This window comes from Trachypithecus francoisi, unplaced genomic scaffold (assembly GCF_009764315.1).
Source record: "Trachypithecus francoisi isolate TF-2019V2 unplaced genomic scaffold, Tfra_2.0 Lachesis_group20, whole genome shotgun sequence".
Lineage (NCBI taxonomy): Eukaryota > Metazoa > Chordata > Mammalia > Primates > Cercopithecidae > Trachypithecus > Trachypithecus francoisi.
This window is the reverse complement of record NW_022681466.1, coordinates 23,150,815-23,288,500: the sequence shown is the minus strand read 5'-3', so window position 1 is coordinate 23,288,500 and position 137,686 is coordinate 23,150,815. Positions and strand designations below refer to the sequence as shown.

The 137,686-nt window shown below is 50.5% G+C and overlaps 9 protein-coding genes and 3 long non-coding RNA genes across 24 annotated transcripts; 9 read left to right on the top strand and 3 right to left on the bottom strand.

Moving 5' to 3' along the window:
* Positions 1–6,041: 6,041 nt before the first annotated feature.
* On the bottom strand, positions 6,042–25,692 carry LOC117067170. Its single transcript, XR_004430643.1, has 3 exons — positions 25,591–25,692; positions 25,048–25,151; positions 6,042–7,397 (listed from the first exon to the last, which is right to left on the bottom strand). It is a non-coding gene; the product is annotated as an uncharacterized LOC117067170 (long non-coding RNA).
* A 4,187-nt stretch (positions 25,693–29,879) lies between these two features.
* Positions 29,880–42,437, top strand: LOC117067984. Its single transcript, XM_033185261.1, has 3 exons — positions 29,880–29,966; positions 30,064–30,690; positions 40,466–42,437. The coding sequence occupies exons 1-3, from the start codon at positions 29,880–29,882 to the stop codon at positions 40,682–40,684; spliced, it is 933 nt and encodes a 310-aa protein (XP_033041152.1). The 3' UTR covers positions 40,685–42,437.
* Positions 42,438–50,287: 7,850 nt separating this feature from the next.
* Positions 50,288–56,058, top strand: HOXB9 (homeobox B9). Its single transcript, XM_033183358.1, has 2 exons — positions 50,288–51,475; positions 54,092–56,058. Exons 1-2 carry the CDS (start codon positions 50,959–50,961, stop codon positions 54,325–54,327), a joined length of 753 nt encoding a protein of 250 aa, XP_033039249.1. The 5' UTR covers positions 50,288–50,958; the 3' UTR covers positions 54,328–56,058.
* A 5,841-nt stretch (positions 56,059–61,899) lies between these two features.
* Positions 61,900–64,861, top strand: HOXB8 (homeobox B8). The gene is given in 3 exon segments (XM_033183353.1): positions 61,900–62,548; positions 62,551–62,910; positions 63,690–64,861. Coding segments are annotated over 3 exon segments (729 nt in total). The 5' UTR covers positions 61,900–62,487; the 3' UTR covers positions 63,998–64,861.
* Positions 64,862–66,177: 1,316 nt separating this feature from the next.
* On the top strand, positions 66,178–69,640 carry HOXB7 (homeobox B7). The gene is made up of 2 exons (XM_033183356.1): positions 66,178–66,688; positions 68,799–69,640. The coding sequence occupies exons 1-2, from the start codon at positions 66,289–66,291 to the stop codon at positions 69,050–69,052; spliced, it is 654 nt and encodes a 217-aa protein (XP_033039247.1). The 5' UTR covers positions 66,178–66,288; the 3' UTR covers positions 69,053–69,640.
* An 836-nt stretch (positions 69,641–70,476) lies between these two features.
* LOC117067168 lies at positions 70,477–86,466 on the bottom strand. Its single transcript, XR_004430642.1, has 2 exons — positions 86,236–86,466; positions 70,477–76,423 (listed from the first exon to the last, which is right to left on the bottom strand). It is a non-coding gene; the product is annotated as an uncharacterized LOC117067168 (long non-coding RNA).
* HOXB6 (homeobox B6) lies at positions 71,865–81,101 on the top strand. 2 transcript variants are annotated; one of them, XM_033183355.1, is made up of 3 exons: positions 71,865–72,374; positions 78,617–79,141; positions 80,195–81,101. In XM_033183355.1, exons 2-3 carry the CDS (start codon positions 78,727–78,729, stop codon positions 80,452–80,454), a joined length of 675 nt encoding a protein of 224 aa, XP_033039246.1. In that variant the 5' UTR covers positions 71,865–72,374; positions 78,617–78,726; the 3' UTR covers positions 80,455–81,101. The 2 variants fall into 2 exon arrangements, with proteins under 2 accessions (XP_033039246.1, XP_033039245.1); XM_033183354.1 differs by lacking the exon at positions 71,865–72,374 and having other exon boundaries at positions 76,920–79,141.
* Positions 82,840–85,569, top strand: HOXB5 (homeobox B5). The gene is made up of 2 exons (XM_033183352.1): positions 82,840–83,697; positions 84,359–85,569. Exons 1-2 carry the CDS (start codon positions 83,136–83,138, stop codon positions 84,604–84,606), a joined length of 810 nt encoding a protein of 269 aa, XP_033039243.1. The 5' UTR covers positions 82,840–83,135; the 3' UTR covers positions 84,607–85,569.
* An 86-nt stretch (positions 86,467–86,552) lies between the features above and the next one.
* On the top strand, positions 86,553–128,285 carry HOXB3 (homeobox B3). Of its 10 annotated transcripts, none has more exons than XM_033183342.1 (5): positions 86,553–86,700; positions 103,103–103,280; positions 121,535–121,622; positions 124,522–125,127; positions 125,973–128,285. In XM_033183342.1, the coding sequence occupies exons 4-5, from the start codon at positions 124,680–124,682 to the stop codon at positions 126,809–126,811; spliced, it is 1,287 nt and encodes a 428-aa protein (XP_033039233.1). In that variant the 5' UTR covers positions 86,553–86,700; positions 103,103–103,280; positions 121,535–121,622; positions 124,522–124,679; the 3' UTR covers positions 126,812–128,285. The 10 variants fall into 10 exon arrangements, with proteins under 10 accessions (XP_033039233.1, XP_033039232.1, XP_033039230.1 ...); XM_033183346.1 differs by lacking the exon at positions 86,553–86,700 and adding an exon at positions 101,971–102,066 and having other exon boundaries at positions 125,064–125,127; XM_033183341.1 differs by lacking the exon at positions 86,553–86,700 and adding an exon at positions 94,486–94,813 and having other exon boundaries at positions 121,535–125,127.
* HOXB4 (homeobox B4) lies at positions 98,570–101,593 on the top strand. Its single transcript, XM_033183350.1, has 2 exons — positions 98,570–99,240; positions 100,078–101,593. Exons 1-2 carry the CDS (start codon positions 98,784–98,786, stop codon positions 100,374–100,376), a joined length of 756 nt encoding a protein of 251 aa, XP_033039241.1. The 5' UTR covers positions 98,570–98,783; the 3' UTR covers positions 100,377–101,593.
* Positions 125,990–133,855, bottom strand: LOC117067163. 3 transcript variants are annotated; one of them, XR_004430640.1, is made up of 7 exons: positions 133,759–133,855; positions 133,519–133,687; positions 130,400–130,498; positions 128,679–128,767; positions 127,194–127,244; positions 126,743–126,805; positions 125,990–126,121 (listed from the first exon to the last, which is right to left on the bottom strand). It is a non-coding gene; the product is annotated as an uncharacterized LOC117067163 (long non-coding RNA). The 3 variants fall into 3 exon arrangements; XR_004430641.1 differs by lacking the exons at positions 133,519–133,687; positions 133,759–133,855 and adding exons at positions 131,195–131,646; positions 131,794–131,868; XR_004430639.1 differs by lacking the exons at positions 133,519–133,687; positions 133,759–133,855 and adding an exon at positions 131,578–131,658.
* HOXB2 (homeobox B2) lies at positions 132,122–134,497 on the top strand. The gene is made up of 2 exons (XM_033183349.1): positions 132,122–132,635; positions 133,409–134,497. The coding sequence occupies exons 1-2, from the start codon at positions 132,242–132,244 to the stop codon at positions 134,089–134,091; spliced, it is 1,077 nt and encodes a 358-aa protein (XP_033039240.1). The 5' UTR covers positions 132,122–132,241; the 3' UTR covers positions 134,092–134,497.
* The last annotated feature ends 3,189 nt before the right edge of the window (positions 134,498–137,686 follow it).

Below are 137,686 nucleotides of genomic sequence, written 5' to 3'. Positions count from 1 at the left end.
GTCATTAAGCTGGTTTACTCAGTTTGTCTTGTGAACATACTGATAAAAAGACTGTCATTGAATCCCCATGATTTAGAGGGTTGTAGGAGTTTCAGGGGATCCAATAAAACCCTTGAATTAAGCTCAACAATGGTCATGAGAACTAGTAATTAGCGTCACTTGCCTGGTACTTGCATGGTTGGTATGAAAAGTGACTCTGTTAGAATCTATCTTATAATGAAGGTAAGAGGTGTACACATGTATACATTTCTTCATATTTCTTGTGCATCTACTATATATCAGGAATTATGTGAGCAACAGACTCAAGACAAGTGAGACCTCTGCCCTTCTGGAGCTTGTATTCTAGTGGGCTATTTTCATTTCATACCCCACTAACTGAGGATGTTTCTAACCATTGAAAAATGCCTTTCCCTGCTTCCCCCATTAGTAGAAGTGAAAGCTCACCCACCAGGATCCAGGCCAAACTGCCAGAAGAGAATAATATACATTCTACATTTAAATTCTCACTACAGCCCTGCAAGGCAGGTTAACATGATAGAAATAGATAGACCTGGGTTCAGAGGCTGGTTCTGCTACTTTCTGCTGCTTGTTCATCTCTCCGGGCCATAGTCTCCTCCTATTAAACCCTCGAGACGATGACACACACAGTGTATGGCATATAAATGCTTGGCACATGGCATCATAGCCATTCCTATTGAGATTAGCTCATTTTTGAAGATGAGAAACTTGACACAGAGAGGTAAAGCGACTTACCCAAGATCATACAGCTGGTAATTGGCAGAGCGGGAACTTGAACTCAAATCTTCTGACTTTATGTCATGTCCTCTTTCCAATCTCGCATCACTGTCTGGTATAAGGCCAGGAAGTAATTATCCATGTGTTCAGGGATCTATGCTTCTGGAAGGGTGCAGGCCTGGTGACTTAGGAAGGACAGTATGGAGGTAGTGGTCGGGGATGGGGAGAATATGAGGAGTCTCCATAGGCTAGAACAAATTAATGGCCGGGGGACAAGTCCAGGCAGATTGGCACGGGCAAGACCAAGCTGGAAGAACCAGATTCAGCCCCGGCCGCTGCCTGCTCACCTGCGGCCGAACACTGACCCCTGCCGACCGCCCAAGGGAAGGCGGCGCAAGGCCCAGCTCTGGGAGTGCTGGGGTGCCCTCGCGGCTGGAACCGGCGGGTGGACGCTCATCGCGCAGGCAGGAGCCTAGGGAGCTGGGGGTCACAGCGCGTCCCCCTCCTGGAACCTCGAGACCTGAGTGACTGCCTTGGCCACCCAGGGTGACGTTGTATCACCTCCTTCGCTCACCTGGCTTTTGACCAGAGAAAGGGGACAGAGTTGAGGGTTTTCCCTGCCCTGGGCCCCGACGCCGAGCATCTCCTGGGTTTTTCCTTGCCGCGCAGCCCCCCACCGTGTTTGAGACTTGAGGCTCGGGGCCTGCCCTTCCTGTCCTGTCTAGGGTGCTGGCCACCTGGAGCAGGTGGGGGGGCGTTTCTAGGGCTGGATTCGAGTCTTGTATGGGGTAGATGGACCAACTCTAGACCAAAGGCCACTTGCTGGGGCTGAGGGGACGCTGTGGCAGTGCCACCAAATACAGCTGCTTCTTGCCCCTCCTGGCTGCTCCCATCCAGATGGGTCCAGAGAGGTTGTCCCTGCAGAAGGAGCTCACTAAGGACTCTTTACCCCTTCCCTCCTTGTTCAGAACTGAGAGAGAGAGAGAGAGATGGGGGAGGGGGGGGTAATTCTCTAGCATCCTATGCAGGGCTCAGCATTTCATTCTTTAAGATAAAAACAAGGCAGACAGGCTTGTTAGCAATTCAAATATATTGATTTAGGTGGGAAGAGTTTTTTTTTTTTTTAATTTCAATAATATTTAGAAAGTAACAACATGCTTTCAAGAGTAAGGATTGATGTCAGGTCCTTTATCTTATTCTCTCCAAATCAAAAATCCCCATTTGCAATGGAAAGGATCTAACTCTTAAGTTTCCTGTGAAAAGGGAGGGAGGGAGGGAAGGAGGGAGAGAAGGAGGAGGGTGGAGAGGGTGAGTTGACTGAGCTGACCACTGTTCAGGGTGAGAAGCCTGTAGCCAGTTGCCTGTAGAGTGAAGGCAGTTGAGTCTGACAGGAGTAGGCAACTCTCATTTACAATGGATAAATAACTTTCTAGTGCATCCTTGGGTCATCTGAACTTCAGTTTGACCCTTTGAGGTGGACCTGGATGCTAGTGCTATTCTCATTTTCAGATTAGAAAGAGGGAACTTGAGGTCAGGCTTAGTGGCTCACGCCTGTAATCCCAACACTTTGGGAGGCCGAGGTGGGTGGATCACCTGAGGCCAGGAGTTCAAGATCAGCCTGGTCAACATTGCAAAACCCCATCTTTAGAAAAAATACAAAAATTAGCCAGGCATCTGACACACACTTGTGATCCCAGCTACACGGGAGGCTGAGGCATGAGAATGGCTTGAACCCAGGAGATGGAGGTTGCAGTAAACTGAGATAATACCACTGCACTCTAGTTTGGGTGGCAGAGGAAGACCCTGAAGAAGGAAGGAAGGAAGGAAAGAGGGAAAGAAGGAAGGAAGGAAGGAAAGAGGGAAAGAAGGAAGGAAGGAAGGAAGGAAGGAAGGAAGGAAGGAAGGAAGGAAGGAAAGAAGGAAGGAAGGAAAGAAGGCAAAAACCCATCTCTACTAAAAATACAAAAAATTAGCTGGGCATGGTGGCGCATCCCTGTAGTCCCACCAGGGGCTGAGTGGGGAGGATCTCTTGAGCCTGGAAGGTTGAGGCCGCAGTAAGCCCTGATTATGTCACTGAATTCCAGCCTGGACAACAGAGTAAGACCCTGTCTAAAAAACAAACAAACAAAAAACAAACAAACAAACAAACAAAACATGATAGACCAATTGAAAAGTTTACAGTTTCAGGTTCCACATTGCAATTAACCTTTAAGAAACTACATTTGTCCAGTTTTGGTGTGTAATCTAAGAAAAATATCCACAATTATTTGAAAAGGCTATTAAGATAGTCTTCCTTTTTTCAACTACATAACTATGTGAAGACAGACTTTTTTCATATATTTCAACCAAAACAACCTATCTCAACACATTGAAGGTAAATAGAAGCAGGTATGAGAACGCAGCTATCTTCTACTCAGCCCCAGACATTTAACAGACAACAAAAATGCAAAACAATGTCACTCTTCTCACTAATTCTTTTGTTTTGGAAAATACAATTATTTTTCAACTGTTACTTATGCTAATATGTACAGCATATGGTTTATTAATGCTATTTTAAATGAATTAATACATATTTTTAAAATTTCTGTTTTACTTTCTAACATGATAAATGTCAATAGATATTGAACATAAGCACACAAGAACAAAAACAAAATACATAAACAAGAGCTATTTGGGGCTATTTCAGTAATTGTTAAGAGTCTAAAGGGGTTTTGAGGCCAAAATGTTTGAGAATCATGGAGCTATCTATGAAGAAAATATCAACTTTTTTCTCTTTTTAAAACTGAGCTATAATTCATATACCATAAAATTCACCATTTAAAAATATATGACTCACTGTTTTTCAGCAGATTCGCAAGGCTGTTCAACCATCAGTACTATCCAATTCCAGAACCTGTGCCTGTGTGCAGTCATTTCTCATTGCTCCCTACTTCTAGCCTCTGACAACCACAAATCTCAGTGCATGTGCCTATCTGAACATTTAATATAAATGGAATCATATAATATGTGGCCTTTTGTGACTGGCTTCTTTCACTTAGCATAATGCTTACAAGGTTCATCCATGCTGTAGCTTGTATCAGTACTTCATTCCTTTTTATGGTAGAATAATATTCCACTGCATGGACAGACCACATTTTGTTTGTCCACTCATTGATTGATAAACACCTGGGTTGTTCCCTGATATGGTTTGGCTCTGTGTCCCCACCCAAACCTCACCTTGAATTGTATTAATCCCCACACGTCAAGGGTGGGACCAGGTAGAGGTAGTTGGATCATGGGGATGGTTTCCCCCATGCTGTTCTCATGATAATGAGTGAGTCTCAGGAGATCTGATGGTTTTATAAGCATCTGGCATTTCCCCTGCTTGCACTCACTCCCGTCCTGCAGCCCTGTGAAGAAGGTGCCTGTTTCTCCTTTGCCTCCTGCTATGATTGTAAGTTTCCTGAGGCCTCCCCAGCAAAGTGGAACTGTGAATCAATTAAAACCCTTTCCTGTATAAATTACCCAGTCTCAGGGTAGATGGAGTTTCGCTCTTGTTGCCGAGGCTGGAGTGTAGTGGTGCAATCTTGGCTCATTGCAACCTCCACCTTCCGGGTTCAAGCAGTTCTCTTGTCTCAGTCTCCCTAGTAGCTGGGATTACAGGCGCCTGCCACCACACCGGCTAATTTTTCTATTTTTAGTAGAAGCGGGGTTTCACCATGTTGGCCAGGTTGGTCTCGAACTCTTGACCTCAAGTGATCCACGTGCCTCGGCTTCCCAAAGTGCTGGGATTACAGGCATGAGCCACCATGCCTGGCCAATGCTGAGTATCTTATCATGTGCTTCTTTGCATTTGTATATTTTCTTTGGAGAAACGCTTATTCCAGTCATTTGCCCAAATTTAAATTGGGTTATTTGTCTTTTTATTATTAAATTATAAAAGCTCTTATAGGCTGGACGAGGTGGCTCACTCTAATTCCAACACTTTGGATGGCAGAGGCGGGAGGATTGCTTGAGGCCAGGAGTTCAAGACCAGCCTGGGCAACGTAGTGAGATCTGGTCTATACAAAAAAAATTTAAAAAGTTATCCAAGTATGGTGGTGCACATCTACAGTCCCAGCTACTTGGGAGGCTGAGGTGAGAGGATTGCTTGAGCCCGGGAGGTGGAAGCTGCAGTGAGCTATGATGATGCCACTGCACTGTAGGCTGCATGACAGAGCAAGACCCTGTCTTAACAACAACAGAAAAACAGCTCTTCTATCTTCTAGACACAAGATCCTTTCCAGATCTATGATTTGCAAAGATTTTTTCCCATTCTGTGATTTATCTTTTAACTTTGATAGGGCCTTGACACTCAAATTTTTAATTTTGATGAAGTCTAATTGATCTATTTTTTCTTCAGTTGATTGTGCTTTTGGTGTTGTATGCAAGAAACCATTGCTTAATCCAAGGTAATAGAGGTTTACCCTACGTTTTTTAAAAGAGTTTTATAGCTATAGCTTTTTTGACAGAGTTTTGCTCTTGTAGCCCAGGCTGGAGTGTAGTGGCACCATCTCGGCTCACTGCAACCTCTGCCTCCCGGGTTCAAGCGATTCTCTTGTGTCAGCCTCCTGAATAGTTGGGATTACAGGCATGCACCACTGTGCCCGGCTAATTTTTTGTATTTTGAGTAGAGACAGGGTTTCACCATGTTGGCCAGGCTAGTCTCGAACTCCTGACCTCAGGGGATCCGCCCACCTTGACCTCCCAAAGTGCTAGGATTACAAGCGTGAGCCACTGCACCCGGCCTAGTTTTAGTTCTTATCTTTAGGTCTTTGATTAGTTTTGAGTTAATTTTTGTAGATGATAAAAGATAGGAGTCCAAATTCATTCTTTTGCATGTGGCTATCCAGATGTCCCAGCATTATTTGTGGGGAAAAAAATTATTTCCTCATTTAATTATCTTGATACCTTGACCATAAACATACAGGTTTATTTCTGGACTCTCAATTCTATTCCACTGATGTACATGTTGATCCCTGTGCCAGTACCACATTGTTTTATTACTGTAGCTTTTGAAATTGGAAAGTGTAAGTTCTCCAACTTTTTTTTTTTTTTTAAGACAAGATCTTGCTCTTTTGCCTAGGCTGGAGTGCAGTGGCACTATCTTGGCTCACTGCAGCCTCAGTCTCCCTGGGCTCAGGTGATCCTCCCACCTCAGCCTCCTGAGTAGCTGGGACCACAGGCGAGCACCACCACACCAGGCTAATTTTTGTATTTTTTTTTTGTAGAAACTTTCTTTTTGTAGAAATTTTTTGTATTTTTACCATGTTGCCCAGACTGGTCTCGAACTCCTGAGCTCAAGCAATCCACACGCCTTGGCCTCCCAAAATGCTGGGATTACAGGCATGAGCCACTGCACTAGGCCAAGTTTTCCAACCTTGTTCTTTTTCAAGATTTTTGCGGCTGGATAATATCAACTTTAATCTTCTTTTCATGCCAGGTGATGAGTACATGGGTGTTTGTTATATCATTCTCTTCACTTTTCAGTACTAACAATGTACTAATAGAAAGGATGACATCTAAGTGTATAGCAATTAAACAACTTAAATGAGTTAATAAATGTAAAACACAGAAAAGTATCTGGCCCCCTCCATACTGTTAGTTGCTGTTGTTGTTATTCTTTTAAGTGAAAATTTTTAAAAGAATCTTTTGCTACTAGACTATCTGGGTTCAAATACTGGTCCTGTCACTCCCTGATGATGTGATCTTGGGCCCGTTATCAAACCTTGCCAAGTTCTAATCTGTAGAATGTGGATAATAACCTTAGTCTCAGAGAGTTGTTGCAGGGATTAAATGAGATAAAGACACAATTAAATCAGATAATGGAGATCATAGGAGATGCTTGAACCCAGTAGGTGCTAAACTATTATTTGCCTTCCTGTAAGTTTGCAGGGAGCGATCAACTTAGTGAAAAGCCTAGAAATCATTCCACAGGAAGGACATGAAAGAAATGGAGCATGAAGCTGTTTTTAAATATCCAAAAGCCAGATGTGGAAGATCTTTTCTGTGTACTCCAGAGAGTGCCAGGGCTCCTGAATTTCAGGAAGCCATTCTGGCCAGTCCTCCCCAGCCCCCATTCTTCTGGGAGCGCCCTTAATGCTCTGTGGTCATCGTGCCAGCACTCCCCAATTTGGAATTATAATTATTTAGGTCTCAGACACCCCCATTGGTTGGTCCCATTCCATAAATATTTACAAAGCGCTTACTATCTGCCAGACACTATGTGTGCTAGACCCTGGGACTCCTGGGTGAATGAGACACTGCTCGTATTCTCCAAGTCGCAGTCCAGCAGAACTCCAATTGGTGAAAGTTTGGAGGAGCCACATTTCTGCTCCATGTAGCCGCTTGCAGTCTCCTCCTCCTTCCGTAAAAGCCTTTAGTTTCAGAACCAAGGGAGCAGATACTTCTCCCCAGTAAATTACCAGACCCAAAGAGAAAGTTTCAGGACCAGCTGTCCAAGCGCTTTCTGGCAGAGGTCCCAGGCCTGGAAACACGCGGCTTTCTGAGCGAGGAGCACCCTCTAGTGTCTGTCCAGGGTAAGGCGGGTCCAACGTAAAACCTTTCAAACATCCCTATTTATTGCGAAGAATTTCTTTGCTTAGTTGAGTGCTGCTCATGGTTAAGCTGCTTTCAGGTCTCCGCTGTAAGACAACAACATTGACAGTTTAAAAAATAATAAATACCATAGTTGCCAACATCTTTTGAGCACTTACTATGTGCCAGGCCCTGTGTTAATTGTCTTACATGGCTTACCCAGGAGGCAGGTACTATTAGGATGATGATGTTCCAGTTATTGATGAAGAAACTGAGGCAAGTGGGGCAGCCAGCTCAAGCGGTCAGACTCCATAACCATGCGCTTAATTTTTTGGTTTACTGTCAAAGAGAAGCAACAACCAGGGGCAATACCGAGATAGTTCTAGTCAAATTTCTCCTGGTTATTTGGGCGAATTGTAATTTAGCTAAATCCAGCAGATTTATGTCAAAATATCAAATATGGAATGATGACGAGCCTCTCTCATGTTCATACTGAAGGTAGTAGCAAGAAAAAAATCTAGACTAGGGTTTTCAAACTGTGGGTTGTAACTCGTTGATGAGTTGGGTAAACAATTTAGTGGATTTTTACTAGCACTTTAGAAATTGAAATAGCTGGGCGAGGTCTGCAATCCCAGAACTTTGGGAGGAGGCCAAGGTGGGCAGATTGCTTGAGCTTAAGAGTTCAAGACCAGCCTGGGCAACGTGGAGAAGCACCATCTCTAAAAAAAAAAAAAAACCGGGCATGGTGGCGTGTGCCTGTAGTCCCAGCTACTTGGGGGGCTGAGGGGGAAGGATGCTTGAGCCCAGGAAGTTAAGGCTTCAGTGAGTCGAGTTTGCACCACTGCACTCCAGCTTGGGTGACAAAGAATGACCCTGAAAAAAAAAAGAGAAAGGAAGAAAGAGAGAGAGAGAGAGAAAGAAAGAGAGAGAGAGAGAGAGAAAGAGAAAGAGAGAGAAAGAAAGAAGGAAAGAGAAAAGAAAGAAAGAAAGAAAGAAAAGAAACTGAAATACAGCCATGTGCCATTTAGCAAGAGGGAAACATTCTGAGAAATGCATTGCTAGGTGACTTTATCGTTGTGATAACATCAGAGTATACTTACACAAACCTAGATGGTATAACCCACTACACACCTAAGTTATATGGTATAGCCTTTCGCTCTAGGCTACAAACTCATCCAGCATGTTGAGTACTGTATACTGAATGCTCTAGGCAACTATAACATAGTGGTGTTTGTGTATCTAAACATAGAAATGGTACAGTGAAAATATGGTATTATAATCTTTTTTTTTTTTTTTTGAGATGGAGTTTTGCTCTTGTTGCCCAGCCTGGAGTACAATGGTGGGTTCCCTGCAACCTCCACCTCCTGGGTTCAAGCGATTCTCCTGCCTCAGCCTCCCGAGTAGCTGGGATGACAGGCACATGCCACCAAGCCCAGCTAATTTTTGTATTTTTAGTAGAGATAGGGTTTCTCCACATTGGCCAGACTGGTCTTGAACTCCTGACCTCAGGTTATCCCCCTGCCTAGGCTTCCCAAAGTGCTGGGATTACAGGCGTGAGCCACTGTGCCTGGCCTGGTATTATAGCCTTATAGGATGACTACCGTATATGTGGTTCATTGCTGACCCAAACATTGTTATGTATCACATGACAGCATAACAAATCAGGACTATACTAGCATGTATAATGAGGCAGTACATATTCTCCCGCCCCACCTGCCGCTCTCTCTCCACACACACGTGATACATGATATATATTTAAGTGACTCAAATCTTCCATCCAGAAACCTTTCAAGAAGGTTCCACCAGGCAGCCCACTCCTATCCTGAGGTTACTGATTGCCTTAGGCAGTTTGAGCTGCCATAGCAAAAGTACCCTAGACTGGGCAGCTTAAACCACAAACACTTCTCAGAGTTCTAGAGGCTGAGAAGGGCAAGGTGAAGGCGCTGGCAGATTTGGTGTCTGGCGAAGGCCTGCTTCCTGGGTTGTAGATGGTCATCTTCTCAGTATCCTCACATGGCAGATGGGTGAGGGAGCTCTCTGGAGTCTCTTTTATAAGGGCTCTAATCCCATTCACGAAGGCTTATGACTTAATTACCTCTCAAAGGCCTCACCTCCAAATACCATCACACTGGAGATTCTATTTCAACATATACATTTTGGAGACAGATAAATGTTTGGTCTACAACACGATGAAGCACTACATCGCTTGCATCTTCTCTTTCAGCCAGGGTGAGAAGCAGCTTTCCCACCCAGCACAGTGCTGTGGATGTGTGGATGCTTTGTTGATTGGGTTGGAGGCATGCTGGGCCCCTGTCCTGTCACTCTCCTCTGTCCCAGCACACAGCAGCTCCCCAGTTGCTCCACTGATCCACCATCATTTCTCCATAATTCTGTATGCACTCCTTGTCCACACATATATGAGCCTTTACTTATCCTTTAATATCCACTTGACCAGGTAAACTTATCATGATGAATGTAAAATATTCATAAAATGGTAGAAAAAAGTGAGCATGTGTGATTATGTGCTTTTTTCTGTGGTGAGGGTCTGTAGCTTAGGTAAGAGTCTCAAAGGAGTCTGTGACCCCCAAAATATTAAGATATTAAGAATTAACCACTACATTTGTCTGGAAGCCCCGCAGGGTCAGGATCTATCTCTCTTATTAATCTGTTATTTCTCTGTCATGGGTTTCTAGCTGACAAACACATAGTAGATATTCGAACACCGCTAGTCCCTAAACACTTCTGCCTACTTCTGCTGTCACCACCTTTATTCAAGTCACTATTTGTCCACTTTGACTACAACGGCGGCTTCCTAAATGGTCTCTATTTCTGCCTTTGCCCCCTAGAAGCCATCATTCATACAACAATGTGTTCTTTAAAATCAGATCATGCCACCCTCTTGCTTAAAACCTTTCAGTGACCTCCCATTACACTTGGAATAAAATCCAAACTTCTCACTCTGATGTCCCAGGTCCGGCAACATCTGGCTTCTACCTGGCTCTCTAATCTCATCCTACACCACTCTCCTCTCTTCCTCTGCTCTGGCCACATCTAGCCAAGTTCCTATTCCTCCAGTGTCCCAAGCTCTTTCTTCCCTGGCTTGGTAAAAGGTTGTTGGGAAAATCTTCCAGAGACAGAATCACCTTCAAACCAATTAAATATACACTTAAGTAGGTAAAGCAGGAGAATTGCTTGAACTCAGGAGGTGGAAGTTGCAGTAGCCGAGATCATGCCACTGCACTCCAGCCTGGGCAACAGAGCTAGACTCTGTCTCAAAAATATATAATAATAATAATAATAATAATAAAGCTAGATACATCTAAAAGTTTGAATTATAGAGCCATTTCAGTACTTCATTTGAAATATTAAGTACATGGTTGGATTTTAGCCATGTATTTTATTTATTTATGTTTTTTTGAGACAGAGTCTTGCTCTGCTGCCCAGCTACAGTGCAGTGGTGTGATCTCGGCTCACTGCAAGCTCCACTTCCTAGGTTCAAGTGATTCTTTTTTTTTTTTTTTTTTTTTGAGGCGCAGTCTCGCTCTGTCGCCCGGACTGGAGTGCAGTGGCCGGATCTCAGCTCACTGCAAGCTCCGCCTCCCGGGTTTACGCCATTCTCCTGCCTCAGCCTCCGAGTAGCTGGGACTACAGGCGCCCGCCACCTCGCCCGGCTAGTTTTTGTATTTTTAGTAGAGACGGGGTTTCACTGTGTTAGCCAGGATGGTCTCGATCTCCTGACCTTGTGATCCGCCCGTCTCGGCCTCCCAAAGTGCTGGGATTACAGGCTTGAGCCACCGCGCCCGGCCGGTTCAAGTGATTCTTGTGCCTCAGCCTCCAGAGTAGCTGGGACTACAGGTACACACCACCGTGCCCGGCTCATTTCTGTATTTTTAGTAGAGATGGGGTTTCATCATGTTGCCCAGACTGGTCTGGAAGTCCTGGCTTCAAGCAATCCACCTGCCTTGGCTTCCCAAAGTGTTAGGATTACAGGCATGAGCCATTGCACCTGGCCTAGCCATGTATTTTAAAGGGATCACTGTGGGGCTTCCACTTCAGCGCATGAAGGATAAACTGTTGTAGAGATTGCTTCCTCCACCACACACACCCAAAACTAGTAAATTAAACAAAATATATGGAACAACTGTTTTCACTCATTGGACAGCAGGCAGTGCAAGACTAAGATCTCTGAGAAAAGAAAAATAAGTTCAGCCTCACCAGAGCCCCAGCTTACTACAAGGAGGCAGTGAAGAGAGTGCTACATGGAGTACCCAAACAAAGCCCCGTGGTCTCACTGAGTTTAGGAGACAGGGTTTAGAGTTCAAGGACGTGAAGGCAGCTAGAATTTGTGGGAGAGAGTGCCAGAGAAGCAAGAGCTGCATGAGGGGAGAGAGAGAGAAAGTGACAAAGTCTCATAGATCATTAGAGATTCCCGCAAGTCTTTGGGGACTGATCTACACAGGTGTGGGGTGAAATTCCAGACGGTTAGAAAAAGTAAAATCAGAAAGCAGAAGACCGAACAAGTGTTGGGTCTTGTATGCCCAGGGCTGGGCATAGTTTGTGTTTCCACCAACCAGAGTGAACAGACCTCATAACACACACGTATTGGGTAGAGTCTTCAGGAGGATAGAGACTTAGTGGGGCTAAATTATTAATAGCTCTAGAATAGAGGCCAACCTGGGCTTTTCCTAACAAAGCTTAATAGCAAGACTTAAAAGAAGAAAACAAATCACAAGTAACTTAATTATATGCCAGGACAAAATTCAAAACTCTGTTTTTTGTTTGAGTGTTTGTTTTTTCTGTTTTGTTTTGTTTTGTTTTGTTTTGAGACAGAGTCTCACTCTGTCACCCAAGTTGGAGTGCAGTGGCATGATCTCGGCTCACTGCAACCTCTGCTTCCTAAGTAACTGGGACCACAGACGTATGCCACCATGCCCAGCTAATTTTTGTATTTTTCTCCAGTACTCTTTAAAAGAATACAACAATATCTTGTACTCAACAACCCAAAATACACAATATTCAGCATCCAATGAAAAATTGCCAAGTAGTCAAACAGGAAAAAATTACCCATAACCAGCAGATAAATGAAGCAATAGAAACAGACCACAAAATTCAGAGATGATGACATTAGTAGGCAAGGACCTTAAAATAGCCATTATAAATCTCATAAATTATGCCCAAGGGTATAAAGAAAAACATAAATATGATGAAGAGAGAAAAGAAATAGATTTTTAAAGTACCCAAAATGGAACTTCAAGAGATGAAAAGCATATGATCTAAAAATGAAAGATGCACAGGAGGAATTAACAGCAGATTATACACTGCAGAAGCACTGCATAAGAAAAGATTGGTGAATTTAAAAATATAGCAATAAAAACTATTGAAAATAAAGCACAAAAAATCCACAAAAATAACAGAGCAACAATGACTTATAAGATAGTATCAAAACCAAGACACGTCATAATCAAATTATTGAAAATGTTGACTGGGCACGTGGCTCAAGCCTGTAATCCCAGCACTTTGGGAGGCCAAAGTAGGTGGATCACTTGAGAACAGGAATTCGAGAGTAGCCCAGCCAACATAGCAAAACCTTGTCTCTAGTAAAAATACAAAAATTAGGCGTAGTGGTGCCAGCCTGTAGTCCCAGCTACTCAGGAGGCTGAGGCAGGAGAATTGCTTGAATCTGGGAGGCGGAGGTTGAAGTGAGCTAAGATTGCGCCACTGCACTGCACTCCAGCTTGGGCAACAGAGTGAGACTCCGTCTTAAAAAAATAAGTAAATAAAAACAAATAAAATAGGCTGGGCATGGTAGCCCATGCCTGTAATTTCAGCACTTTGGGAGGCCGAGGCAGGCAGATTACATCAAGTCAGGAGTTTGAGACCAGCCTGGCCAACATGGCAAAACCCCATCTCCATTAAAAATACAAAAACTAGGCTGAGTGAGTTGGCTCACACCTGTAATGCCAGCACTTTGGGAGGCTGAAGTGGGTGGATCATCTGAGGTCAGGAGTTAGAGACCAGGCTGGCCAACATAGTGAAATCCTGTCTCTACTAAAAATACACAAATTAGCCAGGTGTGGTGGCAGGTGCCCATAATCCCACCTACTCAGGAGGCTGAGGCTGGAGAATCACTTGAACCCAGGAGGCGGAGGTTGCAGTGAGCTGAGACTGCACCATTGCACTCCAGCCTGGGTGACAAGAGCGAAACTCTGTCTAAAAAAAAAATGCAAAAATTAGCCGAGCATGGTGGCACATGCTTGTAATCCCAGCTACTCCGGAGGCTGAGACAGGAAAATTCCTTGAACTCAGGAGACGGAGGTTGCAGTGAGCCAAGATCACACCACTGCACTCCAGCCTGGGCAACAGAGTGAGATTCCATCTAAAAATAAATAAATAAATACATATTAATAAAAATTAATAAAGAAAATCTTAGAATACCTAGAAAAAAATGAACACATTACCTAGAAGAGCAAAGAAGACAAATACAATGGACTTCTTGTCATACACTATGCATACCAGAAGATAATGGAATAACATCTTTAAAGTGCTAAAATAAAAACTATTAACTTAAAAATTTTTCCATCTTTAAACTATGAACATGAGAGACCTATTAGCATCCTATATCTCATAATGTCATGAACTGAGATGGGTACAGCATCACATCTGTGGTTTTCATGCCAAGAGGTATGCTTATATTTAGTTATGAGGGACATCAAATTCAAATTGAGACGAATTTTACAAAATAATTGACCAGTGTAATAAATTACTTGATTCCATTTTTGATGTTCGACTGCTGAGTTTTCAAGTCCACAGCCCCACTCCTCCTTTCCCTTTTACCCAAAACCTGGGCAAGCCAATAATAAAGCTGGGCATGGTGGCTCACGCCTATAATCCCAGCACTTTGGGAGGCCAAGGTGGATGGATCACCTGAGGCCAGGAGTTTGAGACCAGCCTGGCCAACATGGTGAAACCCTATCTCTACTAAAAATACAAAATTAGCTGGGCATGGTGGCGCATGCCTGTAATCCCAGCTACTTGGGAGGCTAAGGCACAAGAATTGCTTGAATTTAGGAGGCGGAGGTTGCAATGAACCGAGATTACACCATTGCACTCCAGCCTGGGCAACAGGGTGAGACTCTGTCTCCAAAATAATAACAATAATAATGATAATAATAATAATGCCAGGGTACTCTCCTCCTTTAATGCCAGGGTACTCTCCTGTCTTGCACCAGTAGGGAAATTCAAACCACAAAACCCTGGCCTGTGCATCAGAACCCTCACCCCGGCTTTACTCCCTAACAATAAAACCCAGAGCCACTTGCCTCTCCTTGTTCTCAAGCTGTTTTTAGGCCTGCTTAAGAGCCTAACCTGTTCTGCACAGAAAACCTCATAACACGAGTAATAAGCTTTTCCAAACCCTCCGTATGTGTGTAAGTGGCATCACCAATCTTGACGTCTAAACCAAATCTGGGGTAGAGATTTGATCCCTTCCCCTGTGGGGCAATCACAAGACAGCTGGCACAGAGAACAGCGTGCCTTAGATGATAGCCACTCACCATCAGGGGTCTCTCTCCTCTCGCTTTGGCTTGCTATTGATTCTGTTGCCTACTGGCAAACTCACACTTTGAGCTGTGCTGCTTTGTTCCACATTTGCTGAGTACTACTAAATCTCTGTTATGGATGTAACTGACCTGAATTGAAAGTTTCTGTAATTGGCATTTTGAGACAGAAGTATAAAATTGAGGATGTCCTTAAAGTGGCCCTAAAATGTGAGCCCCGTCTGGGCCTATCTGTGCATCTCAGATTGAATCATATGTCTTGATTCTGGCATAAACCATGGCTGACACTAGACTCAAGGGCATGACACTTATTATTTTGTGACTATTGGTTGTGTGTCCCAACTAGGCATTAGCCTATGTTCTATAGAGTGTGCAGGAGAAAGGCTGATACCCTGTGCAATATACAGGGCCATCTGGTGGTTGCTCTGGTGAGGAAGCACAGTCACCAGGATTAAAGATAAAAACACTCAATAGCACTCCATGGCATGAACCCTTATAAAAACTAGGCCAGAATGCATTACTCCATCTCTCTTAAAGGGTCAGAGGACACCATCATCACCCTACCAGATAACTATAAAACAGACCCAGAAAGAAGCTGGGTTTGATTAAGTGCTGCAGCTTATCAACCTATCAAGGGATTCATTCAAATCCAACTCAAGGCTGGGTGCAGTGGTTCACGCCTGTAGCTCTAATGCTTTGGGAGGCTGAAGTGGGAGAATTGCTTGAGCCTAGGAGTTCAAGATCAGCCTGGGAAACATAGTAAGACCTCGTCTAGGCCGGGCGTAGGGGCTCACCCCTGTAATCCCAGCACGTTGGGAGGCTGAGGCAGGTGGTTCACGAGGTCAAAAGATTGAGACCATGCTGGCCAACGTGGAGAAACCCCATCTCTACTAAAAATACAAAAATTAGCTAGGTGTGGTGGTGCGCACCTGTAGTCCCAGCTACTCGGGAGGCTGAGCCAGTAGACTCACTGAACCCAGGAGATGGAGGTTGTAGTGAGCTGAGATTGTGTCACTGCACTCCAGCCTGGCAACAGAGCGAGACTTTGTAAACAAACAAACAAACAAAAAACACCTCATCTATATAAAAAGATTTAAAATTAGCCAGGTATGGTGGCATGTACCTGTAGTCCCAGCTACTTGTGGGGGCTGAGGTGGGAAGATTGCTTGAGGTTGAGGCTGCAGTGAGCCATGATTGTGCCACTGCACTCCAGCCTGGGTGACAGAGTAAGACCTTGCCATTAAAAAAAATCCAGGGGTTGGGTGCAGTGGCTCATGCCTGTACCTGTAATCCCAACACTTGGGAGGCCGAGGCGGGCAGATCACTTGAGGTCAGCAGGTTGAGACCAGCCTGGCCAACATGGTGAAACCCCATCTCTACCAAAAATACAAAATTAGCCAGATGTGGGGGCGTGCCCCTGTAGTCTCAGCTACTTGGGAGGCTGAGGCATGAGAATCACTTGAACCCAGTAGCAGAGGTTGCACTGAGCTGAGATTGTGCCTCTGCACTCCAGCCTGGGCAACAGAGTAAGACCCTGTCTCAAAAAAAAAAAAAAAATCCACCAGTCTGGGCAACACAGCAAAATCCTATCTCTACAAAAAATACAGAAATCAGCTGGGTGGGCCGGGCGCGGTGGCTCAAGCCTGTAATCCCAGCACTTTGGGAGGCCGAGGCGGGCGGATCACGAGGTCAGGAGATCGAGACCATCCTGGCTAACACTGTGAAACCCCGTCTCTATTAAAAAATACAAAAACTAGCCGGGCGAGGTGGCGGGCGCCTGTAGTCCCAGCTACTCGGAGGCTGAGGCAGGAGAATGGCGGTAAACCTGGGAGGCGGAGCTTGCAGTGAGCTGAGATCTGGCCACTGCACTCCAGCCCGGGCGACAGAGCGAGACTCCATCTCAAAAAAAAAAAAAAAAAAAAAAAAGAAATCAGCTGGGTGTGGTGTTGGGTGCCTATAGTCCCAGCTACTCTGGAGGATGAGCTGGTAGGGTCACTTGAGCTGATTAAGTTGAGGCTTCAGTGAGCTGACATCACACCACTGCACTCCAATCTGGGAGAGAGAGTGAGACTGTCTAAAAAAAAAAAAAAAAATCCAGTTTAAGTCCAGGGTCCCTAAATCAAATAAAATAACAATTGCCATGAAAGTGGCTTCCGTGAAAGTGGCCCCTTACCCTGAGGGTACTGATTTGTGACTCTCCAGAAGAATAAACATAAATATGAGCAGAGAAGAGAAGCTCCCTCCTCCTGAAGTACATCCAGTAACTCCCCCAGACACACACACACACACACACACAACTTAACAGAGGTTAATGATTTAACCCAATTGCAAACCTAAAATTTACTCTAAAACCTATACAATAAAAAAGATACTTAAAGGAGGAAGGGGAGGGTCTCTTTGGCTTTTGCACTTGTACAACATAAATTCTAAATTAACTTTAGGCCAGGTGCAGTGGCTCATGCCTATAATCCCAACCCTTTCGGAGGCCACGGTGGGTGAATTACCTGAGGTCAGGAGTTCGAGACCAGCCTGGCTAACATGGTGAAACCCCGTGTCTACTTAAAAAAATACAAAACTTGGCCAGACGCTGTGACTCACACCTATAATCCCAACACTTTGGGAGGCCATGACAGGTGGATTACCTGAGGTCAGGAGTTCGAGACCAGCCTGGCCAACATGGTGAAACCCTGTCTCTACTAAAAAAATACAAAACTTGGCTGGGCACGGTGGCTCACGCCTGTAATTCCAGCACTTTGGGATGCCGAGGCAGGCAGATCACGAGGTCAGGAGATCGAGACTATCCTGGATAACACAAAAAAATTAGCCAGGCGTGGTGGCACGCACCTGTAGTCCCAGCTACTCAGGAGGCTGAAGCAGGAGAATCGCTTGAACCCAGGAGGCGGAGGTTGCAGTGAGCCGAGATCGTGCCACTGCACTCCAGCCTGGGCGACAGAGCAAGACTCCGTCTCAAAAAAAAAAAAAAAAAAAAAAGAACTATTGATTTGCCTAAATTCCCCATATTCATAGTGCCTGTTGCCCTAAAATATTCTACAATGGGCATGTACTCTGGCCTAGTCAGTACTAAACAAGAGCAAAATTAAGTTTTTGGCAATTACAACTGGCTTAACAAAAGGAGAACCTGAGCCTTTATCGTAACCTATTAAAACTGTTCACACAGACCAACATAGATTAAACTAGGTATCCTGAGAGTGACTCTGTATAAAAAACAAATAAATAAAATGAACTAGGACCTTTTAGAGACAGGGTCTCACTCTGTGGCCCAGGCTGGAGTGCAGTGGTGCAATCTCGGCTCACTGCAGCTTCCCCTTCCCAGGTTCAGGTCATCCTGCCACCTCAGCCTCCCAAGTAGCTAGGACTACAAGCACATGCCACTTGGCTCGGCTAATTTTTGTTTGTTTGTTTGTAGAGATGGTTTTTCCCCCATGTTTCCCAGGCTAGTCTCAAACTCCTGGATGCAAGCAATCTACCCGCCTCAGCCTCCTAAAGTGCTGGGATTACAGGTGTGAGCCACCGCACCCAGCCATAAGCTCAAAACTCATTACATAAGACCTATTTAGAGAAGGGTGATTGTCCCCAGTTGTTCTCCACTCCAAATTGTCCTGGTCTTACTAGAATGAATGAAGGATGCCTAATGGTGGATTACCACAATAATAATGCTGCAGTTCCACTTAATGAGTTCCTGGCAATCCTGAAACCCTTGAAATCTTTAGGCTAATACATGTCTTTTGCATGTTAATGAAATGATTAGCTGGGAGTGCTAGATAGCTTCAAGATGGGAGCTGATGATCAGAAAGACCAAGGCATTAAAAGGTTGGAACTTTCAGGCTCATCTCAGACCTATGGGGCGGGGAGAGGGCTGGAGATTGAATCAGTCACCAATGGCCAATGATTTAATCAATCACGTCTATGTAATGAAACCTCCATAAGTCCCCTCTACCCTATAGGGTTCTGTGAACATGTGGAAGTCCTGGGAAAGTGAAGCACTCAGGGCATGGAAACTCTGGGTGTACCCTCCCCGACCCCCGCTCAATATCCTGCCCCCGGCATCTCTTCCATCTGGTTGTTCCTGAGTTGCATCCTTTATAATAAGCCAGTAAATGTAAGTAAAGTATTTTCCCGAGTTCTGTGAGCTATTCCAGTAAATTATGGAACCTGAGGAGGGGGTCATGAGAACATCCGATTTTTAACTGGTCAGTCAGAAGTGCAGGAGGCCTGGGACTTGCGATTGGTCTCTAAAGATGGGGCAATTTCATGGGAACTGATGCTAACTCCAGGTAGATAGTATCAGAATGAAACAGAATTGCTGGACACCCAGCTGGTATTCAGAGACTTGGAAAATTGGTTGGTGTATTAGGCTGTTTTCATGCTGCTGATAAAGATATACCTGAGACTGGGAAGAAAAGAGGTATAATGGACTTACAATTCCACATGGCTGGAGAGGCCTCACAATCATGGCAGAAGGCAAGGAGGAACAAGTCACATCTTACATGGATGGCAGCAGGCAAGAGAAAGAGAGCTTGTGCAGGGAAACGCCCATTTTTAAAACCATTAGATCTTGTGAGACTTATTCACTATCCTGAGAATAGCACAGGAAAGACCCACCCCCATGTTTCAATTACTTCCCACCAGTTTCCTCCCATGACACGTGGGAATTGTGGGAGTTACAATTCAGGATGAGATTTGGGTGGAGACACAGTCAAACCATATCAGTTGGTATAGGGGAAAAAAACCCATACATTTAGTGTCAGAAGATGTTGTGAGTAAAAAACAGGCCAGCTTCTATATTACTAAAACTACTGCCTCCCTCCAATCAGCAACTGACAAATACTTTGCTAACATATATTTGGGCTAATATGTTCCTTAAGTTCCCATTTCAACCAGCTTGTCCATTGCATGGACACAATATACTTTTATCTAGCTACCCATGGGACCCCCAACAGACCTGCCATTGCTCACAGTCTTTACAAACAAAATCTTAACTGCATCCAACTGTCTCCAGAAACACAAGTATGATGTTAGATTGATGACATCCTTCTCAGAGGAAATTAATTTTTTAAAAAGACAGGATCTTACTACGTTGCCCAGACTGGAGCACGGTAGCTATTCGCAAGCACAGTCATAGCACACTGCAGCCTCAAACTCCTGGGCTCAAACGATCTTCCCCTCTCAGCCTCCTGAAGTAGCTGGGTGCAATGGAAATTCATTTGACACACTAATTTAAGGCATACAAACATTAAAAAGGGAGCTCATAAAAAAGGATGGGTCATTTCTTCCACACAAAGTACAAGGTAAAAGCACAGGTATACCTCAGTAAAATATCTCGGTATTATATGGTAAACAGAGCTGTTGATCCCTGACATTGTCAAGAAATCTCTGTTGATCCTCTTAGCACCCACAATGCTAAAAGCCCAGTATCTTTTAGAACTTTGGGGGTCCTGAAGCAACATATTCCTCCTTTACACATTTTACTTAAGGCATTTTTTTTTTTTTTTTTTGAGTCAGAATCTCCCTCTGCCACCACGGCTGGACTGCAGTGGCATGATCTTGGCTCGCTGCAACCTCCACTTCTCAGGTTCAAGCGATTCTCCTGCCTCTGCCTCCCAAGAAGCTGGGATAACACGCACCCACCACCAGGCTCAGCTAATTTTTTTTGTATTTTTTTAGTAGAAATGGAGTTTCAGCATGTTGGCCAGGCTGGTCTCGAACTCCTGACCTCAAGTGATTCACCCGCTTCGGCCTCCCAAAGTGCTGGGATTACAGGTGTGAGCCATCACACCCGGCCCTACTTAAGCCCATTTTTGCTGTTCCTTACAAATCTGTTCACCTGAATGGGGTCTGCTATAACAAAAGGCTTAGAACCTGTTCAGATTGCAAAAGGACAGACCCTACTGTTAGTGCTCCCCAGAAATTCCTTCACTGTAGAGGCTTTAGCAACCTCCTCTCATACTTCCATAGTCTTTGGTTCACTTGTGATGGCCATAAATTGCGGGTTTCTGATGAGAGAAATCGCCTTCCTCAGCCCAATGCTATACATCATTAGAGTGACAATTGCTGACTGCATACTGGACTCTTCCAAAAAAGGAGGCTCTTACAGGCCTTGAGACCATGGCACACTAGCTGCCCGCTATGCCTTGGGCCATGGAAGCCACACCTCCAAAGCTTGGCATGGCTATTGAGGCTTCCTTGCTAAAATGAAAATAGTATCTATAGTATGGAGCCAAATCTGGATTCTGTAGCATATCCCACCTGCAGGATGCCATGGGCTCCCTTGTCCTCAGTTCCTGACCAGATACCACAGTGCTGAAGGAGGTCATTCCTTTCTCAGACCCTTTGGCTTCTTGGGGATCCCTTGGGATCAACTAAGTGAACAGCAAAGAGAATTCGTATACTTTTAAAATGGCAGTGCTACCGTCATATCTGATTCTACGTTTTCCATCCTTAACAGACATCCCTGATAAAAGACAGGACCCAAGGATCCACACAATTTGCCAAACTTCAAGCAGTCATCTTAGCAACAAAGCATGCCCTGGCCAAAAAGCGACCCCATCTTAACATTTTTCAGACCCTTAGGCCATTGCCAATTACCTGGCTATCTGGTCCGACTAATGGCAATAACAGTTCTTTATCCAAAGTCATCCCCTTTGGGGTAAAGAACTCTGGAAATGTCTTGCTTGAAGATACCCAGAAATATAAATCAAGGTCAGATATATCTCTGCACATACTCAAGCCACAATACAAGGCCTCGCCAAGACACTCCTTATCCCCTTCAGAGTTCCACAAATCTTGAGAGTGACCAAGGCATTCATTTCACTTCTCAAAATACATAACATTGGGTTCTTTAATAACAAGGAATTCAACAGAAATTATCCCTGCCTTACTGGCCTCAGGCTGCAGATGTCATAGAGTACCATCATAGCATACTTAAACAAGTTTAAATTTAATTAAATAAAACAGGACACATTTCAGCAATCCATTAAACATCAGGGGTGAATTGTAACAGAATCTGATTCTATATTTGATGTTTGACCACTGACAGTTTTGAAGCCCCACAACTCCTCCTTAATCTTTGCCTTCCATTTGGTAGACAAAAAAGCCTAGGTGTTTCCTCCCTTGGCTCCAGCAGGTAAGTTCAAACACTGACTTGTGCATGGGAAAACCATGACCTATCCCCAGCCCTTAACCCCAATAAGACCCAAGGCAACTTGCCCCTCCCTTGTTCTCAAGCCATTTGGGGGCCTTCTGGGGAGTCTGTTGTGCTCTGCCCAGAATGTCTCAAGCCCTCTTTGTGTATATGTGGCATCATCAGTCTCCACATTCAAACCACATTTGGGTAGAGGAGCTGATCTTTGCTCTGCAGGGCAATCATAAACAACCGGCACAAGTGTCAAGAAAGGAAGCCTGAGGAACTATCCCAGATTAAAGGAGACTAAGAAGAAAAGACAATTAAAGGCAACAAGCAACCCTGGACTGAATACTGGTCAAGAAAAGGGGCAATAATAGGACAATGGACAAAACTGGAATAAGGTCTCCAGGTGAATTAATAGTATTGTATCAATGTCAATCTTCTGGTTTGGATGGCAGTTTTGTTGATGTTACCGTATGAAGAAATTGGGAGATAGGTTTATGGAAATTTTTTGTGCAATTTTGTAATTCTTCATAAGTATAATATTATTGCAAATTGTAAAGTTTTAAAATGTTTTAACTTTAAATGACTTTTCTGGACAAAAGCTGAAAGAAACTGTCACCAGCATACCTGTGGTATACAAATGTTAAAGAAAATATATCAGGAAGAAGGAAAGTTATAAAGATGGATATTTGGGTCTACACAAAGATATAAAGAGCACCAGGAATGGCAAATATGCACATAAATATAAAACACCTTATTTCATTTTAATATGTTTTAAAGACAATTTACTATTTAAGCAAAACATAATAGCAATGTACTGTAGGGCTCATAGTTATAGACAAATTATACGTCAGCAATAGCCACAAAAGAGGAGGAAATAGAAGTATACTATCGTATCGCTATACATGAGGTAATATTCTTTTTATTTATTTTCTAAATTTTTTTAGAGACAAGCTCTTGTTCTGTCACCCAGGCTGGAGAGCAGTGATGTGATCACAGCTCACTGCAGCCTCAAACTTCAGGGCTCAAGCAATCCTGCCCACTTAGCCTCCTGAGTAGCTGGGACTATAGGCACACAGCACTACGCCCAGATAAGTGATATAATATTCTTTGTAGATAGACTGTGATAAGTTAAAGATGCAAATTGTACATCTCAGATGTGATGGTTAATTTTATGTGTCAACTTGCCTAGGCCATGGGGTGCCAGATATTCAGTTAAACATTATTCTGGGTATGTCTACAAGGGTGTTTCTGCATGACATTATTTGAATCAATAGACTGAGTAAAGCACATTGCTCTCCCTAATGTGGATGGACCACATCCAGTCAGTTGAAGAACTGACAGGAACAAAAAGGCACTCCTGCCAGAAGAGGAAGGCTCTCCCTGCCTGACTGTTTTTGAGCTGGAACACTGATCTTCTCCAGCCTTTGGACTCAGATTCAGACTGGAGTTATGCCACTGATGCTCCTAGGTCCTCAACTTGTCAACTGCAGATCTTGGGACTTCTCAGCCTCCATAATCATGCAAGCCAATTCCTTATAATAAATCCTCCTCTGTGTATCTATGTATCTATGTATCTATGTATCTATCTATCTATCTATCTATCTATCTATCTATCTATCTATCCATCTCCTATAGGTTTTGTTTTTCTTGAAAAATCTGACGAATACATTAAAATAACAGTAACCACTAAAATTTAAACAAAAAAGTAGAGTTAATAAGCCAACAGTCAGTTGAAATGAAAGAAATCCTGGCCAGGCCCGGTGGCTCACACCTGTAATCCCAGCACTTTGGGAGTTCAAGGTTGGCGGATCACCTGAGGTCAGGAGTTCGAGACCAGCCTAGCCAATGGTCTCGATAGAGATAGATAGACCAATCTACCGTCTTGCTATCTGCTTTTTATTTATACTCTCTGTTATTTGTTCCCCTTTTCCTCTTTTTCTGCCTTTTTTTAGATTGAATATGTTTTAGGATTTCTTTTTTGTTGTTGTTGTTTGTTTTTGAGACAGAGTTTCTTTCTTGTTCCCCAGGCTAGAGTGCAATGGCACAATCTTGGCTCACTGCAACCTCCGCCTTCTGGGTTCAAGCGATTCTCCTGTCTCAGCCTCCTGAGTAGCTGGAATTACAGGCGCATGTCACCACACCCGGCTAATTTTTGTATTTTCAGTAGAGACGGGGTTTCACAGTGTTAGCCAGGATGGTCTCGATCTCCTGACCTCGTGATCCGCCTGTCTCGGCCTCCCAAAGTGCTGGGATTACAGGCTTGAGCCACCGCGCCCGGCCTTTTTTTTTTTTTTTTTTGAGACAGGATCTCTGCTGCCCAGGTTGGAGTGCAGTGGTGGTGATCATGGCTCACTGCAACCTTTGCCTCCCAGGTTCAAGAGATTCTTATGTCTCAGCCTCCTCAGTGGCTGGGATTACAGGCACACGCCATCATGCCAGGTTATTTTTTTATTTTTATTTTTTGAGACACAGTCTTGCTCTGTTGCCCAGGTTGGAGTGCAATGGCGCCATCTCGGCTCACTGCAACCTCCGCCTCCCTGGTTCAAGCGATTCTCCTGCCTCAGTCTCCAGAGTAACTGGGATTGCAGGCATGCACCACCACGCCCGGCTAATTTTTGTATTTTTAGTAGAGATGGAGTTTCACCATGTTGGCCAGGCTGGTCTCGAACTGCTGACCTCAAGTGATCACCCGCCTCGACCTCCTAAAGTGCTGTGATTACAGGCGTGAGCCACCACGTCTGGCCTAACTTTTATATTTTTAGTAGAGGTGGGGTTTTGCAATGTTGGCCAATCTGTCTCAAACTCCTGGACTGAAAAGATCTGCCCACCTCGGCCTCCCAAAGTGCTGGAATTACAGGCGTGAGCCACCACGCCTGTAATTCCAGCACCTCCTAGGAGCCAAGGGAAGAAACACCTATTTTATACATATAAAATAGAAAACAAGTTACACTTTAGAACAAGGACTACAGCCATGGATAAAGAAGAACATTACATAATGACAAAGGGGTCATTTCACTAAGAAAATATATAAATCCTAAACGTGGTACGTACCTAAAATTAGAGCTTCAAGAATACATGAAGCACCAAAAATGATAGTATTGAAAGGAGAAATCCACAAATTATAGTTGAATATTTCAACACTCCTCACTTGGTAACTGATAAAAGAAGTAAAAAGAAAATCAGTAAGTATACAGACGATTTGAACAACATTAAATACTTTGACCTTATTGATCTTTACAGATATTCCACTCAGTGATAGCGAAGTCCACATTCATTTCAAGTGCACATGGTGCATTCACCAAAATAGACCATAATCTGAGCCATAAATTAATTCTCAATAAAAATTGAAAAGGATTGAAATTATACAAATTATGTTCCCTGACCAGAACAGAAGTAAACTGAAAATTAATAACAACAATAGCCAAAACTTCTGGAAATGAAACAACAAAATCTTAACCCGTAGATTAAACAAGAAAGCATGAAGAAAATTAGAAAATATTTTGAACTAAAGGAAATTGAACAATACCACATGTCACAAAGTGTGAATGCAGTTAAGGAAGTGCTCACAGGGACATTATAGCATTAAATACTTACATTACAAGAGAAGAAAGGTCTAACAGCAACACTTTAAGCTTGCACCTTAAGAAGTTAGGAAAAAATAAAAGAGCAAATTAAACCCAAAGTAAGCAGAAGGAAGGAAATAACATAGATGGGTGAAAATCACTGAAATAGAAACTGTAAGCAATAGAGAAAATGAAACCAGCCAGTTTTAAAAACAGCCAGTTTTTAAAAAGGCAGACTGATCAAGAAAAAAAGAGAAAACACAAATTACCATTATCAGGAATGAATGAACATCACTACAGATCATACAGACATTAAAAGAATACTAAGGAAATATTCAGAACAACTATATGCAAAGAAACTCAACACTATGGAATACATTAACAAATTTATTGGAAAACACAAACTACCAAAGCTTTCCCAAGAAGAAATATATAATCTGAATAGTCTTATGTATATAAAGAAATTGAATTGAATTTGTATCAAAACTCTTCCCACAGCTGTGCATGGAGGCTCATGCCTGTAATCCCAGTGCTTTTTAAAATAAGCCAGGAGTGGTGGCATATGCTGTAGTCCCAGATACTTGGGAGGCTGAGGTGGGACGATCACTTGAGCCCAGAAGTTCAAGGCTGCAGTGAGCTATGATTGTGGTGACAGAGACAGACTCTATCTTAAAAAAAAAAAAAAAGCCAAAGAACAAAAAACTACAGTGAGATATCACCTCACACCCATTAGGAGAGCCACTATCAAAAAACAAAACAAAACAAAACAAAAATTAACAGATGCTGACAAGGATGTGGAGAAATTGGAACTCTGTGCACTACTGGTGGGACTATAAAATGGTGCAGCCACTACGGAAAACAGTATGGAGGTTCCTAAAAAAAAAATTAAAAATAGAATTACCATATGACTCAGCAACACTACTTCTTTTATTTATTGATAGATTTTTTTTTTTTTGAGGTGGAGTTTTGCTCTTGTCGCCTAGTGCAATGGAGTGCAATGGTGTGATCTCGGCTCACTGCAACCTCTGCCTCCCAGATTCAAGCGACTCTCTTACCTTAGCCTTCCGAGTAGCTGGGATTACAGGTACCCGCCATCATGCCAGGCTAATTTTGTGTTTTTAGTAGAAATGGGGTTTCACCATGTTGGCCAGACTGGTCTTGAACTCCTAACCTCAGGTGATCCACCTGCCTTGGCCTCACAAACTGCTGGGATTACAGGCATGAGCCACTGCACCTGGCGGATACTACTTCTTAATATATACCCGAAGGAACTGAAAGTAAGAAAGAGCTTGAGGAGATACTTGCACACCCATATTCATTGCAGCACTGTTCACAACAGCTAAGAGGTGGAAGCAAGCTAAATGGCCATCAACAGTTGAATGGATAAGCAAAATGCAGTATATAAATATAATGGAATATTACTTAGCCTTAAAAATAAAGAAATCCTGTTACGTGCTACAATGTGGGTGAACCTTGAAGACATGCAAAGTGAAACAAATCAGTCAGAAAAAGACAAATACAATACGATTCCACTTATATGAGGTATCTAAAGTATTCAAACTTATAGAAACAAAGTAAAATGATAATTGCCAGGTGCTGGGGAAAGGGGGGAATGGGGGGACAGCTTTTACTCAGTGGGTATTGAGTCCCATTTTGAAAGATGAAAATATTCTAGAGATCTGTGGCACAACAGTGTGAATATGCTTAACATACTGAACTGCACACTTAAAAAAGGTTAAGATGGGCCAGGTGTGGTGGCTCAAGCCTGTAATCCCAGGACTTTGGGAGGCCAAGGTGGGCGGATCATGAGGTCAGGAGATCGAGACCTTCCTGGCTAACACGGTGAAACCTTGCCTCTACTAAAAGTATAAAAAATTAGCCAGGCATGGTGGGGGGCGCCTGTAGTCCCAGCTACCTGGGAGACTGAGGTAGGACAATGGCCTGAACCGGGGAGAAGTAGCTGTCAGTGAGTCAAGATCACGCCACTGCACTCCAGCCTGGGAGACAGAGCAAGAATCCGTCTAAAAAAAAAAGGTTAAGATGGAAAATTTTATTACATGTTTTTACCACATTTTTTTAAATGTACAAAAAAAAAAAAAAACCCAAAAGCAAATAAGCAAAAAACCTCATTGCAAGATTACCACAAACCCATCAGAATGAAGAGACAGACAGTGTCAGGTGTTGGTAGGCATATGCAGTAACTGAGTCCTCTCTGCCTTTTTTTTTTTTTTGTAAAGCTTACTTCTCTATATGTCTCACACATTACTAGTGGGGGGTGTAAACTGGTCAACCACTTTGGAAAACTGTCATTATTTAGCAAACATAAACATATTCCTACTCTGTTACCCAGCATTTCCACTCCTGGGTCTCCAAGTGCAGGCATCCATCAAAAGACACAGATGTAATGTTCATAACAGCTTTTTCATAATAGCTCCAAACTGAAAACAACCCTTAAGTCCACCAAGAGTCAAACAGGTTAAATACATTGTAATATGTTCATACAATTAATACAACTCAATAATAAAATGAATGAACTACTGCCATATACAGCACCATGGATAGGTCCCACACAAGTAATATCGAGCAGATGAAGCCAAACAAAACAATACATACTCATGTTTATATGAAGTTGAAGGATTAGACAAAACTAATGTATGCTGATAGAAAGCCAAATAATTGTTAGGGGGTATGGAGGGATTGACCAGAGGGCTATTAATTGGAAGGAGTTACAAGGGGGCCTTCTGGTAAGCAGGAAACATCTTGATCTAGGTGGTAGCTACACAGATGGGATCTATGCAAAAATAAATTGAGCCAGAGGTTTAACATTAGATTCTTTGCCGTATGTATACTATATATCAACAAAAAGTGAAGAAAAAGTAGAAAAATAGGCCCAAACAAAAAATTCTGGGGCCGGGCACGGTGACTCACGCCTGTAATCCCAGCTACTCAGGAGAATCGCTTGAACCCGAGAGACAGAGGCTGCGGTGAGCCGAGATCACGCCATTGCACTCCAGCCTGGGCAACAATAGCGAAACTCTGTCTCAAAAAAAAAAGGGAAAAAGGAAAGAAAACATTTTGGAAGCAAAATTTAGTTTTGTCATACTTCTACATTCATATTTAAGTGGATATAGAATAAAATTCCCATTTGGACGTATTTTCTCTCAGCAGTTCAAGCTCAACAGAACCTGCAAATGAGAGGAGGCTGCAGAAGCAAAGGATAAGAAGACACATCATGGTTGGGAGCGGTGGCTCATGCCTCTAATCCCAGCACTTTAGGAGGCTGAGGAAGGCGGATCACCTGACGTCAGGAGTCAAGACCAGCCTGGCCAACATGGTGAAAACCCGTCCCTACTAAAAATACAAAAATTAGCTGGGCGTGGTGGCGCACGCCTGTGGTCCCAGCTGCTCGGGAGGCTGAAGTGGGAGAATCGCTTGAACACAGGAGGCGGAGGTTGCAGTGAGCCGAGATTGCACCACTGCACTCCAGTCTGGGCTGGATCAAGACTCCATCTCAAAAAAAAAGAAGAAAGAAAAAGAAAAAGGACACATCAATCCTAAATCTAAATGTGGTACACACCTAAGAAGACACATCCATCCTAAATGTAGTACACACCTAATAACAGAGCTTCAAAAATACATGAAGCACCAAAAATGATAGAATTGAAAGGAGAAATGGACAAATCCACAATTAAAGTAGATATTTCCACACTTCTCACTTGGTAAAATCACTTGTAAAACCACTCTGCCCATTTTACAGAGGAAAAAACTGAGGCCTAAAAGGATAAGGGGTGAGGGCTGAAGTCAGTGGCAGAGCCAGGCTTAGGACCCAGATCTCAGGCACTCTCTACCTGCCCCCTGGACAACCACCTGCAGGAAGGGACTGGATTGTGAGGGGGTGTCCCCAGTCCCATGCAGGCTAAGGAGGAAGCAGGGTCTCAGGGCTGAGGTCAGGCAGGGGGGCCACTCCTTAGAAACCAATCAGCCAGGAATGCCACTGTTTATCATAGTTTCACTGATTGTAGGGAGGTTAGAACCTCTATTTGGGTCTCAGAAATAAAGAGAAGAGCCTGCAATTCCAGGATAACACGCTAACAAAGGGCCAAAACGCAAAGGCGTCCTGAGGGCTAAAATGGAAAGTGAAACTTTCAAGCTCCTTCTCTGACCTTGGCCAAGGTCGTTCCCTCTGGGTTCCCAGAATAGGAATGAACCCATGTAAGGCACAGGGAACAGAAAAAAGGAGGCAGGTAGAGGGACAGCCTTCAGCCTGGTGCAGCCATCCCGGTGGGACAACCCCAGGCAGGAGCCGCTCGGTGCCCGAGGATGGCGGGAAGTCGCTGGGCTGCGGCTGGGGCCGGAGGTGGGCGGAGGAGGGTCCGGCGCTCTTTTTCTCCAGATACGGAGCCCTACGTGTGGATCAGTCGCCTCCCGCCCAGGGTGTGAGCGCCCCCTCCCTTCTCAGCCTCCTTCGGCCTCTCCCCTCCCTCTCACATTTCCAACTCCCAAGGATAACTTGTCGCTCGCTTCAGACGCCCATGGCTTCTTTCAGTCCCTGGGACTCGGCTTTCTCCTCTACCTCTTTTGTCTATTTGTGCATTTGATGGTTTCTCTGGGCGCGCCCTTGGATCTGCTTCTCTCTTGCCTGTTATATTCTCTCTCTCTCTCTCTCTCTCTCTCCCCCCTCCCCGCCCTTCTCTCTCTCTCTGCTCTCTCTGGCCATCTGGGCGCTGCTCCTCCGCGCCTCTGGCCTTCCCGCGGAGCGCCAGGCCCATCTCCTCACCAGCAGCTCTGGGATCCGACGGCGCCGCGGGTGGGGGCAGGTGAGACGGCCGAGCCCCGCCCGGGCGGAGGCAGGAAGCGCTCGCGCCAATACCCCTCCCGGACCCTGTTCTCGCCCGCAACTCACTGGCGCCAGGGGGACGCAGGAGCACGAGCCCCTTCGCGCCCCCAGCGCCGTCGGCGTCGCTGCCCCAGACACAGACACTGCCTCGAGAGGCCTCACAGAGCGGGGGGCGGGCAGAGGGCGGCGACCTGGAGCCGCCTTATCCCCCGCCTTGGGCGCCGTCACAGTCCTCAGAAGCCCTGGGCTCCTGCAGTCTACCAACACGCGCGGCGGATGGCATGGTTCCGAGAGGTAGGTGAGGAGGCGGGCGCAGCCCTTCCTCTCACAGCTGGGGACTGCGGCGTGAAAGGCCCAAGCTGGACAGCCCCGTGGCTCGAGCTTTCAGGACCGACTGCCCGTGGCAGGCGTGGGCTACCCAGGGCCACCGGCTTAACCTTGATCTCCAGACCGAGGCAGTTTCCCGGGTGGGGCCTCGGGGCGCACCCGAAAACGCCTTGGCCTTCCCATCCGCTCGCACCCGACCCTACCTCTCCAAGAGAAGGTTTGTGTATGGGGAAAAGGGTCTCCTCCCCTCATTCTACCGGAAACCCTGGCTCCCCAGAGCCGGGTGCTCAGTGTCCCGCCCAGCCTGAGGCCCTGCGTCCTGGGCCTCCTGCTCACAACCCCGGATTCCACGCGGATGAGAGAGGCATGGGCCAGCCACCCTGAGCAGCCTTGGGGATGAGGAATCGCTTGGGAAGGAAGAAGGGCCACTTTTCCTAATGGAAATTAGAAATTGGCCTGGAACTCTTAGTCTAGACAGAAGCCCCCAGGTCCCCAAGGTGCAGAATCAGCTCTCCCGCGCGCTGTCTCTCTAGCTGCCTCCTAGCGTGGAAGGGGCAGAATACTTGGAGGAGTCTCTTGCTTTGGCTTTTGGGGGCCGCATAGATTTCCTTCCCCTCTGGACTGTGAGCAGCCTCCTGCCTGAGAGACCGTGTATCTGAATCTAAGGAATGCCAGGAGCCGCCATCTTATTTGAACCTCACACTCACAAAAACAGGGCATGTGCATTTTTGTGGAGGGGCCTGTTGTTTATGGGAGTAGGCAGAGGGCATCCAAAGGATTTCAAACTGTATGGACTGACTCATGGGTCAATACAAAAATTATTCGCCTTTGAAAAGGCACGTAGAGAAAAGCAAGCATAAAGGGGTGTGCATCGTGCATCGTGGGTATTGTGGAGTCTGGGAGGAATTAGTAAACCGCAGGAGTCGGCTAGGAATCTTATATGACAGCAACTGTGCCTCTCGGAGTAGTTAACCACCGTTTAAAGATTGAGGATTTATACAGACATGCAAAAGAGACATGAAATTATGTGCTCCCAATTGTGCTCAATAATAAAGGCAGTACAAGGGAAATTCATATTTTCATCTATATGCCTCCTCCCTCCCAAAGTAGACCATTGCCTGGTATATTTCACATATTCCACATACCAGAGGCGGAATGTGCAACTGACTGCCCAGGACTGTGCTTTCCAGTACAAATGGAAGCACAAAGATGCCTACTGGAGAGGACTTGAGTTCTCTTTTCTCAGTGCACTTCCCTAATCCTTTGAGGAAGCAAGTCCGGGGAGCCGTTCCTGATATGATCTTCCCTCCAAATCCCCTTTTGGAGCTGCAGCTCCTCGCTTTCCCTAAAGTCTGGTGCACTTGGCTGCAAGTCCCCATTTCCCCAGTTCAGAAAGGATGAAGCCTCCTGTACCCCAAACATATAGCCCTTGGCTCACCAGGAGAATTGCTCACCTTCTGCCGTGGTTTAGAACACCACCCTACACAGGCATACACATACACACTGCCCCAGAAGAAATGCAAAGAAAAGCTTTGCTAGTCCAAGCAAGGTGTTGTGGGAGACCTCAGAGACCCTTAGAAAGAGCCTTACTCTCCACATTGCAACTTGAAAGACCCAGGACATCCCTCCCACCCCCACAACAGACACAGTTCTCACCACCTGGGAAGGCACCAAGCCCACGAGGACAGGAGAATCTGTGGGGCTGGGAACTTCCCATCCTACCCACCCTGCCTCCAACTTCTTCTTGTTTCTGGCCAGATTAAAAGTCAAGCTTAAAGTGCTGTTGGGTTGGAGAGTTTTGTTATTTTAGTCTATTGATTCCTCTCCCTAGTTTTCTTCTCCCTCATCTTCCTTTTACTCCCAGGTTTTGCCCATTTTTTTTCTCTCTCTCCAAACAGAAAATCTGTGAATTTTCTGGGCTTGAACAGAAGGAATGAGGAGGGAAAGGAGGGAATATTTGACCTATCCAGGCAGCAGTCAGAACTGTAATTGACACCAAGTCATCCTAGCAGACCTTGTCCTCACAGGCTTAGAGGATATTTGATTCTACAGTCCCCCACCAGCACCCCAAGATTGAATGGTACCTCCTTCCTCAAGAGGGACTAAGGATTTGGGGCTTCTGCAGTTTTCAAAAATGGGAGAAGACAAAAATGCCATCATTATTCCAGTGGCCAGGTGTGGAGGGAGTCTGCAGTTTGGCCAGAGGCCTGGTCTCAGAGAAAGGAGTCTTGAGGGCTGGGGGGTTGGGGCAAGACCTAGGGCCAACTTGGTTCTGACCCTGCCTGCCAGTGGGGAACCTTGGGCTCTTCACCAAGTAAAGGCAAGATCAAGGGATTGGAGGTCTGAGTCCCTCTCTTGCCTAACTGCCCCAAAGGCCCCAGAAACTACTCTGGGCCAAAACTCAGAAACAAAAGAAAGAAACAAATACTGGAAACACCCAGATTTATAATCTGCTTAGACACCCAAACTCATCCTTAAAGCAGTAAATACAATTTATCTCCTTGGCTGCCTTGCAACTTTACACTCAGTTTGGCAATGTGTAGATGGGGTCAGCTTGAGTTTCAGAGCTTGGGGGTCCAGCGCTCAATGTCTAGACAGCTAGATCTGCGGCCTCTCACCTCCTTTCCTCATGTACCTCCTCTTGCTTCCTTCCCCTCCCAGGGCTTCTCAGAAAGTGACAGCTTTCTTGTAGAACTGTGAAATCCCACAATTTCAGAGGATTTCAAATTCCTTGAACTTCAGGTTGAGAACTATTTGGATTAATTAGAGAAGTTGTGTCTGGAAAATGTTGAGACCAAATGCGGGTCTTTACTTTTTTTTTCCTTTAGCTGATCTCAGTGCTTACCAGGTCAACTTTCACCTTTAAAAACACCCTGGTGGCAGTGTTTCTTTGCCACCACTGTCTGTAAAGCAAATGGCAAAAGCATCTCAGAGCTTTTAGTTGGGCCAGGGAATTCAAATGCCTCCTTTCTCAAGAAGATGCCAAAGTGGCCACCCTCAGCCCACTTTCCATCCTTGCCTCCTCTGCCCTTTCCCCAGCTGCAGTGATAGGAATAATGGCCTTTAACTTGCAGAGATCATTAAAGCTAAAGCCCCCACTCTTTCCCATCACCCCTCTTGGGGCCGTCTCAATCGCTTCTTCCACAGCCCTCCTCTTTTGAAGCACTCTCTAGTACTGTTAAAGACCGAATTTCAGCTAGAGCGAAGGTGGGGGCTTAGTCCAAAATAACCTAGATATGAAGTAACAGTAATGATTTTTTAAAAGGTAACTATGAACTCTAAAGCCTCAACCACCCAGAAAAGTTCCTCCTTAAATTGTTGACGGCGCTGGGTGCAGACACGCAAGGAGTGGCCAGAACGCCAGAAACTCCTTTAAGGAGAGAGAAGTCAGTGCCCAAATTCCTCATGCTTTAAAGCAATATAAGACTAGACAGTCCAAATTTTTACTCGTTAAACCTCTTCTTACCTCTTCCTCGGGTCTGTTCACTCCTTGGTCCAGGGAGCTCCTGGGCTCCAAGGTTAACCAGAGGGAACCAGAGGCTCCCCGCAGCAACCTTCTCGCTTCTGGGCTCCTCCTGGGGGCTGAGTGGTCCCCTTTGCCTTGCTATTCCCGCTGCGGCTCCTAGGGGGACAGCTCCATGGGACCAGGTCTCTTCGGGGGGTGGAGGGTCGCGGAAGTCGCGACCAGGGGTTGGAGACCGCTGAGTCCCTCCACTGCGGACCTGCCTGGGACTGCGTGGAATGGACCAAGTCCTCCGTCTAGGATTCCCTAGTGCACGACGGCGAGCGCCCCGCAGTGCTCCGCTGGCGATCTGCACCTGTGTCCCGGGGCTGGGCGCAGAGTGAAGAACTCCGTGCAAGCTGGTGACCGGCTCCGCTACTGCCTCCCTGCTGTGAGCAGGAGAAGAGGAAGTCTGCCCCACAGGGAGGTGGCCGGGCGGGAGCCGCAGAGTCAGCGTTGAGAGGAGGGTCAGCGGCACCTCGGGATTCCGCGCGCCTTCAGCTCCCTCTCGCAGACAGCCCAGCCTCGGGTTGGCGCCGCAGTGATGGAAACTGGGGAGGGCCTAGGTTGGAGTCCCAGTAGTCTGGAGGAGGGGGCCAAAGCAGAGGATTAGGAACCGGGCTTTCATATCCAGCCTCGGCGCCCGGAAGCGGTACTTAAGGGGCGAAGTGAGGCCACAATTACAAAGGTGCGCCCTCCGATGCCTCAACGTCAAGGGCCTGTAGATTCACAACCTCCGCCGTCGGGGAAGGGGGAAGATGAGGTGTGATAGGGAGGCTATATCCAGCCACCAGCGCAGGGAGTGGCTCTAAACGCTGACCCAGCGCCTCGCCCCAAGCGGGATCTTGGCGCGCGGATAGACCGAGCCCGGGGTGGGGCGCCTTGCAGGGCTCCCTCGCCCTTACCGAATGAGCATCTTCTTCCTGATTTGCTGCTCAGAGAGGGAGTGGGTCCTAGTCTCTGAATCTCAGCGCTCCCGACTACCTCGCTGGTCCTAACGAACAGTTCATCTGCTCCCTCCTGGCCGCCTGCGCCAGCGCCGCTCACCCACTTTTCCAGCCCTGGATTTCCTCTCCCCGAATGCGACCTTCCTTCCCACAATTAACAAATGATCTAGCGAAACCCCGCCAGGTCCCCAGCAGAGGAGCACCTCCATCCGCCCGAACCAGCCAATTAATCAGAGTATTAAGGAGCCTGAGGAGTTGTAATTGGGTGGTTTGGGACGAGGGGGCGCTGAGGAGGTCATTAACCCCAGCGTAAAGATGGGGAACGGAGACGCGCCTGGCCGCCTCTGCCGCCCCTCTGGGCTCTTCTTAGCACGCGGGTTTTGGCCACTCCACCTGCCTGCTGCGCTCCAGTTCCCGCCTCCAGTCCAGCTACTTCACTTCTCTCTTTGTCATTCTCCGCCTTTTCTCTGACAGCCGTCCAGGGCCCCTTTCTTTGTGCCTACTTCTGTCTACCTGTCCAGCTGCCTCTTGCACCCTTTTTTTGACCCAGCGGCCAAGAAAACTCAAAGGTCATGGCTGTTGGCCCCCGCTGATGGTCTCTGGGCTCTGGGGTCTCAGACAGTTCCTCAGGGCTGGTTGGAAATGGTGGGAGCTGGAGATTTGGACACTATACCCATTCCCCAAGAGAAGGGCATTTGCAAAGGGGAAGTGTTTCCTGAAACGTTCAATTCTCTTTCGGTATGAGATGGCTTTGGACAAGGTGGCAAATGGCGGAAGGTCCAGGCCCCAGTGGATAAAAGCTCCATATCACTTTGATTAGAGACACAGAGACCTTGCATACTCCTTGTCTGAAAAGGCAAATACGGAGGAGGTAGTGACTGGGTGTTGTGGCCTGCCTGGTCTCTCCCTAGCACCTGCGACCTGGTGCCTAGTGTTCCAGGAAGTCCAGGTGACAGTGTCTATTCAACCTTGTGGAACAAGAAATTGTTTATCCTTTTAATTTGTCTTGTCAGATACCCAAGTCTATTACAACGCTTCCCTCTGCATTACGTTTTTGGTTGGTTGTATAAGAATGGTGGATGAGAGGTTCTTAACATTTTGGGGGGCCGCTCCCTGATATGATAATTTAAATTTTGATGAACAATATTGATTCCCCTCTACCCAGAAAAAAAAAATGCACTTACGTAGTACTCACCAAATCCCACAATGTCAGAGAGTTTCAGTCTCCTGAGACACCAAGTTAAGAACTACAATTTGTATAGATCAAAGGAGCTGGTGTCTGGGAAATGCCGAGGCCAAATATAGTCAGTTTACGTAGCTCTTCACCCTTTCTCTTGGCTGACATCTCCATTTTGCCAGGTCAACCTTCACCTTTAACAACACTCCGGTGGCAGTGTCCTCTCCCCACCATTACCTGTAGGGTCTGGTCTCCCAGTGGGAGTCAGTCTTTCCTTCCCAGCAGCTGGAAGCCTGAGAACGTGGGAAGAGCTTTGCTGGGGAAAGCTGATCTTGGACTGGCCAGCGGTTGGAAGTGCAATGGAAGGAAATCAGGCTTAAGCAGCTTCCCAGGGACTTAAAACCATACCAGGACTCCTGAAAGGGAAGACTATCTGGAAACAGCCTCCTAACTAAAGCTGTCTGTAAGTCAAGCAAATGGGGATTGGGCAATAGAATGTTCCTTTGTGTCCCTTATTGACTCACTTACTACTTTTCCTCAGGGACCCCAGCTCTACTTGAGGCTGATTTAGCCAAGGTTAGAGGCTAGGGAATACCAAATGCTGGACTTAAAGGGGAAGGATTTGCTCCCTAATATTTTAGTAATCTTGTTTGTAAGAGATAAACAGCATGTGACCTCTGACTATCCTGGGGGACCTCCTAATTACGCCCAGCCTCATGGGTTGTGGCCTGTTTAGACACAGAGTGTAAAGAAGGACTTAGCTGTTCTTCCCCAGCCTATTAAGTTTCCTGGCCGTCTCCCCACCTGTGTGAATTGACCAAGCTAAATCTCCCAGGAGAAAAATCAGGCTTCTTTGGGGTCTGGGAAGTAAATAAACTTCATTTTTTGAGGACTATGTTAAGACAAATTAGGATAACTGGAAATTATCTGGCTAATTGTACCCTCTCCTCCAAACATACTTATACTCCAAACCCAAGCCCTCCTAGCTGCTCCTCAATTGTCTATACATTTCAAACAAATGTGACTTGGCACAGGAAAGACTCCAACTCATTTCTAGTTGCCCTTCTCTGCGCTGCACAACCACCACCCACCTACCCAGCAGTTCGAGGCTGTGACAAGAAACCAATGGTTGGCTAATAGTATTCAGACCCCTGCCTGAAAATACAAAGAAAAAAATAAACAATTCTCTTCTTGGGACAGCTTAAACTGGATAATCCTGGCTGTGAAAACCTGACCTAAATGCTTTTAATCAGAGCAGAAGAAATATATGCTCATTTGCTCCTTATTTTACTAATTAAAGAAAGCTAATTGGTGTTCTCAGAAACTTCCGACTGAGGGTCAGGAGCCTCTAGTCATCTCTTTGCCTGCCCCACCCCTCCCTGCACTGGGCCCTGCACTGTGGAGTTGGCCTTTTTCTGATAGACAGTTGGAAGGGGGTGCTCCCGACCTTCTGGCTCCACCCCTGCATTAGAACTTTGGCCCTGAAAAGGCAGTGCTGCTATTGGCCAGAAGTTTTTGCCCAGCAGGCTTGTCCCCTTTCTTGTGTCCTGGACTTGTTTCTAGGAGCCAAGACCTCTTGCTGGTTGCCACATCAGCACTGCTAACTGGTAGGGTGCAGCCCTGCTGAAGCCCCAGAGCTCAGCCCAGTGCTGGGCACAGTAGGTGCTCAGGAAATGATTGCTGAATGTGGAATGAAAGTCCCCAGCAGGCAAAAGCCTGTGACTTCTTTCAGTGGGGCGGTGGTCCTCTGGGACGAGTGCATGGAGAACTTCAGGGCCGCCTCCTGGGTACCCAGGAAGTAGGTAAGACCTGGTTTTTGTCAAGCATTTCTCAGATGTTCTGTTTTATTCCAGCTTCCTGGCCCCCTATTTCTTGTCTACCCATTTTCTAAGGCAGGACCATGCTCACCACAGCAAAGGGAAAGAACTCCTTGAAAAGTCAAAGGAATACAAGTCACCACTTCTCAGACCTTTCCCCTGTGAGATCCAGATACTTCAGGCTAAAGGGAGTTTGAACCTGAAATGAGCCAGATAATTGCCCCAATTCTCTGTACCTTATTGAAGAGGTAGTTACAGGTCAAGGGGTCCAAGGGGCCTCGCTTTTATAGACATTGCTCTAAGTCAAGAGAATACGTTATACATATACAGCTGAGACGCACACACTCCGTCCTAGGCCGGCTCTCTGTGAACAAAGCAGATTTCCTCCTTGCCACTCACCTCCTATTCCCATTTTCCCCCTCCTCTTTTCTCTTCTTCCTCCTCCTTGTTATTAGTAGTTACTATTTACTAAATGCTGCCTGTGCACCAGGTATTGTGCTAAATGCTAGACACATAGTAAATCATAGTACATTAATTAATCCTTACATTAACTTTAAGAGTTAAGACACCAGATTTTACAGATGCAGAAACTAAGAGTTATTTTTCAAGCATGAAACACGTGTGTGTGTGTGTGTGTGTGAGAGAGAGAGAGAGAGAGAGAGAGAGAGAGATACGGGCAGATCTGAGTGCTCAAGTGTTATAAAGATAGAAATAAAGAAAATTGAGAATGAGGAGATCTTAAAGTTTTGAAACATAGAATGCTTTAATAGGATGCAGATAGTTTCTCCTGCCCTAAAGTGAACAAAGAAGTGAGGCAATTAACTGGCTAATTCCAAGACCCAAATGCTTTCCCTTGAAATGGGCGGATAATGAGGCTGACAGTATGTTCACAGTTGAATTCGCCTGATGTTGCTCCATTTTTTCCCCTTAACTTTAGCGAATCCATTGGGCAATCACAGTGAGATGCACAGACGTCGCCCCAGACGTGCACATATTCACACACACACTCACATACAGGAATGCTGACACACACAGACCTGACTTTATTCTGCCTCTAGAGTCTTTTATGACTCAACCTCCGGAATGAAAATAGGGGTTGGAGCGATATAATGTGTCCGAGGGCGCAGCTGCTCCAGATGTGCGCTGGGTAATTAGGCATCCTCAAGAGCTCGTGCCCGGCTGGGAAATGCACCTCTTGTGGGACTGCAGATCCCAGCAGGCACCCATCATAGTCTGCCCCATAGTAGATGCCTGTCCTTTGCTGCCTGGTCCCAGCAGCCTGTCCCTCCTCTTCTTCCCTTCTTCCTCCGCAGGTGATTCTCTGGCGCCTCTGTTTTAGGAATAACTGCAGAAATGTCTCTCAGAGGGCTCTGCAGTATAAAATGGCATCTCTGCCACAGGGGAAGGAGAAGAGGGACCCTGGTTTCTCCTATCCTGCTCTTCCTAGGCCCTGGACGTCTCTGAGGGGCTCATTCCAGAACAAGACCTCTCTTTCCTTGCTCCACAAGAATTTAACAAAGAGGCCCTATTTGGGTCAAGTAGGAGAGTGGCCTGACTGGCCCTAACACCCCTGGTTTGGGGGCTGCGGAGCAGTCCTGTTGCTGGCAGCTTCTCTTAGTTGTTGAGCCTCTTTCACAAAGTGTTCGCACTTCTCAACTTCCCTGTCCAGTAGGTCTTCATCTGGGCACCTTGGGGCCTAAGGCACTTGGCCAGGGTTGTGCAGCTAGGGAGGTCATAAGTGAGGAGTTAGCATTTATTGGAAGAGAGGGGACTGGATTTGTCCTGGCTCTGAATCCTGACCCAGCTGTCCCTATGTCCGCCTCCAGTTTTCTTATGGGCCTCCACAAATTTGAAATTCAAGAAACGCCAAACGTCCAACATAGAAAACAACAAAAAGCTGCCTTTCTGGAGATGAATTTTGCTTATAAGAAAGACACGTTTTGAGGGGGTGAATCGTTATGGTAATTTCGGATAAAGAACATTCCCCTTGGAATAGAGGGCTCCTCCTCCAGCCCTGCTTCACCACTTTTAATAGCTGCTCTGATCTTGGGCTAATCACTTAATCCCTTTGGACCTCAGTGTCTTCTTTTGCAAGCTGGGGGAGGGGGTTAAAGATGCTGGCGCTGCCCTCTAGCCTGCTGCTGGGGAGATCAAAGGAGATTCGGGCTGTGGAAGGCTCCCTAGCGTCGGAGATGGGGTTAGGAGGTAAGGGCCAGGGGGTGGGGGCGGATGGGGCCTTAATTAGCTGTGGATTTCTGTCCCAGCGCACTCATTTAACCGTGTTTCTCTTGGTTGCCAGAGGGCGCCAAAGGCGACATGCCGGCGGCCAGCTCCAGGCCGAGCCCCGAGCGCCTGCGGGAACAGGCCCCTTCACCCGGCGCGGGACGCAGAGCTGCGCGAGAATCTTGTTCAGCGCGGACTCAACGCCAGGGCGCCGCCTAGAGGTCGGTTTCTCTCTCGGCCTCACCCGCCGGGAGACCACAGAGCTGCTTCCCCAGCCGCCCGCCGCCAGAAATAGGAAAAAAAAAAAAAAAAATCCAGCTGGGGTCTAGGAACTCGGCTTCTGGCACCTCTAACTTCTCCGAGACTGTCTCCTCCCTCCCCGCCCCGTAATGAACCCCGTGAAGGGAGACGGGCCAGGAAGTCCCAGAAATATTTATTCTTGTGACTCTCACAAATGGAAGAGGGTCTCAATTTTTGTTTAAGGATCTTGTGTTCTGCGTCTGTTGTCTACACTGCCTTCTCTCACCATCCAAATTGTCCAGCCCCCCCTCCAGTTATGCTAGAACTCTGCTTTATCTTCAAGGAAGAAAGGGAGTGGGGAGAAGCTACCTCTAAACCCTCCAGCATGGCCATCAATTTTCTTAATAATTTGGAGATCAACATGCTTTTGGAAAAATGTTTGGAAAACGTCTGGGGGTGAAAAGAAATGTTGCCTAACTGGCCTTTACTCACCGAGTGACCATCATCTCAGCTAGTTAGTGTATGAGCGGCACCAGCACCCCGACCATGGGTGTCCGTGCTGAGCTTCTGAAAGTTGACTTCTCCTTGGGGGAGCCCTCGGAAAGACACAGCTGGTATCTATGGGAACGGCTTTGGGGTGTCCTTTGGCACCATACAGAGAATTTTATTTTTTTAACTGGAATCCATGGCCTGGGTTCTTGGGATGGGGGTAGGAGGAAGCCACAAAGCCCCTGGAAATGTATGCAAAACATATGGGTGTGCAGGTGCATCATCATAGGGCTATAATCTCTTCAGTTTTTCCAAAGAGTCTAAGACTGTAAAAGATTTCCATCTCCTTTTCTCAGCCAGGGAGCCACAGCGACCCAGGCCAGCAACAGGCTGGGAACCAGCACACTGACCGGCCCCCACCAGGTGCCTGATAGGGGATGGGTAATAACACTCTTGAATGGTCTGGAAACTGCTGGCCCCTCAGTCCAGCCCTCCTCCCAGAGGGAAATCCTGATAGAAGGAGTGACAGCCAGTAGCTGCCATCTCAGTATTTTGAATAAAAATATAACATGATAAAAGCAAATGAGAGAGGTTGGAGGGGCCTCCCCATGCAAATCCTGGAATATGAATGCTGGCCAGAAATAAGATACTTCCTGTCCTCCAGCTGTTAAAGAGCTCCCCACTTCCTCCCTCTTGGTGCTGGGAAGGGGCCAGAGGGCACTGCCCCCAAACCACCACCCACCTCTGGAGAGCTGGGGCAGAGTGGGATTGCCTGCCGCGGAGTTAGCCCTTCAGAAAATTCAAAACCTGTACTGCCTAGTATTTTCCCTGCCCGTTTCTTTTTTTTTTTTTTTATCAGATTTTAAAAATATCCAGCAGCACTTTGGTGCCTTTTCTTGGGGTTGGGGAGTGGGGTTATCTATGTGTGTATCTATGGGAAGGTGGATGCCTTCAGTGCACTAAACCCCCTCCTGGGCCTGCAGCTGGACCTCACTACTGTACCTGAACACTCTGCCTCAGCCTGAGCTAATCTTAGCCATCCATTGTGTCTCAAAACTGAACTCGCGGTGTTTTGGGGTGAATAACTGTGAGGCAGGATGGAGAACCTTTTGCTCTCCCATCCAGAAAGGCACCTAACCAGGCCCCTGGAGCAGACAAAAGGAGCAGGACGTCAATCACTTCGCTCCCAGTTCTCTGAAGCCCAAGATGAAACGGGATTTTCCTTCATTTTGGTTCGGAGGCCTAGTAGAGAATTTGGATTCCACGAAGTTTTGAACAAAGTAAATGGTTCAGAGCAGGCAAAAACTGTGGAAACTTGAGGCCTCGGTAGTAGTGGTTTTATTTGATTTTGAGGCTTTAAAGAGATGAGGAGACGGTGGTGGAGCTCCGCCACGCAGCGTGGCTCTCACTGCCACTCCGAGGAAGACCGACCAATCCCTAGGGTTTATCCTCTGGGAGCCCCCGGCCCACTCAGCCCCCTTCAGGCCTTGGGAGTCACCCCGAGTCTTATCTTCTGCCCCCTTCCAGCAAGTACCCGGCAATAAACACGCAGGGCTGGGCAAAGGTCTGGTCGCTAGAAACGGAAAAGGAAAGAGAAAAGTAAAGTTAAACCAAAACAAAAAACCCTTGGGCCGGGCGCGGTTGCTCACGCCTGTAATCCCAGCACTTTGGGAGGCCGAGGAGGGTGGATCACGAGGTCAGGAGTTCGAGATCAGCCTGGCCAACATCGTGAAACCCCGTCTCTACTAAAAATACAAAAATTAGCAGGGCATGGTGGCGGGCGCCTGTAGTTCCAGCTACTTGGGAGGCTGAGGCAGGAGAATCGCTTGAACCCGGGAGGCGGAGGTTGCAGTGAGCCGAGATCCTGCCACTGCACCCCATCCTGGGTGACACAGCGGGACTCTAAAGAAAAAAAGTCTGAAAAAAAAAAAAAAGAAAGAAAGAAAAGAAAAAACCCGCTTTCAGCGGAAAGATGCAAAAAATGGAGGCCACCGGGCGTGGTTGGGAGAGCCTGGGCTTTCACAAGGAAGCGCCAGGGAGCCCAGCTCTGCTTTGGCGAGGAGCGGGGAACCTCATCCCAAGCCCGGCGAGCCAAGCCGATCGTAGGGTGTGCGCGGGGTTCTGTGGATTTTCCGTGTAGGCGGCGGCTTCCAGTCTCTGCCCGGCGCGGGCTGGGTCAGCGTGGACTCCTCCGAAAGAAGAGCGCGCCTGGCGGCGGGTTCGGCGGAGGCCAAGGCCCGGGGGCCGGGGCTGCTTCTCTCCACGCGGACAAAGTGTGAAGGCAAAGAAAGGGGCCGAGGCGGGTGCTTCTGCCGCTCGTAAATTTGTTTCCCCTTCCTTTTAATCCGCCCCGGACGTCTTTCTTTTCAGGACAAGAGGGGATGTAAACCGTTTGAAGTTCATCAACACGGTGAAGTTTTATTGTATTTCCGGTCCCCAAGATTTATACCCGGGAGGGGGAGCGGGCGGCCAGGCGGACTTCCTCGCTACCTCAGACTTCCCTGCCGGACACGTGGCCACTCGGACCCTCGCTTCGGGGCGAGGGCGGGCGGGAGCCTGGACTGGGCCGCGGCCGCTGGCTCCGCACCTTCCGACGGCGGTGCACGGCCGGCACCGCCGCCGCCCAGGTAAGTCCGCCGCCGCCCTCGGCCTGCACAGCCGCGGTTCTGGGATGGGTGCGGGTGTGGGCGTGAGTACCTGTGACCAGGCGGGTGTCTGGAGAGGCATGGGTGAGGAGCCGGCACGTTAGGGGGCCAAGGACCCAGACCCAAGGTCAGGAAGGAGGAAGCAAATTTGTTCTCTGCGTCCCAATCACCAGTCCTTAGCCTCTTAGTCCTTATTCTGCGAAGATTCGGAATGAATTGTCTTACCTGGAGCAGCTCGGCCTCTGCAGAGCCAGGGCCCTGGGACATTTTGGGCAGGGTGCCTTCACAGCAACTGTTCAGATCAACCGGCTTTCCCCTCCAAATCCCATTCTTCCTCTGTTTGTTCCTAGAATTCCTGATACTTTCTGATACTCTGCTTTTCCACCTTTCTCTCTGACACTTTCTCGGCACTCTTTTGCCCCACTCTCCTGTCTGCGCCCCAGTCTCAAAACTGGGGGATGTGTAGGACTTGAAGATCTGGCCTCTCAGAGCTACACTGGGAAGCTGGGTGAGTCGGAATACAGGGGCTAGCGGGGTGCTGAGTGTAGATGCACCTTTGTATCGGTTTGAAGTTGAGAATTCTTTTTATCTGTGGAGACCTCCAGCTGGGCTGAGAGGCAGAGACTGAGCAGGTATATCAAAGAGGCCCTGCCCAGGCTTGTGCCTGTGCCTAAGGCCTTCTCTGGCCAGGGCTACTGGAAGGGAGCAAATGTCTCTGCAATCTGAGCTGTCAGGACCGGCTACAAAATGGTTTTGCCTAGAGTCCTGGGTTCAGTTCTTCCGATGTGTTGTTTAGTAGCAACTGGGTTCTTCTCTTGGGGAAGAGGTGGAGGAAAATGAAGTTAAGCCGCTTTTTGGCCCACAAAATATGGCCACAAGGTTTGCCCCCAGTGAGCCCTTGACCTAGAGCTTGAACTGGAACTGCTGAGTGAATTAGGTAGTTTCATGTTGTTGGGCCTGGGTTTCTGAACACAACAACATTAAACCACCGGATTCACGGCAGTTACTGCTCCTCGCTTAGCTGGAGGAGTGGGGGGAGGGGAGCAGAATCAGGACTGGAGGATCAACCTTGCAAAATGGGGAAGAGGTTTGAGGTCCTTCATCCAGGAGCAACAAGGATGTTTCCCAGAAAAGATCTGGGAAGTGTGTGTGTGTGTTGTGTGTGTGTGTATGTGTATGTATTAGGAGGGAAAGGGGGATAAGGAGCAGTCAGCTCTCCCAAGGCACCTCCCTGGCCCTGTTGAGCTGTTCAGCCCAACCCAAAGATGGCAGTCAGAGCTCCAAGCTTCCAGCCTTAGGGTCTCTGAGCTCTCACCTACATCCAGAACTTTCCAGAGAAAGTCTCCCCAACTTCACAAATATTTGATTTCAAAAGAAACACAGGGGGGTTCTTGAGGTTTTTGTAACTCTTTGGGGGTTGGTGCTCCACCTCAGCGGGAAGCTTCAGGTCCTTGAAGAGGGCTCAGTAGGTTTCATTCTGAAAGGGAAACATCTAGAGCTCTTGCACTCTTAGTCTGAAGCCCTCAGAGTCCTGTCGAAGGCCCCCTATGGGACCGGACCTACAGAAATAGGTCAAAAAAGTCCTTTCTTTCCTAATCCCTCCGTTGACTTTTTCCTCACCACCCACCCCAGTGGCCAGAGCTTCCCACTGGCCTTGGGCTGGGCTGGGGGTACACATAGGTCCTGAGTGCCACCCCCTTGGAGAGGGGCCTGACTTGCAAGCTAATGGGGATCCCAGGTTGTTGGACAATTCAACCCCAACTGATGCAATGCAAAGGATGGAACCAGGGGTTGGACAGGGTGAGACTGTGATACCCTCTTTGACCTCGGTCCTCTTAAGGCTGCTGGTCCTGTGGCCAGGAAAGAAATAACTAGAAGTGCTGGTGGAAGAAGGGGGACTTTCCAAACCATAAGCTAACTTTTGTTCCCAAACTCCCCCACCCCCCCAGCCCGCCTGCTTGAGGCAGAGGAAATGTGCAAAGGGGCCCAGGAAAGAGGCCGGACCGGATGGGGCTTCGGCGCCAGGCTGACTTGGAGGGCCAGGGGCTTCTGCTAGAGCAGAGGGGCATTAGGGACACCCACCCCTAGCCCAGGAGAAATGCAACCTTCAACCCACTGTCCTGATAAGCAAAGGCCAACAACTCTGTCCCTTGACAGTTTCTCATCCTCTGGTCTGGGTGGAGATGGCCTGGTACATCCCTGCAGCCTTATCTCACTTCTCCCTGGGCCTCTCAGAAACCTGCCCAGTCACTCAGAGCCTGACTGTCTTCCATCCCTGGCGTCCCTTGGCCACCCCCTCCCAGGAAAAGTGCTGTAAAAAGAAAAAAGGGGAATGTTAGAGAGAAAAGAGGAAATAAAGTCTTTGGAAAGTGGAGTTTTACAACAGCCACAGGTTTTATGGAAGCAATTTCGTAATAACCTTCTACCTGCTCGCCTCCTTTCCGCCTGCCTGCCGCCCACCCCGTTTGGCCTCCTGGATGCCCCCTCCCAAGGAGTCAGCCACCCCCACTGCCTTGGATATCCTTGATGGCTGAGAGTTGGTAAGAAGATTCCTGAGGTCGGCTTGGGCCACTGACCTCTCAGTCTTTCCTTTCACCTCTGACATCCTGGGAGGGAGGTTTGGCAGAAGATTTCGTTACTTCACTATTAAGATCCCCACTTGGGGGGTATGGAAGCACCGAGGTTTGAACCCGAGTGTGCAGATTCAATGTGATACCCGTTTTGCATAAAGGGTAAAGATTCTGGGATCTTGTGCCCTTTCCCACTGGGGCGAGTGTCCTCATGCCTCACTCTTTCCCAGAGTGGGTCTGGACTATGATCTGGAGTCAGAAGAAATACCTCTGGTGCTTGAGGACATAGATTTGGGGACTTTTCTAATTTTGTTGTACACAGCAGTGCTTTTGCTGGACCTCCACAGTCACTTTCACACTCGGCTCATCTCTGTCCACCGCTGCTTCATCATTCTGTGAGACACATATGCTCATAAGTAACTGTGCCTCCACCCCCATGCCCATCGCTATCATGAAATAAGCATCACACAATGCACACCGTCCCTGTGGTCTTGGGTAATAAGCACAGTAAAGGATTTTATGGTCCAACAAAGAAGTCACAAAATTTCATAACCTCTTCTGGGCCAATTTGAAGCATTTCTTTTACCTTCCAGAGAAACATTTTGGAAAGAAGTTGTCGTAGAATCTATCTAGTGTTAAGTCATATGCATTTGTTTGAGGATACGCTGTATATTTTGCTTGAATATCAAGTCAAGGGACAGATTTTCAAGTGCGACATCCGAATTAGCCAATATTTTATAGCCATAATTCAAGTACACAAATACCCAAGCTTTTGCTTTTCCATAGGTGTGTGATGGTTATAAAAATGCACACACAAGCTTTTGGGCAACTGATCTTCTTACATGAGCAGAATCGTAAGCCTCCGTCACTCGCAGGGGTTATGCATGCATCCACATATGCACGATTAGACCCTGCATACACGAATGCCCAAGCACATCAAGTTTCATAGTTGGGCAGATTTATTTATTACATATTCTATACACAGTATGGAGCACAGTGCATTTGCACACTGGGTTCCCTGTACAGAAATATTGATTTGAAATATACATATAGGACACACACATCTATTTACATAAAACATGCATACATTTCAGCTAAGCTTATTAATTAAAAACAAACTATTTTTCCCCATTCTCACTGACTGTTTTTCTTTCTTCTCCCATTTCCTTCCCTTCCTCTAGATTTTAACTCTCTTCTTACTGACAAGGACCCTTCCAAAAGTCACCCCCACAGCGCAGGCACTCACCGGCTGGTCGGCCTCTGCTCTTCAAACCTCGGCCTCGCTGTTGGCTGCTCTGGGCCCCAGTGTGGCCGGGAGCTGCCGCTTTTCCCTGCTTGCCCTTCTCCAAGCTAACCAGCTACTGGCCCCAGCTGTGTTCAGACGAGGCTCCAGTGCAGGGAATGGCAAAAGGCTGCAAGGGAAGGCAGGGTTTTCCTTCTTTCTGTTTAGGATTGGGGGTGGGGTATGGAGCAGTTTCACTCACTTAGGATAAAGTGACCCCCACTGAAGCAACTCCTCTATTAAGTGTCTTTGGAAGCTGGGCTCCAGGGGCCACAATCCTGTTTGCTATCCTCTTTCATGGTGGGTACCATTGTCTGGGGAGAAAACAAAACTTTTTTGGTGGGAAGGAGTCCACAGGCTCTCAGCTGACCCTTTAATCATTTGCCTGAGCTGGAGTTGAACTCCAGTTTGGAGCAGCAGTGCTTTCTAGAAAGCTTGGCTGAGGTGGGACTCCTCGCTTGGCGCCTTTACCTAGAGGGTAAAGAGCTGGGATGCAGACTACAGGGCTTAGAGGCCAGTTCATTCTCTTTCCTCTGGAGTCATTGCTCCTTGAGAAGACCAAGACCTCCAAAACCTGTCATTTTAAAATCGTCTCCACTCTCCAGCTTCTTCATGAGCAAAGGCTAAGTTCCGATCCCAGAAAAGAGGCCTGAGTCCCCTCCTCACCCAGCACTCAGGAGCCACCAGGGAATAAAGGGCAACTCCTCAGGCAGATAGCAACCCACAAACCCAAATCTTGTCTGCTGGGAGAATTCACCCTTGGAGAACACAAGCCATCAGCCCAAATATTCTTCTTCCTCTAACTTCTTCCCTAAACTGAGTGGCCCTCTTGACTCCTCCTGTTGCAGAGAGGCAGCTGCAAAGTCAGGGCAGGGGAGGGAAGGGGAACCAGGAAGACGGCAGTCAGAGCCCAGTGCCTGCTTTGCTTGGGTCTTAAGGACAGCCCAGCACTGACTTTTCCATAAATAAAAAATCCCCAGTCCATAGTACACATGTCCTTTTAGGGCCTAATTTATATATTACAGAAATAATATACTCAGCCCGCCATGCTTCATAAAGCCATTATTTATGGCGGGGGAGGGAATCTTTTCTTGAAGAGTATATTTATGACAGGTAAAGCCAACAGCAGACTTCATAGGGCTGGCAAATTGAGAACAGGTGCTTTGCCTTAACTGTGATTCATTCGCTCAGCGCCCAGCTTTTTCGCTGGTGAGTCCGGGAAGCTCCCTCGACTTTCCCAAGCACCCAACCGCTACTTGGAAGAATTTGCATCGGATTTTTGTTTCCCCACTTGGGTCCTATGGAAAAGGCAGATCTTCATGCTGTTTGGTTACGGATCTGCTGGGCTGTCACCCTCGGAGAGCAAGGGTGGGAAAGGAGGGGACCGGCTGGGCCCCGGCATTGATCTTTAAAAAATCATTTTGAAATCGCCATAATGTGAAGAAATATGGCGCTTCACCCTCGTATTTCACATATAATGACACGAGATGGCTTCATTTGGAAAGAAAAGCGGGTGGGAGTGTGTGCCTGTGTGGGAGGTGATCTGCAGCCTTCTACAAGGCAGAGGGGTAGGTGGCCAAAAAGATACAGCCTCAAGTTAGAGAGGCCCCACTTTTGCTAAAAGGACCAGACTGAGGGCAGCCTACCTTATTAGGACGCAGAGTCAGAGAGTTGCCGAGAAATCCTTCCCAATCTACCCCTGAGCCCAACCCCGGGAGAACTGGGTCTGTCCAAGGGTCACACCTCCCCAAGTGCCAGGAGAAGCGACTGCAACCAGGGCAGAAGCTGAGGAGCAGGGGCTGCCAGAGGAGTGAGGAAGCCAGCCGGTGGGTTCCGGGGGTCCCTACCCAGGGCCACAGAGTAGATATATATAAAAAAGGCTATTTGGAAGTTCCAGTGAGGCAGTCTGCAGGGGGTAAGGCAGCGAGGGGAAGAGACTGACCATGGGCTCGCTGTCCACACTGGGCCCTATATCGGTGTTTGGAAGTCTCCAGAGCAGGAGCCCTGGGTGAGAGGAGTGGTACAGGAGGGCTGAAAACTCAGCCCAGGCTCCTTCCTTTTTGGATGGAAGGGGAGATAACTTGGGACCCCTTCCCTTGCTGACTGGGGATCCTTTCCCAGGCCTCTACTCTGGTGACACTTCAGGGAAGTGTCCTTAACCCTTTCTCCTATTCAGCTCCTTCATCAGGGCAATTTTAGGGGCCTGGGTGGTTATTCAGTGGAGAAAAGGAGAAATGGCTATTCCCCCCCTCCCCACCGCCCTCACCTCACCACCACCATCTTAAATCCATCCTTCTGGCCAGAGTCAGAAAGGCCCAATAAATGTAAAGGCGCTCTGGTTCCTTGTATTAAACTCTTTCCTAGGCTCACGTTTCCGGGGCCTGATGGATCCCTTTAACCTCAAGCAGTTTCTAATTTCAGGACAAATAGTGGATTCTTGGACACTCAGCCATTTTTTTCACCTCTCTCTTCCTCCCTCAGCTACTGAGGGGTCCAGGGAAGCTCCCAGTCATGTAAATCTCTACAAATTGTGCACAGAGAGCCCCCTCCAAAGAGGACAACGTCCTAAAATCCCCAACTTTTCCCCTCATCCTTTTACTTCATCTCCTGTGGATTGCTGCTGCTGCTGCTGTTGTTTAATAAACATCTTCTGTCAAGGGGACAGAGAAGAGGAAATGAGGGGTGGAGGTGGAGGTGTGTGTTGCGGGGGACAGGACCACCTCCTCTTCCAGTATCCTCTCGGGCCTCTGTGGCTGCTCCCCGGGCTGGGGCTCTCTCCCTCCCTCCGCCCTTGCTCTCCCTCCCTCCCCGACCCGCCTGGGGAGAGGGCTCCACAGCCTGCGTCCCTCCCGAGGCAGCCCGCCGCTTCCCTCCGCCTCTCCTCCGCCCCCGCCGCCCCATGTCGAGAACTGCCCCCCTTCCTGCAGCGGGAGGGGGGACCGGGCAGCCGGCAGCTCGGGCTGAGGTTACGTGGCCGCCGGAGCCCTGACGTGATAGCACATTGCATCAGCATAAAACAATCCATCCTCGATATGGAATGCGGTGCGGACGGATGACAGCGAGAGCGCAGCCCCCTCGCCCGATTGATTTATGTCGGAGCTGACGCTTTATCAGGCAGTCGGAAAAACTTTGACCAATCATTTTGCAAGGAGCGCTGAGCCTGGCTGCTCCACTGTACTTTGTTGGCTGAGAAGTTGAGCAGGGGGTGGGGGTGGGAGGGTGGGGGGCTGGGGGGGTCGCGTCCGAAAGCCCTCACACCGGTCCGGGTGCCACCTCTCCCTGCTTGGGCGCCGCCGCGCGAGCGCTTCCCTTCCCCCTGCGAGCGCCCAGATAATGTCTGAGAATGTCCATTTCTGGGACGCTTAGCAGCTATTATGTCGACTCGATCATAAGTCACGAGAGTGAGGACGCGCCTCCAGCCAAGTTTCCTTCTGGCCAGTACGCGAGCCCGCGGCAGCCGGGCCACGCGGAGCACCTGGAGTTCCCCTCGTGCAGCTTCCAGCCCAAAGCGCCGGTGTTCGGCGCCTCCTGGGCGCCGCTGAGCCCGCACGCGTCCGGGAGCCTGCCGTCCGTCTACCACCCTTACATCCAGCCCCAGGGCGTCCCGCCGGCCGAGAGCAGGTACCTACGCACCTGGCTGGAGCCCGCGCCGCGCGGCGAAGCGGCCCCGGGGCAGGGCCAGGCGGCGGTGAAGGCGGAGCCGCTGCTGGGCGCGCCTGGGGAGCTGCTTAAACAGGGCACGCCCGAGTACAGTTTGGAAACTTCGGCGGGCAGGGAGGCCGTGCTGTCTAATCAAAGACCCGGCTACGGGGACAATAAAATTTGCGAAGGAAGCGAGGACAAAGAGAGGCCGGATCAAAGTAAGTTATAAAAAGTGAGGAAATACCCAGGCCGAAGGCCAGGAGGGGGGCGGGGAGGGGAAAGGCAATAAACTGCCGACAATGTGAAGGGAAACTGCGGCGGTGGCCGGAGAGCGGGCCGGGAGGAGGAGGGGAGAGGAAGGAAAGTCGGAGGGAAGGGGGAAAGCTGCGTGCTCTAGAAGGGGAGACTGAGGCCGCCAGAGGAGCGCTGCCCCCACTTCTTCAAGTTCTGCGGGGAACAGGGGCTCTGGGATCGACTTGCAGCTCTCTCGGCCCTCTTTCCCCCTGTCTCCCGGAGGCCCCAGCTGAAAGCCCGGCCAGAGACCGACGACGGCCGGGAGAGGAGCTGGTGGGGCCGGGGGCCCGGCGGCCAGCGAGGCGGAGAGCCGGCGAGGGCAAGGGCCGCAGCGCACTGGGCTGCCCGGGACCGTGCGCCTGGCAGAGCTCCCCGCTCCACGCACAGACCGTAAAAGCCGGCCAAGGGGAAGGGGGAGGGGGCTCATTAGGATTTTATTTGCGATGCAACAGCTTGGCGGAGAATTGTTCCTAGCAGATCTCGCGCTGTAGCCGTGCAGAGTCCGCAACCGGCGCCGGGAGGGGCGGGGGAAGCCCAGGACGCGGTGACTGAGCCCCCTCCCCGGATGCGCCGGCCCCTCCCCGGGAGCCTTCCCTCTGGTGGCCCCTCTCCTCCTCGGCGTCCTCGCCGGGGCTGCCGCTTCCTTTTCTGCGGTCCCCCGCCACCCCGCTGCTCTCTGCGGGGCTCCCTGGCCCCAGCCCGGGCTGTCCGCCTCTTGGGGAGTCGGGGAATCGCTTCCGAATATCGGGACATCCCGGGGAGAGGAAGGGTGAGGGGAAGAGAGGGTTGCAGAGAGGCGGAGAACTTTACCCTTTATGGGTAGTTTCCCATCACCTCCCACTCCTCAAACGCACCCCAGTCAGAACGCCAAGTCTGGCTGATTTTCAGGAGGTGCTACTAGGTGAGAAGAGAGGGTTCTCCTATTACTTATTTTTAAGGTTGAGAAGGGCTCATCGGCGAGGGAACTCAGCCCCAAACAATGACTCGCAGGCTGGTGGATCAAGTCCTCGTTTCTTACTCTTTTTGGGAAGTAGGGATTTTTTCGTCTCTCCTTGCCCTGCTAGGTTTCCCATTGACGGAGAGGCCCCAGGGCTCTTTAGTGCATCCTTGCCTACTAGAGAGTAAAGAGCTGCTCCATTCCCTGCAGGGTCCTGTCACCTCCAACCTGCCAGGTGGAATCCTAAGAGCTGGCATTTGGGGAAGACATTCTTCCCCAACTCTCCCCGCACACTCCCAAACAGATCCCCCACCCTAAAACCCCAAACTCTGCCTGAAAAAGCCCATTACTGCAAGGCAGCCATTTGGCTAGGATCAATTATTAACAGTTTTTTCCCTCTTTCATATTTAATGCGGCTACGGGTCCCATCCCAGGCAATCACATTAAGGAAATAGCACTGCAAATTGGTAAGACAGGGTACTTAGTGTAGGATGAACCAAATTTTTTATATATAAAAAAATCCAGTGTTTTTCACTTGGGGAGAAGGAAGCTAGTAGCTGGTGGCTGTTATTTTTAATTGGCTTAGCTTTATTTGGCAACTTTTTTGAGTTCCAGAGTAGGGGGAGAGAGGATAAGAAGAGAAGCCTGTATATATTTTTGTTTCCTTTCTTCCACTCAGTTAACCTCTTCTCCCCTCCAGCCCTCACATAGGACCAGTTAAGGCTAGGTGTGCTGTGAAGGGCTTCCTTTTACCTCCACATCACCCCTGGCTCCCCACCTTGGGACTGGAGCACTTTTACTCCCCAATTTCCCTGAACTTGTGTTAGCCAAACTGTGAGCTGAGCAGGAGCTGAAAAGGAGAGAGACTATTGCAACCATAAGTTATCTGTGAGCCCCTGGCGCTCCCCTGTCCATAGGCTGGAGTTGATAAATGGTTGCAATTGCGTTGCGTGTGAATTGGCGTGTGCTGCCTGTTTGTGGCTCTAAGTGCAGACCCATATTTGTGGTGTGTGGTGGTAACAGAGGGGGAGATTTCTACACAGACACACATGCCTGCTGCCATGTGGTCTAGAGACACAAGCTTGTGATCAAGGCAGGGTGTACTGGGACTGGACTGAAGGGCTGAAAGGTCTCTTGGGGTGAAGTGACACCCCAAATGTGGTAACTGAACAGACATCTCACTTTCCCACTCAAATCCTCCTCTCACCTCCTAGAGCCAGGACCCTTCAAGTCAGCTACCCACCCCTAGCCAGCCTGGGGGTGCTGCTGGTGGGGCTTCAACCATGCTGAACTCTGACCTGAGTCCTAAGCAGTTTGGACCCAAGTGGAGAAAAATTGAGAGGGAACTTGATGTAGGCAGAGCTTTGGAAATGTTGAAGAAGCCTGGGCCCACGTTTGGCTCCATCCTTTCCACACAGCCTCTCACCTGGAGGTGTCTATAGCAGTGGCTGGCCCATCTGTGACACCCTTCCTGAGAACTTGAAGGCCCAGGTGGCCTCTTCTCCAATGCAAGATGGGGAGTGGAGACCAAGGGTGTGCCCTCTTGGTCTGGGGCCCTTCAACCCCTTTCCTTTCTTTGATTCTATCGCTGCTTCTCTTTCAGCCAACCCCTCCGCCAACTGGCTGCACGCTCGCTCCTCCCGGAAAAAGCGCTGTCCCTACACCAAATACCAGACGCTGGAGCTAGAGAAGGAGTTTCTGTTCAATATGTACCTCACCAGGGACCGTAGGCACGAAGTGGCCAGACTCCTCAATCTGAGTGAGAGACAAGTCAAAATCTGGTTTCAGAATCGGCGGATGAAAATGAAGAAAATGAATAAGGAGCAGGGCAAAGAGTAAAGATTAAAGATTACCCCCAGTCCTCCCCAGCTCTTCCCCATCTCACTCTTATTTATGTGACGACTGCAAAGCCAGCATTGTCTGGGATGTATTCAAGTGAATGGGGAAGGGAGTCTCTCTTCCAAGTCCTTTATCTGCACCTAGAGCCTCTCTCCTTTCCTTTGCCCTTACCTGTCTCTCTCTTCTCCCTGGGTGTCAGGAGAAAGTTTTGTTGATTTAGAAGATAGAAGTAGCTGGTTCCTAAGAATGTGATTGGCCACAAGGAAAGAGAGACCCTAGTCAAGCTCCTAGTATGCCCTGTAATTTTTCTGGGAAGTCCTAGCCCCTCACTTCCAGCTTGCCTGTTTCTTCTCTACACCCACCCAAAAGTCACCCAGGGACACTCCAACTCCACACAGCTCAGCAGACACCCACACAGTAATAATGGGGCAAGCTCACAACCACCCTTCAGTCAAGTGAAGTGACGCTCCAGATGCAGACCATCGCACACCAAATTTGGCAAAACAGCCCTCAGATCATCAGGCAAGCCCGGATTCTACCCCTGATGCAAATACCCACTGGGGAGATGTCTAGCGGCAGACTCCTAAGTGAGGTGTTGCAGCCCAAAGGCTGCAGCATTGCCATACCATCCCCATGGAATTGCCAACTATTCTCAGGCCAAGGGCCATGGGGAAGATGGGGCAAACCTAGCCCCCAAGCTGGTGGGCTAGAAAGTACAAGAAAAGGCAGCACTTGGTTTGATGAAGGTATCTTAGGTGGAGCTACTCGCCACCTCCCACCAACATGTACATTTTGTTGCAGGAAATGTTTAATTCTGCATGATGTTTCCCTCTCCTTCCAACAAAAGAAGGTCAAACTGTGGGTCGTAGAGCCTTGACAATGTTGTCCTGTTCATCTGTGCACCACTTGACAGACTGTAGCTTCTCTTACTCCTGACCGGCCCTGCATTCTTCCGCATCCTCCCTAGCTCTGAAATCAACTCTCGAATCCACCTTGCACCCGCGAGTAAAGCCGCCCCTTGTAGAAATCCCCCCCCACCCTCCATTCCCCGCTAGGTCAAACCCCACTGTAGACAGGAAAGCCAGGCCAGGAGAGTCCGAATGAAAATTTATTGTGAATCGATTCCCAAGCTCCCTTCCGGGACAAGTGGTCTGGGACAGGGAGGAGCAATGGCCCCAGCGCGCAAAGCTCTGCGCGTTCCTCCGAATCCCGTCGGCTTCTCGACCCACGCGGAGGAGCCCCGGGCCTGGGGCTGCAGCCCCAGCGCCAAAGGAGACCGGCCCCAGGGCCGGGCTTTGCCTCCTGCTTCATGGGCCTGGATGCCGATCTGCGGGGCTGGTGCGTGCGCGCGCTTCTGGGGAACAGTCCCGCGTGCAAAGAGGCAAAATCGCACCTAAGCATCAGATGGAAGCTTACTCTCTGCTTCCCTTCCTCCCCCTGCTCCCCTACTTCTCATTCCCCCTTCAATTCGTAGACTCTTGCTCCTGCTTCTCCTGATCTTGCAAGGGGACATTCCAGTAGAAGTTTTTTGCTTTGTCGGTGGCTGTCGTGAAATTGTGCTTGTGTTTCGTGATTTCTTTGGGGGTGATTGTCTCGCTTGTTTTCAGTTGTCGATTATATGGGAGGGTTCTGGGTGGGAGTGGGGAGGGCTAAGGGCCTAGAGCTCTAATTGTTTGTTTTGGAAGAAAAAAAGAAAAAGAACAAAAAATATATATCACTATAGAAAATAAATCTCTCCTGTGTCTTATTCTGTGTTGGCTCTCTGGGCCTGACCATAGGTAGAGATCCCAGTTGTCAGGAGAAAGGCTTGGAAAAAAAAAAAAGATAGCTGAGTTCAGGAGGTTTCTTCTTAGACCCTGCAGGGCAAGGTCCCCTGCAGAGCTCTCTAGAGGTGGAGCTGAGAGCCAGTCCCAGACCCCAGGTCCCAAGACTACTGGTTAAACTGATCAAGAGCCTTCCAACAGGAAAACTGGAAAACTGGAGGTGGGGTGGGGGGGAGGAAATGTGGGTTATCTGGAGAGGGGACAGGGTCTGGAGAGCAATGAGGTCCTCAGACCTCCTCACTGACTTGAGAATAGGAGGGAAGGTAGGTCTTCCTGCAGCTCCTGAGAATGCCACCTTAGTTTGGCCACTTTAAAATATGATGCAGGGGAGGAACACAGTAATTTCCCTCTGTTCTTCCCTGCAGCAGGGTGCCTAGGTCTAGACAGAGGCCTCCAGAGGGCTGGAATCTCCTTCCTTCCATTCAAACGGAGCCAACCCCTTAGGGTTCTCGGCCCCCAGCTGGGGTTGGAGGCTCCAGTTTGAGCCACAGGGTAGCAGCCTTGGTCTGAGCTGGGTTGGGTTGGTAGGGGCTGAGACCTGGGTAAGCACCTCTGCAAAGGGTGGAGAGGGCATTGAGTGTGAAGCAGAAATGTGTTAGTAGAAAAATTCACCTCCCAAAAGGACCCCAGAATTAAACTCAGTTTCAAGAGGCACCTTTTTGTCCCTCTCAGACAGGGATTTCGCCAGAGTCTCTCACGAAGCCTGCAGTTTTGGGCAGCCTGCGCTTCTCATCCAGGCCTTGGGATTCCACTTCGGCCGGGCCGGCGCTCCCGAGCCGGCCTTCCGCAGGAGCCTCTCCCCAACCCAAGCCGACAACACTGCGGCCCGCGGAGACCCTGCGGGTTGGGGTAGAGTTGGGAACAAAGCATGGCCCGAGTGAAGGAGCCTGCAAGTGAAAAGGCCAGGCCTACCCTCCTCCAACGAAAGGACGAACTGATCCGAGAAAGGGCGGGAGGCAGGAGAAAGAGGAACTCGGCGTCAGGCAGGCCCGGACAGGCACCCTCCAAAGAGGGTTTCATCGGGGATACAAAATGAATCTAACTTTACTGCTGGTGTAGACCAGGCTCCTGCCCCATCCTGGGCTACCCAGGCCCAGCCAATGCTGACAGCAAACACAGAACGTCGGTTTCTGCCTAAAGCAAACGCTCAGCGAGGCTGGAACAGAGGGGAACAGAGGGGAGTGCTGCGTGGTAGGGGCGAGGGCGCTTGGAGAGGCCTCTGCCCGCAGCGTCTGGGTCCCCAGCCCAGGGCTGCTTCTTTAAAGACAAACAAAGGCGAAGATGCGGAGGCTCGGAAGCTGGAGATGGGGAAATCAGTTGTCATAAAAGAGAGATTCAGAGAGGGAGACCGCCAGAGTGCGAGGCAGAGAGAAGCCGGGAGAGGAATTCAATGCCGTGTGCGCAGCTATAAAAGAATATGACCGCTATAAAAGTTTATAGCGTATAAATTTCTGAAGGTTAAGAAACTAAACAGCAGCAAAGCAAACAGCGAGGGGAAACTTTCCGGAGCTGAGAGAGCCGCAGCTGGGCCGGGGCTGCCGGCCGGGCGGGGGAATGGGAAGGCCGCGCTCCGGCAGCCTTCACCCTCACACGCCCAGAACGCGGGACTCCGGGTTTCCGGGGCGGGGGGTAGGGGGGCTGGGGGCAGAGACGGAGAAGAGAGAAGCCAGGGAAGAACACTCTGTTGTCGCAAATGCTTCAGAGATTGCAATTGGGACTTTTGTCTTTGTTCTTCACACCCCCACCAAAATCAGGCGTCCGAAACGAGGAGTCTCTTGCGCGCGCGCACACACACACACACGCAGGTCCGGCGGGGCCAGACGTCTGGGCGCGGGCAGCCTCTTGATTCTTTTACAGTCTCATCCCATCCTGTCAGGCCTCCTCTCCCCCGACGACAAAAAGCCCAATTGTTTCTCCTCAGAAGTTGGAACAGTCGTGTGAAGTTTGAAAAATGCGCGGTCCCCCTTTTTACAGGCCGCACAAGGGACGCACTGGTTTGCGGTCTCCACTAGAAATTAGGGGCAGGGGTGGAAGGTGTACGTAGAAAGAAAAAAGCGTAGGGCTTTTTTTTCCTTCACTGTGTGGTGTTTTTTCTTTTTTTTTACTTCTGTTTTTTAGCTGATCTACACAACTTCATGCACCATTTCCTGATTTCGACGCCCGCTCCCTATCCCTCCCCCTTTCCTGCTACTTATGAAAGTTTTTCCTGCCGGCCGCTTCTGCGGCTACTCTCCCAGAAAAGTGGTGGAGCCCGTGGCTGCGGCGCCTTTTCGCAAAGGAACCGCTAGATGGCACCCTTGCTCCATGTGACACTCCCGGGAGCGGCGGCTCAGGATGTCTGTGCCCGGCACCGCGCCTTGGTCTGCCGTGAATCCAGGAACTGAGTGCTACCAAAAGTCATGAATAATTTGCCCCCAATAAAAAAAAAAAAAAGGGCTCTTTATGGCCTTACCCCCATTTTATAGATTTCAGTTATAGTAGTGTTCCCCCATCTTCTCAAATGGTCAATTTCTGAATTTTCCCCACGAGGAGGGCTCAGTGCTTCTCATCCAGTTGCTGTGTTCCGTAGGGCAACAAATGAGTGAAAACGGGGAATAATAGTAATAATAGGGATAATGGGTCCAAATCCAAAAGGAGAATTGATTCGAAAAAACGAGATTTTCCGTGAAGGGAGGCGAAAGGAATGTCCTTGGATGCGGGTGAGCAGGTCAGGTGAGAGGGGCGAGTCGGCAAAAGAAGGTAGGATGGAGAGGCAGCTGCCCTGAGGCGGGCTGCCCACCAACTGGAGAGGAAATCAATCGCATAAGCCAGCCCGAGACCCCCCAATTTGTGTGGGGGAATGGAGCCATAGCTTTTGTGGGGATTCGGAGGTGCTCAGAGCCGGCAGGGCGGCTTCGCACCGGCGCAAGCTCTGGTGCCTTTGTATGAGTCCAGGGCTGGGCTGGGCGCGCGCAGGGCGACCTAGGCACGGGGCAGGGGGTCCCCAGGGCAGCGGGGTGCGGGAAAGCTCGGATATCGCCTCTGGATGCTTTGCGCGGCCCCAAAGAATGCGCGTTTTCCCATGGGCGCGAAGGCGGGCGCGGCGTCAGGACGCTGGAGCTCGGTTCTCCCTGGGTTCCTCCGCTTCCAGGTGAGAGTTGCGGCTTCCGCGCGCCTTGGCCCTGGCCGCAGGCAAACCTGGGGGCGCCGGTCCTTTCCTCATTGAGCAGCTGGAGGTCTGGACTCCGGGCACTTTCGTTCCGAGACCCGCACCTTGGTGACTGTCCACAGCCCCTTGCATTCCAAATCTCCTATGTCCTCCCGGCCCCGCCGGATCCCTGCCTTCCATCCGACGAACCTGCGCCAGCAATAGATACACCCTCCCCTTCAAAATCATCCCAGCTGCAACATCTCCTCTCCCCCACCAGGACTCAGTGTAAGGAGGTAAGCGGAGTTTCTCCTCAACTTGAATTTCTCTAATAAATCTGCCCTCCGCTGGGTGTTTATAAATTGTCTCCTCGCTCTTTCTTGTCCCCCCCCCCATAATAGAAATATTTTCCTTCCATCAGGAATTTCTGGCACGGTGTAGAGATGATTTAGAACAAGCCATTGAATTTGTATCTCGCCGGTGAGTTTTCAAATAATGACCATAAAATCCTCTGCACTTGATAAAAATGTTTGCTTCGGCAACAACTTAGCTAGGCCCTCCGTTGCCTCACGGTCCCCTCAGCCACGCGCTGAAAATTCAAAGCCCTGGTTCTCTCCGCTCCTCCTTTCCTTTACCTCTCTCCCCCTTCTAGCCCCTCTCTCATTCTCTGGGTTCACTTTCGAAGAACTAAATGACCTCACTGGTAAGGTTCCCTTTGGAAAAGTGAGTTTCATTTTTACAAATGTTGGGGTGTATGGGGTTCCCAAAAGGTGCCCGTCGAAAAACAAACCACTGTTTCCTGAATAAACAATGGATTGAATGTATTTGTAAAGCCTCCACTTCTGTTGCTCAAAATTTTCTTTCTTTCTCTCCTTCCTCTCCCTTAGCAATCTACTGCTACAGGAGGCTATTGGTTCTGACCCTCAGACTGGGGCCTTCTAAAGCCTGGCCACCACCATCGTGAGGCTGGGTAGGCAGGGAATGCAGTGGCCACAGAGTGTGGCACCCAGTCAGCTTGTTCCAGCTTTCTGTGTTCAGGCCTCTGGTCCCCAGGTCTGCAGGGAGAGCCAGGTTTAACCAGAAGCTCCCCAAGGGGAAAGGAGAGAAAATGGGGGACTTAGCAACCTTGCTCTATCTGAATCCCACACCCAAGTCAGTTTAAGTGATGACTGGCTCAAAAGGTCTTGGGGACACTGAGGACTAATAGATGCCTCCCAAACACATACTCTGCAGGCACTGCCTAGGGCGGCTGAGAGCATAGGACAGCAGACACCAAGGCCAGGTGCCAGGGTCTGATACCCAACCTTCTTTTCTTTTGATGCGTTGATGGGCTCAGTGGTGCCCTCTCACCCTAGGGCACTGCAGAAGGTGTGGGAGTCGGCCTGAGAAGGTTGGGAGCTGCTAATAATTGGGCTTGGTTACTGGGTCCTGAGGTGCATTTGTGGGGTAGCCCAGTGGGGCTTCATCCCTCTGATGGCATCAGGCCCTCTCCCCTCATGCAAAGTCTGCCCTCAAAAGTGCTGACTGGGCTGAAGGGCCTTCAGGAGACCCCCTTTTCAGCAAGCAGAGATTGCACAAACCTGCAGAATCGGCAGTGGCAGCTCGAACTTTGCTCTGTGCTTCAACCACTGCTCATTAACCAGAAAGTTTCTTCTTCCCTCCCGTTCCCTTCTTAAGATCTCCCAGATCCCTGTTTCACAGAAAATCTTTGCTTATTTGTTTAATGAGAGGAAGTTTTGTGACTGGCCAGGGCAGGGCAGAGAGGGCAGGGCAGAGAGGGGACCTTTTGGGGGCTCCAGAGAAGGGGTGGGGGCAGGTGCTTGCCAGGATGGAAGGAGGTGAAAATCTCAGAAAAGTCACCGTTTGTGCCGAAAAAAATCCCCATAATCATTCTCATTTCAGCTTCGTCACCCCCACCGTGCTGCAGTCGGGCGGCGGGGGCGATCGAAGCTGCAGTTTTATAGCTGTAGAGGAAAGAACTCGTAAAATGCTAACAGCTTTTATGCGCTGCGGCATAAACAACAACAGACTCCGGCTTTATTGCGTTTTATAGTTTGTTAAAGAGTTTACAGCCGTTTTTTGGGGGGCCAGTTACCCAGCCAATTCCCTCCACACGATAGTTAAACCTTTATCAATAATAAGGAAATTGATCATTAAAGCTTTAAATATGACTACCTCGTTTGTTTGAAAATATGTTTAGGAGAGGAAGCTGTATGATTTGATAACTTGTATTAAAATACCAATTACATTTATAGGACCTTTTAAAACTCGGCGCAATTAAACCGTGTTCTTTTACATTTTTCCGAAGCGACCCTGACATTTAGAAAGACTCCAATTGCCTCGTTAAAACCGCGAAATTAACAGCGTGCCTACGCCTGGCGCGTAGTGTATGTGTGTGTGCGTGTTTTTTTCCGTGACTCCCCCACATCAGTCTTTGGGGGTGGTCTGCGAAGGTATTTGATTTGTTGTGAGGCGAGAGATATCTCATTAATGTAGGTAGTTAAACAGATTTAATCCGTATTCATTCTCTCTCACCCCCTCTCCCTCTCCCCCTCTCTCCCCCTCTCCCCTTCTCTCTCCCTGGGTGTTTTTTTCTTCCCCTCCTTTTTTTTTTCCGCTCTCTCCTCACTCCCTGGCGCTCTCTCGCTCTAGCTCTCTCTCTCGCTCGCTCTCTCTCGCTCGCACCCTCGCTCTGCGTTCTGTCCGGGAGGAGTACGAAGAAGCCAATAGGATGCGGGGTCTCTAATGGATGCAAATGATCATGAAAAGACAGTGCAAAATATGAAACAACTCATTTGCAGGGAAGTAAATCACCGAAAACTGTTTATGAACTGGCATCCCTTCTTCGAAATGTAAAGCGAGGACCTCTTTAAGTGGCGGTATATTTTTGTTTGGGGGGTGGGGGGTGGGGGGAGGGCGAGCGAGCCGCGGCTGCCATGCAAGCTTAGACTTTTGGAGGCTTCTCTGTCCTTTTCTATTCCTGGAAATCACAAAAAGTGTGTCGACTTCGAGATCTTCTTCGCCTTTTCTTTCTTTTCTTTCTTTTTTTTTTTCCTCCTCTCTTTCCCTCTCCTTTCCTGGCGAGGGTGACTAGGAGCCGGCGAATCCGCGTTTTTTTTTCTCTCTCCCTCCCTTTCCCCCTCCCCACCCCCTCCCCAACAGCCCCCAACTACAGCCTCCGCCGCCGCCGCCGCCTCAAAATTCAATAAAATGAGCTCTTATTTCGTCAACTCACTGTTCTCCAAATACAAAACCGGGGAGTCCCTGCGCCCCATTATTATGACTGCGGCTTCGCCCAGGACTTGGGCGGCCGACCCACCGTGGTGTACGGTCCCAGCAGCGGCGGCAGCTTCCAGCACCCTTCGCAAATCCAGGAGTTCTACCACGGGCCGTCGTCGCTGTCCACGGCTCCCTACCAGCAGAACCCGTGCGCCGTGGCGTGCCACGGGGACCCCGGCAATTTCTACGGCTACGACCCGCTGCAACGCCAGAGCCTATTCGGTGCGCAGGATCCAGACCTGGTGCAGTACGCAGACTGCAAGCTTGCCGCCGCCAGCGGCCTGGGCGAGGAGGCCGAGGGCTCCGAGCAGAGTCCGTCGCCCACACAGCTCTTCCCCTGGATGCGCCCGCAAGGTGAGCTCGCCTCGGGGCCGGCAGGGGCAGGAGGGGGCCAGGAGGGCCCAAGGCCGGGCAGGGGGCCGGGCAGGCCAGGGCGCATTTCCTCCAGCTTCTGGAAGAGTTGCCGGCTCCGTTCCGATCGCCTGCCGCTTTTTCCCTTTCTTTCTTTCTTCTTTCTTTCTTTTTTCTTTCCCTTGAAGGGAGTCGCTTAGAAACATTTCCTGAATCTATAAACCCCTCACCCTGCCTTACTTTTCTTCTTCTTCCTCTTCTTTTTTTTTCCCCCCGTTTACTGTTTTATGGGGGTAGTGAAGAGAGGGTGGTGGGAGTGGGGGCGCTCAACTTTTGCACTTCTCAATTGCTTTATAGTTTAATTACCCTGAAGAAACTTTTCTTCTGGGGCAGAGGCTCTGGGGATTTTTCAAGGTGGGTTCATTCGTCCCCACCCGGCTTTTTTATTCTTATTTTCCCCCCTCCTTCACATCCTTCTTCCTAAAGTTTATGGCACTTTTAATAGATCTGAACGACCTCCTACCCAACTCTGGTGCTGGTTACCAGGGGAGGGGGCTCCCCTTTCTGGCTCCCTTAAATTCACTGGTGTCTGATCCCCCTCGCCCCTCCTCCTCCGCTGACCGCGGCCTTCTCGCGCCCCCCGCCCCCGCACGGGGTAGAAGGTCCCCTGCCCTTATTATACTGGTCTCCTAGGCTCGTTCACGAATCTTCCAACCTTCTCCGTCTCTGCACCCTCCCCCACCCTCCCCTCCCCTCTGTCTCGCCCTTTCCCCCATTCCCAGCAGCCGCCGGACGCAGGCGAGGCCGACAGACCTACAGCCGCTACCAGACCCTGGAGCTGGAGAAGGAGTTCCTATTTAATCCCTATCTGACTCGCAAGCGGCGAATCGAGGTATCGCACGCGCTGGGACTGACAGAGAGACAGGTCAAAATCTGGTTCCAGAACCGGAGGATGAAGTGGAAAAAAGAGAACAACAAAGACAAGTTCCCCAGTAGCAAATGCGAGCAGGAGGAGCTGGAGAAACAGAAGCTGGAGCGGGCCCCAGAGGCGGCAGACGAGGGCGACGCGCAGAAGGGCGACAAGAAGTAGGCTCCAGCTGGGACTGCCAGGGCCGCGGCCGCCCGCACGTCCGCGGGTCCCGGCCGCGCCGCCGCCCCGCGCCCCTGCCCGAAAGAGCTCTCGCCCCGCTAGCGGGGCCAGGAGCCGGGCCTCCCACCGCAGCGTCCCCCGCCGCGCCAGTCCCCGCTAGTGGTAGTATCTCGTAATAGCTTCTGTGTGTGAGCTACCGTGGATCTCCTTCCCTTCTCTTGGGGGCCGGGGGGGAAAGAAAAGAATTTAAGCAAGGACTCCCTCGCCTTGTGAGGCTGAGCGGCCAAGGCCCGGCTGAGCCCCCCATGCCCCTCCCCACCCCATGTAAAAAGCCTCCTTGTGCAATGGTCTTTTTTTCCTTTGAACGTGCTTCTTTGTAATGACCGAGGTACCGATTTCTGCTAAGTTCTCCCAACAACATGAAACTGCCTATTCACGCCGTAATTCTTTCTGTCTCCCTTCTCTCTCTCTCTGTCTCTCTCTCTCTCTCTCTCTCTCTCTCTCTCTCTCTCTCTCGCTGCGTCCTCATTTCCCCTCCCAATCCTCTCTCCTCGCTGCACCCCCCAGCTCGCTGGCTTTCTCTCTGGCTTCTCTCTTTTCCTCTCCACCCACCCCCTTTGGTTTGACAATTTTGTCTTAAGTGTTTCTCAAAAGAGGTTACTTTAGTTAGCATGCGCGCTGTGGGCAATTGTTACAAGTGTTCTTAGGTTTACTGTGAAGAGAATGTATCCTGTATCCGTGAATTGCTTTATGGGGGGGAGGGAGGGCTAATTATATATTTTGTTGTTCCTCTATACTTTGTTCTGTTGTCTGCGCCTGAAAAGGGCGGAAGAGTTACAATAAAGTTTACAAGCGAGAACCCGAGACTGGCCCGGCCAGAGCTCCTCATTTGCTCCCGGGTGCCTTGCAGAACCTGTGGGGAGCCTGTCACAGGGCTCCTGCGCCTGCTGAGGCTAGGCCGCAGAGAGGAGGGGGCGGGGGCTGGAGGCAGGTGGTGCGAGTCCTTCGGCCCAGGGGCGCTGGGGGTGAGGGAGGCGGCTGCGCCTGATTGGAGGAGAGAAAAACGAGGGAGGGGAGCCAAGAGAAACCCCCTCCTCTCGCGTTCCGAGGCTGCCCTGCCCAGGAGACCAGGGCGCCCAGGCCACGCTGGAGACATGCGGCTGGGCTGGTGGCTGTGTCCCCTGCCACCTCCCTCTTTGTTTTGCTGTGTGTCCTCCCGAGTGTGTGTGTATCAGGGGTGGGGGTGGGGGTGTGGGGGTGTGGGGGTGGGTGGCAGGCATAAAGGTGGAGTGCAGGCCTGCTGAGCATACTTTTTTTCCCCTTGGACTCTTGTTGTTGGGGGAGCAGGAGAAGGGAGACCGCTCTTCCCTGCCTCTCCCTCTCTGGGGCTTGGCCACCTTCGCTCTGTTCTGAGGCCATGGCTGGCTGCCTTCCTTCCTTGGCTGCCTCTGCTTCTCTGGTAGTCACGCTCCACTGAGGCATCCGCCTCCGGGAACCGGGAGAGCAGCGCGCCTGGTCCACCCTCCACCCTTCCTTTCTCTCCCCACCCACCCAACCCCTTTCTTTCTTTTACTTTCAACCTTTTTTTTTTTTTTTTGCCACCAGAAACTGCAGCGTTCAAGGCCCGTGGGCTGGATCCTGTGCCCTGGGAGCACCTAGGAAGCCTTGCTCCATCTCCGCCCGCATATCTGGGGCACCAAGAGAGACAGAGCCGTGAGCCAGGCTCGCCTCATTCCTCGTCTTGGGAGAACCGGACCAACTTCCCCAAAAGGCCTTGCCGTGCACAATTGCCCCGGATTAATAAAGAACAGACCTGCCCCAAGCGCCCACCCACCCAGTCGCGTGCATTCAATCCCTGCGTTTGTCTCTCGCTCGGTAACGGGCTGAAGAGGATGGGGGGGGGGTGACAACACGGATCGCCCCGAGGTTATTTTCCCTTCCACTCAATCTCTTCCTCCCCAAATCTCGCCTGCAAGCTGCTTCCAGCCCGCAGGAGTCGGCAGCGGCCCTTGAGCCCCTAGCCCCCAATCCACAGGGTTCGGCTATCCCATTCATTATTGATCATATTTTATAAATCCAACGCCACACAATTTTTTCCGTATTACCGGGAGCCGTGGGGAGGCGGCCCGGCCATTGGCGGAGGGGACGTCACGTGGGCAGGGTCACGTGGTCCGGAGAGGAAAAAGGGGGTCCTTTTTGGTGTAAATCTGGACTCTAATTCTGTAATATATCAAGGAATCTCGTAAAACCGACACTAAAACGTCCCTGCCTACAAATCATCCGGCCAAATTATGAGTTCATTGTATTATGCGAATGCTTTATTTTCTAAATATCCAGCCTCAAGTTCGGTTTTCGCTACCGGAGCCTTCCCCGAACAAACTTCTTGTGCGTTTGCTTCCAACCCCCAGCGCCCGGGCTATGGAGCGGGTTCGGGCGCTTCCTTCGCCGCCTCGATGCAGGGCTTGTACCCCGGCGGGGGGGGCATGGCGGGCCAGAGCGCGGCCGGCGTCTACGCGGCCGGCTACGGGCTCGAGCCGAGTTCCTTCAACATGCACTGCGCGCCCTTTGAGCAGAACCTCTCCGGGGTGTGTCCCGGCGACTCCGCCAAGGCGGCGGGCGCCAAGGAGCAGAGGGACTCGGACTTGGCGGCCGAGAGTAACTTCCGGATCTACCCCTGGATGCGAAGCTCAGGTAACGCCGCGCACCGAGCTGTCCCGAGCCCCAGGGGCCGGGGCACATTACCCGGAAGGCGCCCCCTTCCCGGCAGGGCGCCCCTTTCCGCGTCCAGAGTGCTCCCCAGCCGGAGGTCGGCCTGGAAGGCTGCACCCACTGGGCCGCGACCCAGCAGGCCGTCCCCGCCCCCATATTTGCTCGGTGCTCTCAGGCTCGCTCTGCTTCCCGGCGGATCTCTCTTCGCCGACACCACGGCGCTGCGAGCCCCCAGCCCGCCCCCACCCTTCCTCTCGGCCTTTTAGCTTTAAATATTTATCAGCAGTGCCGGCACGGGCTGGAGACGAGGCCGTTTGTCTTGCGGAGGAAGGCCGGTGTTTGCAGAGAATAGCTATTAGGGTCTCCCCCCTTCTCCCCCCTTCCCAGCTAAGGCTCTCAGCCCTGGGTGTGTCCCACTGCCCCAGCTCGGATAAGGTATGGGGGAGGGGGCCATAGCGCTAAGCAATTCTCCCCTCCCCCTTCCTTTCCAGCCAACCCCGCTCCCCCATTATTCCCATCAGGACAATTAGAGGTGGGCTGTAGAGGTCTGGCGGGAGGAGAAAAGGACCCAACCAGGGACACAGAGCTAGAGAGGCAGGTGGAGGGAGGGGGCTGAGGCCAAGGGAGATGAGCCTCCTGATCCCAGTGAACTTGGGTGGGGGAGTGGAACAGGAGAGCTAGAAAGGGGCAGAGGCTTCATGGGAGTGCAACTGGTTTCCTCAGGTGCTCTTCCTAGGGCTCCTAGGAACCCCTAAAGAACTGGCCAAGTTTGGAGGTGTCAATCCAGATAAGTGGCTCTCTTCTTGGGGGAGGGGCTAGGACTCTCTGGAGCCAAATAAAAACTTAAGGAGTGCAGTTCACCCAGCCAGCTGCTACAGGAACCCCAAGAGGCTGAGGTTCCATGGAGTCCCTGCCAAGTCTGATCCAGACGTCCTTTTCTGCACTGTTTCAAAGCAGATGAACGTGGGAGCTAGCCCCAAAGTCCAGAAGACCCAAGACTCATGGTCAGAGGCACCCAACCCAGTGATGATCAGGGGCCAGAAGGAGCCCGGCTCTCACACCATCAGTATTGGTGGTTATAGACCCCTTTACCTGCTCAATGGTTTAACTGCCTTTCCAGTTGATTTATCAAAGCCCCACTTTTTCTGCTCATAAGCATTTCAGCTTGGCTTTTATCTAACTTGAAACTAGGGCCCCTAGCCCCTCCTCCCCTGTCTCCTTCCCAGGAGGGCTGACATCAGCACCTCTTTCAGTCTCCTCAGGGTTCTGGGCCTAACGCAGAAGTTCCCCTCTACCCTTCAGCCCCCACCACCCAGATACTCCATGTTCCATCCTATCCCAGGCTGCTGTCTCTTCTCTTCCCCTGTGCCTTCCTGGAGGCCCAAAGATTGCTTTAGAGAGCTGGGCTGTCTAGGCAAGCAGGCAAGCAGGACAGCCTGGCCCTGGCTGAAGCTTAGCCACTCACTGGAAAAGAATCATCAGAGGGTCACTGCTGTCAGACCAACTCTGCTCCAATGAAATCTGCAAATTCTTACCTTCTCATTCCACAACATGCTGGGGATGAGTTGGGGGGACTGGGCCTTTGGGGCCCCTTTGTCTCCTTTTCTTCTTGGGAAATGCTCTCAAGCCAAGCCTGGCACCCCACTCCAGGGTCACTTGCATGGTTTCTGTTGGTCTCTACTTGAAAGACCATCAGATCAGCATTCAAAAGAGGGGGTTTAGGGTCCTTGATCCCAGAGAGTGAAAGGAGGTTTAACCTCCCCTCATCCCACTTGCACCCCTTAGGAGCAGAGCCTTTTAAGAGCCAGCAGGTTACTTTCCTGGGTTCAGAAGCTTCAGGCTGAAAAAGACTTCTTGGATGGAAAATAGGAATGTTTGCCTTGAGAAGCCTGTAGAAAATTATGCAATTAGGGGAAACTGCAGCTGGAGTAAGGACTGGGGTATGGAAAGCCAGAATTTGGTTTAGTGGGAAAATGGGCTTCTTCACCCTTCGACTTCAGATTACATATAGGGTCTAAAAGAGAGGTGGACACTCTCTTGGCGTATTCTGTATGATTTTACTCACTGATTTTCCTCTAAATACTGTGCACAGGAACCGACCGCAAACGAGGCCGCCAGACCTACACCCGCTACCAGACCCTGGAGCTGGAGAAAGAATTTCACTACAATCGCTACCTGACTCGGCGGCGGCGCATCGAGATCGCGCACGCGCTCTGCCTCACGGAAAGACAGATCAAGATTTGGTTTCAGAACCGGCGCATGAAGTGGAAAAAGGAGAACAAGATCGCTGGTCCCGGGACCACCGGCCAGGACAAGGCTGAAGCAGAGGAGGAAGAGGAAGAGTGAGGGACAGAGAAAGGGCAGAGGAAGAGACATGAGAAAGGGAGAGGAATAGAAGCCCAGCTCTGGGAGCTGAATCAGGAAACTCAAATCAAATAGGGAAGTTAAAAACAAAAACAAAAAAAAACTATTTAAATGAAAGGAGTTTAAAAACATTTTTAAAGGAGAAAGGTGAAATTTTGGTTTTTCAACACTGAAAAAATACTACCTATAGGAAAGTCTGTCAGGTTTGGTTTTTTTTGTACAATATGAGAAGGACATTATCTACCTGTTCTGTAGCTTTCTGGAATTTACCTCCCCTTTTCTATGTTGCTATTGTAAGGTCTTTGTAAAATCTTGCTGTTTTGTAAGCCCTCTTTAATGCTGTCTTTGTAGACTGTGGGTCTGGACTAACCCTGTGGTTGCCTGCCCTCCTGAGCCTCCGCCTTCCCAGTAGTGGCACCAAAGGGCCTTAGGGAGCCCCAAAACCTACCACTCGCGTGTTCCCCAAGCGCCTGGCTGCTGCTCCTTGCTCCCCATCCCCCGGCCCCGTGCTCCCTTTTACATTCTATGTGTATCTAAAGGATGGAAAAATAAAACCCAATTAAAAATAAACAGATGCCCTATTTTCTGTGTCTTCCTAAAGCTGGGAAAGGGTTCAGCGTTAGCGATGAGGAAGCTTCCCAGAGCCCCTTGGCTCTGACTTGTGATGCAGGTTCATTTCTGTGCTGAGTTTGTTCTTTTTCTTGGTGGTGCCTCCTGCTCTGGGGGCTGCCAACTAGTGAACCCCGATATTGCACTCATGCATTCCCTTTACACGCTTTTATACACATTGACATACACGTTGCACAGTCACATGTGTTACAGGCTGACATCAGATACGCACTGTCACAGTCACAAACACTCCTATCCATATGTTAACAAATAAACATACAGGCATTCACATAATACCAAACCCACGCCCAGAACATATGCATTCATGTTCCCACACGCTCACAAGTAAACACACATTCACACTCGCAGACACATTGATACCAGCGTACATTCACACACTGGCTTATAAACACAGATTCACATTTGCCCCCAAGTAAACGCATTCAGGAGCCCACACGCTTAGTCACACACGCTCACAAAACAACAAAACAAAAACCTCACAGTTTCACAAACGCGCTTCCTCATTCAGACCTGGAAACCAAGCTGCGGGATCTGGATCTGGGCTGCAGCCCAGGCACAAAGACGGAGCTGAAATCCAAGCTGCTAGGCCCCATATGAAGGAACAGTGGAAGGAAAGGGAAAATGAACACCCAAATCCACTCTGGCTTCTTGGGTGGCGTTGGGTAGAGGCCAGGCCCTAGAGTAGAGGCCTCTCAGTCGGCGCAGAGCAGCCTCCAGCTAGGGCGCTCACGGCTTCTTGCTTGCACGGCAAACATTTTCGGCAAGAGCTATTATTTTATTTTATTTCGATTTATTTTACTTTCCTTTGTCTTAATTTATCTCGTTCTAAATTGACACAGACGACCCAAATAAAACTTTAAAATGGGGGTGGGGGAAGGGAATGAGTCCGGGAGCAAGATCCTGAGCGGTGCGAGTTTACCAGACTGGTGTGGCCGCATCCCGACCGCTCTCGGAGCCTGGCCTCGCCACGCCCGGGGCTTCCTCCGCGCCTCTCCGCCAGCTCTCTCAGCCGCCGCTAGCAGCCTGGAACCATCTCCGCAGCACATAGAGAGAGGAGGAAAAATATGTGGGGGGAGGTTATTTCGTTTCCTCAATTTGGGCATTGGTAGGTCAACTTGAAAGACGGGGTTATTTCAGGGGACCTGAGAAACCCGGGCTGAATTTTTATTTTGTTTTTTGCTTCCAAACACCCGCTGATTGCAGGACCAAAACTTAGAGGATGGTGTCTATGCAGCTAGATCCGCTGAACTGATTTTTAGCATTTATCCGATTATAAACCCTGGATTGTTTAAATTTAAACAGACTTTGGACAGAAAAAGGGAGGGGGGTTGGTTTTAGGATAATCTGTTGAATTTGAATTTGTATGTAAAATGCTTCTAAACCTGCAGTTTCCCCCATTAACGCCCTGCAGAGCGGATGGGCTGTCAAAGGGAACCTGGACTTGCCTGCATTTGGGCGGGAGAAGCCAGGATCCGGCTTTACCCTCCCCCAGTTTCTGGGTTGCGGAGGCGAGAATCTGACTATCTGCCTTGGCCCCCATCCAGGCCACTTCTCGTCCTGGGGCAAACACTAAGCCCTAGGGGATTTAAGGCCCCCATGCCTGCAATGTTGCAAGCCTCACAGGTGGGGGTCCTGCCATCTACAGGGCTAGCAATGAGGGGGCCAGTTCAGAGGGGGAGAGGGGACACTGAAGCTTTCATTTTGCCCTTATGAAGGTGGCAACTCTAGGCACCGGCTCCTGCTCCTGCCTCACCCCCAAATTGTCTCAGAACAGTCCCTATGCAGAGGATTTGGGGTAGACTTTTACTACAAGAGGGAGCAGAGCTTCTGTGGAAAATAGGGAGGTTCGGAAAAGAACCCCCTTCCCAGCGGTACGGTTACGGCTTCTCCACTCTGATTCCCTGCCTCCCCAAATCTCACCTCTTCTCAGATTGGGGTTTCCCCAAAAAGAGAGAAGGAGAAGAAAAGAAGATGGCGACTGAGAAAAGGGTTGCTGGTGGAGCAGCCATGAAGAAATGCAATAAATTCCTTGTTGTTTTATGAAAATTTACAACTTTGTGATAGAAGTTTATGAGTGGTTGAATCCAGCGATTGGCCGGCGCCGGTCATGTGGCCGGGCGATCGTGAACATGAACTTTTTATCATTTCCCTGGTGGTTATAATGCAGCATTCTTTTGGACACCACACCTAGGTCGGAGCACTGTCGTCCTTCAGGGCTCCAGCCTCTTGATATTTTTATACTTCAGTATCAGCTCGATAGAGCAAAAGAGAGAGAGGACGAGAGAGGGGGGTGAGGAGAAAAGAGAGAGAGAGCGCGCAAGAGGGAGAGGGAGAGAAGGAGGGGTGGGAATTACACAAAGAGAGAACCAAAAATAATTTTGATAAGTTAATTTTCTCACTGATCTGGGATTTTAGTCACCATGGAAGGTAAATGGACAATCTGCCCAGGATCGCAGCCCGATACTATTTTTCAAAGCCAGAACTTACTCCGTTTTCTATGCAAATGTCAGAAAAATGAAACACCGTCTCTCCCAAGTCAGAGAAGGGGAAGCAACGGCTCTCATGTTGGGACAATATTATCTGGAAGCTGAAGAAGAAACTGAACACTCCTTCTTTCCTCCCTACCCATTCCTTTCAATCCGGAGGGGAAAAAAAAATCCCAAGGTCTGCAAAGGTAAGGGAGATTCTACAATTTTCTTGTTCTTTTGCATCGCTTTTGTGTGTGGGGGGTGGGGCTTGGGTTTTTCTCCCTCCTCTCCCGCTCCAAGACGGGGGCTGAACCCCATCTCTGGGCGCTGCAGGGAAAAGCTTCCTAGGAAATTCGGAGGTGGAGAGAGGGGTGGCTGCTTCCTGGAGGGGGAGCCAAGGCAGGGAAAGCGGGAAGAGGAATCAAAAGAGGGCCAGGAGACCAGCTCTAAGTCGCCTTCTTAAGCTTGGAGGAGAGACTCAAGCAAGGGGGCAGCGAAAGAGAGGATGGGGGGGGTATCTGGACTTCAGTGGCACCTAAAGAAGCCAGTCGTTATGGCCTCCGTGGGCTTGCCCCCTCCCCCTCCTGCCACCCCTCCCTTGTCCCGGCCTCTAGCTATTGCCCCCGCGCAGTTATCTTGCCTGGTGCGGATATCTCTGGGTTCCCAGAAGCATTGGCATGTGGGGCGGTGGCGTTAAGGGACGTCCTGGTCTCTATAGGGCCTGGAATCTCCGCCGAGGCCGGCGAGGGAGAGGAAATGGCTAGAGAAACACAGAAAAGACAATTCACAGAGAAATGTTCACTATCTCCCTTCGGAGACATTTTTGAAATTAAAGGGCTATGGGTGGAGACACCAAAAACGAGGGAGACCCCCCCCACACCCACCCACCAGGAAGCCTGCCCGAGAATGCCCAAGTATCTCGCCACTGCCACTCCCGCAGGAGGGAGCCTCGCTCTGCAGGGAGACAGTTTTGTGGTTTTAATGCGGTAGGTTGCAGCTGTTGGTTTCTGCACGATATTGCTTCTATTACTTGCGTTGTATTGGTATGGGATGTGTGGATTTCGGTGGAGGAAAAAATTGCCATGTGTATGTCTGATATGATAACATTTCAAACTTTCCTGGGTCCAGACATGGTGATTGTGAAGAAGCTGTTAAGTGCATTTTTGTTTTAGGCTTGTAAATAAAAAAAAAAAAAAGAAAGAAAGAAAGAAGAAAATAAAAAGAAAATCCAATTATGGGACCTAGCGGCGTCTAAACTGAAAAGCTAACTGGCACTGAGCTCAGACAGTCCCGTTCCTCGGGTGTCCAATTTTATCCCTCAGTCAGGCCTTCTAGAGGGTGGGGAGGGCAGAGAACCATTGGGCAGGAGACAGAGATTCCTAAAGTAGCTGGTGGGGTGGAAGTAGGTGCCAGCCTTGAGGCAAGTACTTTAAAATGAGGTAAGGGAGTTTCTGGGGAAGCTTCCAGCCAAGAGATAAGTGATGTTGGCTGTGCAGGGCAGGAGAGATTGTGATTTTTAGTTAGGTTTGCACGAACATGTAATTGCTTTTCTCTTTCTTAAGACCAGATGCCTCGGGCCTCTGGTTGTCCCGGAGTTACAGGGTCTGGGGCGTTTTGGAAGTGGGGATATATTTATTATCCCAGTCCTAAGCTAGGAGAGGGACGACGCGGCCACTTGTGGCACGAAAAGAGGCAGCTCTGTGGCCCCAGGTAGATGCCCTAGGTTCAGGCCCGGCCTGAGAGCCCGGAGGGACCGCTGGGCTTCGTAGCGAGAGTTCTCCGCCAGCACCCACGGCACTCAGGGCCTATTCTCAAGGGAAAAATTTCCCAAACCCACCCATACTAAAGGTCTTTTTCTCCTGTAGTCTTGGAGGGTTATAAATCCTCCCTTAGACAGTGCGCTGTGACCCAAATTATGCGGTTTGCTGCCATCTACCGTCCGTTCAGAGACAAGCGGCTTAGGGGCCGCAAGCCCCGCGACACTGTCCAGCGGTGCCCCCGACGCCTGGAGACCCGGTCGCGCAGGATCCACGGGATTCGGGGGATTTCGGGCCCACGCCGCCTCTCTCAGCTGGATCTTGGTTCCCCGGTGTGGGTTAGAGAAGTGTCTCCTTCACCCATCATCCCCAATTTCCCACTCCCCCAGTCTCCGCCCATCCCAGCCACAAACCTGGCGGCCGGCAGGGGAAGCGGCTTCCTCTAGGGCATATTTTAAAATGTCTAATTCTGCTTCCAGCGGGCAGGGGCCCTGAATCAAAGAGTAGAGGGATCAGAGACAAGACCCCCACCGCCATCCCCACCCCCACCCCCACCCCACCAAGGTGCGGGAGAGGAAGAGGCAGCCTGAGACATCCGAAGCCAAGGCTGTTCAAGGTTTATTTGGTTTTCTTCTCTGCCAAGGGAGGGGACCCGCAGGGCAGGCGCCGGCCCCGGCAGTTCCACTCGGTTGTCAAAAGACAAACCGGGTCTGTGTTCTCCTGGTTGGCTGGTGGGTCTCGCCAGTTCCTTGGTTGGTGGGTTCGTGGTGAAGGAATTGAACGGAGTTTTCTGGAAACTGTTGATGTCTGCAAGCGAGTGTCAATCCCCTCCCCCATTCTCGATCTTTTCAAGCGAAGTGGACCTAAATATGATTTGGGAAAAATTTGGAAGTGGACTGAGGCCAAATCATTAAGGAATCACACCGTCGTAATTTCCGTTCCTGTTGGACCCTTCACACCGGCTTAACTCGACCACCTTCCCAAGAGGGAGTGGCCAGGGCTAGGCTATGCGCCTCTGCTGCAGCGTTTGAATATTGGCCCCTGTCTCACGGGTTACTGATTAGCTTGGGCTTTCAAGCCGTAGGAGGAAGCTCTAGCAGTTCCTTTAAAGGTGCTGTGGTCCCATTCCTGGGTGGGGGTGGGGTTCCAGGAAATTGCCTGCGGTGCCAGTCAGACCAAGGTGTTCTCAGAGTCTGGCCCAGGGCTAGAGGAGCTGATGAGGTTAAGGTGCCTGGTGGTGCTGGGGACAAACACTGTGGCTGCGGCCCCCACCCGCTTTTGGCGCTTCTGGAGCAGCTCTTTTCAGCTTTTCTGCAGCGAGAGTGACTTTCTGGTGGCTGTATGGCCCGGCTCAGCGAGGTGCTCTATAGGAGGCCCCGAGGGAACCAGCCGTGGAAGGTCCTTGGCCCCTCGGAGATGTTTTACTTTTGGACAATCCAAAAGACATGTAGAGAAGTCAAGCTGGTACATGGTACTGAAACACTTCAGGGCCTTTAGTTGCGCCCTGGGTGAGGGGAGGAAACTGGGAGAGTGGGCTCAGCGCTACTGCTCACTCCCCTTAAAGATCAAAGAGGATGCCGCTCATTTGCATAATGAAAATGAAGTCTTTGTACTTTGATTTGGACGGACCAATTTTAGGGCAAAGTGTCTCATCTAAAGAGCCTCCCTCAACCTATGGGAGTGATCACTCAGTACCCCTGGGAACATTTATTTATGTTCCCCAAACCCAGAGAAACAGAGTCCAGGGTGAGAATTGAGTTGAAATATTTTCATCCCACCCCACCCCAGCCAAAGTTGGGAGTAGTGGGGGAAGGTGCTCATCACCCCCAAAGAGCTGAGGGAGAGGGCCTTATAGCTTAGAGGAAATCAGAAGCCTGGACAATGTCTCAGCACCCCCCCCCCCACACCACACACACACACACACACACACACACACACACACACACAAAGAGGCAAATATCCCTCCTGAGGTTACCTATCAAGAATTTTTCTCCTGAACTGAACACAACTTAGGAAACATTTTCCTGGGAACTGGAATGTGTTAGCTTGCCCACAGGACTGCAGACTCACAGCATAGAAAATTACAATTATAAATCCTGCCTGTGGGGTATCTGTGTAATTCCTCTGTTATGTACTCAAGAATTGGTACACACTTCTATCCATCTCTCTGAACACACACTTCCTCGTTGAGGCAGGGAGAGACACCCCAGACTGGCGGATGGCTGAGCCCACTGTGTATTTACATATTCCCCCATGGAGACAGACAGAGGGCGGTGGACCCAACCACAGACAGATTCGTAGGGATCTGGCTCCAGAAAGGAGTCGGTCTCTGGCCCGCCCTGCCCGCCTGCTCTTTTTCCCAAACAAACAGATCAGACGAATAAATGCTCATAAATACCTCTGGGCTTAGATAAGAGCGATGAGGCGCTATTTCCTTTCATGCCCGACTCCAGGCGCCTAGGCTCTGCCCGTAGTGGCTCCATCTCCAGACAAGCAACCTGCAGAGGTGAGGTAAATTTGGGGGCTGTGATTCTAAAGATAGGGCAATTATTTTCCTGCTTCTGACACAGGGAAATGCTCCCTTCCTCATGAGATCTTATTTTGTTCAGACTCCACTGAGAAAACCACACTATTTAGTGCTAGGATGGGGACACTGTTGGGCCAGGAGGAGGCACGGAAGGCTGAGGCCCAGGGCTCAGCCTCAGCAGCAGGGAGGGAGGTGCATGCAAGCCCTCTCTCCCACTTCCCCCCCGCCTCCCGTTCAAATGGCCCCTAGTCCTCTCTAGAAGTGAGCCCAACCATAGCTAGGTTTGGAATATTTATCCTTCTTCATTATCAGGGGGTTTAAATTTGTTTTCTTAAATGCTTATCAAAAACTCCCATAGAGTCAGGTTAGGAAGTGATTGGAGGGACATCCAGGGATGGCCATTTTGCCATTAAGGTGCAGCCTAGAAGTTGCCCTGAGTTCAGAGAGCCTTGGAGACCATGTTGCAACCAAATAAGTTCCCACCCTTGGTCATCTAAGCTCAGTCCTCTACCACATTCTCTAGCGTCTTTTACCATCTTCAGTGGGGAGAACTTGGCCAGAAAAAGGAGCCCTAAGGAAGGACAAGGCAGAGGAGGGTCAGCCTGGCCTGACATCTGACTTTGTTCCATGCCCTGGCCCCTTCTTGTTCCCAGGTGTGAAGGTTGTCACCCTTCACTATGTGGCCTGTGGATCCATATTAGAATGTTGGAAATGCTCTGTGGCCCTGTCTCCCAGCCTGGGCTCAATGCTCATTTTTCTTGGATGAAAAAGCCAGAGATATACATTCTCTCACACACCCAAATTTGTAAGAGAGCAAAGCTGATGATATGAACATGGGGTGTGGGAGGGAATTGTAGCGATGCTGAGACACAGACAGAAGGGAGAGGGAATGCTGGCTGATGGCTGGAAGCTGCCTGCTGCGTCCCCAAGAGAACGCAAATGCCCTTCTCTCCCTATCAAACTAAAGCAAAAACCAAGTCTTGGGAAAGAATTAATTTCAAAAAGAACAGGCAGCTCCTACAGAGACTTGGAAGAAGAGTGAGGGTGCCTTTCTTCCCGGTGGTCTCTGACTGCCTCAACTATCAGGAAGGTTTGAAGCCCACAACTGGAAGAAGAATGATTTCTTCCTTGTCCCCAGATTTACAGGGACATACTTGATTCCTGAAAATCCTATAGCCCAGGCTATTCTTAAGTCTTTTGGGATTGCAGAGGGTACTGAAGTGAGGGTTGCAGGCAGGATAGGGATCAGACAAATAAAGCCGCCTAGGCTGAGGGATACCCCTCACTCCTTCACTCCATATCGCCAAGTGAGGAGAGGGTTAGTCGCTTTCCCCAGTGCCCCTTCCCCTGTCAAGAGTGAGAAGCTGCATACTAGAACCAGGCAGAATGTTTTGAGTAGCCGCCCCCATCGCCACCTTCCAAGAAGCTCCTAGTCTAGCCACAGAGCCAGAAGGGGAAGCTTGGGCTCAGTCCCTCCTGCCAGCTCCTCCTCTTCTGGGTCTTCTAGGCAGTGGGATCTGGCCTGCCCCCTCAGAACAGAAGGGTTGTGGAGAAGCAGGAACAATAACCCGAGGCTTGGAGGAGAGAGATCAGATCTGATAAACAGGAAGAACAATGTTCAAAACCTGGGGAGGAGGGTGTTTCTTCTTTGCTTGTCTTAGCGGAGAACTCTTCTCACCTTCCACCGACATAAAACCCTAGAAACAAATCTTCTTCTTTAGTTATCTCTCAAGGAGATTCAGAGACATTTACCCACCCCTCCCTGGAGAGAAGGGGCCCAAGCAACGCAGGGGTTAACTTTTCTGAAAACACAATTAACTTTTTCCAATCCTGCGTGGGGTAGGAGAGAGATATATTTATTTAATCACCCGGGAGTGGGGTGGTCTCAATCTAAACGCTCCCTCCTCCCTCAAAGGCACAGAGCCTGTTTCACAGATCCTACGTAGGTGGAACAGGACGCGCTGTGTTGTTGGGGAGAGAGAGAGAGAAAGGCGAAGGAGAAGGAGGAAAAAAAAGGTTGATAGGTTTGTGCGCGGGTCCCTCGTGCGGGCTGCGCTCCTCCTGGGTGCTATTTGACAATTCCTGCCTCTGCCATTGGTCAGTGTTGGATCAGATGGTTGTATTTCCTTCTGGCCCTCACTGGCACCTCGCCATCCCCCCTCAGCTAAAACCCAATCTCGGATATACTACTAATAGGCGCGGCGCTCGGACTATAAAACACAACAAATCATAAACCCGGCGGAGCAGCAGCGGCCGTGCGCGCCTCCCCTCCCAATGAGTTCCTATTTCGTGAACTCCACCTTCCCCGTCACTCTGGCCAGCGGGCAGGAGTCCTTCCTGGGCCAGCTACCGCTCTACTCATCGGGCTATGCGGACCCGCTGAGGCATTACCCCGCGCCCTATGGGCCAGGGCCGGGCCAGGACAAGGGCTTTGCCACTTCCTCCTATTACCCGCCGGCGGGCGGTGGCTACGGCAGAGCGGCGCCCTGCGACTACGGGCCGGCGCCGGCCTTCTACCGCGAGAAGGAGTCGGCCTGCGCACTCTCCGGCGCCGAAGAGCCGCCCCCGTTCCACCCCGAGCCGCGGAAGTCGGACTGCGCGCAGGACAAGAGCGTGTTCGGCGAGACAGAAGAGCAGAAGTGCTCTACTCCGGTCTACCCGTGGATGCAGCGGATGAATTCGTGCAACAGTGAGTGAGACTTCCCGTCGCCGTCGCCCTGGCTCCCCGGGCCCCCACCCCGGGACACAGAACTAGTGAGCGCCCCCTGCCCCAATCTCCCACAGGGTGCTGGGTGGGCATCTCAGTTAGGAGATAGAAGAAGATTGGGTGCCTGCCCGGGGTCTCTCGCTGTGTCTCCTATTAGGCAGGAGTTACAAAGTTTGCAAAGTCCCAGCCGCACTGGGAGTAATGGGGAGCGAGTGTGCTCTCCTGGGACCCCTGGCCAGAGCCGGGGTTCCAGGACAGGAAAGGGAGCAGGGGCCCGCAGACACGGGCTTGGCTTTACTTTGCGCCCCCAGCCCCCCTCTCCCAGCCCTGGTAGGGTTCCCCAACCAAAGACAGCTCCATTAAAAACGGAGTGCGTCATGTAAGGGGGTAGGAGGTGACGCTGAAGAGGAAGAGTTGAGTCTGACTGGGACTGTGTTTCCCTGAGGGTGGGGGGCTGGGGCAAGATGAGGCACCAGGAAAGGGGTGGTAATCAGAGGAGGGAGGAGGAATAAGGGGAAGGAAGAGAGAGGGAGCAGGCGGAGCGAGAGAGGAAGAAACAGGCGCGGGGTCTCAGGTTGGATTATTTGTTGGCCTTAAGTCCCAACTGATGTCCATTAGCCGGACTCGAAAGTGCGGAGCCGTTAATGTGGACTATGGATCGATCTACGTCATTACGGATTAAGGGCCTGGATTTATCACTGGGTTGGCGGAATGAGGGTGGAGGAGAAAGATGGATGGAAAGCGAGGGAAAGACAAGATGCAACTAGGAAGAGACACACCTGACCAGCCCCTCCCCCCAGGCTCAGGTGGGAGTTCAAACTGCTCCTCCCCTCCCCCATCTAGACAGACGGCACAGGCCTAGGAGACCAGGAGGGAATCTGGAGGGGGCGCTGGAGGAGTGCGAAAGTGGGGAAGGGAACCGGCAGAGTGGAGGGTATCCCTGTACTGGCTGGAGTCTGTGTTCGAGGGTCGACTAGGGGAGGGGGCCCTGGGCCCGGTGACCCCAGGCCTCAGCATCTCCACTCTGCGTAACAGGTTCCTCCTTTGGGCCCAGTGGCCGGCGAGGCCGCCAGACATACACGCGTTACCAGACGCTGGAGCTGGAGAAGGAATTTCACTACAATCGCTACCTGACGCGGCGGCGGCGCATCGAGATCGCGCACGCCCTGTGCCTGACTGAGCGGCAGATCAAGATATGGTTCCAGAACCGACGCATGAAGTGGAAAAAGGAGAGCAAACTGCTCAGCGCGTCTCAGCTCAGTGCCGAGGAAGAGGAAGAAAAACCGGCCGAGTGAAGGTGCTGGAAAGGGAGGGAGGACGCGAGGGGAAAGGCCTGTGGGGAGCCAAGGGCGTCGGAGAGACCCGGGAAGGAAGGCTCTCGGGTGAGGGAGCCAGGAGACCTGCTCTCCAGCGCACGACAGGCGGGGCCCAGCTCTCTCCTCCACGCCCCCGCCCGCACAGCTCCCGGTGGGTGCTCTGAGGCCTCACTACTCGAGCCCACCCAGCACCCCGCGCGCCCTTCCTTCCCGAGGAACTCGCCTCAGCCTGATCAGGCTTCCTGGTGAGAACTGAGGATCGGACTCACTTGATGTTTCCTGGAAGCAGAGCAAAATGCTCTTGTCCCTGTCGCGTCTCATTTCGTCCATGTCCCCCATGCACGGTTCAATGGTAGATTCGCTGTCCCCTCAGCGGAGGCCTTGAAGACTCCCTGATCCCAGACCTGTCGTCTCTCCCACCCCCTCCCCAAAGCCACTGGAAGGAGCACATACTACCTAGAAGTAAGAAGAGGAGCCTCAGAAGAAAACAAAGTTCTATTTTATTAATTTTCTATGTGTTGTGTTTGTAGTCTTGTCTTAGCTCGGGACGTGAAATACTTCGATGATGATAATAATAATAATAATAACAATAATAAAGATGTGAAAACTCGACGCTGGGTCACCTCCGATCCTCCCCTGCCGTTTTTCCCTCTCCCCTCAACCCCCAGCCTCTCCATCCGTCTTGAGCCAGAATTCTTCAGCAAAAGCGGGAGCCCTGGCCCGCTGAAGCGAGCTCTGTTCGACTGGGAAGTTACAGCTGAGATAAAGGCTGGAGCGATCAGTCCTGCCCAGGCCCCAGCGCTGCGTTTCCCTGGTGCTGAGGCTCACAGCCGCCTCTCCCCGTGCAGACTTGGGGGATGGAGACGGGCTGTTTCCCTCTCATTCTCTAGCCTCTCCTCCTGTGTCCACAGCACTAAGGGAGCCACTGAGGCCCCTAAAGCTCTCTTGAGGAGACGGAGCCATCGAGTCTGGGGGCCTCTGCAGCACACCTTCGCAGAGACCCCTGGCCTTTGGCCCGTCCACATGGCCAGGTTTTTTCGCCAGCCTTGGCTCTCTGCTCCTGGCCTGTGGCTCGGGAGACTAAAACATGGGGCCACTGGATATCTCTCGCCCTGTAGCTGAAGGCTCCAGGTGCCCCTTCCCACCTCAAGTAGGAGGTCAGCCTCAAGTAGGAGATCAGCCTCAAGCAGGGGAATGTAAAGCCACCAGCCAGGCACAGGCCGAAGGGCACAACTTTCCCTTGCTCCTTGGAGACCCCAGGGCAGGAGGCCAGGTGATGGGGCATTTAGTGTCATCCTCTCAACCGGGAATGGCCCATTCTCTCTCTGCTTGCACCGGCACCCAGAGGGCAAGTTACGGCCACTGTTTTCCTTTATTCCTCCGCCCTCTGGCTTCCTTTACTATTTTTAAAGAAAATAATCCCCTCCTAATAGGGGACCAGCTGCGGGAGGTCTCTGGCCGCCCAGGGTGCTCAGCAAAGCATGCGGGTCCTTGGAACCCCTTTTCCGGGAAGGCGGCTGACACCAGGCAAATTCTCAAACTGCCCAGCTGCGAGTGAGGGGCCTGGAGTGGGGCCTCCAAATGCAGTAGCCTAGGACGAGGGGAAGGGGCTCCGCTTTACAAACTCTCAGACACATGTTACTACTCAAACCCAAGCAGCAGACGCGGTGGCCGCTGTGGTCTTTTCGGCAACTAGGCCACTTAGCCCCAGCTGTGTTCGGCTTCTGGGGTCCCTGTCCTGCTCTGTCACTTCTCACGCCTGGGTTAAGGACCACCAAGGAGGTCAGGAAGGGGATTTCGAACTTCCAAGTGGCCCAGGAGAAGTGAACGCTTCTCTTGCTTGTTTTTCAAGCCTCCTGTCCAGTCCTGCCGGCTCGGCCTGGGCGCTGTGGACCGGCAACAGCAGCCCCACCAGGATGCAGGCAGGGCTAAGCTCCCGGGGAAAACCCGTTACAATAACTGTTTTTCACACACAACTTCCAACCCTTCCCCCATTTCCGCCTCCAACTCGGAGACTTGCAAAGCCCGAGAAAGGGAAAAGCAACTCAATCTTTGATCTTCTCATCCAAAGTTAAAATAATAACGACAGTGATGATGTAGGGAGAAGGAACCAAATAGAGAGGCTAACCCCACCCACAAGAAAGTGGGTAAAAAGCCCAACCCCTGCTCGAAAAGGCTCAACCCTGTGGCTGAGCCTTGGCCGGGTTTCTTTCTCTCCCGGCGGCTGCAGGGAGCCGACAGGGAGTCAGCCGCCGCCGCCATGGCGGTCTCCCGCCCGCGCTCCCGTCGATCGCCGGGAGGTGGCGCGCTCTGCTCAGAGGCCAATGCCAACCTTCTCCCAGTTTCTCCCCCTTCTCCTTTTTCCCCCTCTCTCGGAGGCTCACATTGAATCGGCCCTAACGATTCTCGGATCGTCATTATTTGTAACCATAGAGCATGAATTACCTCTTGAGGTCATCAGCGAGAATTTACGACTGGTCAACAAAAGCACGTGATTCCCTAACGCCCCCCCACCCCCCTTCCAACCCCCCCATATTTGGCCGCATACATAGCAAAACGAAGTACAGTGCATCGCTATAATTCATTAATACATCATAAATCGTGAAGCACAGGGTTATAACGACCACGATCCACAAATCAAGCCCTCCAAAATCACCCAAATGAGCTCGTACTTTGTAAACTCCTTCTCGGGGCGTTATCCAAATGGCCCGGACTATCAGTTGCTAAATTATGGCAGTGGCAGCTCTCTGAGCGGCTCTTACAGGGATCCCGCTGCCATGCACACCGGCTCTTACGGCTACAATTACAATGGGATGGACCTCAGCGTCAACCGCTCCTCGGCCTCCTCCAGCCACTTTGGGGCGGTGGGCGAGAGCTCGCGCGCCTTCCCAGCGCCCGCCCAGGAGCCCCGCTTCAGGCAAGCGGCTTCGAGCTGCTCCCTGTCCTCGCCCGAGTCCCTGCCCTGCACCAACGGCGACAGCCACGGCGCCAAGCCCTCTGCTTCGTCCCCCTCCGACCAGGCGACCTCAGCCAGTTCCAGCGCCAATTTCACCGAAATAGACGAGGCCAGTGCGTCCTCGGAGCCGGAGGAAGCGGCGAGCCAGCTAAGCAGCCCCAGCCTAGCTCGGGCGCAGCCAGAGCCCATGGCCACCTCCACAGCCGCGCCCGAGGGGCAGACTCCGCAGATATTCCCCTGGATGAGGAAGCTTCACATCAGCCATGGTAATTCTCTCTCTCTTTTTTGTATTCTCAGCTTTCCTTCTCTGCGTTTTGGGGTGGGATGGGGGAAAAAGGAGAGCTTGGCTTTACCCTAAATATAGATTCATTTTTCCAAGGGGGAGAAGTCTCTAAGAGGGGCCTCATAGCTTGGTAGACAGAGCCAAACAGGGTCTCTCTGTTAGAGGGGGGTATTTTTAATAATTTGTTTCAGCTTCGGCTTAGGTTTTTATTAGCGCAGCTGTACCAGCTTTAGAATAAAGGATGGGGTTCATGTAATGTGGGGAAGGGTTCTGCTTACCCCTGAAATTTTGAGACTGCCGCTAGCAAAGAAGGGGTGAGCAGTAAAAGGAGCTTTCCAGGGCAAAAGTGCAACCGCTCTCCTCCCTCCCGGGGCGAGCGGCCGCCTGAGCCCAGCCAAGGGTGAGGCACTAGGAGCGAGCAAAAGACAAAGCCGGGCGCACTGGCTGCTGGCAGAAGTGGGGGATGCAGGAGAAAGGGGTGCAGAAATCGAGCTTGAATGTGGGCATCTGGAGTAGAAAGGATTGGAGCTGTGGTGAGCTGGGTGCCGGGACGCCTGGGTCCTGCTCCCCTGCCCCCTCCCACCCAGTGCCCCCTCCCTTAACCGGAATAACGTTGCCTTGCGGCTTTCCTCTGTCTGCTCCAGATATGACCGGGCCGGACGGGAAAAGGGCCCGGACCGCGTATACCCGCTACCAGACCCTGGAGCTGGAAAAGGAGTTCCACTTCAACCGCTACCTGACCCGGCGACGGCGCATCGAGATCGCCCACGCACTCTGCCTGTCCGAGCGCCAGATCAAGATCTGGTTCCAGAACCGGCGCATGAAGTGGAAGAAGGACAACAAACTGAAAAGTATGAGCCTGGCTACAGCCGGCAGCGCCTTCCAGCCCTGAGCCTGCCCAGAGGAGCCCAGCGGCCCAGGAGCCCATGTCACCCCCAGCCCTGGCCCCTCCAATCCTCCCCGCGCTGCCGCCGCCCGCTGGGGACCAGTTCCCACAAGCCTGCCTCGCCCCGGCCTTGTGTTACGATATTTCGTTTGGTCTTAGGTCTTCCTGTGGCTCCCTCTCTCCTGGACTGGTTATCTTGTTATTATTGTTAATAATAATAATAATTATTATTTTCCTTCCATGCTCCCAACTCCCTTCTGCTTGCCCCAAATCCGCCAGCGTTTCTGAATGTTTGTGTCTGTGATTGCAGTCCTTCCCCCAGGACAAAAAAAAAAAAAAAAAAGAAATTCGCATGTTTAATGTGAACTCTCCCCTCCCCATCTGTGTTCTAACTTATTTATAAAAAGATGATCGCTGTATTTTGAGTTTCAGCTAGAAACTTCTGTAAGGGGCAGCAGTTGAGGTGGGGTAGTGCCGCAGTGGGGCCAAGCTGAGCTGGCCTCAGAGGTGGAGTCTCTTTTCATTCTCTTCTTCCTCTCTCCCCACTCCCCAGGCCCAAGTCTCCTAGGGGCTTGGTCTTAGGGTGGGAAGGGGCTAGGGAGGACCAAAGGGATAATATTGAGAAGAGAGAAAGAAGATAGTGAGATTTAAGTTCCTGCTGCCTGGGTAGGCCCCGCAAGGCCTGGTCTGGGAGTATACGGAAACAAAAATGATCCTCAGTGCAAAATGTCTTGTGTATTTCTCTGTGAATCCATGGGTCCAGCTAGAGGGCCCAAAGCTTGTAAATATGGGGATAGTCTGGGTCAGACCCATCTCTCCCTTACCCATTTTGCTTCCAAGACCATTTGTAGTGAGCGAGTGGATGCTGTGCTGCCTGTGAAATCTCTTTGCGGGGCCTGTCTCAGTGATTCGCTTTTGGTATTTGTTTGTAGCTTTCCTGGAAGTCAAATAAATGTTTCCCCCACTCCATTGCCCTTCCACTTGTCTTTTCTCCGAGGGGTCTGCCTCTTCCATCCCAGGCACACCCTGCACCATTCTCAATAGATCTGGGGTGCAGGGAAGAAAAAGTAGGCTACTCCCCAACAGCTCTTCTCAGCCATGTAAGTCCCTGGCTTGGTCAACAGTGCTTGGGCTAGAGAACAGACCTTCGTGCCTGGGGAACTCCAAGGCCCAGAAACCCCATGTGGGGCTGGGGCAGGGGAAATGCTGAACTAGACTCTATCCTGGTCTTCCATTAGCTGGCCAAGGAAGCCTCTGGAAAACTCTTCTGGGAAAGTAATTTGGGCCTAAGTCCTCAGCGGGAGGCTCCTAGCCTTTTGGGAGTGGTAGAGGCCTGCCGAGCCCCCTGTCTCCTACTCCAAGTCCCAATTCAGCTCTGCCACCAACTAAAGCAAAAAAAAAAAAAAAAAAATCAGTTGGATTTCGAAGGATTTCACTCATCCTCAGCCTTCCCTACCCTTCTCAAGGGCTCCTTCTCTCCAAGGGTCCAACTGATCTTCCCTCTTGATTAGGAGTTAGGGTCCTTTCAGAAAGACCCCTGGTTCCCCCTTCAGCCTGGCCCAGGGCCAGGGCCCAGTCCACCTCCATCCAAGTCAGCCTCCACCCTGATCGCAAGAGTCAAGTCTGGACACTTACCCGGTCAATCCCTTCCAGCTTGGCCCAACTTCTTACCGGACTTGGGGGGAGGGGGAGCTGGTGAGGAGGCAGCCGAGGGTCGTGGAGGCTCTACTTGGTCCTCCTTTCCCTTCACCCCTTGACTTTGTCCCCCTTTGTCGATAGCAAACTATCCCAAAAGTCGCTATGACATTTAGATGTCAAATGGATAGGGGTTTTATCTCGAAGTTAGATCGTAAAAATCGCCGAGAAGTCAGACAGATACCCCTCACTGGCTCGAGAAAGTCACGTGAGGTCCATAAAGTTAGTTTTATGGTTTTGGGGAGTTGACACCGCGCAGTATATTTCACATTCTCCAGAATGTTAAGTGACACTTTAACTGCTCGCTGTGATGGGGAAGGGGGCAGAAGTAGGTGAGCACTCTCCCAGCCTGGAGCAGCCGGACCAGCCCAGAAGGCAGCAGCGGCCCAGGCCAGCATTCCCACAGTAAGTCACTTTCAGCTTTCGCTTTTACCCCTTGCAATTCTGGGACTTGGGACTGGGGGAAGAAAACTTGTTTCCAGCTGGGGCTGTGGGGTGATGTAGGGGAAATTTAGCCTGTTTTATGCACCCAGTTCTAAGGGACTGTGTGCCTGAAATGAGTGCTCTCAGTTTCATAAGGCCTCATGGGTTGGGGATGCCTGATTTTTACTAGCAGGAGTGTCTGACTTTGTGGGGAAAAGGGTTTGTGTGGGGGATCTATGCTCCCTCAGTGCCAGTGGAAATTTAGGGACCAAGAAAGAGGGGTGTGTATTGCTGAAAGAAGGGGCCATTGTGGGGGGCCACTTCACTGCTGGATATCTTCAGACAGCTATCTCTCCACCCTCAGTAAAGAAACTTTATGACATTCATTTGTCAGAGGTGTGTGTGGGGGGTGCACCTCTGGGCACTTTTATCCAGATACATGTGAGCTGAGAAAAAGCACCGGGTAGGTGGCTGCTGTGGGCTGCCTTGCTCTGGGGTGTTCTCTGGCTTTCAGATCTTTGAAGCTGGGGTCCCTCCGGTTATCTTTGGCTTCATCAGGCTTCTCTGGGATGGGGAGCACAGCGCTGCTTTTGCTTCCACCTTCAGCGTGTTGGTCTCAAGCTCATCTTTCTTCTTGGCTCAAAGTAGGATCCTGAAGTCAGACTAGGGAGCAGACAGAGTGGGCAATCCCCCCAGTTCAAAACCTAATTCCTGAACCAGGAGTGGGGGAAGGGAAGAGCTTCTTCTCTTGTCTAGAGGTGTTAGGTGTTTAAGTAGAATTCTGGCACGCCCTCCATAAATAAAATTAGCTCAAGAATACAAATCCCTCAACTGTCAGGAGGAAATAGATTCAGGAGCTGGAAGAGAAAATAGGAAAGGTGCTCTTTTTCCCTCTCTTTTTCCCTCTTCTCTTCCGGGCACACCCTCAAAGACCCCTTTGTTTTGTGGCACCATAAACCAGAGAGACTTCAGGATTTGATCCCCAGGAGTTCTGTTATTTTCTAGGGAAAAGTCACCCTTCTAAAAGTCAGAGGCCTCTTCCCCACCAAATTGACCCCCCTCCAATTTAAGACCCATGGGGCTAACTACCCTGTCACTCCTGCTTTCACCAGCCTGCCATCCCTTGATTCACCTCACCAACTGCCATAGGTAGTTTCTGGGATTGGATATGTGGCACCTCAAGGGGCTTCTGATCTTTGGGACAAGGATGGGGTCATAAGACTCCCTTTTTCCCATTAAGGGACATTGGAATTCTCCCCCTCTCCTCTTTCTCCTGAAGCCACTCTCTATTCCCTGAACTCTCTATCCACTGCCCAAGCCTGACTTACAGGAGATCCTTAACAGGCTTTAAGAGCAGAGTCACCCTGGTTTGAAGACACATCATCCCAAGAATGATGAGGGCATTTGTATCCCTTAGAAAGGAGACACAGGTCGACTCCCAAAGGATCCCCAGAACCACTGAAAATATAAAGAAGTGCCAGAGGCACAGCTTCCACAGTCTTCCACTGTATAAGGCAATGGAGTTGACAGACATGCAGAGAAAGAGTTCCGCAAGGGAGAGTCTGACCTGGGTCTCCAGGGGAACCCCATTCCTACTGTGCCCCTGGCTTCACTCTAATACACTTCCCTTTCTTAAAGCCCTCCTGGAAGCTAGAACCCCAGATAGCAAGGCCTGCTGCTGAAAAATTGTTTCTTCGCCCCCTCTCATGTCAGTTCTGCAGGCTCTGACATCTACTAAGCATATCTGGTTGGATTTTGCAGGATGGCAAAGAGCAACTTGGGGTGCCCACTTCCACCTCAGTGACCAAGCCCTTAAAGGGTCTCCTCCAGCTCTAAGCTCAAACCCTTAAAGGGTTCTGGAGAAGACGCCTAGGCTGGGCTTTCCGTTTCTCCACTTCAGGCTCTCTAAGCTGGACCCCAGTCCGGTCTGAACCCCCAACCAGGACAAGTTGGGGGAGGCAATGAGAGGTGTGAAGGGATTTCTGGTGCCAAGAACTCTCTCCTCTGCCCCAGACCTCTGTCATCTCCTCCTGCCCTCCTCAGGCTATCTCCCTCTGAGAGAGCAGCTCTACTCTCTCCAGAGCTTTGCTCTCCCTCCTCTCCCACCCGCTTTTTCTCTCTGCCAGTCCAGGCTTCAGCCTCTTGAGCTACAAGCCAGGCCGATACCCTCTGGCCAAATCTTCAACCTGGGGCAGGCCCCGGGAGGTGACAGCTGGAGATTAAGGCTGCAGTTTCTCTTTTCCCTCTGAGGCCAGCCTGGCCACCACTCAGTGGACAATTCAATTTTGATTTTTGTTTTGTTTTGTTTTATTTGGTTATTTGTTTTGTTTCTCTGAGGCCAATGGGTGGGAGGAAGTATAAAGAAGTGTAAACAGGAAAGCCAGCCAGGCCTGGAGTTCCAATTGCCCATATTTCATCGGCTTCCTCTCCATAACTGTGGCAGGGACACTTAACCCTTCCCTGGCTGTGAGAAGTTATTCTCTGAGGGCTGGTGAGCAGAATGGGAATATCCAAGAGGAAGCTCCTTTCCTTGCCTGGTTCCTTTATCCCTGGGATTTGCATACCAAGGATTCAGAGCAATGGAGAAGACAGAAGCTCAGCACAACCCCCCAAACTCAGTCCCTTCCCAGGACTAGTCTCCCCAGCATGGACTTCTCAGCTTGGGGGACCAACCTGGTCAATCTTGGAAGACAGGGCTAGCAAGAATGAGCTCCCCTCTTTTAAGGAAGGGGATACTGGTAACCCTCCCCGTTTTTGGAGTTTCTCAGAGTAATCAGATTTTGAGGCTGAGATCTGCCCACAGTGAGATTTATCGATTGCTGCAGCGCGGTTACACATCCATATTAATTAACACCGCCTGGAAACCGAGCTGTTTGGGGAGGGGAAGGGAGAAATGGGGGTTCCTGAAGCAGAATGGATATTTCTCCCTCAGTGACTCTGAGGTTGAGATTGGAGGACCCTCTCCACATGAATTCTGTGGCCCTCCCCAGGCTTGAGGCCCCTGGAGTTCTCAGCAAGGGCAAGAATGACTTAGTCTCTTTTTTTTTTTTTTTTGTGACGGAGTCTTGCTCTGTCGCCCAAGCTGGAGTGCAGTGGCCAGATCTCAGCTCACTGCAATCTCCGCCTCCCGGGTTCACGCCATTCTCCTGCCTCAGCCTCCCGGGTAGCTGGGACTACAGGCGCCCGCCACCTCGCCCGGCTAGTTTTTTGTACTTTTTAGTAGAGACGGGGTTTCACCGTGTTAGCCAGGATGGTCTCGATCTCCTGACCTTTTGATCCGCCCACCTCGGCCTCCCAAAGTGCTGGGATTACAGGCTTGAGCCACCATGCCCGGCCAAGAATGACTTAGTCTCTACAGTCAACTTCTCACACAAGTCTCATGGTGGTGATGGTTGTGGGGGCGGGGGAGGAGTGTATTAAATACCCCTCAGGTCGTTCCTGCAGGCCCCACCCCACTCTTCCTTGTCTCTGGTGGGTTTCCCCAGCCCTCTAAAGGTCTGTCTCCAGCAGAGGTTAACAAGCATCCTTTCTAGTGGGGTTAACCTCCCCCTCTTCACCTTCCTTTCAACTTCTCAAAGGTACAGGCTTATGATGGTTTTTGACTTTGGTTTGTTTTATTTTGCTTTAGCATCCCGTTGTTGTTGGTAGTGATTGTCTTATGGCCTTCTCCTTTCTCCTACCCCTCCCTCCAAAAAGTGATTAAAATCTGTTAGAGGATTTAATTAAGAAAGTTAAATGAAAAGGAAGGAGGCGCAAATGAGTTGGGGGAAAAAACCCACGCCAAAGCTATTCTCAACGATTAAATCGCCATTTTAACAATATAATGGAGTTTGCATCCTGAAAGGGGAAATCAACGCTCATATCTCATCAATAATTCATAGAGTCCGGGATCATGCAGAGGTCAGCAGACGGGGGCAGCAGCGCCGGCCTACGTGGGGCTCCGAGCCGCTGCAGCATACATTACGCGCCGCCGGCCACACCGCCGCAGTCACCTCCACCGCTGCAGACCTGGGGTGGGGGCACGCCGGCAGGTTTAGGAGGATCTTTCGTTCTTTCTTTTGGCGAATTTACTGATTGCAGGCTCCAAGAGGAAGAGGGGAAATTTGGGAGCCTGGAGAGGATTGGACTTCCGACAATTCGGGAACCTGTCGGATCCCAAAAAGCACCTTTTCCCCAACTTTTAACGTTTCTCTTCCCTCCTTTTTCCTTTTCTCGGTAATTTAGGCGTCTCCTCTTTTGTCTCTTCTCCCCCTAAAGTTCCTCTTGGAGAGAAAAATGCACTCTCTGCAGTATCCTCTAGCTTCTCCTCCCTGGAAACGGTTCCCAGGCTGCAAGGCCGCCCTCTGGCCTGCCTCTCCCCGAGTGGATCCGGGCTGAGCCTTGCGGAGCACAGAGGCTGATTTTGGTCGCAGCGATCCCTGACCTCGGAGCCCAGTGGGGTAGGGCTGAATGCATCCAGGGAGGAAAGGTACCTCGCAGGCCCCAGACCATTTTGCCATACCAAAAGATGACCCAGGCCAGTTGGAAAGGCGGGGAGTCAGCATGGAAAGACACACTTAGGGGAGAAGTGGAGGGAAAGTGCCAACCTGTGTGGGGCGTCGCCTCTTGGGGGATTTGGAGGCATCATGGAGGATACCCCATTTCGGGGCTTCTGCAGGCTTGTCCTTAGGTGCGTGCATCTCTAATTCGTTTTCTTTTCTGTTTTCTGAATCCCAAAGGATCCTAAGGAAGGAGAAAGGAAATCCTTCCCAGTGAGAGGTGGCGGTCTGGGAGGCGATATTTGGGCTGAAGGGAAACCGAAAGCGCGCGGGTTGTCCGCACGGCCGCTGCTTTGGACTAGAGGCAGAGGCTGTAACATCCCGGAGCTGCCAGTAGAGTCCGCCTTAGACCAAGTTCACAGCCAGGCTGGGGCCTCCGAGGCGCCAGCGAACGGCCGCGCAAGGTGGCCCCGGGCCCCGCATTGTTGGGACACTGAGCTCTCCCTCCAGCTCTGTGAGCCCAGTGGCCCCCTCTGCTCCCGAGGAGCCCCTAATCCAAGCTCTTTCCACCCTTCACCCCAAAAATGCCCTTCTCCAGGTCAGCCCATTCTACTGCTCGCCATAGGTCTCCTCCTCCAGCAACCTCGGCCCCACTCGGGGGTCAAAAATGAAGAAGGGTGAGTGGTCAAAAGCCCTTCCAGGCATCCCAATAGAAGAGACCGTTGAAAATGCGTGAAGTGGGTTCCGCGTCTTTTTCCAAGGAGTTATTTAATAGTCAAAAGACTCATCTTGCCCAGGTCTAAGGCCCTGGGGGAGTGGGGACATTGGCGAAAGGGGGAGGGGTAAGGAAAGCGTTTTGCCCTGGGGTTTCTGCGGCCGACCGGCGTAGCAGAATGAGACCCTGGGTGGTGAGGCCAGTGTTATTGCCGGAGGGGTCGCAAAGTTGGAGGGTCAAAAGTTTACACCATGCGTGAGCGAGCGAGGCGGAGGCGACTAAGGGCGGGGGCGGGGGCGGGGTGGGGCGGTGGGGGAGGGGGCTGTATGTGTGTGAAGACGGATCTGGGAGCCAGGGATGCTGGAGGTAAGGAAGATTTGTGGGTTGCAGAAGTGGGGGAGCAGAATTGGGCAGCGAAGAGGCAGATATCTGGGGAGGGGAAACTGAGGAAGGAAAAATCCCTTTTCCAAAAAGGGCGAGACTAGTGGTGGTGGTGAGTTGTAGAAAAGACAGCGCTTAGGGTGTGGTGAACCCTCTGAGCAATTTTCTCTTCCAAAGATAATCTTTCAGTCATTTGAGAAATTCAATTAAATTACCCCCACGTCTTTGTAGGACTTCTGGCAGGGCCAAAGAATACTTCCAATGTGAAGGTTTGATTTTCACCAACATCAACTCACCCTGCCTGCCCTAAAAGGGTCAAACTACTGACTCTTAAAATCCCCCAATCCTGGGAGAGGCAGGCCTGTTTTCCAGCACCCTTAACCCCCAGGCTGTCAGGAAGGTAGAGTCCATGAGAATGGGCCAACACTGGAGCCTTTCCAAACTCTCATTTGTCTCTCCAAATTGCTCCAGTTTAAGAACTTACCTATTGAAAGATTAGCTTGTTAATTCTCTCACTCTCTCTCAAGCCTCCATTTTTGTGTTCATCTTGACTCCTTCTCTTCCTATTTGGATGAGGGAGGAGAAATGCAAAGGAAAAGTACCAAATGGCCTCACAGAGATCTTTTTTACTGGAGTTGAAACAGGCGACCTGAAATGAACTTTGAATCCATGCATTGAGCTTAGCTCATAAGTAAATGCCTAGAGAGACTCAGTAATTATAACACTGGGGCATATGCCTATTTTGGGTCTTTAAATGACTGTTGTATTATGAGATGTCATTATATTCTCTTCCAAGCATTTACTATAGGAGGTACACTGTGGGCATTTCTCCTTCTAGGATAAAGATAACCTGAGAGTTTCTGTAAAGATGCCTTTTTGAAACATGGCCAGAAGAGACAAAGGTTTAATATCAAATTTCAAATAGATTTAACCCAGGGTTTTGACTAAACCAATTGGGTGTAGGTCCCTATTTCTGCTTGGTCCTTAGGCGAGTTTCTCTGCAGTGTCAGACCAGGAAGAAATTCCTGGAGTCCTGAAGAGACAAACATCAAAGCCTGAACTGAAGAATCCATCTCCTTCTGTTCCAGGACAGAACATTAACAAATTTCGGTATAGAGTGGAGTAGCCCAAGGTCCTGGGATAGAGGGACCTAGGATGGGGAAGAAGTGGCCTCTGCCATTCTAGACCAAGCTGGGCACCTTGGGGAGTTCTTTCTTGACCTCTCCGTACTAGGAGGCTACCACCCGACCAACTAGGCTGGAGCCCTGTCTCAGTCTGTAGACTTGAACTGGGAGGAAGGGGAGTCACCTGACTCACCTCTGCAGGTCCCTAGGAGGCTGGAGAACTGGAGAAGTGTGTTGTAGGCAATCCACCAGATTCTAATCCTGGAGAGACAAACTCAAGAAAATCTCACTATTTTAAATGCCTTCTTGATCTGCTCCTGAACCTCCTTGTGTGGTTGATGGGGGTAGGCAAAAGTGTTACTGTATTGATGAGAACAATTCTTTGGGGGGAGGGGGAAGCTATTGTTTTGTACTTAAAGGACAGTTAAAGCTCTGAAAGTTATGTCCCCAGCTTTGACCAGCCCAGCCCAGCCCAGCACCTCTCTCAGGGTTCTATCTTCCTCGAAACTGCTGGGTTGTGTGGACCAAAATCTGGGCCCCAAGAGGTGGAGTGGTCATTTCTAGGCCCTGGAGCTTCCAAAGCTTTTGTAGAAATGAGGGTATCTCTGACACTTAGGGGAGCCAACAAAGCAGATGGAGTGTGCAATGGGGTGGGGATCCCGGCCCTGGCCATACAGGCATTTAGGGGTAAGGTTCAGGGAAGGGGCCTCTTGCTCAGGCCTGCTCTCTGGGGCCCAGATGCCCAAAGCCACGCTTTCAGTTTTCCCCGTGCCAGCCTCCTTCTCAGGCCTCAAAAGGATCCCACGTGAAACCCCACACTCTCTCTGGAACCAGAGCTGACAAAAATATGGGAATGATGGAAAATCAAAACAGGGGCGTGGCCGACTGACTCTTATCCGAATGGGACTTTTTTGGGGTGGGGGTTGGGTGAAGAGAAGAGAAGCCTCTGGCGAAACGTCGAGCTGGAGAGGATGAGCTGAATCAAATTTCTGCTCTGTCATTTTTCTCCCAAGTAATGACCTACGCAAAATTCAATATGACCCAGCGAACTGCGCGAGCGTATTATAGTAACTGCCTGCTGGTGGGGGAGGTCGGGAGAGGGGTGAACCGCAGGTCACGGCGTCTAAAAATTATTAAAATGTTTGAGAGCCTCGTGACGCGCCTGTTTAACAAAGACTGCCAAAGTATGAGATTAATACGAAAACTTGCGCTTCCAAAACAAAAACACACCAAAAAAAAAAAAAAAAAGTCATGTTCCGGCTTCTGAGGGAGCCCGTGGCTCTGCCGCCGCCGCGGTCCGGTTTTCCGGACACACAATAGTGGACAAGAGCGAGCTCAGCTGTTGCCCAGTGCGTCTGCGGGCGGCTCGGCGGCCGGCGGGGCTGGGGAGCCTCCCGGTGAGTACCCTCGCCCGCGCCGGCTCTGGGCCTTTCTCTCCTCCGCGCCGCCGCCACCGGTGCGCAGGCCGGCTGGGGACTCGCCTCCGCTCGGGCCTTTGGTTTCACTCCCTCGCTGAGTCCCTTCTCCCCTCCGACAAAAGGTGATTCCTCGCGAGCTGGGCACGCCCGGACGGCGGAGGGTGGCTGGGCGGCGCGAGGTCATGCTAGCAACCTGTGGCTGCCAGGAGAAGGCGGCCGGGAAGCCGCGGAAAGACCCGGGAGCGCAGGGGAGGTGGCTCCGATAGCGCGCAGCCCCTGCTCTTATTTTACTATTTTGCGTGTTGCTCTTCGTATCCTTCTGGGCGGTAGAGGGGAGAGGCAGCCTCCTGCTCCGATAAAACCCGTCCTGGGAGTCGCCCATAAACCCTGTTCTCCGTCTCAGGCGGCTAGAGGGGTGTGGGGGGGTGCGGCGCCTTGGTGGGACTGGCAGGTGGCGGCTTCCAGCGCACAGAGGAGAAAAATCTTTGCTCTCGGGCGCCAGTATCAAGGATACCCAAACGCGCGGTGGCTCTGTCCCCTGTTCCTCTCTCTTGGGGTGTTGGGGCACCTGGGCCGCATCCCTTGTGAAGTGTAGAGCAGCAGAGAGGCCTGGCAGCCGGCCCAGAGGCCCTCCCACACTTCCGAAATGCCGACGGGTTGGAAGGGTTTCCGAGAGCTGGCGAGTTGAGAAGGACAGGAGGTATGGGGTGGGGGAGGGGCCTGGACGGTTGGAGTGGGTCCTGGAGACCCTAAGTGGCCTTTGACAAGATTTGTAAAAGGTCCCTGGTTGACGCTAGGGAGCTGGTGGGGATCCTAGCAGCGCATTTTGTCTGTGGGCCCTGGGCCAGACTCTGGTCTCCCTGACTGCCCAGATGGGGGTCTGAGATTACCTATTGGACGCTCTTTTGGCAAAGACAACAGTAGTGTAATAGTTTGCTTTTTTCTCCCAAATATGTGTGAGTTCAGCCTGTCTGGGAGAATGTTGATGTTAGAAATCAGGCCCAGAAGCCAACATTGGCAATTCCTAGATTTAAGATGAAAAGAAAATCAGAGGGTCTCTGGACCTAGTTGTGGGCAGATGGGAACTCTTCTCCTACCCACCTGCAAGGTCCCAGGACTGGGGATAGGCAGAGATCTCTGGAGTTTTGCAGTTAGAGGGTTGTTTTTGTGTTGTTCCTGTATTTGTTAATGAAATTGATATTATTTTGACTTCCTCACTAGAGATGCAAATATTTCTCAGACCGAGGGAGTTGAGTAGGGAGTCTGGGTGGGGTGGAGGCTTTTTCTATGCATATTTTCCCTTACTCTGTCACAGCTTTCACAGTCTCAGTTCCCTCCAGCCCAGTCCCCAGACTCTCAGCTTAGTAAATTCACGACTTCTGGGAGCCTCAGAAAGTTGGTTCCGAAACCCCAAATGCCCATTTTGGTCCTACCACTAGCAACCTAAGCAGGTGGCTAAGGGAGTTCGTATGTGTTTAGAAGGAAAGGACCCGCCTGGGGCTAGGAAGCTGGGGAAATGGGGTTCCTGCCCACACCTCCCCAGGATAGACCCCCTCTCCTGGCTCCCAGGATGTGTGAGAGGCTGGGAGGGAACCTATATCATCTGGCTGCATCTTTTATGGTTCCTCATTGCCCTTCATTCGGAAATGAAACGCCTTTGATCTTTTCTCAGGTTGTAAACGGAATTGCCCGTCATTAAATATCGGGGCCCCATCTGCTTGGTCTCCCAGCATTTTTCTTTACAGCTGTTTCTCTCTCTTTTTACCACTGAATTTTTCCAAAAGGACTTTTATTACACCTCCTTCACACCCAGCCGCCTCTTCCTCCTCCCTTCGCTGAGAGGCGCTTTGGAAAATATCTAGATATTCGTTTGATCACAAACTAAAGGCTTGGAGGGGCAGGGAGGAGCCGATTGGGGTTTTGTTTTTTCTAAAAAAAAAAAAAAAAGTCCTGGGGGGAGGGGAGGGGCGCGAAGGCACCCAGAAAGGCCTGAATCTGACTTCGCGGCAGCCTCAGAATGACCCTTCCTCCTTTTGTGCTTAGCTAATGTTTACATCTCATAATTCATGCGCCACCGAGAGTTGCGCGGCGGCGGCGGCGGCAAGTTCCCGTCCCTTTCCGAACTGGCTACTACTTGTAATTCTAATAGAAGAGAATTGAAAACCTTGTAATTCCAAGAACGGACTCGCAGTACCTTTTTCTGTTTCCAGCGCTCAAAACTAGAACAAAACGAAATAAAACCAAAGCACTCAAACCACACCCCAAACGAAGAAGGCGCGGAAAGTAAGAGAACTGGAAAATTTCTGGGCCAAGAAGATCTGTCTGTCTTCTGTATATACCCTGTAGATCCGAATTTGTGTAAGGAATTTTGTGGTCACAAATTCGTATCTAGGGGAATATGTAGTTGACATAAACACTCCGCTCGTATTTTTCCAGAAGAAAAAATATATATGTATTATTTTTCTGAATGAGGACAATCTGGTGACTGGCCACACGAAGACTCCTTCCTCTTTATTCCTCTTTCTTTTCCTCCTTCAACTGGTTAGAGATGGAGAAATCATCTACCTGAATTCTCCCCACGCCTGCCCCTGGGAGCCTTGGTCCTTTTTCACCTCTCTTTAAGAGGTTAATGTTATTGTTGTTGAAGTTTTAAATTTATATTCTCGTCCCAAACGCACCCACTTTCCATTCTGGGCTCAGGGAGGCTTTATTGGAAATTTCGAAAAAAATGACTCGTCTTCGGTGTGCGAAGAAGGCAAAGGAAATTTGCTTAACAAACGGATGCTGAGGTAGCCTTTCCGTTTCAGTTCAGAACAAGATGACCTGGAAATACTCGATTACCAAGGGGTGTTATTATGTGTGGGGGTACACACATAATACAACCTCTATGGCTGTATTCCCAGTATCACAGGGATGTGAGCTTTCTATTCGCCGCGGAGGCGGCGGCATTAGCGACAATTAGAACGTCTCGGAGCCATGGTTAGTATTGCTCGGGTGGTTATGGAATTAGCAAATTGCTAATCAATTTTGCTCTCAAAAGTTGCAGGTTTTTTACCCCAGCGCTCTATCCATAGTGTGGGAAACCAAGTCGTTTCTCCGGGCTTGAGCCGCGTGGATTAAAGGGAGGAGTGGATAGGAAAAGGGGGACAGACGGACTGACTGATACAGTCTAGCTAACTGCGCAGCTAAATGCGATTTGGAAGGCGAGGTCTCCCCGAATTAGTGCATGAATTTCCTATCGATCCGCCCGCGGTTCCATTCATCTCTGACAAGTCCCTCTGCGCACCCGCCCTCTAGCTCTGGACGCCTCCTCTCTCACCCCTACCCCTCCCCATCCGGCTGCAGAGAAAAGCCCCAAGCTCTATGCTCTGGCCCCCGTATGGGTTCCCCTTTCGAGACGGAGCCCCCAGCCCGCCAGTAACCTAACTCCCCATAGAGACGCAGGGTGCTAGGTAGGGCCCCCTCCCGCCGAGGGGAGGAGACTGGGGCCTATAGAAGGTAGAGAATGCTGGGCAGAGGTGAGGCAGAACAGGAGGGGTTACACCGGGAGCCCCAACTTCTTAAGGGATCTAGGGTTTGCTCTCTGCCCAGCGCCCCAACAGGCCCTCCAGTCGCAACCTGCGCGCTCTCTCTCTCTCTCTGATCTCGGAGAGAGCGAGGCAAGGAGGGGGTCGTCCCGCAGGAGCCCTATGTAAATCCTGGTGTTGGGTGGGTGGGTGGGGAGGGGGAAGAGAAGAAGGGGAAATAAACCTCTTTGGCTGGAGTGGGGTCCGGGTGAGCAGATTTCCTTATCCGGGAATCGCAGGCGGGTCGGCCATTGGCTCGGAGGATCACGTGGGCGCCTAACTTTGTTCACTTGACAGTAAGTAGGAGGGCTTTCGGAAACAGGAAAACGAGTCAGGGGTCGGAATAAATTTTAGTATATTTTGTGGGCAATTCCCAGAAATTAATGGCTATGAGTTCTTTTTTGATCAACTCAAACTATGTCGACCCCAAGTTCCCTCCATGCGAGGAATATTCACAGAGCGATTACCTACCCAGCGACCACTCGCCCGGGTACTACGCCGGCGGCCAGAGGCGAGAGAGCAGCTTCCAGCCGGAGGCGGGCTTCGGGCGGCGCGCGGCGTGCACCGTGCAGCGCTATGCGGCCTGCCGGGACCCTGGGCCCCCGCCGCCTCCGCCACCACCCCCGCCGCCCCCGCCACCGCCCGGGCTGTCCCCTCGGGCTCCTGCGCCGCCACCCGCCGGGGCCCTCCTCCCGGAGCCCGGCCAGCGCTGCGAGGCGGTCAGCAGCAGCCCCCCGCCGCCTCCCTGCGCCCAGAACCCCCTGCACCCCAGCCCGTCCCACTCCGCTTGCAAAGAGCCCGTCGTCTACCCCTGGATGCGCAAAGTTCACGTGAGCACGGGTGAGTGCGTGGGCACCCTTTCCCCCTCCCACCCCTGGAGCTTTACACCAAAGGGACCTCGGAGGCATGGGTGGGGGGGTGAGCTGGGGAAGCCAATTGTCCCCGCTATAAACTCGCCATTGCCGGAGATTTACGGTCGCCTGTTTTCAGAGCCACATAATTACATCCCCCATAAATTTTTATGGCCTGGTGGGCCCTGCGCCTTTGAAGTAGGTTCCCTATCCTCTTCACCATTCTCACCAGCGACTCTTTCGCCAGGGAGATACAGTCTCAGTGAAGTTGGAAGTTGGGGAGGGGTGTAGGAGATGGAGGAGGAGAAGGAGGAGGAGGTAATCCGTATTTAAGCAGAGAGTTGAGTCAACTCCCAGTATTTATTTTTTCCTTTCTTCCAGTCTGACTGCTTGGCTGGAGAAGTGGGTAAAAGTTTTCAGTAGGGGCAGGCACTGCTTGGAATCTGAGCAGCAAGGGTGGGAACTAAACAGAGGAAAGGTTTAGGGAAACCTCCCCTCCCTCTTCCACCCCCTCATTCTCCCATTCTGGGGGCCCCAAGCTGAGGGAGAGAGAGGAGCAATTAAAACCTTGGGGGAGTTCTCACACGCCCCCCCCCCCACCAGACACCCAAACAACAAGGACACAGCACAGCTCTCCAAAACTTGGAGGTGTCTCTCATTCTTGGGTCTTGCATTCTTCCCTTTTCGTTTTTCCCTCTCTCCCTCAGAAGGAAGAAGAGGTGGCGGGAGAGGCAGGGAGGGAAACACTGTGTTCGCTGGAAGAAAAGGCTCTTCCTTTCGGGGGCAATAAAACTTTCTCTTTCTCCTTCTCTCCGTGTGTGTCCAGTAAACCCCAATTACGCCGGCGGGGAGCCCAAGCGCTCTCGGACCGCCTACACTCGCCAGCAGGTCTTGGAGCTGGAGAAGGAATTTCACTACAACCGCTACCTGACACGGCGCCGGAGGGTGGAGATCGCCCACGCGCTCTGCCTCTCCGAGCGCCAGATCAAGATCTGGTTCCAGAACCGGCGCATGAAGTGGAAAAAAGACCACAAGTTGCCCAACACCAAGATCCGCTCGGGTGGTGCGGCAGGCTCAGCCGGAGGGACCCCTGGCCGGCCCAATGGAGGACCCCCCGCGCTCTAGTGCCCCCGCACGCGGAAGCCACGAACCTCGGGGTGGGGGTGGGCAGTGAGTGCAGGGGATGGGGTGGGGGGACAGGAGGGGGCCCTGGGGCCTGGGCCCCGGAAAAATCTATCTGCCCTCCCCCACACTTTATATGCGAATAAACGCAGAAGAGGGGGAGGGGAAGCTTTATTTATAGAAATGACAATAGAGGGCCACGGGGAGGCCCCCCCAGAAGCAAGATTCAAATCTCTTGCTTTCTTCCTTAAAAAGAAAAAAAAAAAAAAAAAGAAGAAGAAGAAGGAAGAAAGAAAAAGACAGAAAGAGAAATAGGAGGAGGCTGCAGCTCCTCGTTTTCAGCTTTGGCGAAGATGGATCCACGTTTCATCTTTAATCACGCCAGGCCCAGGCCCATCTGTCTTGTTTACTCTGCCGAGGAGAGGACGGGCCTCGGTGGCGACCATTACCTCGACACCCGCTAACAAATGAGGCCCGGCTCGGCCGCCTCCGCCTCTGCTGCTGCCGTTGCTGGAAGACAGCCTGGATTTCCTTTCTTTGTCCCCCACTCCCGATACCCAGCGAAAGCACCCTCTGACTGCCAGATAGTGCAGTGTTTTGGCCACGGTAACAAACGCACACACACTCTCCCTCATCCTCCGTGCCCGTTCACGGAGGGCCAGAATGACTGCTCACCCACTTCCACCGTGGGGTTGGGGGGTGGAGAACAGAGGACGGGAGCAAGTAGGGAAGCGGGTGGCCTTGAAAACTCAGGAGTGAGGAGGGAAATTGAGTCCAAGGAAAAAGAGAGACTCAGAGACCCGGGAGGGCCTTCCTCTGGAAGGCCAAGCCAAGCCATGCCTGGCAGGGTGAGGGGCCAGCTGAGTTCTGGGAGCTGGGCACTACTCTGCCAGTCCAGAGTTGTACAGCAGAGGCCTCTCTCCTAGACTGAAAATGAATGTGAAACTAGGAAATAAAATGTGCCCCTCCCAGTCTGGGAGGAGGATGTTGCAGAGCCCTCTCCCATAGTTTATCATGTTGCATCATTTATTATTAGTATTGATAATATTATTATTACTATTTTTTTGTGTCATGTGCGTCCTCTCTCCTTTTCTCTTTTTGACATTCCAAAACCAGGCCCTTTCCTACCTCTGGGGCTGCTTGAGTTTAGAACCCTTCGTATGTGTGAATATCTGTGTGCTGTACAGAGTGACAATAGAAATAAATGTTTGGTTTCTTGTGACCAGCATAGCGTGTTTTTGTTGAAACATTGGCGTAAAGATATGGACAAATGCCACCCGGTGTATATTTTAAGCACCCTAGTGGGTTCAGCCTCACATTGTGTGTGGTTGAAGATTTTTTGTCAAAGAGTCTGATGGGAATTTTTATCTCAGAGGACTCCAAATTGTGGTGGCTGGTTTGTTTTCCTTTTAGGGTGGGTGTGTTTTGTTTTGGGGCTTTTAATTTTTTCCCTTCAGTCCAAAAATGGATTGAAAGGACTGGGAGGGCTGATTCCAGTCCCTAATGGGGGAAAATGTTTCACTGTAGGACACAAGAGGCTTAAGTATGGCAAAGCCTTTCATATCGTGATTTATTTGTCATAAGCAAATAAAATGCGGTTAAGCTGTCTCCTTCTAGACAGACGGCTCTTTGGTTATTAAAGTTCCGAGAGAGGATTCCATGAGGCTGGCCTCTTTCCTCGCAGCATAAGAAGGTATCACTTTCCTCTGAGGTGTTTAAGGCTTTAATGAGTCTAATTTTTTGCACAGATGTTTCTGGGTGTTTGCAGGTTTTCAGAGTATTTTTATATTACAAAGGAGCTAGCCAGTGCCATAGCTCAAAGTCTGACAAGCAAATAGATAATCAAGAAGACAAATGGCCTCTTTTGTGAAGCCTTGCTCCAGTATTAATTTTCATTTTCTTTCTCATAGAAAGTATCGAAAGTATGACTGGGGACCAAATAGCTTTCTGTCTCTGAGGTCCCAGTCACCCCTAGAATGGAGTGGGGGTAGGGGAAAGGGGTGCAGGTGACCCTCAGAAGTTCTGTCAGGCTAGAATTGCTTTTGTGCAGCACTGCTTAGAAGTTCTAAGGTCTGGGAGCTCCAGCCTCAGGGTCTCTGGTCCATTGGTCATCCAGGGTGCAACCACCCCACCTCCAAAAAGCTCGGGGCTCGGGAGAGTATATGCAATTAAAAGTCATTTTTTCAGTCCCATTTCCTTTCAGAAAATAAAAAGAACCACCCCCACCCCCCCGGCGCATTTTATTGTTATTTATTTTGCATTCCTCCAGCTTGCAGCTCTGGTAGTTGGAGGCTGGGTAGGGCAGGGGGAACCAACAGGCCAGTGTCCCCAGCCGCAAAAGGGCTGCTGAACTGTCCGTTTAAATGCTGCTGGGAGACTCGTAAAAAATCGTCGTGGACCTGGAGGATGAGAGGGGCGAGCTTTATTTCGGTCGGACTGTGGTGTGGTGTTTTAGCTGCAAGGGGATGCCGAAGCCCCGAGTTGAGGGGGAAAATAGTTCTTAAAAAAGCATATGCCCCCCCAAGGAATGTCTCTAAAGAACCAAATCAAAGCTGCTCTTTGGAAGGTATGAATAGAATTTAAAAAAAAAAAAGATTTCTATGGAGCTTAAAGTTCACAGCCATTCTGTGTAGACAAGAGCTAAGAAAAATGTGAGAATTATACAGAAAACCATTAATCACTTCTTTTCTTTAAATACGTATCCTCTCTCCTTTGTTATTATTCAACAGCAAATCTCCTCAGACCGGCTGTTGGGGGAAAAAAGTGTTAGCCGTCTCTCCCGGATCTGCAAGGGGGAAAAAATTTGGAACCATAAAGTTGAAAACTTTTTTCTCTCAGTTTGGAAGAAGCCCTTCGTCATGAATGGGATCGGCGGAGTTCGGGCGAGAGGAGGCGAGAGGCGCAAAGGTAACAAAGCCCTGGCCCAGGCTGGCGTGTTTTGATCGTTTTATGAGCTCTTTTCACAAGTGAAAGAAGAAACACTCTCTCGCCTCCTCCTTTTTCTTTTTTAACTCTCTTGGCTGGGTTTTTACGGTGGATGCTTGGGCAGGTTTGCTCCCTTTTACGATGACTGATGCTTGGGTCAGAGGGAGAGAGAGAGGGGCCTCGACACCTGGAGAGTGTTTGAATTGGTTGGGACTGAGGTGTCAGGGCCCATGAAAAACCCCAGAGAAGAAGATTCTGTGAGGCAGTTCAGAAGCGCTTTTTTGGTTTTGGAAAATGCAGGCAGGCACAGCGAGCCCCAGCATGTGTGCATGGGTGTGTCTAGTGAGGTCCACATGTGGTCGGTGCGTTCCTGTGACTCTGCTTGTCTACACTGGGGACTGGCGTCCCCTATGCGTGTTTACCGGTGCGATGCTGTCACTGCTGCCTCCTGGAAAAAATCAAATCCAGTGCTTGAATGGAATGTTCCAGCTTTAGAGCGGGTATAAATGGATATATGTTCTTGTTTTTTTCTTGTGTCTAGCTTGGGATTCTAGACAAATATGTACTACTCTCTGGAGCAGGAAACTGCTCAGTTCATAGGCGAGGTGCATTGATGCAGAAATATTTCTCTTCTGCTCTGTCCCCCCAGCCTTCTTCCTGAAGGAGCAATGTTGATTTGATTTCCCTTTGCTCTCCTAATTTGAGGTCTCTGTTCTCTCCTCTGCAGCCCTGTTTCTTAGGCTGAGGGAGTCAGCGGGCTCTGCAGCCGACCTAAATGTGTTGGCCCTTTTTCCCTGAGGCCTGACTTAGGGTTTGGAGGCGGGAGGCTGGCAGGAGAGAGAGTTCATGGAGAGGCCACGTTTTCTAGGCGATTAGCTCAGTATTAGAACCACAAAATGACCTCGGAAGCCCCTTGACCTCGCTGAGACTGGACATTGTGTTGGCTTTTGCCTTCTGCCCAGAAGGGAGAGTCACACCTCTGCAGGGAGAGGTCCTTGGCCCGTCATATGTCCCGTCTTCTCCAACCCCCTCTAGGCCCCAAACCCATCTTTGCTATTTTGGAACTTTTGGATTGTTTTTCTATTACTGTCCACTGGGGGAAAAGACATAAAGATTTTTAGCCCAAGGGTCGAGTCGGGGTAGGAAAGTAGGGTGCTAATCTGTCTGTACACAGCACCTTCAGCAGTCCAGACTCCAGCCATCTTCCCTGCACCACTCCCAGGTCCAGTTCATCTCTTTACTGTTTCACTTGGAGGGAACTGAGGGAAGAAAGACAAAGGGAGAAGATATGAGAGGTTGGAGGGGTCTAATCCACAAGGCTTCAGAGGGCCAGAGGAATAAACTCCTGAGCTGCGAAGAGAAAGGGCTTCTGCCATGAACATTGTTTCAGAGGCTGTCATCTCTCTGAGGGCTGACATCCAAACCCACAGCCTGTCAACCAATTTTCTGAAGTTCCTTTGTTTAGGAAGCTATTTCTACAATCACCTTTACCTCTTTCCCCTAATTCTCAATCTCCCCAATAACCAAAAAAAGCCCTTGGAGTGCCTCACCCACCAGAGGAGCAAGGGAAATGGGAGGAGGATCAGTGCAGACTATTCTGAGTACTTTCCAGGGCCTGCTGTCCCAGCTTAGCCAAAGTTTCCAGAAACTTTTAAGAAATAGGTGGAGGATTTGCCAAACAGTGAGCCCTGAACATAGAGCCTTTCCAAAAACTGTATTCTGTTTGCTGTATCTTAAAAATCCATACCAGCAGCCACCCTCTTAGGGAGAGACAGAGACAAAGAGAAAGAGAGACAGACACAGACAGACGCTGGCTGGGAGGACGAAATGTTCCCCTTCAGTGAAGACTAGGAGAGACAGAACCTTGCTGGGATATGTGGGTTGTTGGTTTGCATTTTGTAAATGGTTTCTTGAAATTTGGGGACTCTATCTCAGGCAATAAATAGCTGGAGCGGTTGATAGTCTCTCCTTTATCCCTGGGTGGCATGAGTAGAGGGGCTGGAGGCCTCAGGAAGGAAAGAGGATGAGCACAAAGCAAGCTAGGCTGCTCCTGGACTAAAAATATTTGGGGCTCAGGGAGATGTGCATTCATTACCTATAAGGGCAGATAGCCGGTTGTGGGCCCTCTATAGGCTCAAGTGACAAAGACCTAGTCTCCAGGGACTTTACAAACTGCTTTCTGCAATGTGAGGATTAGGGCCCATCAAAGGGAAAAACAGAGAGACCATAGTCAGGGAAGGCTGGGGTTCACGAAGGAGAACTGCCAGATCTCCCATTTCCTTCACTCCAGACAATCCTAGTGCCACTCCAGTTCTCCCAACCTTTTGATTTCTTTCCCTCTTTCTCCCCAGTTCCCTCGGCCCTCCCCATTCTCTCTCCTACTTCCACCCGCTTGTCCTGGGCAGAGGGGGTTGCCCAGTCCTGCCAGAGCCCTCGGAGGCGGCCCCAGCGCTGGCGGTGGGTCTCCCTGGGAAGTGGCGGCTGGGGAGGGGGTCTGGTTGGAAAACGGAGTTGGGAAGTTTCCCAGCGTGAGTTGAGCGCTGACGGATTTGTGATCAGCCATAAAACTGGCGCGTTCAGATTCGTAAATCAATCTCGCCTTTCTCACAGTGTAAACGTTCACTTTATCGGCAGCAAGAAAGCGCTCGGCTCGCGATCAGGCGCTTGTTTATTTGAACGTGGACATTCCCAGGATCCAAAAAGAGTGTGGTCATTTTAACAGAACCTGCCAGCGTGCCTTCGTGTCATTTTGCTGTTCTTTTTCTTGTCCTTAAAAATTATTTCTCCATTTTAAAGATTGCTGTCTTCCCACATCCAGCATTTCTCTCTCCTCTCTCTCTCTGCTCTTTATTTTTATTTTAGACTTTAGCAGAGTGTTTTTCCTTGGAGGATCATTTTTAATGGATTTGTGGCCAGAACCTTTCAGGGAGTTGCCCTCGCTGGAGCCGGGAGCAGGGCCCACATCGGGATCAGGCTGAATTCAATACCAGTCTGTGTTTTGTATCTGGACAATCAAAGCTGACCACCTCCCCTACAGAGTCCAGGCCTGGCCGGCGCCCCCACCCCATGAGGCCAGAGCAGATTCCAGTGCTTTTGGCTGGGGCAGAAGCTGTGCAGCTGCCACTGTAGCTGGAACCTCCGAGGCTGAGATGGGGTGGCTGTTTCTTTGGGGTTTGTTAAGACAACCAGGTCCTCAACTTTCTCTCCAGAGTTGCTTTTGGTTTAGACCCCTTCAAACAAGCTGGGGAGGCCCCTCAGACCCCTGCTCCCCTACCCTAAAGCTCATTCTTCCTGGATTCCCCGCCTGCCCTGGAGGCTGTGGTCCTGGCTGCCTCAAGAGCTGCTGAGGACAGATAAGGCTGCGGCTTCTTCAGGAATGTCTTTTCTGCTTCCCTTTGCATCCCCACCCCCACCCCATGCCCCGGCCGAGAACTCTGATTCTAGTTGCACATAACTGGTCAAGTTTGGGCGGGGGATTGTTTTTGTTTTATTTTGTTTATATTTGAGGTGAAGGGGTCTGTGTGTCTCTCTCTTTAGGCCTAGGGAATAGATAGTCCCTGATATTTAACCCGTTAACAGGCACAGCCGTTCCCCATCTTTTTCCCATTGATCAGCCTCCATTGTTTGTTGATTGGAAGCTCGGGGTGCTAACACCTGGGAAATAAGGATCCTGGGGCTGCCAGGCTGACTTCAAAGCTTTTCTTCTCTTTTCCCTTCTCTCCTGTTCAAATCTCCAGCTGTCTTCACTGGTGGGTTTGAGGGAGGGGGAATGAGACAGGGTGTGACATAGGTAGGGAGAGGCTGACAGTCCGGTTCTTTTGTGTAGAAACCTTAGTCCCAGTCTTTGTCTCCAGAATCTATTTTCAAACGGTCAGTCACATTTGGTTTCCTATAGTAGTAACAACACAACAGGGAAAAAAAGTCCCCCTTGCGGTTATTCTCAACTCTAAAAGCTCCAGAGTAATCTCTTCACCCTGTCCCTTTTTTGCCCCTTCAAAAGGTACCAGAAAAGATCAAAATGAGAATAAAGCCAGAAGTCCCATTCTTTATCCACTTATACCATGGACTTATGAAGTGTTTATTTTCAAAGTGGCTCCTTCAGAAATTTTGTCCATTATTTAGGAAGTCCCACTCAAATAAATACCCCCAGGAGTGGGGGAGAAAATGCAGTTGGGGAGGAAATCTTAATCCTAAAGGATGCAGAGAGAAGAACTGGCAGCTGAGAAATCCAGGGGCTTGGAGAAGGGCTCTGTGCCCACCCCACCCCCACCCCCCAGACGCCCCTGCAGACTATTTCTGCACCTCCACGAACTAAGCAGAAGCAAGAGGAGAAGGGAGAGAGGAGAGGTGGGCTGTGGGTAAGTGTGTGTCCAGAGGGGTTAAGGAGCTGCAGATGTAGTAGGTATGAACGTGAGTGTGGGAGACAGACAGAGACCTCACTACTGTTCCATTGGTGGGTTCGGGGGGAACTTATTTTGCAGGAAAATTTCTCCTCCTGAAGGGGAAGGTCATAGTGGTCCTTTGAGCCTGAAATCGAAAGACCCCCTTCCCCCTCCCGGTCACGTGATTCATTAAATAATTAATGCCGAGGTTGCAGAATAGATATGTATTCGTCAGGAAAATCGCAGGCTCGGTCTCCCTGTTTCTGACGTGCAATTCAACTGTCCTTTGAAAAACAAGCCTGTACCCCGAGAAAAAAAAGAGAGAGGGGGAGAGAGAGGGAGAGAGAGAAAAAGAAAGGGAGACAGCAATAAAACAGCCCCGCAGCCGGAGCCACACCGCGGGCTGGGGTATTGTAAGTAGAAGGGATTTCTCACTACCTACCGCGTCTTACATGTCCATGTAAATTTATTGTTTGTTATTAATGTTATTGTCGTAAAATGTGACAAATAGCCATCTTCATTTCCTGCCATTTCTCTTCACATGGTGCTCTGTGTGTTTATAACCATTGAGGCATTGCATAGAGATTTTAGGAATATTCTTCTTTTCTCTCTCTGTCTCTCTCTCTCTCTTTCTCTCTCTCTCTCTCTCTCCCTCTCTCCCTCTATCTCCCTCCCTCCCTCCCTCTCCCTCTCTCCTCCAACCTTTTTCTTGATTTATAGCAATATGGGTGTCAGCTTCTCGGCCGGCATGCCAGCCATTGTGTGTGTGTGTGCGTGTGTGCGCGCGCGTGCGTCTGTGTGTGTTTGTGAGCGAGTTGTGTTGTTTATGGCCATGTCTTCGATAAATCATTTTTCACGGAAAATGATGTGGAAGCTGGGCTGTTTCTGCGGTCGGCCGGGAGAGAGTCGCTCTCGGAGGCACTTCCTCCCTCTCTGCTCTGCTCCCAGGAGTTGGTTATTTCAGACGATTTACAGTAATATATCAGCAGTTAATATGAAAGCTCTATAGCTGGAGGTCTTAAATTACAGCATCTGTGATTATCAATTAAAGCGAGATTTGTATAAATTTGGTAAACCAGAAATGCCTCATTGGCATACAAACCCAGTCAAAGACCACAGTCTAATATAAAAATTATATTTGTGAGCCTGATAGAGCCAACATTCCTGCAGCAGCAGACACAGCTCTATTTTTTAGCGGCTCCCCTCCAGGAGTTTGGCTTCTCCAACTCCAGCCCTGGGTGAACAAACCCAACTCTGAAGGCAGAAGGAGCCTTAAGAGTAAGAGAGGTGGAAGTGCAGAAAGAAATTACTGGAGTTGAAGGCAAAGATTTTTGTGATCAATGGAGACCAAATCAAAGTTCTGCGCAATTGGAAAGGGATGGGAGAGGTTCCGTTACATTATTAAAGCTTAATTTATAGGACTGATGTGTCTGGGGGGTGGTTGAAGGTGGAAAAGGAGTTACCCAAATTGGGGGAGACAATGGAGGCAAGCAGAGGGTGAAGGGCAGGGGGAGAAGCTGAAAGCTTTGGCTCCTCACCCTCCTGGCTAACAAAACAAGGAAATGAATTCATACCCCAGGAGCCTTCCTTTGACCTGCTGAAACAAAGAAAAGTTTCCTCAGCAGTGAGGGACTCTGTTTGGGGCTAAAGTGGGGAGAAGTTCTCCGAAGTTTTTCTAGAAATGTTCTAGGAATCAGGTGGTCCCAGAAAGTTGGGGTGTTGGAGGATGTCGAGTGTGTTCTTTTAACTAAGTCCCCATCCAAAAAGGGAGCAAACGGGGTGCAGATTGGAGAGGGAGGAGAAGAGCTGTTAACTTTCCCCTATAGTTTCATGTGGAGGTCACAGTTCCTTCCTACTAGGGGAGAGGCTGCTGGTCAAGAGCAAAGCCAGAGGTGGCTTTGGGGAATGTTCTACACCGTGCCCCAAAGTTGTGATGGATGAGGTGCAGAGGGCCAGAGCCTTCGCCAACTCCAGTCCCAGCTGTTGGCTGCTCATTCCCTGACTGGAGCCAGGCCAACTGACTTTATAGCCATGATTATCTGTGATATTTAACTCTGCCTGCTAGTGTAAACCTTTGAGCAGGGAAGTTAGAGCAACGCCGCACCCAGGTGTTAATTATTCATGGCATCCGCTAGCTACATGGAGTGGCAGCTCAGGCCCCAGTCCCTGCAGCATCCAGGAGCTCGCTCCCACACTCTCCTCCAAGGCTCATCCATTTTAACAAGGGAGTTAACACACTGAGTCTCATCCATGTTAACAAGGGATTCTCAGTGGATGGTGGGTGAAGCCTCCCAATTCGGGAGTCTCTGTTGAAAAGGGTTTGAGGAGAAAGAGAAGGCCAGGACCCAAGGCTGGGATGGGTAGAGGCACCGCCTGACCTGGATAAAAGGAACTGAGGAAAGTCTGGATTCAGGGGCAGCTTTGACAGCACTGGAGACTGTGAGGAGGTGGGAAGGGCCGGCAGAGGCAGCAAAGAGACCTGGGGCATAGGGGCTCTAAACCTTTCAGTCTCATTCCCCACTCACTCCTTGAGTGTTGGAGAATCCTCCACACATTCAGTGTGGGAGGCAAGCATTTCTACTTCTCCCTCACCTGGAAAGTGTGGGGTGGTGGAACTGTGAAGAGGGTGAGTTCTCCCCCAAACTGGTGGTCCACAATTAGGGCAAAGTCTTGGAGTTTTTGAGAGAGCAGGGAAGGATCACCTTGTCCATGGGGAGGAGGAGGAACATGAAAGAGAAGGAAGAGGGTAGAATCATTTGTATTAGCTTCTGAATTCAGCATGCTTTGAAAGATGGGAAAGATCTGCTCTTTGGGCCAGCCCATAGTAGCGTGGAGAGCCAGTCCCACAGGCCCCCTTCCCCCTGCCTGCGTTTGCAACTCCTCATCCCCAACCCTTTTCCATCTCCCCTCCTGCTGCTACCTTTGCCTGTGACGTGGAAGTCCGACCAACCACCCCCCCACCCCACTCCACCAGCTTTTCCTCTTTATTCTTTCAGCCCTCTTCAGGTCTTTGTCTCCTCTGGCCCAGAGGAGGGGAGATGACACTGACACCCCCTCCCCCTCCCTTTCCCCGACACGCACAGACTCTTCCCCAGGAGACAAAGCAAGGGGACCATCCCTTGCCACCATTTTCTGGTAAATCCCCTCATGTGATGCCTAATGTCTTCCATCCAGGCATGTGGGCCTACCCCAAATCAGCAAGTTTGAAAGGACTTTGTTGTTTATATATACATTTGCTTCATTTAGCTATGAAGCACCTTCTTACAAGTCCTGCACCCTCCACCCCATTGATTTGCTTTTGTGTTGTTCAGGGGTTGGGGTAGAATGCATCTGGGAGACAGAGCTCTGGGATAGCCGCTGACTCTGTCTTCTCCTATAATTCTCTGCTGGTATCCTCTCTATATAATTGCAGTGTTTATCTCTGTGCCTTTAAGAAGCCAGGCTGCTAACGCTTGCTTTAGTGACCAGAGGAATTGTATAGAAAGATGAAGAGTGAGGAGAGGAAGAGAGGGACCCAGAGAGAGAACAAGCAGCAGGATCCCTTTCTGGGGTGGAAAGTCAAGGCTGAGCCCAAGGAGGGGATGACAGGGAGAGTGGAAACAAAGGCCAGTCAGAGGGGAAGGGAGGCTGTCCTGGAGCAAGGAGCCCCACAACTCACAAGGGGACGTACACACACAGTTAAGTGAGAAGGGAAATGGGAAGGAAACTACTCCCTTTGTCCCCTTCTCTCTAGAAGATAATTTCTCTGGACAGAGGGTGGGTTCCCCCACAGAGGAAAGGGAAGAAGAGACTCAACCTACTGAGTGAGCCCAGAAGTGACTTCTGGAGACACTCCTAAATCCTTTGCAAGGCTCAATTCAAATTCACTGAAGACAGTGAGAGAGGCAGAGTTTGAAAAAGACAAAGGGGCTGTGAGAAAGGAACCGAGACAACAGAGATGGTTAGAAAAGACAGAGAGACCCAACACAGAAAAAGAGCCCAAACACCTTGGGGAGCAGGCACAGAGGGAAGCTCCTCCAGGCTCCCTGGTCCCTAGTAGCCTTCTTTACAGGAAGCTGCCCAAAGCCCAGGCCATCTCAGAAACAACTAACTCTAGAGTAGGCCCTTGGGGGTGCTAAATCAGGTGTGAGGCTGCTGTGGCAGGATCTGAAGTGCCAGGGAATGGCCAAGATGACCAGGACACTTCAGCCTCCACCACCATCGCCAGTATCAGTAACTTAATCATTGGGACCTCCCCAAACAGAATTTCATCATGGGGGTGAGGGAGTTGGGACCAGTCTTTGACACCTGGACCCTGCAATCCTTTCTTGGCTTTTCTTCCCCTTTGTGGGTTTGGTCTCTTTTTTCTCTAGGGACATGGAGAAGTTGTTGATCTTCCAGCCGCCTAAGAACGTTCACCTCCATTCCACATCTCCCTCAAACTCCCAGCCTTAACAAGCGGATGCTTCCCCTACTAATCTCCTTCCTCCCCCACCTTACAGGAAAGAACAAGAAAAGGAAAAAGGGAAAGAAAGTTCCTACCAGCCTAAGCAGCTTTAGAAAACTCGAGGGAAAAGGGGAGATGCAAACCTTTCTCGCCCCTCTGATCCTTCCCATTGGCCCCTCGCCATTGCTCTGTTGCCTCCATTGCCCCCCTCCATGTCCCCACTCCTGTCCTGCCCAGAACTCTCTCCCTTCCCCTCCCTTCTCTGCCGGGTCGGACATATGGAACCCATTTCGCTGGTGACATTGAAGAGCCGCCGGTGTGCCCGCCTTCCGCCATGGCGCCCCCGGCGCTCCCCACGCCTCGGCGTTCCCCTGTCAGTCGCCGCTCCTCTCGCCTGGCAACTTGGCCCGCTCTCAAAGCCCGAGCCCAGCTCGGTGCCAGACGAGCCCGGGGTTCCCGCAGCCCCGAGCGGCCCGGGAGGAGTGGGAGCTTCTCAGGAAACCGGCGCCTGCAGCGCCCAGAGTGCCAGATCCGCGCGCTCCTGGGGCCCTGGAGGCCGAACAAAGCCGGGGGCGGGGGCGGGGGCGGGGGCGGGGTGGGGGCGAGCGCATCCGGGCCTCTCCCCCAGCTCGGCGGGACGCTCTGGGGTTGCTGGGGGTTGAGCGACTAGGATGCGGCTGGCTGCGGCGGCGGAGCCCCAGCCGGGGCCGAGGGTCCGGGGCCTGGCAGTCGGCCCCCGCGTGCACCCAGCGCCCGGCCGCCCGCCGCTGCCCGCGCCCTAGCGGAAGACCGCACAGGTAAGTGTGGGGTGCGGAGCCGGGGCGCTCGGGTACTGGCGGGGGTGCAGAGGTGGGTGGCTGAGACCCTCGGCCCCAGGCCTCTCTCCTGGGACAGGCCGGGATCCGACTTGAAGATGAAGATGAGAGCAACTTTGAGAGGCAGGGTGGGGGCTTCGAGGGGGTAGAGGGACCTGGGGTGGAGGACGAGTGTGGAGGAATGTGGAGCTGTTTGGGTGGGCGTGTGGACATGATCGTGTTAGGGGATCGGAGAGCTCTCCCACTCAGGAAGGGTGTTGAGGCCCAGGAGGGTTTTCCAGGGCAGTTGGGAGCTGTGGGTACTGAGGGAAATGTGAGGGGCATCTGCTAGGGGCAGTGGGGTTGGGGAGCGACCGCTGGGTCAGCTTCCACAACCCAGCTGCCACCATTGCCCAACCCTTTAGCACCTAGCGGGTTATTTGAAGCCAAAACTACAAGGGATTGCACTGAGGCTGAGTGTCAAGCCCCGAAGATAGGAAAGGGGGTGATTTATGGCTTCAGAGAAGCTGTGTTTACTGCTGCCTGCTCTGGAAACCAAAAACCAAACAGAGCAGAGCCCAGAGAAGCCCCTCTCCTTGGAGTGGGAAGCGATGCCAGCCAGACACACTGGGATTTATTTTCCCAGATGAGTGAGGATAGTGGGAACTGTCCCTTTGCAGGCGCACGGTGTGGTGGGTGTATGCAAAGCAGGCACATGTGTAGGTATGCTTGTGTACTGTGTGAGTGCATCTGCACATTGGGAGCTGTATGTACTCCAGGTGGGGCTTTGTGGATGGGTTTGCAGAATCACTTTGTGAGCTGGGAGATTGGGAGCCAGGATAGAGACCCCATGTTCTCTGGTTCGGGAACTCTGGGATGGGGTAGCTCTAGACACATTGCCCCTTGTCCTGTCCGCGTAGTAGTGCTCTTTCCTGCTTTTTTCTTCCTGCAGCCACATGCAGCAGAGCCCACTTGGCCTGGCCTCTTGTCCCCTACCCCTCTACCCTTTCCCTGTATGCCTTCTGTGCCTTCTGCCCACCCAGCCTCATCTTCACTTTGAATTTTTAACTTTGTGGTGGGAAGCCAAGGAATTAATGAGTATGGTTGGTTGAGGAGGGTAGGTCAAAAGGAGAAAAGGCTTGGTGTGGTAGGGAAGATCAGGGAGATCCATGGTTTGAGGCTGGACCTTGGCAGCCTTGTGTCCCACCATTACTGCTCAAATTCTCCCAAAATCTCTGTTTGGGAGTGGGGAGCAAGTGAATACAAAGACGAACAGAGTAAGGGAGCCATGCAGGATGATGGGGGTGGGGAGAAAAACATTTTGACCCCCAGATAGTAATTTCCGCAGGCCAACTAGTGGCTCTTGCATTTCTGTCCAGATGCCCAACTTTGCCTGGAAATTGTTTTGCATTAAATTTTCTCAGCCGCAGAATTATCTTTCCTCGCCTCCAGCTAAACTTGCATTTTTCCACCAGACACTTGGGCCCCGCACCAATGAAATCTGAGAGGAAGCGGCTGGGCCCTAAGTGGCCGTAATTTAATTGATTTTATCATAAATCATCAACTTGATGAAGAACCCGAGGTTTCAGTGAAGTAAATTGATATTAATGGGAGTTTCTTGAAATGCAAACTCGCTACATTGTTGGGGCATCTTGAGCTGGGGAGGTAGATTACACATTTCCCAAGAGCAGAGAGCAGAGACCTGGAGCCCAGCACAGCTTTGGGGGTAGGGAAAGCAAGCTTTGAGGTGCAGCTGCTGGCAGACCTATTTCTATGAGGAAGCACACCAGAGCGTGGAACTTTGTCATGAGGGACACAGTCTGGTCCTATGGACCCTCTAGCCATCTGGGGGAATGCTGGTCTCCAACTGAGGGGAAGGCAACTGGGGAGGCTGGTAGGTGTATGGGCAGGGAGGGGGTCGGGTGAGAAGGTTCGGCTGGTACAATGGGTGCATTGATGCCTGGTTAAAAATTGCCAGGTTGAAACCTTCCTCCTTTAATTAGACAAATTAATTATTTACTGCTTAAGTCGCAGTGTCTAAAAATAGCACTTTTGGTTTGGTAATGAGGGTAGAAAACAACCCACCCTACACACAGAAGAGCAGTAAAACCCAGTGCATGAGCCTCTATGGGGCAAGGGAGGGCCAGGTACCAGGTTGGTGCTCAGTGGTGGTAAGCATTTAAACCCCAAGAGGAAATACCACGAATCTGGTCACGATGGTGCCGGTTATTGTCTGAACTCAGTTTATTACTTCTTATTGGCACTCACTTTTACATCAGCACGTGGAGAATAACTAACATTCAGTCCAAAAAGAGATCTTAGAGATCTTTTGGCTAAACCCCTTCCCTCCATAAACATGCCTGTGCTTTATGGAAGGGGACACTGAGGCCCAAGGAGCGCTCTGCCTCATGTCACACAGCCAAGCTGGAACATCTGAAATTCAAGCCTTCCAACTCCCAAGCCTATACCAAGTATGACTCCAGACAAATCACTTCCTTGCTCTGGGCCTCAGTTTCCTGATCTGTAACAATGGCAAGAGTTGGACTGGACACTTCCTGATTTCTCTCCTGTTCTGAAATTGGGCACCTCTGTGTGTACCCATCCTCAGCAGGACAGTGCCTGGGAGGCACTCCCTTGTGTGTCCTGGAGCTCTGTGGGCATCTGGGTATAGAAGTTACTGCATGTTTATTTGCAATATTCAGAGTTTACATACACCCAGAGCAGTGTATGCTTACTCCGTCTGGCTCTAGGAAATCTACTGGAATCTGGACTGTTTCTCCTTTTGAAGGTGCCCTTATTCTCAGCTGAGAAGTAGCCCCAAGGAGAGCGGTGGAACTAGAAGGCAGTGGAGAGGGGCCAGCTAACTGGGTTGGGTTGAGATTGACATTTGGAGAGGGGCTAAGGAAAGAAGGGCTGGGCCTTACTGAGTAAGACCCTTTCCCTGCCAGGCACTGGGCTAAGGCTTTCGTTGCGTGTGTGTGTGTGTGTGTGTGTGTGTGTGTGTTTTGAGATGGAGTTTTGCTCTTGCTGCCCAGGCTGGAGTGCAATGGTGCGATCTCCACTCACCGCAACCTCTGCCTCCCTGGTTCAAGCGATTCTCCTGCCTCAGCCTCCTGAGTAGCTGGGATTACAGGCATGTGCCACGACACCCAGCTAATTTTGTATTTTTAGTAGAGACAGGGTTTCTCCATATTGGTCAGGCTGGTCTCCAACTCCCAACCTCAGGTGATCCGCCCACCTCAGCCTCCCAACACAGTAGGTTTTTAAGGTGCCCCCTACCCCAGCCCAGGGACTGAACAGTGGTTTCAGAGTTTAGATTCTGTGACAGCAGGTGCCCCCCTTCTCAGCCTCACCCCAACCCTGGGCCTTTGAGCCCTCGCTTCTTGGGAGGAGGCACACACAGGGTGCCACAGCACTCTACCAGGTCTCCTCTAGGGTAGCCAGGACAGAGCCTGCAAGGCGGAGACCCCCACTCTATACTTGCTTTTATTTTCCAGCTCCTCCCCCAGCTCCAAAGGAGTGGTGGCTTCTCAGTTGCATGGTTGTGAGCAAGGAAATTTCTTGCAGGATCAGGGATGTGAAGAGGCTAGCAGGGGAGGGGAGGGGAGGTTTCCAGGCTGCCTTGGGAAGTGTGGTTTGGAATATGTATTCTGGGGGAGGAGGGAAGGAGATGGGAAGAGATGAGAAACAACCTCATCTTTGGGGCTCTGGAAATCTCAGACACTGGGCAGATAATCCACTTCCTAAAGCCTAGCCCAAAACACTAATTTGAGAGAGAAAAAAAACCGAAAGGACTAGCAGGCCCAGACTCTGACCCTGTCCCATTCTGACTTCAGAGTTTTATATTTGGAGGCAATTTGGAATGCCCTTCGCTGATTGGTCATTAATCCACTGAGTTATTGTCTGCTAAACAGAGGTCACCAGGAGAGAAACATCCAGTCTGTCAGAGAGGCCCGCTCAGCCTCAGGGACTGGGCCTGTTCCTCTTTTCCTGCTTCTCCCTCCCTTTCCCTGCAGCCCCCAAGCTGCCCAGGATTTGTAGCCTCCCTTCCTCTGCCTTCTCTGCTCTGCCCACCTTTGTCTCAACACTTGCTGGGGGTGGGGTTTGCCAGGCTAAGGCTGAGCTTCCAGATGAGGCGGGAGCCCTGATTCAAATTGGGATCTATCATCACCAAGGAGCCCACCTGCCTGAGGCTCCCAACTCGCTGGCAGCACCGCCATCCCCTCAGCATGTTCAGGCAGCCTCCGTGGTCATTGAGTGGATTTCGCAGACCCTTGTGGCTGCCCTTTTTGTCCTACCACCCCTTCACAGCCTTGACTGGGGAGAGGGCAGCACCCCACACATGGGGCGGGGAAAAGTACAGCTTGGATTTTTCTTCATCCACTGCAGCGACCTTTTTCTTCTTTTGATTCCCACTATTGCTGAGCAGGGTCTATGCGGGCCTCCACTTCTCCCTTCTGAGTGTCCCTTTGTTCCCTCCTGCTCTGGCTTATTGGAGAGCTGGAGATGGGGATCCAAATGCCAAGAGCCTTCTTCATTAGCAATTCCCACTTTACAACCCCCAGCTTTGAAATCTTTATTAATACTTAAGGGAAAATGGAGATTGGGGTGAGTGTGTGAACTTTACACCCCTCTACTAGGGCTACAAAGTTGGGCAGTGAAGCTGGAAAACAGTGTGGGACCGGGAACTCAGACAGGGCCAGGAAGAAACACATCGCTAAACATCTGAGAACCCCAGGCTCCCAGGTCCTAGCTCCCCAGCTAGCCAGTGGGCTAGGCAAATTTTGTGCTGATTGAGTCAGGAGCAGCATCCTTGACTGCCCCAAGTCTGAGATCGGAAATCAGTTTTAAAAGAGCCAAAAGTATGCCCTTATTGAGATAATTTTTGTTTGCTAGTTGATGCATTTCTAGGGGAAGAGAGAAACAGGCGCGATCCCGCTGAGGTCTATAAGGGCGGGTAGCCCTTGATTGCTCCAGAAGGTTTAAAGTGCTCCCATTGCCTGATACTGGGTACCCAGTAGGGTGGGGGATAGAAGTACCAGAGCGAGTGCTCTGGCTCTGAAGAAACGGAATGGAAAAGGAAAGGATGTCTGTGAAGAAGGGCATTTTCTCTAATCTTTACCCTTATTATTATTTTTTTTACTTCATTAGTTTATGCTAGTGTCTCTCTTACTCAATTTTCCTTTTTTCAATTTCTCTTTCTCCTCCTTTCTCTCTCTCTCTCTCTCTCTCTCTCCTCTCTCTCTCTCTCTCTCTCCTCTCTCCTCTGTCTCACACACACACACACACACACACACATCCCACACATGGGCACACACACAAAGTTTCGCAGGTTTCCCTCCCAAATCCAAGAAGAAATTGTTCCCTCTTCTGTATTTCCAGTCTGCTCCGAAATCATGGCTTCACTCTCAGGGATGATAAGCCTTTCTCCCGCTTCTCTTTTCCCAGACCCCAAAGTCTCCCCTCAGACTGCTCTGGCCTCCCCCACCCCAAGTTCCCTGCCCAAACTCCTCACTACTAGCCTTTGTCCCCTGAAGTTTGAAAAGCCCCTGGCCAGCAGCAACACCTCAGTCCAAACGGGGGCCCTCAGGGGTGCCCGTTCCACCCTCCGTCCTCCAGCCTCCCAGCCCTAATCAGAGGGCAGCCCACCTGCTGGCCAGAGACCTCTGAGAAAGGAAGAAAAAAGGCAAGACAGAAACTAAACTGGGATCTAATTGCCTCCCAAGCATTCCAAATGGGCGCTGTACTCCAGAATTAAGAAGCCCCCACTCCATCTCCTACCGCATTTGGGGGTGTATGTCCTCTGAGATTTTCTCCAGGTTCATTTTCTTGCTTCTCGGTCCTCTTTTTCACTCCCACCCCACTATGCCCCACTGCCTTCTGTAGCCCGAGGGACCACAAAGGGTGAGGAGGCTTGGGGAAGGGAGGGGTCTGCCGTTGTCTCTGGAACACTCCTCCACCCCCAGCTCAGCTCCAGGCCTGCTTCTCCCGCAGCCGGCCCGGGGCTGACTGGGTGCCTTCTGGACTCTCGTATTACTCCTAGAGGCAAAGCTATGGAGTCCCAAAAGCGATGAAGTTCTCCTCTTCTCTGTTTTACAATGACCTTCTCTAACCCAATAACAGTTAGGACAGCAGAGTTTTGAAGTACATTCTTGGCTTTTTTTTTAATTTGGGGGAGTGATAGAAAAAAACCCAAAGGTACTGGTTTCTTTAAGCTTCTGGCAACCTCCCTGGCCTGAGTTACCGACCCACCAGGCTCAAAGTTACATGGGGTCTGACCGGTATGTCTCTATCCAGTGTAGAGATATCAGGACAGATATTTTGCAGCCACATACTCAGGTACCCCTAACAGGTCTCTTTGGGGGTCCAGGCTGGCTTGAGCCCCAAGTCTAGGTCTGACTTGGATGTTTTCTTTTCTTGATACTACTAATATACACAGAAAAATACTAATAAACACAGAATAATAGCTACTAATAAACACAGAAAAATAGTTCCCACCCTCCATCCTGAAGTCCCCCGACCTGTGCTTCCCCCCAGCCATCAGCTTTCTAGGTAGGAGGTGGGGTCCTCAGGACATTACGTTCTGAGGCTCTGCAAGTGGCTCCTGTTGCTGGAGGGCAGGAAGGCCACAGGTACCCCCAGTTTATCAGGGTCCCCAGAAACTGCCTGCTCCAAATCACCTGGCCTGACTTAGCCTTGCCTGGAAGAAGTAGGGGCTGGAGGCCAGGGGCCACTCCCTACCTCATCCCAAAGTAGAGCCTGTGAGTGGGGAGAGTGAGGGAATGAGGAAAGCTTTGCCAGACACCGCCAGCCTATGCTGGAGGGGACACAATAGCTGGAAGTCAACTCTCACCTTTGTCGTCCCCAGTCCCGTTCCCTCTCCTGGTGCATCCAGATGGGAGAAGGCAAAAGCTAAGTATTCTAACCAGGAAATCACAGGGTAGTGCCTTACACTACCTTACACGAAGTTAAGAGAACCAGTTTTCCAAGCTGCCTTTAGAGAAGAGGGTCCGCTTTCTATTTCATCCCCTAGCTCCGAGTCAGCAGTTAGGTAGAGTTGCAAACACTCCTGCTTTGGTAAATGTCCTGGTGCTCTTTTTGTCTTTTCCTTCCTCCTGGAATGACTATTCCCCACCCCCTGTCCCAAATCTGCAGACACCTACATTTTTGGCTCCTGTCTTCCTCCTACAGGCCTCCTCCTTGCCTTTTCCTGCCCCGCTCAAACACACCCTAAGAAAACTTTAGCTTTTGTGGCCTTCCTCACTTGTGCCAAGAGTCATAAATCTTGCAGGGCAGAGAGAAACAAACAGCGTTGTTCTGAATAATAATAATAACCATCTTCCGTCTCTTCTGCCAGTGCATTTAAAATTAAGCCACCCTGCTAGTTCTTCTCTTCTTAGAAGTACAAATGTCCTTGTCACCTCTTAGTCCCTTCTGCCTATCCGGAGGTGAGAATCATAACAGAAACTTCTCTGTAAAGTTCTTTCAGCCTGTCTACTGCCAGCCAGTCTGGAGCTCAAGCTAAAATACAGAGTTCTCCTTTTGTCACCCGTTTCTCAACCCTCCTCCCCCTGCAAGATGTTCTGGGTTTTTAAAATCATCACTCACCGCTTGTTGTCTGTTCTCAAAAAGAAAAAGGGGGAGGGGTGTTGTTGTTGTTGTTGTTTTTTTAAAAGGTCTGGTCTTTCCCTCTCCCTAGGTTAGTGACTGGGCCTGGAGATTGGGGGGAGATTTGGGAGGAATAGAGAGGGTGTAGTGGAGGGAAGAAGACGGGGCTGGACACTCAGAAGGAGGGAGCCAGAGTGTGAGGGTTGGAGACCCAGCCACCAGTCCCTGAGGAGCGAAACTACTTTCTAAAAAAGTCCTGGTCTTCCAATTGCGAATGAGTGCAGAGGGGCACCCGGCACCCCCACCCTCCAGGCGAGGCCTGTCTTTGACTCAGCCTCCAAATACTACTTCTCAAATTAGCATAATGGTTCACTAGTGGGGTATGGGGGGAGCTGTGAACTTCACCGCCCTTCCTTGCCTTTGCTCACCTCTTCCTCCCTGTCCCCCCAATCTAGATTTAAATTTTTACCCGTTCTTAAAAAAAAACAAACAAAAACCCTCCCTTCTTTCCTTCTCACTCTTTTTTTAGGGAGGGGGGTATTTTAAAATTTCCCCCCTTCCCCATCACCACCATCACCTTCCCGCCTTATCAGGCATCTAAGCTTGCTAAAGGGGGAGAGGTGGGGGTGTATGTGAGCTTGTGTGTGAGTGAGTGAGTGTGTGTGTGTGTGTGTCTGTGTGGTTTTTTTTCCCTGTGCAAAAGCAGAGGCCATTGTTACGGAGAGTAGGGCGTACCAGTCTTATAGGGCAACCACACTGTGGCGGCTTAGCCCTGCTGGAGCCCGGAGCTGGATTCTGGCGAGCTGAGCCGCCCGGCACCTTTCGGTCTTCTATTTTTTTTCCCGCTCCCCCACCCCCTCCCTCCTGCGCACCCCTGCTCCTAAGCCGAGTGAATTGAAGCGGACGCCGCGCGGCTCCTCTGGCCGGTCTGCCCCTCGGGCTCCCCAGCCGGGGTGGCTTTGCGGGGCGGGGGGGCGGGGGGCGACGCAGCTTTAAACAGTGGTCTTTTTTTCCTTTGCCTTCAAGGAGGGGAGATTTCTCGCCTGCCGCTCGCGCTGGGGCTCGATGTGAATATATATTATGTCTGCCTGTTCTCCCCTCGTCGGTGGCTAAGGTAAGCTGGACTGAAATAGGCTATCAGTTTGTGAATGGCGGAGAGTATGTCTCAATGATTTATGGCCCATATGACTCCAATCTCGGTTCAAGAAGAGTTCACAAGCTTTAAGCTTCCTTCCACGCAGCGACTCTCTCTCTCTCTCCCTCCCTCCCTCCCTCCCTCTCTCTCCCTCTCTCTCTCTCTCCCTCTCTCTCCCTCTCTCCCCTCTCTCTTCCTGCTTCTCTCCTCTTTTCTCCTCTCTTTTCTTTCAGCAGCCAGATCCAGGGCTGAATTTTCTCCCCGGCTGCTAAGAAAGCCTCAACCTTTCTCTCTCTTCCTTTCTTGTTATTTTATTTTTCTTCCTCCCATTAATTTTTTTAAGTCCTGGAAGATGGCCTATCCCCTCTCTCGGGGCTTCCCCAGCTATTGTTAGTCTCCTGGCAGTCCCTGGGGTGTGCTTGGCAAGGTGGGGCTCTTGGGGGGGCTCATCTCCCTTCTCCAGCGAGACCCTGGGGGGAAGCCGGCAGCCACCGTCTCCCTCCCTCCCTCCCGAGGAGCCATATGGAACCAGAATTTTTCCAACATGGAGGCAAGGGAAATAGATCTGTTTGGCTTGGTAGAGCTGTTCCCCACCCCCTCTTGTTCTGGATCTCAGATCTCGGGTCCCCTCGGCACCTTTCCCTCTTCCCACTGTCCCGTCCGCCAGGCCTCGGCGCCCTCCAACCTGGAGCCCTGCTGAGCCAAGTCCCGAAGCGGAGTTTCTAAGGCGCTTTTTAATTCGGTTACCTCCGGCTCCCAAACTTGCTGCTGCCCGCGGGGCTCGGCCCTCGGCCGGCTGGTGTGCTGGGAACCTGTCTCCGATAACCGTTTTGGTGTCCTGATCGCTTGCTCTTCTTCCCCTCCTTGGGCCATCGTAGGTGGCTGGTAGGTCGTCGCCAGCCGCCGCGGCAGCAGCGACCGGCCGAGGCAGCCTGGCAGCAGCAGCCAGGGACTACCCGGGTGCACAAACCTTCCCAGCCCTGTCTGCACCACCAGCGGAGTCTCCATTCTTTCCTATCGCGTCTCTGGCTCCTTCGCTTTCCACACTGGCCTGGCCTCCGTCCCGCGATGGTTTGGGGTTTATTGCAAGGGGAGCGGCAGGAATTTCGGCCCCAGGCGTCTAGTTAAATTATTGTTTTATTATTATTACTATCATCATCATCATCATCGTCATCATTATTATTGCTGTAACAATCATTTAGACTAAATAAAGCCAGGGCCCAGCCAGCCAACCCCCTCCAACGTTTTTATTTCATTCTCTTCTCTATCTATTAATAACAACCACAACTAATGCCTGTTAATTAATTCCCCCTTCAACCAGGGCTGCTCTGAAGCTAATTTTGGTTAAATCAGCAGAGGCTAATGGTAATAATAATAAAGGGATTGGGTCAGCCTGGTCAATTGAACTCTGGTTCTCCCTGGAAGGACCTGCTGCTTTGCAGACCCATGTGTATTTCCAGAAACCAGTCCCAACTCAGGGTTACACTGATTCCTTTTTGAGTATAAATCTGTGCCATGAAGAAGGGGATTTATGTGAGGGAGGGACTTTCTTCACCTGCACTTCTTTTATTTTATTTTCCTATGTTTAGTTTTCTTTGGAGTTGACCAGCTAGGCTGAATGAGATTAAAGTTTTCCAAACACACACGGCAGTATGGAGGTTTTATGAAAAGTGGTGGTGAAGAGTTGGGAGAGACAGAGGAAAAAAAAAATGCAGTCAGAAGTTTCAGAACAAAATCCTATGTTAGTTTGAATCTTTATTTTTCTGGCACACTTTTAAAAGGCTGTATTAAAATAGTTATTATTATTATTTTTTTGCCTCAGGGAACCTCAGTCAACAGGAATACCTCTGTTTCTAACCCAGAGAATAATATTGTTAAAATTGCTTTGTTGATTATTTGCCTCGGGAATAACTTTCTCTTTTGGAAAGCACTTTCCCTGTCTCAGTAGAAAAGTCTAGCAGTTGTAACTTCTTGTTTCTTATTTTCTTTGGGGGAAATCAAAGAAAACAGACTGTGAAGGAAAGGATGGGAAAAATTAAGTCTCATGAAAAAAAAAAAAAGAGAGGTCGGGGGAGAGACCTGGGCCAAATGGTCACAGCACCAACTGGCATGGCCCAGGAAATTGAAACAATCCTGCTCCATTTGGGGGCCCCACAGGGCCATTGGCTGCCCAATTCTAGGTTTGGCTGAGCAAAGACAGGAGCTGAAGGTGGTGGTACCTGCAGCAGGGCCATGGACAGATGAGTCTCGGTTCAGCTGACTCTTGAGGTTAAAAATCCTCAGGAGGTATCTAGGTCAGGCTGTTGTTGTCTTCCTGGTGGGGGAGTGGTGGGAAGCGGAGAGGACACCTCACAAGAGAAGCTTCTCTGACTAACTTGCTTCTCCTGCATGTCTTTTTAGGAGATCCTTTGGTTTCCCTTCAGGCTAGACTTTGCTTGGGCAAGAGACCTAAACCGACTTGGAAGGAGGCAAAGGCTGGAAGCACAGAAGCCTCTGGGCTCAGAGGAGGGTGTTGATGATGCTTTTATTTTAGAGTCTCCTAGTGTCCCCTCCCTTGAGCCATCTTATCCCAGAGTTGGGGAGGAAAGAGAGGGAGAGAGGAACTAGGGGAGGTGAGGGGCTAGTGCACAGGCAGGAGAGAAGCAATGACTTTTGCCATAGATTCTACATCTAGGCAGTCTTGAAAGGCATGTAGTATTTATTTATATTTTTAGTGGAAATGAAAACTGGTGGGCTTTTTTTTCTTAGCATCTGCTTTGGAGATGTTGCAGAGGGGAGAAGAAAAAACCCTATTGATGTCAGTTCCCTTTTCAGTTCCTAAGATGGATTCGAGCCCCAGTCCTCTTCTCCGCCTTGTGTCTCTTCTCTCGCCCCGCAGGTCAGCTGCTTGGAACAGACCGCGGAGGAGGGGGGCAGAGAAGGGAGGGGGTTGGGGGGGGTCCGGCGTGTCACGTGACCCCCAGGGTTGCCAATGTCCGGTCCTGAGGGTATCAGGCCTTTCCAAGTTGCCACCCACTGCCCAGGCCTCACCCAGCGATGCAGAAAGCCACCTACTACGACAACGCCGCGGCTGCTCTCTTCGGAGGCTATTCTTCGTACCCTGGCAGCAATGGTTTCGGCTTCGACGGCCCCCCCCAACCCCCATTTCAGGCCACCACGCACCTGGAGGGCGACTACCAGCGCTCAGCGTGCTCGCTGCAGTCCCTGAGCAACGGTGCCCCACATGCCAAGAGCAAGGAGCTCAACGGCAGCTGCATGAGGCCGGGTCTGGCCCCTGAGCCCCTGCCCGCCCCGCCCGGCTCACCCCCGCCCAGCGCCGCACCTACCAGTGCCACTAGCAACAGCAGTAATGGGGGCGGGCCCAGCAAAAGTGGTCCCCCAAAGTGTGGTCCCGGCACCAACTCCACCCTCACCAAACAGATATTCCCCTGGATGAAAGAGTCGAGGCAAACGTCCAAGCTGAAAAACAGCTCCCCCGGCACAGGTACCAGTTCTCTGCCTTCCTTGTCCTCAGCTTTTGTCCGAGCCAGGAATGTCACTGTTATTCTAGCACCCAGCCCCTAGGCGCCCACGAGGCTGCCTGGGAATAATATTAGGTGGCCGGCGGGTACATTTTTGATACCCCCACCCCCTAATGACCCCTGACCCCGCCAACACCCTCCTCCCTCTAGCCGCCCTCCACTGGAGCTTCTGAAAGCTCCAGAAGGCCAGGTCCGTGGCCTCAAAGCCCTTCCCAAGGCCACAGAGCCAAGACGAGGCGCTGCCAGGAGGATGCAGAGTCGTCAAGGATTGATGATTATTAAGTATGATTACTGTGGGTATTAATCACAGTCGCTCGGATGGCCCGGGGTCCCGGCCTCCAGGCACGGCAGCCTCTTCATGCCACACTTTTTGCCCACGAGTGTCCAGATTACCCCGAGGGTTCTCCTCAGTCTCCCATCCTGTCCTCAGGACGGGGTCGGCAGGGAGGGGAAATGTCTTCCCTGACCTGGAATTGGGGATAAGGGGGAGAAAGCACGCACGCGAAAATCCAGCCCTAAATAAATGGCCATGCGGCTCTGTCTGCGTGACATGATCAAATTTTCATAAGCTGGGGCAGCGAAAGGAGAACAGGTCTCTTAATAAATGCCACTATTATAGAGTGTCCGCTAATGCGACGGGCGGTGGGGTGGGGGAGTGAGGAGGAGGCGGGGACGTGAAGGGGAGGGCGGCGGGGGCTCCGAGTCCAGGCCTGGATTTATTAAGAAACGATGCATTCAATTTCGGCGTGTTCAGTAATTATCTTTTATTTCATTTTCTCCCCTTCCCACCCCTCCCCCTCGAATCCAGCAGAGGGCTGTGGTGGCGGCGGCGGCGGCGGCGGCAGTGGTGGCAGTGGGGGCGGTGGCGGCGGCGGCGGGGGAGGGGACAAGAGCCCCCCGGGGTCGGCGGCGTCCAAGCGGGCGCGGACGGCATACACGAGCGCGCAGCTGGTGGAGCTGGAGAAGGAGTTCCATTTTAACCGCTACCTGTGCCGGCCTCGCCGTGTGGAGATGGCCAACCTGCTGAACCTCAGCGAGCGGCAGATCAAGATCTGGTTCCAGAACCGGCGCATGAAGTACAAGAAGGACCAGAAGGCCAAGGGACTGGCCTCGTCGTCAGGGGGCCCATCTCCAGCCGGCAGTCCCCCGCAGCCCATGCAGTCCACGGCCGGCTTCATGAACGCCTTACACTCCATGACCCCCAGCTACGAGAGCCCGTCCCCACCCGCCTTCGGTAAAGCCCACCAGAATGCCTACGCGCTGCCCTCCAACTACCAGCCCCCTCTCAAAGGCTGCGGCGCCCCGCAGAAGTACCCTCCGACCCCGGCACCCGAGTATGAGCCGCACGTCCTCCAAGCCAACGGGGGCGCCTACGGGACGCCCACCATGCAGAGCAGTCCGGTGTATGTGGGTGGGGGCGGCTACGCGGATCCACTGCCGCCCCCTGCCGGCCCCTCCCTCTATGGCCTCAACCACCTTTCCCATCATCCTTCCGGGAACCTGGACTACAACGGGGCGCCCCCTATGGCGCCCAGCCAGCACCACGGACCCTGCGACCCCCACCCCACCTACACAGACCTCTCCTCTCACCACGCGCCTCCTCCTCAGGGTAGAATCCAAGAAGCGCCCAAATTAACACACCTGTGATGGGAAAAGGCGGACGAGGGTTAGGAGATGGAGAGGAAGAGTGAAACTATGGAGCTCTGGGGGGCAGTCTGGAGGTCTGAAAGAGGGGCCAGAGAGGTGGTAGGCAGGCTTCCTGGTCAGAACCGGCCTGGAGCTTCTTCCCCTCCCCCTGGCCTGAGAGATTGCTTTTAAGTCCACCTCTTGTTCCATCTGCCTGCCAACCCATCGGAAAGGAATCCACAGCAGATTGGAGATGACCCCGTCAACCCCAGGGCTCCAGCACTACCAAGTTGGAATTCTACGTCCTGGAGTGGGGTAGAGGAAGACGAGATAGGATGAGGCAGAGAAGCACATTTTACAAACCAGACAAGATGGCTAGGCCATCACCAACCAATGGACTTACCTTATATCTTTGTAGGTAATTCCCCCCAAATCTTGATTTTTTTCAGTTATCCTTTAAAAAATAAGAAAACACATTTCAAACCCAAAGGGCACAAAGCACGTTCCCTTCCAACTTTCCCAAAACCTCAAATTTGTTCCCATTTATTTGAGGTTTATTGAGGTATCTACCCCCTCCATTTCTAGCCCCAGGTTTTTCTGCTCTAGGACATTAATATCTATACATCCCACCCCCATCAATTACAGTTTTTAGAGGGCTCAGGGATGGTGAGAGATCCTGAAAGAGCTGCCTATATTATAAATTATATATTTTTTTCTTCTAAGGAAAAGTGTGTAGGCTAGGGCAGGCAGGTTGTTAGGACTGAAGGTTTGCCCATTCTGCTGCCTCCATCTCAGCTCCAGCTCCATCCCCCTCTCTCCACAGAAAGCAGTTGGTGACGCGAGGTTCTATACTTTTCTTCTGTTGCTCTCTTGACTTAACGTGAAAACAGGGTATATTTGAACAAACTGTCTGTCCCAGGCAGGGGCTGGGCAGGGCCTGCGTGCCTTGCTCAGTCTCCTGACAGGACACTTTTGTTGCACTTAGAGTTTACATTTTAATGGATGTAAAAACAACTGTGAGAGATGTCTGGGCCTGCAGAAGTCCAGCATTGCTCAAAAAAGCGTGTGTTCTAGTGAACATTTTCATATATATTTATTGGTTATAGCCTGTTAAAATATTTTCTTTTTTGTATTATTTATCCCCCTACATTACGTATTTATATGAGGGAAAAAAAGGAAAAAATTGTACTTTTTTAGTATTTACTTGTTATAAAGGACATTGTGTTTCCTGTCATGTAAAACCAGCTATTTTAGTTACTATTGTACTCTAGAAAAGAGCTGTAGATTTATGTTAAACTCGTACTTATGAGCAATTGTAATTAGTTCTAAAAGGCATGAACTCAGCTCCTGATTGTCACTGTATAGTCCTGAATTTGTAGAACTAGAGTTAATTCCCTCTTGGAACTTTCTTTGTTCTTCAGTAGTTACTTTTTTCCTTACCTAAAAGGGTTGTCTGTCAAACAATTCTTGAATAAACTTTCTGTTATCAATTTTATCTTGTCCTGGTGGTCCAATTTAGATAGCAGAGCAAGGCTGTTGACTGCCAAATTTCCCCCAAGGGAAGAAGGACAAGGACATTGAAGACCCTTCCCTGGACTTTTTGTCCACTGCCCAGGTTCCTGTCTCCCCCTTGATATGTCTTAAGTTTAAATACCATTTTCTCACTCATAAGAGCCTGTAACATTTTGCCAACTTCTTTAGCTGTGGTTTAAGTGACAAGTTGGGAGAAGGGGGACTCTTGGGTGTTCTCTGTAGGTTTTTCTGTTTGGCCTCTATGCCTCTAGGTTTTTCATTCATCGACCTTTCGTCTGTTAGCGCCTTTGGCCACAACCTCCATGCACCACCCCCCACCCCTTCCCACTACCAACAAGAAAATCTGGCCGATTACGGTTTCTTCCACGAAACCTAAACTTGGCAATCCTCTTCCGGAGCTACAAAGAAGATGTCACGTGACCCGAAGCCCAACCACCATTGGGTCTAAAATGAAAACAAAGAAAAATGATTAATCTAAAAAAAAAAATCTGAGGACTAGACTTCTCAGGTCAAACTTTAAAACTAAGTAAAATTAAATCACTAAATAAAACTCGAGGTGGAGGGAGGGGAAGCACATTTGATTTCCCCTGCCAGAGAAAGGGGAGAGGAGGGTGGGAGAAGCTATTGGATCTAGGCGAAAGTAAAACGGTCCCCAGGCTAAAGTGCGGCTCTGTTTCCACCATCCTTGGGAAAACTTCATTTCTTAGTCGTGGTTCCATAAAAGTTTTATCACATTGGAGTGAGAATAGAGAGGGTCTGTCAAAGATGAAATGTCACCGCCGAGTCGCTGGAGCCGATAAGAGCGAGAAGACAGGGCGGCTGAAATATGGAGCTAATTCGTTGAAAGAGAAGCGATGGCTGCTTGCTGAAGAGCTGCATAATTCTAATTGTAAGCGATGTGCCTGCATTGCTTAATTAGGAGCATATATTTGGTGGTAGTCATGGTGGGGGAGTGAGAATCGTTCCAGGCCCTGCCTTAAAGCGAGGGCTGATTTTCATTTTTATGTTGCATCCTGGCAGTCCAAGGTTAGTAATTATAGTCTTTATGCAACAATAAATAACAATAAAAAAGCAACCTGAATTCTACACCCTCCCCCTTCCCCACCACCAAGTAGGATTTTAACTGGACTCGGCTCATCCAAGCAGCAAGCAATTTAGCATTGGGTCAGGCTATAATTTAAAGGCATAAGAGCGTGCAAAGTTTGATTGGGATCAAATAACGCTCAAGGGTTTTTCTTTCTTTCTCTTTCTCTCTTCTTCCCTGAATAACATTTTCTGAATGATATAACTAGATGAAGCACCATGTTTGATTCTGGGGGTGGGTTGGGTTGCTTATTTATCTAGCAGGAAAGAGGCCAAGAAAGAGAATTTAGCTTAAGTTTGAAAAACAGAGCTTTGGCTCAGAGCTGGAATTGCAAATAAGAAAAATAAGAACCAACTTGGCTTGGTGTTCCCTATCCTTCTCTTTGGAAGATTCCAGGCGCTCAGCTAAAGCAGCCAAAGATGAGGGTAAAATATCCTTGCTGTAAAATTCACAGCAGGACAGGGGGGCGGGGGAGAGATGTCTCTGAGAAGGAGGGTTCTCTTGGCCCCTTTTAACACCCAAGTTTTCCGCTGTTTGCTAATCTGGCCATAAAATCTGTCAGTAAGGGTTAGAGAGAGCTGTATTTCCTGCAGGGACAGTCTCTGCCCGAGTTGCCCAAGATAAGCTCTGGATCCTTCAGCCAGCTGGAGAAGCTGTTGCTAAACTTTCAGAGGTGTTCAAGGGGATGGCCAGAGGGAGAATCCACTCTCAGGCCTCCCTGCATGACTTCCAGACGCTGCTTACTATTTGGATTCTTCTATGCCCCATCTACACCTCTAAATGGCAAAAATTGTTTTATTTGGAGTCGAGTTGCACACTACTGTCGCTGGCCACTTTGCCCAGGTCAGAGCAGCTCTCTCTGTTCTCAGCCCTCCAGAGCATGCCTCCCCGGTCCCTGCAGCCCCCACCTCCAACTCCCCTTTCTTCATCCTCTGCTCCCCCACCCTCATGCTTCTACTCAGACTTTTCTGCTCTTCTTTTTAAATACTCACCACCACCCACGCAGATGTTACATTGACAGAAAGTTTCTAGTTCCAGCTCCGGGCTCAGTTGCCATTTCTCTGCTAACCAGCCTTCTCCTCCTGGCTGGGCTGCAGGGAGAGAGGAGGGGGAGGGGAGGCCAGAGCCGTGGGAGTTCTCCGGGCAAACTTTCCACCCAACTTAGCGCTTTCCCTCAGTCCCCATTTCCCATCTGTTTCCCAGCTCTCCCAGAATCACCTTTCTCTTTTGCACCCCCACCCCCACCCCCAGGCCTTTTTAAGGGATGTGAAATTTTGGCTGTTCCCTCTGCTTTCCCAAAGAGCCAAATTCTTTGATGCAATCGGAGGGAGCTGTCAGGGGGCTAAGATTGATCGCCTCATCTCCTCTCCGTCCCTCTGACCCACTTATTTAAAAATCTTCCTCCAGATCGACTTTTCATTTTCTGCTTTGAGGCCTAGTTTCCCACCAATTGCTTGGGGCTCAGAGTCTTGTGCCCTCTTTCTATAGTAAATTACAACACTCTAAACTTCAGACTATCTTGGTCTCCTCAAAATAAAATAAATTTTAAAAGCATTTCCCCTCAGGAGCCAGAAATGGAATATCATCTCAGTGGTCATTATTTCCACCCGCACCATCTTCAGGGAATTCTTCCTTGTCAGGGATTTTTTTTTTTTTTTTTAACTAGCACAATGGCAAAATGGGAGGGAAAGTCTCTTTGTCCTAGGGGAAAAGCTCCCCACCACATTCATGCACACACATACGCTGATCTGAACTTTGAGAGTGCTCTAAGTTAAATCAGTGGCTACCTCAGTTCTTATTCATGTCCCTGGATATGGATACAGATACGAGCTTGAGGCTTAAGTGGGTACATGCACATCTTAGACTCTGCTTGTTTTCAGGGGGAGGGGGGTGTCACAGAGAAGCATGGATGCCTGAAAGTGAGGAAAGCAGGGGGACACAAGGGGAAGAGGCAGTGCTGCAAACACTAGGCAGAGAAGAGAAGCCAGGCCACACAGCGATGGAGGCCAGAGGCCCAAAAATGCCCCTCATGCTCCATCTCACTCTTATGTGTCCGCCTGGGAGTTCCTGTCCATTTCCCAAGATTTAACTGTTGCTTTTGGAGGGTTAACATGGGGATAGTGGTGCTGCTGATTATAAATCTCTTTCTTATTTGCACCTTAACACTGACCTTTTTCAAAGAGTGGAAGCCTCTTTCGACTCCCTCTTCCTCCAATGCAGGGATCCTCACTCATCTTTTCTTGGGGAAGGGGAGAAGGGAAGAGGATGCTGCTAGCCACATAAGCCACCTAAGGAAAGCCTTAATTTACTCTATTAAAACATTTGGAAAAGAGGAAGATTTCTCCCTTAGAGTCTCTTCTTTTCCAAGCTTCTGAAACCTTCTAACCTCCGAAAGGGATGAGGAAGTGGTTTCTCTAGCTTTTCTGGAGAAAGGGAGGCACTGGGGAGAGAGCGTGTGAGGCACTGGTGTAGGAATGGGGGCTCATGGTGTCCGGGTCATAGTCCTCTGGTGTTTTTGAATCAATTAAAGCAAATAATGCTCTCTGTTTTCCAACAGGCCCAGACGAGCGATTGGCGGAGGCCGGTCCCGTGACCACGAATTCCCTGTAATTTCGCCGGAGTCCTGGGTTTAATAGAGAGAGTCCCCATACGCTTGTATTTATCAGCAATATACAATTATAAAGACCCAAAGTAAAAAAAAAGAGAGAGACCGAAATCTCCCCCTCCCAAAATCGCTCCATTACATAAATCTGGGGGGGGCAGGAGGGGGGGTCCCTTCCGATCCTCCCTCCTGACGCCCCCCCCAGCAGCCCCCTCCCCCACCATTGAAAGCCATGAATTTTGAATTTGAGAGGGAGATTGGGTTTATAAACAGCCAGCCATCGCTCGCCGAGTGTCTGACTTCCTTCCCCGCTGTCTTGGAGACATTTCAAACTTCATCAATCAAGGAGTCGACATTAATTCCTCCTCCTCCTCCTTTCGAGCAAACCTTCCCCAGCCTCCAGCCCGGCGCCTCCACCCTTCAGAGACCCAGGAGCCAAAAGCGAGCCGAAGATGGGCCTGCTCTGCCGCCGCCACCACCACCGCCGCCGCTCCCCGCTGCCCCCCCGGCCCCCGAGTTCCCTTGGATGAAAGAGAAGAAATCCGCCAAGAAACCCAGCCAATCCGCCACGTCTCTTTCCCCGGCCGCCTCCGCTGTCCCGGCCTCCGGGGTCGGATCGCCTGCAGGTCGGTAAGCATGGTGGGGGTGGGGTGAGGGGCATCTAGAAGAGGGGGAGAAAAAGCAGTGGAAGGAGGTTGAAAAAAAAAAAAAAAGGCGGCAAGCCTGTTGGGGTTCCTTACCCCGTCCATTCCTGGGATGGGGAAGTAGAATATCCCACTGGGGGTCAGGCCTGGCCGCTGCCAGCGTCTTTTTTTTTTTTCTCCCTCTCTCTCCCTACAGCTGATTTTGAAAGCTGGTTGGGGAAACGCCTTTTTTTCTGCTAGAAGAAAATGATTTGATTGAGGTTTTCACCCGTATCTGTGTAGGGGAATGAATATGTTGTTGCTGGGATAGACTATAGAAGCAGAAAAAGATTCGGTCCTTTCTGCCCCAACTCTAGGAGAAGAGGAAGAATTCAGAGCTAGGAAGGAAGAGGGGTGAAGAACAATCTTTATGACCCTCGCTCCGGTTGAGTTGGAAAGTTTCGAATTGAGGGGTCCACTGGGAGGACTTGGGAGGGGGGATCTGAGGTTCCGGCGCCGAAGGGAGCCGCTCTCCGCCCCCTGCGTGGCCCGTGGGCGGCTCTGAATGCTTTGCCCTGACCAGGGCTGGGGCTGTCGACTAGGGAGGGAGAGAAGAAAACCCAAAAGCCGTGAAAGCGAGCCGCTGTGGGGTGGGGGCGGGGGTGGGGTGGCGAGGAAGGGGAGAGGTGATACTGGTTTTGGCGGATGGAGTAGTCCGAACTGAGGTTGGGCTGAGTACACGGCCCGCTTTGACGCCCAGCTTGTTTTCCCTGCAGATGGCCTGGGACTGCCAGAGGCTGGTGGCGGCGGGGCGCGCAGGCTGCGCACGGCTTACACGAACACACAGCTGCTGGAACTGGAGAAGGAATTCCACTTTAATAAGTACCTGTGCCGGCCACGCCGCGTCGAGATCGCGGCCTTGCTGGATCTCACCGAAAGGCAGGTCAAAGTCTGGTTCCAGAACCGGCGCATGAAGCACAAGCGGCAGACGCAGCACCGAGAGCCGCCGGATGGGGAGCCTGCCTGCCCGGGCGCCCTGGAGGACACCGGCGACCCTGTCGAGGAGCTCGCGGTCAGCCCAGGCGGCCCCTCCGCCTCGCGGGCGGCGTGGGAAGCCTGCTCTCACCCGCCGGAGGTGGTGCCGGGGGCCTTAAGCGCCGCGGACCCCCGGCCTTTAGCCGGTGGCTTAGAGGGCGCGGGCGCGCCGAGCCCTGGCTGCGCGCTGCGCGGGGCGGGCGGGCCGGAGCCGGGACCATTGCCAGAAGATGTCTTCCCGGAGCGCCAGGATTCGCCTTTCCTTCCCGACCTTAACTTCTTCGCGGCCGACTCCTGTCTCCAGCTATCCGGAGGCCTCTCCCCTAGCCTACAGGGTTCTCTCGACAGCCTGGTCCCCTTTTCCGAGGAAGAACTGGACTTCTTCACCAGCACGCTCTGTGCCATCGACCTGCAGTTTCCCTAACCCGTTTCCTCCTCCCGGTCCTTTCGACCCCCGCGCTCCTTGGTCATCTACTGGAAAAATCGAGCCTCTCCCACCCCCAGTCGCATAGACTTACGTGTTTTGCTAAAATTCAGGTATTACTGAATTAGCGTTTAATCCACTCCCTTTCTTCTTCTAAAATATTGGGCACTCGGGCATCTTTTAAAATTCACACAGAAAAATTCCGTTTGGTAGACTCCTTCCAGTGAAATCTCAGGAATAATTAAACTCTAGGGGGACTTTCTTAAAAAAAAACTAGAGGGACTTATTTTCCTCTTTTTTATGTTTTAGACTGTAGATTATTTATTAAAATTCTTTAATAATAGGAAAAGGGGAAAGTATTTATTGTACATTATTTTCATAGATTAAATAAATGTCTTTATAATACGAAAACGAGTGTTTGTGTTGGGACTTAACCTTTTTCCCCGCGGCCCCAAGGCCGGTCCTCACCCCTCCAGGACCTGTGCGAAGTTGATTCGGTTCAGCGGCCTATGTGGCAGCAAAGCCTCCAGGGCCGGCGAAGTCCGGGTGGTACAAAGGTGACCCGATTGATGGCCGCTTCGCCCACGGCTCTGGCAAGAGTCGGGAGTTTGCAGGAAGCTCGGTCACCTCCCTGCCCCTCAGCAGAGGGCCTTTGGTCCTGAGCGGGTGGTCCTGGGGCCTCTGTTTAGAAATAAAGGTGGGTAGGTGGAGGGAGAAAGTATACAGCGAACAGTGGAGGGTGCAAGGAGAGGAAGCCTGGGGACGGGCTTTGGGATCGTGGCGGGGGCAGAAGTTTCCTGGAATTGGGAAGAATCCAAGGGCTTCCTTAGACTTCTTGCTTCTTATGACCGAAGCCGGTATAGGGCCTTTTTCTGAACTCAAGAAGCCTAGGGACGAGAGGCCTGGGGCTTGAGCCGGGCCTCTTTGGGAGTTGTAGGTGGCTCTCCAAGGAGTGGAGTGGAGTCGGGGATTTTCTCGGGAAGCAGGGCCCCGCACCCAGGGATGGTAACTGCTTCCAAGTGGGCAAGAAAAGAGGCCAGCTGAGAAATGTGGCGATGCCGGGACACCCACGGACTCTGGGGCTTCTGGGCTTTGGGGGACCATCCGAGAAGCAGCCGGGCGAGAAGCCCAGGGAGGTCCGGCAGCGTCGCCAGGCGCTGGACCTGCAGGGAGAGAAGGAGGAGCGAGGAGAGTGGGAGTGAGACAGGGAGGCAAAGACGATGCTCAAAATGGCGCTGGAGCCGGGCGGCGGGCGGGAGGGGGCGAGGGAAGAGGCTGTGGCCGCCATGACAGCCGTTGCGGGAGGCGCCGGCCCAGCCGGGATCTGCCCCTGCCCCCGCCCCCGCGTCCTCCAAGCCGGATTTTCCAGAGGCCAGGGAAGAAGGGGAGCCTGGGAGTCCCACCTTCGTTTTTGTTTGTTTGATTTTTTTATGTTTAAAGTGAGCTCAACGGACGCTGAGGACGCGAGATGGAAAGAGAGTCCGGGTGGGAAGGGAAGGGAAGGAAAGCGGCGGTCTGCGGGCCTGGGTGTGCCTCATCCAGTCTGACTTTTGATCCTTCGCTGTGGGATTTGAAGCCAGGCCAGAGCTTTCTCTAAATGCAGACCCACCTGTCTTGACCAACAACTTCATTTTCCATATCAACACCATGTCCTGTCTATCCCCCACCACAGCCTGCCTGGTTCCTTGTAAACCTGGTAAGCGGGAAGCAAGGATCGATGGGAAGGTGGAGATTTAAAGGGCTCCGGAAAGCCATCCATCCTCCTTAGGTTTCCTTAATATTTCTCCCGCTCAGAAACAGACACTGCGGGGCTATCTCCCCAGCAGATGTTGCCCTTCTCAAAAAGCAGTTTATTTCCTGGGCCTCCAGACTTTCCCCTGGACCAACAGGCCCGGGATTTAGAGTACCAGGTACCCAGAGGCAGCAATTGTCAGGATAAGACAGGAGCCAACATAGGTTGTGACACAGAGGACTAGACAGGCCCTTTGCATAGTTTTAAATGGGTCCCTCAGTGTGGGAAGTACACACATCTTAGTTAGCTGGAATTTAATCCCTTAAACTGTCTTAATATAGATTTCATCTCGTGCATTAAATAATCTTACATCATGTTAAATTGCACTTATTTCTCTCATAAATAAATTAATATAGAACAATTAGATGTGTTATAATAATAGCGTGTATCTTAGTTTATTTTCCCTCATAAAACATATAGGTATGAAATAAATTCAATATATTAAAGTAATAATACACAGCTTATTGGCTTGTGTGTTTATTTTCCCCATAAATAAGTGAATATACAATATATTAAAACAACGCTATACATCTCATTGGGCTGCGTGTTTATTTCTTCATAAAATATGCCCACAGGCAGTGTTTAACATCTTAAAAATCATAGCACACAAGCCATCTCTACACTAGCAAAATGAACAGATATTTCAGCTGGGGCTTTGATTTCTATGAACAGTCAAACTAGATAATTTGGTCTAATTAAAAATGCTCTTGCAGCTAGCTATAGCACGTTGTTACAAAGATCAAGAATATCAGAAGGATCTTGCTAATGGCCTACCTTCCAGTTTCTTTGGTCAAAAGGAGAGCACCCTTCCTCAGTGCCAAAAAAAAAAATGCAGAGTTGGCTCTGCAGGAGAGAATTTCTATCCCCCATCATGGTTTGCAGCACTCAAGGGCATCTGATGCACCAGTTCTCTGGAGCCTGGCTGCTCCATGGACCAGCAGCATCAGCACTACCTGTGAGCTACTTAGAAATACAGAATCTTAGGCCCCTGAATCAGACCTACTGAATCAGAATTTGCAGTTTAGCAGCTCCCCAAGTGATTTATATACACTTAAAATTTGAGAAGTACTGCTAGATCATAGTGCCACCTTGCTTTCTGCCTTCCTCCATGCTTCAGAATTTTTGACTCACTTTACCTGGCCCCTGGCTTCCAATTCTCCTAACCCAAACCAGTAGCTCAAATGGCAGGGAATCTTTGTTCCTGCCTGGGCCTGCATCAGTCCCGATTCCTTCCTGCCAAAGTAGTGGGGAGCCAACCAAAGGCTCAATGTACCTGTTTAGATTCAGGTACTTTGGATATGCTAGGGGTGAGAGTTCTTAATCCAGGTATTGACTTTGGCTGATTATTGGAGAGGAGCTGAAACTCTTTTTACGGGAAACACACAAGGTTGCTGGCTCTCTCCTTTCCAAATTTATGAAACTCACCATCTCTGATGATACCACAACAGAACAAAGAGGCAATGCATTTGCAGAAGAAAGTGACTCCCATTTTCAGTTTCCCCACCCAATTCAGATTCAAGGGAATGCCTGGCAATTTGGGATTCATAAAGGGTTGCAATTTAGGATCCCTGTGTTCCAGATTAAGATTAAAGAAGATTATTTATATAAATAAAGAAGATTCTTTTCCTTCTTTCATCTCTGGGGTCATCCTTTTTAGCTTGAGTTTTCCCAGTTGGCCATGGAGAAGTAAGAGGAAGAGGGGTGGTTCCCAGATAGGGCAGCAGACCCCAGTGGTGGTGGCAGATTAGAGGGCAGCTCCAAGTGGCTGCACTCACTTATTCCATCCTGACTGGGGCAGGGTTC

Coding starts and splice junctions, on each gene's coding strand:
- LOC117067984 (XM_033185261.1), top strand. CDS start 29,880: ATGGCGGGAAGTCGCTGGGCTGCGGCTGGGGCCGGAGGTGGGCGGAGG. Junction 29,967..30,063: donor CTCCAGATACGGAGCCCTAC/GTGTGGATCAGT, acceptor CCAACTCCCAAG/GATAACTTGTCGCTCGCTTC. Junction 30,691..40,465: donor GGATGGCATGGTTCCGAGAG/GTAGGTGAGGAG, acceptor CTTGGTTGCCAG/AGGGCGCCAAAGGCGACATG.
- HOXB9 (XM_033183358.1), top strand. CDS start 50,959: ATGTCCATTTCTGGGACGCTTAGCAGCTATTATGTCGACTCGATCATA. Junction 51,476..54,091: donor CAAAGAGAGGCCGGATCAAA/GTAAGTTATAAA, acceptor CTTCTCTTTCAG/CCAACCCCTCCGCCAACTGG.
- HOXB7 (XM_033183356.1), top strand. CDS start 66,289: ATGAGTTCATTGTATTATGCGAATGCTTTATTTTCTAAATATCCAGCC. Junction 66,689..68,798: donor CCCCTGGATGCGAAGCTCAG/GTAACGCCGCGC, acceptor TACTGTGCACAG/GAACCGACCGCAAACGAGGC.
- HOXB6 (XM_033183355.1), top strand. CDS start 78,727: ATGAGTTCCTATTTCGTGAACTCCACCTTCCCCGTCACTCTGGCCAGC. Junction 79,142..80,194: donor GCGGATGAATTCGTGCAACA/GTGAGTGAGACT, acceptor TCTGCGTAACAG/GTTCCTCCTTTGGGCCCAGT.
- HOXB5 (XM_033183352.1), top strand. CDS start 83,136: ATGAGCTCGTACTTTGTAAACTCCTTCTCGGGGCGTTATCCAAATGGC. Junction 83,698..84,358: donor GAAGCTTCACATCAGCCATG/GTAATTCTCTCT, acceptor TGTCTGCTCCAG/ATATGACCGGGCCGGACGGG.
- HOXB4 (XM_033183350.1), top strand. CDS start 98,784: ATGGCTATGAGTTCTTTTTTGATCAACTCAAACTATGTCGACCCCAAG. Junction 99,241..100,077: donor CAAAGTTCACGTGAGCACGG/GTGAGTGCGTGG, acceptor GTGTGTGTCCAG/TAAACCCCAATTACGCCGGC.
- HOXB3 (XM_033183342.1), top strand. CDS start 124,680: ATGCAGAAAGCCACCTACTACGACAACGCCGCGGCTGCTCTCTTCGGA. Junction 125,128..125,972: donor AAACAGCTCCCCCGGCACAG/GTACCAGTTCTC, acceptor CCTCGAATCCAG/CAGAGGGCTGTGGTGGCGGC.
- HOXB2 (XM_033183349.1), top strand. CDS start 132,242: ATGAATTTTGAATTTGAGAGGGAGATTGGGTTTATAAACAGCCAGCCA. Junction 132,636..133,408: donor CGGGGTCGGATCGCCTGCAG/GTCGGTAAGCAT, acceptor TTTTCCCTGCAG/ATGGCCTGGGACTGCCAGAG.